This window comes from Telopea speciosissima, chromosome 5 (genome assembly GCF_018873765.1).
Source record: "Telopea speciosissima isolate NSW1024214 ecotype Mountain lineage chromosome 5, Tspe_v1, whole genome shotgun sequence".
NCBI lineage: Eukaryota > Viridiplantae > Streptophyta > Magnoliopsida > Proteales > Proteaceae > Telopea > Telopea speciosissima.
In genome coordinates, this window is record NC_057920.1 from 53,292,890 (window position 1) to 53,430,219 (window position 137,330).

The window sequence follows — 137,330 nt, forward strand, 5'->3', positions numbered from 1 at the left end:
GATTAATAACTTGAGAGAATTTGTGCGTAAGATTGAATGTAATATACCTTGGATTTTACCTTCCTATTTATAGGATAGACGGTGGAGAAATTCGATTCTTGGTAGAAGATTTCAGGAAGGTAAATCCTAGTAGGAGATATGCATAGAGAGTCCTGCTTGGAAAGGTTTTCATGTAGACAACTTTCTTACCTTATGGACAATTTAGAACTAATAGGAATGTTTTGACCATTGGAAGTTTGGATCCTAGTGAATCACGGTGACTTTGGCCTAATCTGTAATCTGTTTCAATTTCCTTTGCCATGTGTCATCCACCCATTGGTGGCAGTTTTTATGTGTATCACACCTTTTCTTATCATGTGATATTACTAAACTGATTGGGCTACATGAACTCTAGGCTTAAGAACTGAGTATCTATTTGGTTCCTCCTTATGGAGTGGTGTTGCTCCTTCTTTCATTCGGACCCCCTCTAGGTAGTAGATAAGAAATGATTTTTCGGTGTGATGGTTAATATCTTTTTACTTTATTTGGCTACATAGAAATCATATCATTTTAAAAATACATCTCTTGATCCGTTTGATCAGTCCAATCATATGGTTGGGTGGGCTTTTATAATTATTCATCTGAGCATGATTACTTTATGGGATGTGGCTTTGGGGTTTCATAGGAGATGTGGTACGGTGGAGGCACACGTCAAAGGTCTTCTCCAAAGGCTCAAAGCAAGTGTGTAGATGGGATTCGAATCAATAGAAGTGTGGGTAATGGAAGACAAGCTAATGAAGTTAGTCCCTAAGCGTCAAAATACAGGATCCAGATCCTCTACTTTCGTGCTGCCCCTACTGCCATGCGTCTCAGACACAGTAAGGCAGTAAAGACCGCCTTACCCCCGCTCAGGCAGAGGTAAGGTGGTCTTTACGCCGCCTCGCTGTGTCTAGGGCGCACACAGCAGTAGAGAACCCCGACGCCAAAGTACAATATGATTATAGGATTATTTTAAAACATTGCTGATGATTGAGAAGTACTGTGTGGATTTTTATCATTTAAGTCCTGTAATAAGAATCTTCTACAGGGTGTTAAATGTTTGGCTAATATTAGGACCAAGTTAGGTATATGGGAGTATATCTCATAAAAAAAAAAAGTAAGATATATGGGAATATGAGAAGTATGATGATGCTTACGACTTTGTAGTTTTCCTTGTAAAGGAAAAATAGGCATTTGGTAGAGGGGAGGGGAGGGGTTTTAAGGAGAAAAGTTCTATGTGGGGGAATGTACCACCCACGCGGCCACGCCCAGTCACAAAGGGGGGGAAAATGATCGCCCCACCTTTCATGAAAGTCAGAAATCCTACCCCTCATGATGCCAAAGTGTGTGATCTCATTAGCCTCGTGCGCTCAAGGGCCATGCTCCCCCATAGAAAACGTTGACCTGGGATTTAAATAGTGATGGGCCCCACCTTCTTATTCAAAAACCAATTTCTAAAACTAAAACACATGATTTATAAGGACCGAGTTTCCCTCCACTCCCTCCACCCATGATGAATGGGATCCCATTCATAGCAGGGCGGGAGAGGGTGGGAAAGGGTATTAGGAGGGTATTTTGGAACATACCAAAACCCTAGGAGGGGTTTGTGAACCCTAGAATGGTGGGTGAACCGTCCTCTATGGGTGGAGGGATACTTAGTCTATTTTGTAAAGTGTACTTCTAGTTTGTCGATTTTTGTGGGTTGTACCTCATGATTTTTATGGGATGTCGGTTTCCAATGTGAAAGGAGTGGATGCCACAAGAGTACATTTTCTTTTATACCCTCTTTTAAACAATTTACGAGCATTGGGCCCATCAACTTTTTTTTGTTAACCCAAATATTCTCTGGGACCGGGCTGGCCCCTAGAATTTTATTAAAAATCAAAATCATGGGAAAAATACAGGGGGAGCATTCCCACCTTACCCCACCCAAGGAGATACAACGCTCTCAAAATCCTCCAAAGAAACTCATCACCATACAAGAAACATCCAAAAAAAGAAATAAAAACTAATGCCTCAAAGCAGGAAGACTGGCAGCATCCTCACGGGTAATCCTCTTTAGTTCCAAAGGTAGCTGATAGATAGATCTAAATAAAGTGCGGGTAGACGATTCGCATGCAAAGTTTGTCAGCCAATCCGCGGCCCTGTTGCTCTCTCTAAAAGAAAATGAAATCATAGAGTGAAGGGAATCAATAAGAGACAAAACTCATGGAAATAATACCATCCCTTTTAGATATTGCACACCTTCTTGGAAACACAAAAAACTGCCAGGGAAGAATCAGAATTCACATGGACACCCATAAGCCTCATCTCTGCACAAAGATTAAGGCCATCCCTCAACGCCCTGTACTCAGCAATGGAATTAGTGCATTCCCCATAGATATTGGCGAAAGTTGCTAAGACTCTGCCATCCATATCTTTGATAATACCTCCTCCTCCCCCCACCCCAAGGTTTCCTTTACACGCCGTGTCCACATTGAGTTTAACTGAATTAAATGGGGAACACCAATAGATTGCTTGGGTAGGGGGTGGGGGGGGGGTGTGGGTTTGGCAAGCTTGAGAATGAGAAAGGCTAAATATTTGAAGGATGAGAGCTTCCCCTAGGCCCATCAACTTTTTGCGAGTTAAATATACAATTACTGTTTTAGTCATTCTTAATTTCATCCTATTCTAAGATTCTTAATCTGGGTAATTGGGGAAGTTAAAACTCGGTGATGAGTCTAGTTTAAAAAATCGGGAATGTTAAAGGGATTTTCTTGAGGGGTGTCAAATAATTTATAATTTTACTTTTTTGTCTTTTTGGTATGCCATTTTTTCAATGAGGGTATTAGTGTCATTTCACACGTATACTAAAAAATATACTTGACAATGACACCTTTTGATAATGACATAATGATATGTTAATTTCAATTTATTTTTAAAAATCCTTTTATATCCTTATCTTAGATACCTTTTGAGAATAAAACAAGGGACAATTAAAAGAATGTATCAAGTTTTAAAAATACCTATAGAGGCCTCATTCAGTCTTTACTAAATATGGCAAAGTGTTTTAGATAGGATACACAATTATAATTACAAAAGTTTCATTGTTCCTTTTAAAATTGAATTCATTTCCCATCTTTTCTGTTTTTTTTTTACTTGCAATTGGAGACTAAATATTCCATATAGAAAAGTATGTTTAAGAATAGCAAATCGATACTAAAAAACGACTCCATTGTGCACATCTTGGAGGCTATACGAGTTTCTCCCCTCCCTAAATATTCCATGTGCAAGGGTGCAAGGTGGAGAAAAGTTTATTTCAATACAAGTTTGTATTACTTGAGACCCACTCCATGTATTCGTTTTAGAGTTATGGCAACAAATGCCTCATAAAGCTACTTTACTGCCCCAAGCAATTTGCTCAATTGACAAGGACAACTGTCATGAGTTCAACTCACCTTGAAGCTTTCATTAAAAAAAAGGGGACTTGGCTCTTGTGCAGCCGTGGCGGGAGCTGCACAAGTGAAGCACGAAAACCACCCTAAATACAGTGGGGTTGGTCATTTCACATGTGGAGCCCAAATGGGACCCACTTTTGAAATGACTACCTTACCCTTGTTTTTGCTGTCGTTTAGCGGTGCTGCACTTTTGTAGCTTCTACCGAATTTTTATGCTCTGCTGTTACAGCACGGTGCTATAGCGCATCGTGCGGCGCAGCAGAGATCATGTACATCATGTGGGGCCCACTGTGCCACATGGCCTCTGCTACGCCGCACGATGCGCTACAACACCGTGCTATAATAGCAGAGGATGTGGGTTGGCTCCCGCCATGACTGCACAAGATCTTTTTTCCCTTGTAGGTTGCCTGTAAAAAAAATGAAAATGGAAAATCTCTAAACCTAAGGCATTTTCTCTATACTATCACATGAGTTTTTTTTTATCATTTTTTCTTTCTTAAAAAAATAAGTAAGAAATCACATTGTGAGGACATAGTAAATACTATAGATTCAGAGAACTCTTCCCCCCAAAAGAAAATACTTTAGGGAAAAAGAAGACTGCAAGGCTGTGACATTGCGCCAGACATAGGAAGGGCGAAATGACTGTCCCACCTCCCATCAAATAAAAAATCTCACTCCTATTGGATATCCTTCCACATACTATCAATTGCCCCCCATTGGTGCAGGGGCCACATAGCCTGGCAACTAGGGGAGAGAGTGAGTGTCATTGACAGCTAAGGATGTTAAACAGTGCGGTTCGATATGATTCGGTTCACGGTTTTGAAGGTATAAATTGAAACTGAACCATTTATTATACGGTTTTAAATTGTAAAATCAAAATCGAACCGTTTATTAAACGGTCATACGGTTTCTAAACGGATTCATAGAAAATGCCTCAACTAAAGACTTACTCTCATAGAAAAAGGAATAAAGAATTATTTAAGGTCTCTTTGTTATCATTTTTACTTTTGTTTTTTCTGACACAAAAACGTTTTTGCAGGTGTTTGGTATCACTTATGAACCATATTTTTATTTAAAAGAAATCATAAAAATAGAAAAGACAACCAATTATTTTAATATAAACCTACCCCATCAATTTATTATTTTTTTTGAATGGTTGTCTTTAGATCTTACCAAAAAAATGGTTGTTTTTAGAAAAAGCATAAACAATTTCATTACTATGAGGGTAAGGTCATGGAGAGGACGAAGATTTAGGAGATTGTTATTTATTTAAGGGAAAGAGAACACTACATGGTCGTGTGCGGTGGGCGGCTCCTGCACCTATACATAGGACTGTGTGAAAAGATGGTTGTGCCCTCGGGGATTTCCACCTTTCCATGGGAGTGCAACAGTCATCTCGTGTAGCTCTGCGTCTAGGTGTAGAAGCTACACGGTGCACAAGACTAGGTAGCCTTTTTTTCCCATATATAAAAATATTACCGGTTTTAATCAATGTAAACAGTTACACTGGTTAAAACCAAAATCGAATCCAAACCTGAACTATTTATTAAATGGGTCAATGTTCTCTGTGCCGCAACATAGGTTGCGCCCAGACACATAGAGCAGGGCCGCGAGACATTCATTTCGCCCACCCCCAGCAGGATTGAGCTCCTCTCCAGGTTTTCCAGCGTCAAGGGAGTGCCCAATGGGTATCTAGGTGTTGGGTTGTGCTCACACATCTCAATGGCTGATTAGGCGCACACGAGGATGTGTGCGACATAGCCTAGCCTTTGGATGCCCCTTGGGCACTCCCTGAGCCCTGGGCTCCCTAGAGAGGAGCTAGATAGGATTGAGCTCCTCTCCAGGTTTTCCAGCGGCCAGGGAGTGCCCAGGGGGTATCTAGGCGTTGGGTTGTGCTCCCACATCTCAATGGCTGATTAGGCGCACACGAGGATGTGTGCGACATAGCCTAGCCTTTGGATGCCCCTTGGGCACTCCCTGAGCGCTAGGCTCCCTGGAGAGGAGCTAGATCCCCCGGCACAGAGAACATTTTCCCTTATTCAATAGTCTCGTGGTTCTGATGTAAACGTCTTGATTCGATTTCGATGACCTTTTCGATTTGACTTTGAAACACTTATTCAGTTTCTGAGATTCAAATTGGAGCTCATATAAACATATCCCCTCCCAATACTTTATTTACTCTTATTACTGGAAAAAAATACTTAATTACTTCTGTATTGGCCTATCCGCTTTCGGGTGCAGATGCTCTATCATAATTTCCAGGATTCACATCCTCTACTTCCATTACCTGTACTTCCATCCTACTTCCAGGCTTGTTAGCACTCCACCTGTCTTTATGAGCATCCAACGGCTATGAATGAATAAATTCAAAATTTTTTGAATTTCACTTGAGCCCTGTCTGAACCACCATAAACTCCACTCAAACCAATCCAACCGGTTCTTAATGATCAAACCGAACCCAGCCCAACCTTTTTCACAGTCCTACCACTTAACATCCTCTGTTCAAACCCTTCTTCCCAAATGAACACCGCAGTTGCTGCTCTCTTCTCCCATGAACATCATCTTCGCCGTTGCTGCTCAAAACGATTCCGGTGAGATCGCAGAGTTCGGCCGACGTTTCAATTCCCTTTTTCTCCTCTTCTATGGCACCGCCTTAGACTATTCAAAGCCATTATTCTCCTCTTCAAGCTCTGTAGAGCCTCTTCCATGAACCAAGCTGCTCGATCTGGGCCTTTCTTCTACCTGTTCTTAGTTGAATATTACCCTATGATTCCATCATTCCAGCGTTGGACTGTAATCATGCCCTGGGCACCCACCGCCAACCATTGCAGCTTCACAACCTTCACCATGAGTATATCGTCTCATGTCATTGGACTAGCATCTGCTATTATTTAAGAAGAAGAAAGAAAACATTAAAAACTCACACTTAATGGTCTTTGTCAATGAACTTAACTCAGCTCAATCAAGCCTTTTCACGATTAAATGGGATTTTGATCCTGTTTCTCCATTCAACTTTGTTTTTTGCCAATAACTGAATATGGAAAGGTTTTGCTCGCAAATAATTGCTTATAGGTGATAGAGGGTTGTCCTTGCATAAAATCTCACGATGAGGCCTTTTAAACTTTATAATAGTGGGGTATCAAGAACATTGTAATGATGTAGCTATAATGGAAAATTCCCAGAACTGAATCTAATCAAACCATTGAAGTTTGAGTAGAGGCCAATTTACTTATTTAAGTTGGGTCCAATCCGGCAGCTTGGTGGAAGAAGAGGAAAAGGGAGTGAAGAGGAGAAGGGAGCGATGGAATTACAAGTGATCAAAATCAAAGTACCCATTTCATTCCTTCTTCTTCTTAAGATTTTTTTTTTATTATTATTTTCTTCCATGAAATCTTAAAGTAAACAAATATTAAGGAACATGAACTAATCTGTTGCTTGAACTTAGTTTTTTACTTTGTAATTCGTGTAATATATTCTTTCATCTTCAGATTCAAGGGGGTTGATTTCTTTCTTTTTTTGTTCCTGAGATCAATGTATCAGGTCTCTGATACAGCTTGGTGTGGTTCAAATTTGTTCTAAATCAGATGAATAAGAAGGCTTGTTAGCTACTATTGGAACTAACCCATCTCTGTATTTACACTGAAACGATCTAAAAGAAGAAGAGAACCAGAATTGACAGATAAAGAAGAAGAGGAAGAAAAGATGAGATGGGTTCTAGTTTTCTTGGTGGGAAGTCTTTGTGATGGTACTGGGAAAGAAGGAAAAATTGCAGACTGCGTTAGATCCCCATGGGCCATGGCCATGAACGATGGAGTTGGAGTTGCTCTGAGTTTTTCTCTGAGTATTTCCGAGGAAGAGGAGAAGTTCAGATTTAGGGATTTTTCTAAAAGAGAGGAGATTTGAGGGTTGATGGGTTTGGAGTTTGGTTTGAGTGAGTTTGAGCCGATCGGGTTGGGTGTTTTAAAGGTTTAAGGCTTGGTTCAAAGGTCTCGTCAGCTTTTGAAAACCATCTTGAATTTTTTTGAATTCTTTCAATCCCAGACGTTGGTTCCCTATCAAGCCAGGTGGCGCAATGCGCATGCACGGAAGTAGGATGAAAGTACAGGTAACGGAAGTAGGATGAAAATACAGGTAATGGAAGTAGAGGATGTGAATCCTAATTTCCATATGCTACCAGAATGCTAGAAGAGGACTCCGTGGACCATGTCAGATTTTTGTTGGGCCGTAGGGCCCACAAAACAAAAGCCTAGTGATATTGTATTGAAATCCATAGCTCACATTGTTTTATTGGGAATCAGTGAGAATGATATTAGAAGACACTGTTACATAATTACACTTTTAAAACTCGGTGAGTCAATTCCTTTGAGATCAGATAAAACGATTTATTAAAACAGAGTTGACTCAATGAGAATATGAGATGGTAAAATGGGAAATTGAAACCTGATTTTTACTCTTTGGGGCAATAGATAACCCATCTTCTCACTTTGACCATCTTCGTCCGCAACTCTGCAATATAACGTCGGTGGGCTTTGCAACACATCGGGTCCCTCTCTCATTCTCTCCCTCTCCATTTGATTTTTCCGCTCACCAGAGAGATGGATATGCAAAATTATGGGAAGGTTATTTGGAAGTTTTTGGGGTTGTTTCGAAATCTCAAATAAAACAAAGTTTTGCTAGATTGACGAAGAAAAGCAATTAAGGGTTAAAGTCATTGCTTATGCACAATATGTATTGCATCCTCCACAACAAAAAATTAGAATTAGATTTTTGGGGTTGAGAGTGTTTTTTGTCATTGTTCGAAGATCTTCTACAAAAAAATTAGCAACATAATGAGCCTGCTTGATAACCTTACGAGAAACAATTTTTGGTGTTTTTCCATTCTGAAAAACGGAAAAACACCTAAAAATCGCTTGATAATAAAGTGTTTTTTGTGTCTATTTTTTAAAACATAAATCAAAATTTATGCTCCCTGGAAGACTTTTGACAGAACATGTCCAACATGTTCTGTCGTTTCTTGGCTGAAAATTGAAAAAGTGTGCCTGATAAAAACTCCTATATTCGTTCACTATGCTCTTTTGTAAAATTGGAAAAGTGTGCCAAACATATCTTTTTGTTATTTAAAAAAAAAAAAAAAAGGGTTTTGCTTGTTTCCAAGAACAGGTTTACTAAGTGGGTCAAAAACGGTTTCTCAGCACAGAAAATGAAAAAACTGTTTTGCTATTTCTCAGCACATAACCAGAACAGAAACACCCGTAACTCCATAAGGCTATCAAGCAGGCACATTGTTGTTTCTTACGATTCCTTAGGCTAATTTGGTATGATTTGCATTTCAATTTCATGGGTTGATTTCTACTCTAAAAATCGTTTGGTTTGACTTTTGCCTCTTATTTTAATGAAGTAGAAATCAAATGGTATAAAAATTCTGAAATAGCTGAGGAGTTGTTTTAGTTTTGAAATTGAAATTAATTTCACTCTTGCTCTTTAATGAGCACATGATTAATTTAATGAATAAAACAATAATTTCATGTTAAAAATAAAAAACCACATTTCTTCTTCTAATGCTCACAACAACAACAACGACACCACCTCCCTACCACCTTCACCCATCCCACCTCCCCTTCACGGCCCCCACCACCCTCTCCCAAAAAAATATAGAGAATGTGTTCTCAATAATTGAACTATCAAATGGATTTCTTATTCTTGAAATATTTCAGTTTGATGCAACCAAAACAATTTTAATTTCTTGACCAAAAATCTATTTGTTAAGTGTTTATGAAATCAATCTGAAATTGAAAGAGAAATCATACCAAATCCGATCTTAGCTTTTTTGCGCAAATCTGTTGAGATTGAAAACTAAGAATAGAGGAACTTGAAGGATCTTAAGGATCTTCATCAAACTCAATTTAAATATATTAATCAATATTAATTCTCATCATTTTATGTTGATTAATTGTGTCTTAAGGTTCGATCTTTAAATTGTTCACAACTAAGGACTGAACTAGGCTTTCAGTTCATATGGTTATTACACTATCTTTTCTTGTGAATGAGATTCATAAATATAAGTGTAAGTATTCACATGTTATATATATTGAATCGAATCATTACGAGAGTTTTACATGAAATGTCATCTGTTGTATCTTGGTCACAAGACTCTTATAATTGGTGCTTTGGTCATTGTGCTTTTTGGTGTACTAAAGGTTAATGTCAACAATGAATAATCATCAGTGCACTATACACCATAGTTAGAAAATGGTTAATGTCAACAATGAATAATTATCAGTGCACTATATATCATAGTTAGAAAATCAGGTTTTCTAACTCGACTCGCCATTTAGAAAACCTGGTGGCTCGGCCTGGTTAAACCTGGTCAAGCCAAGTCACATTTTTTTTTTATTATTAAACAATAAGAATAAATGCTACATTGTTATGGATTGGATGATGAAGATTGCAATGTGGAGAGAGAGAGAGAGAGAGATGGCTTCTTTTCATTTATATACAGAATTATACATGCTACATGGCAATTTCCAAGAAGAGAGAGAGAGATTTCCAAAATGTTAGTTGTGCTAAACATTTTTTGTCTTTATTGTTTTACACATTTAGATTTACATTTATTAGTTGTTACTTATTATATTTATTGATATATTCATTTATAATCAAGTAGTATTTATATTTCCAAAAAAGAGAGTCAAGTAGCATTTATGTATTTAAAAATTAACAAGACTAGCCTAGTTAAAAGTGAATCGGGTTAAAAAACCAAGTCTTGCTTGACTCGGACGAGTAAATACCGAGTCTCGTCATTTTCACCTTGGTCGAGTCTACATGACTCTTTACCAGGTTTTCCAAAATTTTTACTTGACTCGAGTGACTCAATCAAGTCAAAACCTGGTTTTCCAACTATGCTATACACATAACATTCATGAGATTTTTTTTTTCATATTTTCATAAAGGGAGAGAAATCTTTGAGCAAGCAGCATATGGGAGTGCACCAATGAGGTGTGACAAAACGACATTGTACATGGGAGGACAACAAGATCATTTCATGTGAGGAGGAGAGACTACAAAGATAGATATAGCGTCACTACCCCGACAGCTTAGTGAACCTTTTTCCAATTTTTTTGGGAGAGGGTTCCCCACTTATTAGTTGGGAGAAATTTACACGCCAAACCAATAGGTATCTTGAAAAATGAATCATCTATTAGGGTCTCACATTTTTCAGAACGAATGAGAAAAAATAATAAAAAATCATGCGACAAGAAAATGGTATGTGGCATTATTCTGTCACTCATAATAACAAGGGAGAGGTAATTGCCAGTCTCATTATCAACATATAAGAAAGGTTGCTTCTAATTTTTTTAGGAGAGATAAAGATGGACATCCAAAAATTCATTGGGTTTTCATGGGGATCGTTATGTAAATCTAAAGATAAAAGAGGTCTTGGATTTTGTGACTCTGCACTTCATAACCTTGCTCTATTATTAAACACTGCTTATAAACTTTGGTCTGATTTGAATTGTTTATTATCATGGTTCATGAAGACTATTTATTATCCAAGATCATATCTCTTGCATTCCTCTACTGGTCACGATCCAAGCTGGGGTTGGCATAGCATTATGATTGGAAAAGAAATCCTAGTTGAGGGGCTCGACTAGTGTGTTGGTATTTGGTAAGGGATTTTCTATTACCCATTGGATTGATAAGTGGATTCCTACATCATAAGATATGAAATTTGTGGTCCCTCAAATATTAAATCTGGATTTGATCAAGGTAGCCGATTTTATTGATCAAGACAATATGGTGTGAAAAAGAGATTTACTTAATCTCTATTTCTATCCGGATGATGTGAAAAATATTCTTGGGATTAGTCTTTGGCTTTGTCCAATTGATGATAAATTAGTATGGACTCCCTCATTTAATAGCGGGTACTATTTGTTACCAATGAAAAAGCAAGTTTAGAATTTCAAAGAGCCTCAACCTCCTCGGTAGTTCCTAGAAGAAGGGTTCCAGATTCAGTATGGAAAACTATTTGATCGTGTAGGACTTTGTCAAAAATTCAGCATTTCCAATGGAGGTCTTGTGCCTCTGGGCTTGTTACGGGAGATGGTTTGGTACATTGAATTATTCAAGTAGATCCTTCTAGTGGTCATTATGGTTTTCTAAAAACTATTTCTCATATTCTTCTTGATTGTGATTTTACAAAGGCAACATGGTTTGGTAGTAGATTGAGGTAGTATTTCATCTTTGGAAGATCCTCACATTTCCTCTTTTATTGATGAACGGAAAACGTTGTCAAGTACTGGGAAAGAACACAATAGATGGTTGATCTCTCTTGCCTCTTTCATCCTATGGTACGTCTAGCTTACTAGATGTGACCTAATTTTTTGTCGTCATGTTAGAACAACTCCTGATGAGGTGATCCGATGCTCAAAACTTGCCATTAAAGAGTTTTATATTACATCATTGTCCTTCAACAGCAGGTGTGATGTTTCTTCGATGATTGATCCTTCCAATGGTCTTCAAAACAGTTATAGTGAGTGAAACTTTGGCAATTCAACTAGCATTATTAGAAGGGTTATATGAGGGATTTGATCGTCTGATGGTTGAATCTTATCACAAGGATATTATCTATCACACCCCGCTACCTACACTTAGGGACATGTGACTGGAATACCCTGACATTCCACACCAAACCCAAGGATCTACACTTTGCAATACTAGGTCACCAACTTGACATGACAAATCAAATCAGAGTATGTGTGGAAGTTATATAACATATATAAATTATCAGAGTACGGGAGCTACATAGGTGATATCATATAGTAAGTGGCATCTTATTCCAACATTTTAAGGTTTATAAAACATTAACTAGCAATATGTATAATACAAGTGATTAAATTTCAAAAATTAAAATCGTATTTAATTACATCAACCTTCAATAATCATTCTAAAACTCATATGGGCCTTGAGCTCGCACTAAGCCACAAATCACCATTGGCCAGTTCCATCAATCTTGCATCCATATCTAAAAAGAGCATTCCTTCGATGGATGAGCTTCCAACTAAGCCCAGTGAGTAATTAAATCATACAAGTAAACACAGACAATCATGAATGCACAATCCATCAGGATGCAAGGAATGTATAATGAGTTTATTTTGTTATTATCCACCTAACAAACAAAATGCCTAAGTCTTTGGGATAAAGTGCTACTGCAACATCTCTTAAGTAGCATCCTCGGCCTCCAGAGTCCATACAGATAACTATCCAGTGATGGCACCGGAGTTGCTGTAGAAAACCTGCGAGACCGAACCCCCTCATCAGGTCGTCTACAAGCCCCCGAGATAACCCTACCTCTCACCCAAATACTGGTGGTCGATTAAGAATGGCACCCTAGTCCACTAGAATTTACCATCGATTAGCCAACACCTTTCCCCTTGTTGGTAAGGGGTGTAGCACTGGGAGTATGATTCTAACCATATGCATCTAATTGGATAAAGGTGTATGTATACGTATAGGCCAGAGGTCGAGTCCATAGTGTCGAAATACTGGTCGGCCACCTATCCTCTCGCCCCCACTAGCTTACACGTACACATACAAGTAGGTTGAGTATGATACCGAAAACACGACCGGTAGGTCACATCCCAACTCAAAGCCACATCACCAGCACACATCACAATTCACCATTCTCGCATACCATTTACATTTACATCTTATGGCAACATAAGCCCGGCTTCACTCATGGCACTTGGATCCCATTAATAACATTCATCACACATTCGCATATTCATCTTATTCACCAATTCACATAAATCCAATATCACCATAATCCATATCACATGATTCACAATATATTTTTCATAATTAATAGCATGTCCTAATTCTCTAGAATTCAACATGATACATGTACTTCACCTTTACCAAGCTACATTGTTCATCATGGTACTCAAACTCATCACCACATATTCCCGCATATTCATAAGCATATAATAATTAGCATTGCACATGCAAGAATGGCATCCTACGCAATCCACATAAAAATATTCCATAAATTAAAGTCAAGTATCTAACCACTCATAATCGTTGAAGTGTAAGTAATCACGGGTTCTGTGTAGTGTACGCCCTCCGTCGTAGGTGTACGTTATCCTAGCATGTCATCATACAAGTGCGCAATAGGTGAGAGAGTGGTTGGGTTGAAGGTCCAGAATTAAAACTCCAAAATAGAACCAAAATAGCCTAGGCGGATGATGCTCTGTACCCTGGGCGGATGATGCATCGTTCGCCTACTGTATCATCCGCCCATGCCAAAATTGCTATAAATTGGCTTAAGCTCGAGCCCAACTTTGGCCAGTGGCCATGGGGCTAGTAGGGGTCTATGAGAAAGTGTCATTAGCCTCCAGGGAAGCTACCAAACATGTGGATTTGATTCAATTAGGATCCACAAGTATGGATTTGGTTTCCAACACCGAAATCCCCAAAAATGGTGATCTACAATGGGGTTTCATGGCATCTAAGCCAAAGGACAGGGAATGGAGCATTCCAAGGTACCAATTGATGTTCCAAGTGTCCAATTAGATAAATAAAACAATTAGAATAAATAGCCCTAAGGTTTGGTAGGAGATTGGATAGAATCCAACATCAAGAATCCCCAATTTGGAGGTTCTTCAAGGGGTTTCATGGTAACTAAGCCTTGGGGCTGGGGATGGATCATATAAGGTCCACGAGTGAAGCTTCTTGCATCTAATAAGAGGTCTAGTATAGTAGGGCAAGAAGCCCTAAGGTTTGGCTAAGGATTGGAGGGATTCCAATCAGATTCAAGTAGGAGTACCTTAGAAATCTTATGATTTAGCTTACTTACAATGGGGTTTCATGATAGTTTGGCCATGGGGTTGGGAATCAAACAATTGGGGCCAATAATGGGTGTCATTCACACCCAATAGAAGGTTTAAATACAGTAAGGCAAGAAGCCCCAAGGTCTGAACTACTAATTAGGATTCTACTTATTCAAAATGTAATGATTTCAATGAAATTTGATGGGAATGATAGGTTACAATGGGATGTGGCCTAGCACAGCAAGAGAGATGACTTTGAGCTTGGAAATTGCTCAACCTCCTTCTTCCACACAAAATCTTTGGGTGGATTGAGCTCCCAATGTACAGAAATGGTGGAGCAACTCAAGATAGGTGTAGAAATGGGAATGGGACAGCAAGGTAAGCCTTCTTCCTTCTTCCTCCTCCTTCCTTATTCTCCTTTCTATTTCAGTCTCCTGCATTTTCTCTCCTCTCTTAGGTGTTATAATGAGAGAAATGAGGAGAGGGATAGGGTTTTGATATTGTTTAACTAAGCATCTAAGGGCTTGTTTGGTTGGGGTTGGTTTTAAGGTCCAAAATGGATTTAAGACATGTTATTGACCAAAATAGGTCTTAGGCTTATGGTCTTAGGGTTTAGTCAGGCCACATGGATCACAAATGGTCTAAAATAACTAAGGGCTAAGTCCTAGGCTGAGGCAAGATGGAACCAATCCTCCCAAGACAGGTTTTACACTGGGCGAATGATGCACCAGGCGGATGATGCATCGTCCACCAACTTCCAGGGTGTATCATCTGCAGGGATTAACAGAATCTGACCTCAGCCCATTGTTTTGATTGTAACTCGGTCAATACATAATAAAATGACGCGATTCAAAATGCATTGTAAACTAGACTTAAAGGGCTACATTTGCAATGAAGAACCTTTGACCAAATCATGAGGGAAGGCCATCAAAATTGGGTTTGAAACTGACTGTTATGCAATGACAGCAAACTAGAATCAAATTGACTTCAGTAATCTTACCTACATCAAGGATGTTTAGGTAGGGGTTGAGAGGGGGTTTAATGGGACTTGTTAAAAATTATTAGCATCTTCAAAACATTCCCCACACCTTATAAGAATGTCGTCCTTGAAATTGGATTATCGGATGGGTTGAAGAATTATGGGTATGTTGCCCGCAATTCAACCTCAAACTCCCGAGACACTTCCTTGTCGGAAAGTTTGTTCTAATGCACCTTCGCTTAGGCAAAGAGACGGTTGCAAATGTGGAGTTTATTTGGGTTCAAGATCTTGGCTGATTGCTTCTCCTGAGTTAAGTCGGTGGGAAGTTCGAATTGCTATTGAGTTAAGACACGAGTCGGGTCCGAGAGGTACTACAACAACTTCGGTACTTTGAAGACATCGTGAACTCTTGCCAATGATGGGGCAGTGTCAAACTACCTGCTACCTACTCCCTGCATGCCAAAATCACATATAGTCCAACGAATCTCGGGCGCAACTTTCCTTTCTTCACAAACCTCATCACCTGTTTGGTGGGTAATACTTGAAGAAGATACATGGTCTTCAATTACAGACTCTAGGTTCTTCTGTCTAACGTTGGCGTATCTCTTCTACCAGGATTGAGCAGCCTGATATGGCCCCTTATCAAAACTACATTTATCACAGGTAGCCTGGATCATCTCAGGTCCCGATATACGTCACTCGTCGACTTCATTCCAATTTATTTCTTTAGGAAGATGGACAACTGGGTGACCCATCCACGACACACCTGAGGAGGGTCCTTAAGTATCCAAGGTATGATACACAAATACTGTTACACCCATGCCCAAAAATCCGGGCAAATTTGAACTATAGTTGTAAGATCCTAACCCAAACCTAAACCTGAATCCAATTGTAGATCAAGAACCCGTGGTTATAGCCCCTAGTACCTTGTGGAATATTAACTGGGTGTTTGAGCAAGAAGAAAGGATCCCAATTGTGAGATTCCACTTGCCAGTAATCAGATAGATACCTTCCCCGTGTAATTTTGAGATTCACCACCAAATGTATGGATCATGATAAGTCCCACTGGCTGGCAAACCCAAGTCATAAATTTGGTATTTCAAACTTGAGAATTATGTTGGGAGTGTGTTCATACGCAAAAGCATCGACACTTGGGTATCTCGGCACGAAAATAGCAAGGACAGCACACACTGGTCGATGGCCTGGTCGACTACTTCATTGACCAGAGTTATTGTCATAGCAAATCTCTGTCTTGGGAGTGTGGGGCCCAGTGTCTCGAGTCGGGGATCTCGCTGTTGCGTCCCAATTACCTTGTAAGAATGTTCTCCGATAATTATTGGTGTGTGGGACCCATGTAATGATCTTGTACGCGAAATCAAACATTTAATTTAGTTTTTGGTCATTTGACCCACATCCAAACAGATCCTAAACCTATTGCTATATAAACCAAACCTAAGGCTAAACCTATCTACACTATTCCAACCGTTAGAAGGAGGAGAAGAAAAGAAGGAGGAGAGGAAAGAAGAAAGAAAAGAAGGCGAAGAAGAAAGGATTGAAGTAGGAAGGGCTTAAGACTTATCCAATTGCTTAGCTTGGTAAGAATAACCACTATCTCTTCCTTTGCTATCTCAATTTTGTTCCCCTCATTTGTAAATTTTGAAATCTTGTTCTTTTCCCAATTGTTTTGCTTGGATAGAAAAAACCTAGTTGGAACGCACCTATATACTTCCAAATTCCAAGATAGAACTCTAAACTAACCAATTCCTTCTTCTAATCTATTTCTAAATCTAAAGATAATTAAAAATTTTGAAGTTAAGCTATGAAATTAACAATTATCATGCTTTCATAAATTTTCATCTTGAATTGGTATAGTTAAGAATCCAAACCCCTTCATGCATGATCAATTCTATACAAATTTCACATCAAGGATTTTTTCTAAACTTTGAATTTTATACAGATTCTATTTTTTGTTATGAATTATTCACCTATCATGTCTTTGTGGAATCAAATCCTAAATTTGAGTGATTGGGAACCAAATCCTTTTATGCATGTGCATCCCTATGCTAATTCCACATCATGAACTCTTCCTAGACCTTGGATTATGTTCAAATTCTTCTTTGAACTATGAATTTATCATCCAAACCCGTGCGTGTTTGAATTGACATGATGAGAATTAATTTCTATGCATACATGGTTGTACCCATCTTCAAATCATCCCTCCTCCATTTCAATTGACCCAATTTAGGTTACAATCCTAGGACTAGATCAGATAGACATCAATCCATGATCCAATTAAAGAAATCCAATAAAAAACCCGCCCAAAACCCTTGTTTTCATTCTTAAAATTCTTGCTACAAAATCTCTAGTTGATTTTTCGGTCGACTACTTCATCAGCCAGAGAATGTGGTCTTAGTAAACAATTATAACATTCTTACTGTATCACTCTGGATGATGACCCGATTGACTACTTCATTGATCTGAGTTGCTGTCAAAGCCATATTGACTTTTAGACCTAATCCAACCTAACCCTATGGCAACCTAGGACCCCACCTAAACTTGAACACCTTCTAACTCATGTGTATGGTTTCATAATTATAGGACATAGCTAATTGGTCGTTAAAACTTATTGGCAATCGGCTCTTGAACCAATCCAACTTCATGATCACAAGTACGACAAGGTGAGTGGGGATAGACAATTGATTTCTTTATGGGAATGTTTATTTCATTTAGTTGTTTGTTTAGATGTCATGCATATGTATGAGAATTGTTCTTATATGTCGTTTGAAACTGTTCTACTGATTTATCTTTTTTGTTGATGACATATGAATTATAGAATTGTGGATAGTTATTGATGTGATGGTGGAATGTGTTAAAATGTAAATCTTTGCCATGTTAGAATAGATGTCGTAGTCAACTTGGAAACGAGAGGTATGGTGTGCCGTAGTATGGGATGCAGGAGCACCGTACACCTCGTACTATGTGATTTAGTCTGTATAAGACCAGGAATGTCACTCCTTAGTGCTACGATCCTTACCAACAGGGATCTACGTGTTGGATAGTCCTCCTTGGGGAAACCAGCGTAACTGATTGAGGTACTAGGAACGGTGATTTCCGATTGAGGACCAGAACTGTGGTAGATGACCAAATCTTGGGGGTTTGCTTGGTAAATTAGCATTACCAACGGAGGTACTGGGGCCGACAAATCCGAGTGAGGACCGGGATCGGCAGACTTCTAGCGCAACTCAGGTTTGACATCGCCAACAAAGAGGATGCTACCTAGGGTGTTGTTGTAGCACAGAATTAGAGACTTAGGCATTGTTGTTAGGTGGAAATAAGATTAAAATTGAATCTCATGCCTATAGGATCTTGTTTGTGAATGCTTGCATGATTTATCTTCAGTCACTGGGCTCAGTGGAGCTCACCCCTCGAGAAAATCCATTTTTAGATGTTTTGCAGGTAAAAAGGTATATTTGTGCTAGGGAATGATGCTGATCCAGGAGGCACTATTGAAGATGATTTTATGGAATTGGAATATGAGGGACTTGATTACTTTGTTTATGTGTTTACTGTACTCCTTGTATTTGTCGCATGGTTAACTCCACTGTAAATATAAAATTGTACAGTTTAGTTTACCGTTTTGTTAGTTTACTTTTGGGGATGTAATCCAAGATGTGAGAATACAAAACCTTAACAATTGTAAATATAGACTTATTTTAAATCAATAGAAACCTTCCGTTGCACTCTGAATAACCTTGTTTTCCTTATATTGATTGTGGGGCTTGTGACGGGTAACTACTGCATCTGGATCCTGGTGGTTTTCGAATACTTCTGGTATTTGGGTCAACTAACCGAATCTTCCTAGGGAGTGGTTTGTAGGTGTGACAAGTACTCATTTCAACTCCAATTGACCCGGGATTTTCTCCAGTACACTCGTACATACTCTTAGGTACAAATGCTATGATTTATATGCATCTCATGTCATTACTTAACGCGCATGGTTAGGTGAAGTTACTTATTAGTACTCACCCGAAAGGGTTTTGGGTATTTCCTACGGTTTTCTTCGCACCATGCTACGTACATAAGGAGTTGTCATACTTCCAATTGACCTATTGACTGTAACATCTCACGAATCACTGGTGTCAATAGTCGCTGGGGCAACACCCACTATGAAAGTCAAATTAACCCCGGATTTTGGGTGTGTGTGTAACATTATCTTATATCTTCAATGAGGAGATAGTTCCTCACTGATAGTTATTAAACCGATTTTGGATGATATAATCTATTTATCATCCTTTTATGATTCATGTAATTTCACTTATATTCCAAGGGAGCAAAATAGCTTTGTTGACTCCCTGTAAAGGAAGGCACTATCGGTAACATGTACGATAATTTGGCCAATTTCCGATCCATGGATTGTGGACTTATGTTTTATTTCACTTATGTGTACTATAGAATAATCTCAATAAAGTGTTACTTAACTTACTTCTACCGAAAAAAGAAAAAAAAAAAAGGGGAGAGGGTAACTATGGAAAACCCTTTATAAATATAGTGTTTTGGGTAAGGATGTCAAAATGGAACCGAAACCGAATATCAAAACTGGAATCAACCATTTACGATCGAACCGAATTGCACTGTAGAAAAATGATCTGGTTTTGATTTTATAGGTTCTCTTCTCGGTTCGGTTATGATTTTCACCGCAAAACCATGGTTCTAAATCGAATAATAAACCGGAGAAACCAAAACCTCTTACTTTAATACTAACCCATGCATCAATTGGATTAATTAATAATATATAATTAATTTAATAAATATAATTATTGCATCAACATGAAACATAAAATAAGTAAAATGTCATGGGTTAACTATATATTATATTTGTTCAAGTATGAATTGAAAATTATGGATGATGTTAAAATAGATTAGCAAAATCCTACTTTTTAATAGAAGAAATAGTTTGTTCATCATGTGAGAGTGGAGAAGAAAAAAAAAAAATGGAAAAACAGAGAGTAGGAAAGGAAAAGGGAACACAAATGAGTTCGGTTTTAAGCTTCTCCTTGATGAAATGTCGGTCAACCTCCACATGCTTAATACGATCATGCTGGACAGGGTTATGAGCAATACTAATGACGACTTTATTGTCACAATAAAGCATCATGGGAAGATGGACAATAATACCAATATTCTGCAACAATCCTCTAAGCCATAGAAGTTTTCAAATTCCTTGTGCCATCGCACAAAATTCGGCTTCAGCATTGGACCTTATCACAACATTCTGCTTTTGTCATTCCAAGTCTATGCTAGTGATACAAGGAAAGCTTTGGAAAATTGCAGGACTTCTTTGACTAACAAGGTAAAACCAGCTTGGTTGTGGAGCTAAATCTAGGTGAGTGATGATTTCCTGGAAGGCAATGTCACAGCACTTTTTATTAGCACATCGGTACATTCCAGGGAACCCCTGATTTAAGGGGTTTATACTTAATCTTGTAAGTAGAGTAAACAGAAACAACGATAAGAGTTGCTCACTGCTCCATGGCAACACAGAACAAGGGATCCCTGGATCATTAACTCCAACCTTAAAAACCAAGGTTGTCTTCATTACTGTTTTCCAAAGCGACACTACAAAAACCGGATGTAAACCAATTGTGAATCGGATAACGAAAACCAAATAAAAACCGGTAAAATCGGACTGTTTGCAAAAATATTTTGATTTTGATTGATTACTATTCGGTTCAGTTTTGATTTTACCGTATCAAAATGTAAATCGCACCGAAACTGAACCAAATAACCAGAACCGCACTGTTTAACACCCTTTGTTTTGGGGATTCAAAGGAGTGTTACAGTAAAATGGACAGGGGCGAATAAAAGGGGTTGAACACTGGCATCGTGGGAATCTTTTCCCCTAATAGCAAATTCTTTCCTACTGAACTGGGAGATCTTCTCGGCTGGCCAGCGAGTCGGTCGATTTTGCCGATTTATCAACTATTTGTACGAATCTCCAGTTGTTTCGTGCCACTATAGAGAGAGAGAGAGCGAAGTGAAGTGAAAAAACTCCCTTTGCGAACTCATCTTGCAGGCGCTTTGCTTCCGCAGCCGCCATGGCGTTCTCTTTTTCCTATAGCTTCCCTTCCAATGTGGGGGTTCACGATTACAAGTTGAAGAACTTCAGCTCACAAAGCTACGACTTCTCGTCTTCGTCGTTCATTTTGCACGGTGGAGATCTTCTTCAACGGCCTGCTTTTCTCAGGTAGACGCTTGTGTTGCTCCATTTCAATTTGATTTGTTTTCATGTTTATTTTTAGTTTGCATGCAAATGCGTCTCTATCGTTTCTGCAATATTGCTGAATGGGTTGGAGTTTTGTAGCGACTGCTGAAATAGAATTTTTTTTAAAATTTTTTGCTTCATTTTGGCCTTGCTTGATCTATGTTCGAATGTAGATGCCTTGTCATTAATATGTTGGTGCAATTTTCTATTTGATTGATTGTTTTTATCATTAGTCCATGTTTGATAATTCGACTTGGATTTCTTCTTAATTTCTCTTTCTACACATCTAGGATGCTGTAATTTCTAGTCCCTCTCGGCATGTCGTATTAGTTAGCACATTTTATATTTCAGGTTTCCTATTGTTTCTTTTTTAAAATTTAAATAAACTCTTCTACTGCAAATACCTTGTTAAAAGCCATAAAATTTCTCAAGTTCATAATCTTTGCTCCAATCTGTTTTTTATTCATGGTTGGAAGTTCTTACGATATAATAGACTCAACCAAGTGAAGAGAGAGAAGATAGGATAGGTCGCTCTGAAGATAGAATAACAAAAGAGAGATTACTTATGTTATGGATTTACATTAACATGAATGGGACCCTAGCGAGTTCAGTCCATAACTTTGTCAGCTTATATGTTTTAAAATATCAAATTTTATTTCATTTTATCATTGTAAATACTGTTGCTTTTAAACTATATTGTTCAATACTGGAAAGGATTGTCAAGCATTTCTGTTATTTAGTTGCTAAATAGGTGGTCATAGCCTTACCTTTTCTTTCTCTCTTTTTCCTGCCTCATTTTTTCCCCGCTTCTTGAGAATTCCTAAAGATTTTGTTGTTTGGGTTTTCCTATTCCAGAACTGGATCAATTTCTGAGAGGAGAAGAGTGGAGCGATCCCATTCCAGCGTCTTCTCTCCTGTTAGAGGTCCTTTACTTATTATTGTCACAATGTGTTTTGAATTTTTATATATGATGGTTTAAAGGATAAATAATTACACTTTGTTCCATGTACTAAAGGCACGGTTGAGCTTCATTTATTTGACAGGTGTTGTAATAGACACGTCCGTGGAAAAAACTCAACTTCCAAAAGGTGATACATGGTCTGTTCATAAATTTGGTGGGACGTGTATGGGCACCACCAAAACCATTCAGAATGTTGCAGAGATAATTATCAAAGATGATTCAGAAAGGAAGCTTATAGTTGTGTCTGCAATGTCAAAGGTTACAGACATGATGTATGATCTGATTTATAAGGCACAGTCACGGGATGAATCCTACATATCTGCATTGGATGCTGTTTTGGAAAAGCACAGGCTAACAGCACTTGAGCTACTTGATGGAGATGATGTTGCAACTTTCCTATCGCGGTTGCATCATGACATCAATAATCTCAAAGCCATGCTTCGTGCAATTTACATAGGTTGTTTCAAGATCTCAGTGCTTCTTACCAATAACTTACACTTTCCTCTTTATGTTAATGGCTGCATCACAAAAACATAATTATGCCCAAATCTAGACACACATATACACATGATATTCAACTTTGTATATATTGCATTCCAGAAACAATGAAAGGGGTATGCATTATAATACTTAAGGGTAAAGGCTGGGCACACCGGTGCTGTGCCCAGCCTGAGTTGGTCTCCCCTATGGAAATGACCCCCCTGCCCTCCCCATCTCACCCTCTCCATTGGGCATAGCCGCTAGCTCCAGGAAAGCTAGCGGTGTGCCCAACCCTCTCCCAATACTTATATATTAATTATTTTTTCCATGACATTTGGTGTTTTGGTTCTTTATCTGACATGAACATGTAATTCCCTGCAAATATTACCTGTTTTCTTGTAAAATGCCTTGGATTAGTCAATTCGCAATAAGCTTCACATTCAATTATTTCAAGAAAAAATACTAGCTGATTTTACTTTTCCATTTGTGGTAGTGCCATTTCAGTGGGCCATGGCATTAATTGATGTTCATTAGATGTTGGATTGAGTGAAACTGCCAGGATGAATGGCATAGTGGCAATTTTGAACAACTCCTATTTATGTAAAATATATCAATTGAACTCCTAGTACGTATATGAAACTATAGAACCTGAATTTGGATTTGTTTTAACAAAAAAAAAAGAAAAAGAATCGTGCATTTGCTGAACCAATTTTGGACTAATAAATCACAAAAGGGGGAGTGAAAAATAATTCCATTGTTATATCTTCAAAAAATAAGTCCACGTAGGACCTATAGAAATTCATAATTATAGTAGTTATTTTAAATTGTCATGGGAATGCTACTTATGCTCTTTTTCTCAAAGATTTAAGGATTGGCTGGAGCAGATACGAGTTTGTTCAGCTATGATTGGCTGATTCTAGCCAGTTTTAGTTGAGGGTGAGCATAGGATTGGCCACTCAAGCATCCAAATGGATCCTGATCAGGATTGGTTAGGAATTATCTGTTCCCTCATTCTGATTCTTCAGCCCTTGGTTTTTCTAATGCAAAGTAGTTTTTTCGAGGATCTGCACCCTTGTATAGCATATATGGTTCATATATAGAAAATGCTGAACTTGAACTTGCTAACCTTATTTTGGACTACCATCTCAACTAAGAAAATAAAAGAAAACAGGGGAAAATGTAATTCTTGAGTCTCAGTAAGCTGCTTGAATATACTGAAAAGGTCCTCAAGTAAGAACTTTTTGAGGGTTGGCTTGCTTAAGAAATTGTTGGATGAGAAATGTCGCTACTCTCTTTGCATGCATGTCATTGGTTGAGGACAAGTGTGGAGTTGTTTTTCCACTTTCCTTGTTATAGATATTTTATAAGAATCCTTTATTCTAGCTAAGTTTCAGTGTAGATGGAGTTTTGAAGTTTACTAAGATTGGCTGTGGTCTTTTGTTCATTATTCTTTTCGAGTGCAAAAGCCCTGATTTGGGCATCAGACAGTTGGGTTGCTTTTTTGTTTTCATTAATTTATTGCACCTAATCATTTTGAGTGCGTCTTAGTTGTTGGCCATTTATCTTAGCTCCATTTTTCACTATATTATACATTTATATCAGTTTACAATCTAAATGAACTTTCTTGTTAATTTTGTTTTCTGGGCTTCTAAATTGAAACTGTTATTTCATTCCAGTTACTGACATGCTTACTGGTATACAGCTGGTCATGCAACAGAATCTTTTTCAGATTTTGTTGTAGGTCATGGAGAGTTATGGTCTGCTCAGATGTTGTCATTGCTAGTCAGAAAGGTGCAGTGGTTGGTTATTAGCCTTAGTTCCTAGAGCATTTGTTTTTGGATAATTATCTAGAGTATTTGATGGTCATAACTGTGTAAAGATTGTTTTTTTTATAAAGCTCTCTGAATTGACTTTTTTGATGCAGTATGGAATGGATTGCAATTGGATGGATACAAGGGACGTTCTTATTGTAAATCCTACCAATTCCAATCAAGTTGACCCTGATCTTCCGGAATCTGGGAGAAGAATTGAGAAATGGTTCTCTGAAAATCCTTCTAAGACAATCATTGCTACAGGCTTCATAGCCAGTACACCCCAAAATATCCCTACAACTTTGAAGAGAGATGGGAGTGACTTCTCTGCAGCTATAATGGGTGCTCTATTAAGGGCTCGTCAAGTCACGATATGGACAGATGTGGATGGTGTATATAGTGCAGACCCCAGGAAAGGTTTGAACTGGCCCTTACATGTGTTCTGTTTTCTATTCATTGCTCTTCCCTGTATGCTATTTGCAGAAAAAGTTAGATAAGTGGGGTATAATTTCCTGGATATTTGTGAAGGAGCCTTAATCTGAGTTTGGACTTCGGAGCACTAACATGCATTTCTTGTCTGCAGTTAGTGAGGCTGTGATATTGGGAACCTTGTCCTATCAGGAGGCATGGGAAATGGTAAACTTGACCTCCTTTACCAAATGTACTTCAAATTGATAGGACTTATATATTGCGCCTCTCTAATTGTAAACTTTTCTTTTATGTGCAGTCATATTTTGGGGCTAATGTTTTACATCCCCGCACCATCATCCCCGTGATGCGTGATGGCATTCCAATTGTAATAAGAAACATATTCAATCTCTCTGCTCCTGGTACTGTAATTTGCAGGCCTTCTTTAAAGGAAGATGGAGATGGGCAGAGGTTGGAGTCACTTGTCAAAGGGTTTGCCACAATAGATAACGTGGCCCTTGTAAATGTTGAGGGGTGAGCCACATATTCCAGTATTAATACTGCATGTTTTCGAACTAGTTGGAACTAATTTTTTGTTTTATTTCTTGCTTTTGTTGTATAATTTATAAATTTTAAAATTATCTTTAAGCAGTACTGGAATGGCTGGTGTTCCCGGCACGGCTAGTGGCATTTTTAGTGCTGTGAAAGATGTGGGAGCTAATGTTATCATGATATCCCAGGTACTGATACCCTCTGATTTGAAATTCTGTGTTATAAATTATTAACCTCTGAATGTTTGTGTCTGGGTCCAATGCAGGCAAGTAGTGAGCATTCTGTGTGCTTTGCCGTCCCTGAGAAGGAAGTGAAAGCTGTTGCAGAGGCTTTACAGTCAAGATTTCGTCAAGCATTGGATGCTGGGCGTCTTTCTAAGGTGTTAAAATCAGTTTGGCTAAAGATATGACTACAAAATCATTTACATGTTTTGAGTGATGACAGTCTTATGCTGTCCTTGTATCTGCCTATCCCAGTTTCTCTAGCTCCATGGTTTTCCCTTCGGTAATTCATTCTAGTAAGTCTGAAAGGGAGTTCCATATGAAAGGAGGAGCGTTATCTGACAATGCATTTTCTGGCAATCAAATTCAACCTAAGAAATTCTGTCAGGAGCCTCTACAACCACTTGGCTGAAAAGGCAATGCTCCTTATCCTTGAGATCATCTGAAAATTAGGACATCATTTATTTTAGTATTCACAAAAGGTTTTAGTTGATTAGATGGTCTTATTTTGAGTCCCATGATAGTGCACTGGAAATTCCCTTGGATGAATTTGATGCATAGTTACCAAGGCGGCAAAGCGACCATGGCATTGGAGAGGGTCTAAAAGCAAGGCGACACCAACAAGGCGGCAGGACGTCCGCCTAGGCAACGCCTTGATAACTATGATTTGACGTCTTGATAACAGCCACTGCGGATTGATTATCAACAAGATTAAGTATTGATGGTCTGGAGTTGATCATTGTAATTCAACCCCTCAGAGAAAATCAGTTCTTGAAAGTAGGAGCTTTATCTGACACTGCATTTTCTGGCAACCAAATTCGACCTAAGAAATTCAGTCAGGAGCCTCTACAACCACTTGGCTGAAAAGGCAATGCTCCTTTTCCTTGAGATCATCTGCAAATTTGGACATCATGTTATTTTAGTATTCGCAAAAGGTTTTAGGTGATTAGATGGTCTTATTTTGTGTCCCATGATTGTGCATTGGAAATTCCCTTGGATGAATTTGATGTCTTGATAACAGTCACTATGGATTGATTATCAACAAGATCAAGTATTGACGGCCTGGATTTGATTATTGTAATTCAACCACTCGAGAGAAAATCAATTCTTCACTTTTCTTTACTTTGTTTTGAAAGGATCTACGTTAGATATATGGCCGAATACCGTGGGGTATTCCGGACCTTTTCTTTGTTATTTTGTTAGTTTTTGTATTATGTGGTTTAGTCCCACATTGCTCATGTACATATTTTACTATTCAATTATTCTTATAAATAAGAATGTGCTTGGGATGGATTAATCATCCAAGCATCGAGTTCTAAATCTGGTCCTCTTAACATGGTATCGAGCTGGATTAGAACTCGTTGCAATCCACGATCTCCTTCCCTCTCTAATTCTCGATCTTTCTCCCTTTCTCTTCTCTCTTTTCTTCTCTTCTTCCCTTTGTTTCGTTTTGTTCTTTCTCTGTCCCATAGGGCAGCACCGATGAGGTGATCAATTGATCCATGCTGCCCTCCTTTACCTCATCCCATGATATGAAGAATTGATCGATAAGGTGTCGCGCTCCTTTGCTGCGAATATTGAAGACTTCAGCCTTCATTGGACAGATTCACACTATATTACAAGGATTTTGTTCACTATATTGGAGCTTCAGACTCGGCGGATCAGTATTCCAAGACCTACATCAAGCTACATCAAGTTCCGCCCTCAAGATCGATATCTCTTCACACTTTCGGGGTTTTTTCAAAACCCGACAATTGTCGATCTTGGGGTTCCACTTATCGTTAATTCTGATTTTTTGAGGAGTGCTTCACATCTGTTCAAGTGTACTTCATTGCAATTTCAGCCTCACAGTCATTTTCCAGGCCTCATATCATCTTATCGATTTCAGCAATTTGTGGTTTTTTCAAAACCCGAAAATATCGATCTCAAGGTTTTCTCCTGCTGTTGCTGATTCTTGGAGACACTTATTCCTTTATTATTAGAGGGCTTTCATCCTTGTTTCAGCCCTTAACTTGGAGGTGTGTTCTTGCTTCTCTTCACAACAGCCTCTTCTCCGATTTGGGATTCTTCACTGTCTCCATGGGTGACTCTATGGATTCGATCGCTACTTATGTTGGTGATGGAAACAGAAACCGTGAGTATCATACTTTCTCTCCAAATCCAATCAAGTTGGATGGCACCAATTACCTACTTTGGTCTAGGTCCGCCTCCTTTGCATTCCGGCCGTGGCCTTACCGGGTCATATTAGGGGATCCACTCCTATGCCTACCGAGGTTGGGGCTGCTCAAGACAAGTGGCTTGCCAACAATGGAGTTCTTATGTCCTACTTGATTGGTTCTATGGTTACGAGATCTACAACACAATTTTCTTCTTCGACATGCCTGAAATTTGGGGCTGCTTGCAAGGAGACTTATGGACAGCTTGGCAATGATGCCCGGTATATGAAATCGGAAGAAGGTCCTTCACACTACTCGGGAGAATTGAGCTCCAAATACTATGCTACCTTGCGCAGCCTTTGGCAACAATTGGACCATTTTTCCGATTTTCACCCAAGTACATCCAGATATTACTTCTTATAAGCAACACATGGACAAGATCGGGTTTATGATTTCTTGGCAGGATTAAATGTGGAGTATGATCAGATTCGGGTTGCAGTGTTGGGTCACAAGCCTTTTCCCACACTTGAACTTCCTATGCCCTCGTCTCCTCGAAGAAAACCGTAGGGCTGCCATGTTGCACCCTCCTATTATCGACAGATCGCTCTCCAAGTGCGCCCCTGCCACTCCTACACCTAGTGGCATTGCTTCTCTTGGTGATTCTACTACAGGTCCGTTGTTTGTGAGTACTGTCACAAACCTTACCACACCAAGGAGAAGTGTTGGAAACTTCATGGGAAACCCGCTGATTTTGAAACTAAAAGTATCGCCAAGACAAAGATAAAGACAAAGACCAAGGCCCATCGATCGAGATACATTGCATCGCAACTCCGCTCGACACTGGTCTATCCTGTGATGATCTACAGGCCCTCCTTCGTATGCTCGGGACTTCGCCGCCGCGCCTCTACTACATCGCCCACGCAATTCCTCGCTCCTTCAGTTCACACTTTGCCGGTCGGCCGTATTCCATTGTGAGGTCATCGTTCTGCGTGGCTTCCCATCCTTGGATCATGTAGATTCTGAGCTGCAGATCATGCACTGTTCCTCTAGTCTGCTTCACGATATTCTCCCACTGGGAAAGATAAGGTCAAAGGCCGATGGGTCCCTTTCTTCAATATCGGAAAAGGACTCATCAACCGCACTTCCTCTCTTCCTTTGTCTTCTTTTACATATTCCTAATTTTACTACTAACCTTCTTTCCATTAGTAGTATTACTCGTGATCTTAACGCAAAGTCACTTTTTTCCCTCTCATTGTGTGTTTCGGGATCGGCCTCTGGGAAGACGATTGGATTGGGTAAAGTGCATGGTGGCTTTACTGCTTGATGACGGTCGCTTTCTCCACCACCTTTGCCTTCTCCCGTGCATCGAACTCCTTGGTCTTTTCGAACTTTACCAGTGGCACTCTCGGTTAGGTCACCCCCTTTAGGAATTTTAGCTCATTTATTTCCTCGTTTGGTCACCCTACATACTAAGGATGACTTTTTTGTGAGGCTTGTGTTCGCCAAACAGACACGTTCAAATTATCCTATTTCAAATAAAAGGAGTTCTTCTTGCTTTAATTTGGTACATTCGATGTTTGGGGCCCTAGTTGAGCCCTCTATTTCCGGTCATCATTGGTTTGTCTCTTTTATTGATTGTCATTCTCGAACACTTGGGTATATCTTTTTGCACACTAAAAATCAGGTTTTCTCATGTTTTCAGCATTTTCATAAGTCGATTCAAACTCCCAGGCTACTCTCCAAATATTGAGAAGTGATAATGGAACCGAGTTTCTTGAATCACAATTTCAAAAATATTTGGGCGATCATGGCATCATTCACCAAACTAGTTGTGTTGATACCGCCGAATGGTGGCGAGAAAGGAAAACCGTCATTTGTTGGAAATGGCCCGGGCTTTGATGTTTGGGAGGAATGTTCCTTCTCAATATTGGGGGATGCGGTTCTCACCGCCGCCTATCTTATCAATAGGCTCCCTTCTCGGGTTCTTAATTCCCGTTCCCCTCGATATTTCTTGGGTCATTCCTCCTTTATTGTCCCTCCCAAAGTATTTGGGTGTGTGTGTTATGCTAGGGATACCAGATCTCCAGCAAGCTTGAGCCTCGTGGGCTCCGTTGTATTTTCTTGGGTTATTCTCCAACCCAGAAAGGTTATAAGTGTTACCATCCCCTTCCCGCCGTACTGCTTGGTGAGTATGGATGTTGTTTTCCATGAGACCCTTTCTTATTATTCTTCACCACCTCTTCAAGGGGAGAGTTCTAGTGAAGATGTGCCCTTTGAGATTCCTCCACTAGAGGTTCCTCCGGGCTGCGCCCACCTCCTTTCGACGATGCCCAACCTCCTTTGGATGATGTCCCAACTCCTCCGGCTGTTCCTCCCTCACCTAATGGGAATCCTTTACGAGGGGAGACCATCGAAAATAGTGTTGTTAATGTTCCTCTTCGAGGGAGTCGACTCATCAGAGAACTATTGGTGCATTTCGAAGAGAATTGACAATTCCAACATACTACCTACACGAGGCGAGAACCAACAGAGGGCATTGCAATCCCCTTTAGCACCAATACCCATCCAATTGCGGCCCGCATCCGCATCCTCCATCTCCTGGTAATCCCTCTTCATCCGACCTACCTATTGCTCACCGAAAGGTACTAGGACTTGTACTTTACATCCCATATCTCGTGTTGTTTCTTATAGCTCTCTTTCTCCATCTTTTCGTGCTTTTGTATCCTCTCTTTCTTACTTTCGATTCCTAAAACTTCAGGAAGCATCTACAGATGGAAAGTGGAAGGCAGCAATGTTGGAAGAAATGAGAGCACTACATAAAAATAATACATGGGAGCTTGTGACTCTTCCTCCGGAAAGAAACCAGTTGGATGTAGATGGGTCTTCGTGGTCAAACAGAAGGTGATGGTTCGTGGATCGATATAAGGCACGCCCGGTTGCAAGGGGTTCACTCAAACTTATGGAGTTGACTATCAGGAGACCTTTGCACTGCGTGCGAAGCTCAACACTTGTCCGGTGCTATTATCTTGGCTATAAATCTTGGGTGGGATCTTCAACGGTTAGATGTCAAGAATGCCTTCCTCCGTGGGAGCTTGAGGAGGAGGTATATATGGACATTCCACCAGGCTTCTCGATGACGGACCAAGCGGCAAGGTCGTCAGCAAGCGTGCACTTTATGGGCTGAAACGATCACCTAGGGCATGGTTTGCGATTTCACAAGACTATGATTTCAGCGAGGTTATAGGCGAGTAATGCTGATCACACTTTGTTTATCGACGAGTTGGTGACAAGGTAACTCTTCTCATAGTCTATGTGGATGATATTGTGGTCACTGGTAATGATGGTGATGCTATCGTGGATTTGAAGCTCCTCCTCGCCGTGAATTTGAGGTCAAAGATCTTGGTCCTCAAATATTTTCTAGGGATAGAAGTTGCTCGCTTCTTCAAAGGGCATCTTTCTTTCTCAACGAAAATATGTCCTTGATCTATTGACCGACACAGGTTGCTAGGTTGTCATCCTTGGATACTCCTATGGAAGCTACTACAAAACTTAGGGAGAAAGAGGGTGAGCCTGTTGTGACAAGGGTATTTATCACGGTTAGTGGGCAAGTTAATCTACCTTTCTCACACACGACCGACATTGCGATTCTTGTGAGTTTGGTGAGCCGATTCATGCATGATCCCTATTCCTCTCATATGGATGCAAATCAGTCGTATTTTGAGATATTTGAAGTCCGCTCCGGAAAGGGAATCCTTCTATCTCCCACGGGTCACCTTAATATGAGGCCTATCCGATGCCGATTGGGCTGGTTCTCCGACGAAATCTATCTCTGGTTCTTGTTCCTTTGTTGGTGGGAACCTTGTCACATGGCGTAGCAAGAAGCGAATGTTGTGGCCAGGTCCAGTCTTGAAGCCGAAGTTTCGTGCGATGGCCCAAGGAATTTGTGAACTTACGTGGCTTAGAGGATTATTACGAGAGATATCGGTATTGCTATTCATCTTCCCATGATGCTTTATTGTGACAATAAAGCGCCATTAGCATTGCTCATAACCCCGCCCAGCATGATCGTACTAAACACGTGGAGGTTGACCGACATTTCATCAAGGAGAAGCTTGAGGCCGGCCTCATTTTGTGTTCCTTTTGTGAAGTCTCCTGATCAACCGGCTGATGTGTTCACCAAGGACCGAGTAGCAAGTTGTTTCATCCTATCTTAGTCAAGTTGGGCATGCATGATATATATGCTCCAACTTGAGGGGAGTGTTAGATATATGGCCGAATACCGTGGGGTATTCGGACCTTTCTTTGTTATTTTGTTAGTTTTTGTATTATGTGGTTTAGTCCCACATTGCTCATGTACATATTTTACTATTCAATTATTCTTATAAATAAGAATGTGCTTGGGATGGATTAATCATCCAAGCATCGAGTTCTAAATCTGGTCCTTTTAACAGGATCCATGTAGCCGACCCCATTATCTCAGCTCAGGGCCTGGATTTGATCTATGTTATTCAACTACTCATTCGCTGACCAAGTCCCAGCGGCAGTAGCATCATCAGGTTTGGGTGTAGTACCAGAAATATACCCCGAAAAATTATTCCCACGGATAGTGAGAAGACAGGCACGAGACCAGGTGAGGTAGTTCAGTCCGTTCAACTTGATAGGACCCGCCAGAAGATACAGATGGTTGTGACTACCAGAACGACCATCACCACTTCCTGTGGAAACACCACTGTTAGCTTCATCTGCCATCGGATTGTTGAACGAAGAATGGAATCATACGTGGTAAAAAAATCAAATCAACTCAAAAGAGATGCATGCTGAATCAGGAGGAAGAGAATGGTAGCGATGGCAGCACTATGACAAGAGATGTCACGGTGGAGAGGAGCGACGACCAGCTACGCGGCATGAAAGGAGCGATCGAGCAGCAACACAGAGTTGTGGTATGTGGGGGCGGCGACCAGGGAGATCGGGACAGGAAGGAGAGGCGACCAGGGGGTTGTGGCTGTATGGCAGCGGTGATGCAGTGACACGAGAGAGAGGGGGTCACATCGGTGAAGGCGCGACGACCAGAGGAGGGTTGGGGCGGAGAAGGCACAGCGACAGGAAGTCACGGCGGAGCAAGACGACAATGGCGGCAGCAATGTTGCAACAACAGGAACAGAGCAGGGCGGCTGCTGCGAGGTAGCGACGGTGATGTGATGCCGGTTAGGGTTAGTGAAACATGATACTTGTTTAGTCTACCATGTTAGACTCGGGAGGCCGGAGCCGCAAGGGTGGTAATAGAGAAACCCCACTGGCGACGGAAAAATAAAAAAACTGGGTTTTAGGTTTTTGGGTTTGGATACCAAGTTGAATCAGAGAATGAGTGAATGATTTGATGTGTCCATAAGGACAGAGGTCCCTTTATGTATAAGTAGGATTACAAGAGAACTGATAAGGAAAGTAAGGTGCCTATGACTTATCATCCCTATTTATAACGACTAGACAATGACTAGGCATAGTCTTCTTGTGACATTGATATACATGCAGGGGTTTAGTAGAAGAGATAGAAGTGGTAGAGGCATCAAAAGGAATAAGAGTAGGGATAGGAGGATGACTGGCCGAACTTGCCGGAGAAGGTAGTGAAGAAGCTAAAGAAGAATAATACGGTGTGTTTTCGAAGAAAGTGACATCAGCACTAATGTATTGCTTATGAGAAATAGGATCATAACACTTAGAGCACTTTTGGGTCCTAGAATAACCAAGAAAAGTACACTTAACAGTATGGGGAGACAATTTATTAACATGAGGGTGTAAGATGTGAACAAAACATACACAACCAAAAACATGTGGTGGAAGAGAAAAAAGAGAATCATTCTGAAAAAGCACAGAGAATTGGGACTGATTATCTCGAATAGAAGAGGGCATCCTACTAATCAGAACACAAGCAGTGAGAACTGCATCACACCAAAAGTGTTTGGGGACCTGCATGTGAATCATAAGCGATTGAGCAACTTCTAATAAGTGTCAATTTTTACGTTCAGCCACTCTGTTTTGTTGAGGGGTATAGGAACAACTATCTGATGAATCATACCATTATCTAAACAAAATTGAGAAATCTCAGTTTGAACATATTCAAGAGCTTTATCAGATCTGAAGGTTTTGATAGACGCAGCAAACTGAGTTCATATTTCATGTTAAAAATTCTTAAAGACAGTAATAAATTCAGACCGATCTTTCCATAAATAAACCCAAATCAACCGGGAGTAATCATTCACAAAAGTAACAAAGTAATAAAAACCAAATCTATTACAGACATGACTTGATCCCCAAATATCAGAATGAAGTAAATAAAATAAAGATGGGCTCCTAGAAGGAAAAGACGATCTGTGATGTTTCCCATAGTTCACAGGTTTCATAGTAGCTTGGTTAAGGATAGATTACCCAAACGATGATGCCACTGAAGAGGAGATGAATCACCAGTAGTTGTAGCAACTACTGTAGATGGTCCTGTGCTGTCCAGATAGTATAGGCCAACCTGCTCAACCTCGCCACCAATCGCCCTCCTTGTCTGAAGGTCCTAAAAGACACAGTAAGAAGGATAAAAAGTAACAAAACAATTAAGTGCCTTAGTGAGCTGATTAATTGGTGCAGATTCATCACCGAAATAGGTTTTTTTTATTAGGAATAAGTCTAGGGTTGGGTTCTATACATATTGGGCCTTTGATCCCATGGGTTTTCTATGTCATAGGTCACTTTTATGGACCTAAAATATGGGTAATAGGGCTTGCAAACGGGATTAGTTGTTTTAGTTCCATACATAGTTTTATCTTGGTGTTTTTGTTCATAAATTGAACCGGTTCAACCAATGTTTCAATTTTAGTGATGTTTCAATTTTAGTGATTTTAGTAGTTTCTTTTAAGTATTTAGTGGGGCTGGACTAGGACTCTGTTTTGAGTCTATTTCAGTTTAAGTTACCGAATAGGTTAAGGATTGAGTTACACCTTTCCTTTTAAGTGTAGGAGTCTATTTTTGAGTCTTTTATATAAGATTGTTAGGGGGACAAGTATTGAACATGACTTTTGGTAATGAAAAGGCTTGTTGCTGCTCTCTTCCATTGAAGATTTGTCTTGTGTTTGATCAAGGCTGGTGGGATTGGTGTTTGATCCAATCAACACATTGTGGTGGGAAGCCCGAGTAGTTTGTTGGAGGAATCAGTGTTTGATCCGATTGACACCTTGCGGTTGGAAATCCAGGTGGTTTGTTTTGGTTCTCTTTTGAAGCTCTCCATTATTGTTCTACTTGAATTTGACTCTATGATTGAGGTTGGCGGTAATTCTTCTGCTAACAAAATCTATGATTTGTTACCCCGTTCCTAACCTAATATAATTGGGTTCCCGTTGTTCTCTCGGTTTCCCCATATGTTTTATTTCCCATTGTTCTCTTGGTTTCTTCATATGATTTATTTCCCATTGTTCTCTTGGTTTCCTCATACGATTTCTCGTCCCATTGTCAAATGTCAACTGCTTCACCTTTTGATAAAAGATCCTGGTTTGGTTATTAGTTTGACTATTCAAACCTAGGACTACATTACTAACAGATAATAGGCATAATGGTAAACGAGGAACATGAAGAACAAATGATAGTGTCATGGAGGCAGTGGGTGAAATGGTACCATGACCTGTCACCTTTGTAGAGGAGGAGCCACTAGCATAGATGACTAGAGAGGACTGTCGATGTTCAGAAATAGAGGAAAATAAATCAGCCTTACTAGTCATGTGAGAAGAAGCACCGGAATCAATGATCCATGGAGTAGTGGTAGTGAATAAGGCAAAGTTACCTGTGTGAGCTAGGGTGGCTGTGGAAGTAGTAGTAACTGCCTCAAGTTGTTGAAGGCGCTTGAGGATCTGATTATAATCATCACAAGGAACAAACATAGTGGAAGAAGCTCCAAATGCAGATAAAGTGTTGCCATAAGGCACTTTCTCAGCAAAATTATCAGTCATTGCAGTATTGACTAACTCATTGGCCCACTCAGGTCGGCCATGCTTAGCCCAACAAGTATCTATAGTGTGATTTTGTTTAAGGCAGTAGGTACAATGTTGAGAAGATTTGTCAAACTGCTGTCCACCAATACCATGACCACCTGACCCACAACCACGCCTCTCCTTTGGCTACGACCTCGTCTAGAGAAGGATGAACCATGACCTCTACCAGCAATGAAGGCTGAACTTTCTTTTGGAGAGGGTGAGGGTTCAACCTTGGAAGATGTAGATATGCGTTGAAGACAAGAAAATGTTTCATTCAGGGATGGTACTTTCTCACCAACAAGAGGACTCTTGACAGATTGGTAGTCAAGATGAAGATCAGCTAGAAATTTGGCAGCATGAAATTCAGCCCGTTGAAGCCATGGTTCAAAATTTCGTGATATATCGCCGAAATTTCAGCAAATTTTGACACTATCGAGACGAGATGGGCTTCCAAAATGAAAAAAATGTTCAAATTTCGTCGAAATTTCGTGAAATTTCGGTGTATTTCAGCATGTCACCGAAATATTGCTGAAATTGCTACATTCCTATGCACGTGACTCTTTAAACTCAAGTATAAAAGCAACATCTTGCTGATCTCGGTCGAAATTTTCGACCGAGACCTTGCAGAGAGTGCTTTTGTTGCCTTTTTTTTTTTTTTTTTTTTGTCTTCCAAGCCTCTTCCAAGCTATTCTTTGTGGGGGGAAACATTTGTTCTTCATCATTTTCGACGGATTGTCGCCGGAAACATGTCGGAAACACCTTCTAGCACATTTGTGAAGGCCTTTTCACTGTTTAAGGTATTTTTTTCTTTCTCTAAAACTATTTTTTGAAAATACTATGTTCAATACTTGTTGGATGGTGATGATATTATTATATGCTAGACACCAAAGGCCGAACTATAACCTCACGTTGGGGTAGGGGACTATGACTCCCAGTTCCAGTCTCAGGGATGTACTGGATCATCTTTTGTGGTCGATATCTTTGCATACGCTAGCTACCCAACTCACTAGCCGTACATGCTGCCAACACCGACATCACATCATACTGGATCAGTGGGTAGTCATGGTTCTTCTTCACAGATTGGTAACCCATATCCTAGGATAGGTTACCTCCATTATGTTGATGACTCTATTTACATGGCAAGTGTGGATGACTACACTCGTTTCTTCTCCCAAACTATAGCTTGGTCCACGTATGTCCTTCAGACGAAGAGCAATGGACGTCGACTCCAGCGGAGCATGAGTGGGGTCGATCCAGGAAGGCATAACAATTATTACTAGGATTTGTTTTATGAAAGTTGTGAGTTGTGATTTGTGAGTTGTGACTTTGTGTATTGAGTATTGAACTATTGACTATTATGGAGTTTATGAGTTATGACTTATGAACTTATGCACTTATGATTTTATGAGTTTAAAGTTTAAACTAAAGGCTACATTTGACTTTATTTTTGTTTCATTACTTTGTTTAAATTTCTTATTATGTCTTTTAGTACTTAAACAATGTGTATTTAACTATTTATACATCAGGGTCCGACCGTATACTGTCAATCAGGGGTGCAAACCCAAAACACCACTTTGAGTTCATTTTTGTTGCAATATGAAGGTTTAAATGTGTTTATTTAGCTTAAATAAGGGTGTACATGAAGTATCATGCCTTAATATGGCCAAAAACCCACCGAGATGGAATGCCGAATATGGCAGAAAAAATGCCATATTTCGTCAAAATTTCGGAATATTTCAGAAATTTCGACCAGCCCAAAATGGAGAGACGAGACGAGACGAAATTTTGAACTATGGTTGAAGCTTCAATTGCTCTAGATTAGAAGTAAGGGTTGGTGAACTTGAAGTTCTTCAATAATGCCTTTGTAACTGCTGAAGTACTCATTTAATGACTTGTCTCTCTGTTTAAAATTGAATAACTTCTCATAAAGCTCATAAGTCTGAAAGATATTTTTCTCCTGAGAGACTTTCTTTCAAATCATTCCAAACCCCTTTCACAGTAGTTTGAAACATTACATTAGCAGCAATGGTAGGCTCAATACTATTCCACAACCATATCTTGAGTATGGAGTTCCCACGCATCCAATCTTCATATGCAGTGAGAGAAGTAGAATCCTTACGATCAACAGCAGGAGGATCATCAGTGAGATATTTCATCTTGCCTTTAGCATGAATGTGGACAAGGACTGTTTGAGACCATATAATGTAGATCACAAGTCCATATGTACCCGCAGGTACAAGCCCCAAAACCAGCCCAACAAGGTTGTGGATTCGACTGCTGTGAGAAGCAGCCTGGTCTGATGATGTGGCAAGTTTTGTTGGTTTGATGGAGCATCACCTAAGGCAGCCCCAACCTAGAGAGAAGCATGAAGAAGAAGAAAAGAGACCAAGACAGAAAAAAAAAAAAAAAATACTGTTCACATGAACAGTATCCGAGTTACTATTCACGTGAACAGTGATTTGGGGGCTGATATGGACAGCTGGTGTGAAGATCTGATTTTATTTTGTTACTATTAGTTACTAAATCTATAGTGTCTATTTTTGTTTCCATGATTGTTAAGAAGGCTGGATCTATAAAGCCTTAGTAGTTTCTATTTTTTCATTAGTTGCCGTTTTCCTACCTTCTATTTTCTACCTTCTATTTTGTAAGCTTGCCTAAGCTATTAATAGGCCCCCTATTGTAAGGAATGATCAGATTTTGGAGAAAACAATTTTCAGGCCTTGTTGCCATTGGTTGTGGGAGAAATTCCATGTTTCAACAGCTGGGATAGCTGTGGGTGAGAGACCCAGGCTGAGAAGGCCAATCCCCTACCTCCCTTTCTTCTATCTTCTCTATATCCTCTTCTTCATATTCTTATCCTTTTCTATGTTCTTCTTTCATATGTAAACAGAAAATAAAGCATTAAAGTTTCAGTTATTCAATTTGTTCATCCTCATTGTGTTGATCCTGGCTGCAATCAATCTCCCGCTGGTTTCCCTGGTTTGAGGTCGACTTTCTGCATTACCATAGCATGTAATTAGATACACAAATGAGCTTAATGTTGGTGATTTGAACATGGACGGTGTCCACCGGAACCTTTGGGTCAGCCATCATGCAGGTTGGTAATATGGGGATCAATGAAAGCATCCAACAGTCCCAAGTAGCAGTAGCAGAATCACTGTCTAGGAGCAGTAGAAGTGTTCTGAAATAGAACAGTAGCAAGCAGTAATAACCGGCAGCAGTTAAATTCCTAAAGAAGACAATCGGTACCTTAGCAATTCAGATTTAGGTGATTTTGAAATAGGAGTAGCTCTGCAGGTCTGATTGAGCTAAATTTGAGGTCGAAGAACTCCCTTGATATAGGTAATAAAATCCTAAAGTGGTTAATGATCTACTGTTTAGATCTAAATTGCCACCAGAAATTGAGAAGGCCAAAAAACTCCTTAAAAACATAGTGTCACCAGCAGTGATGAAGAATATATGTAGCAGCAAGTCAAACCTTGTTACAGGCCAGAAATATGGATCGAAGGTACCTCTCTGGCAGTGCGAAATAGTCCTCAAAGGGGGAAGACCAGATAATGGCCTAAAAACAAATATAGGCAGCTTGATGATGGCGGTAAAACAGAGTCTCCAGAATTAATAATAGCAGTGATCTTCAAAGACAAATCGATCTCAGTAGGCCAAGAACTCCATCAGCAAGCATATATATGGTACAAAGGAGCCCTAGTTTGTATTCATATCATCTCAACTAGGGCTGCATATGATCAGTAGGCAGCATGGGCTGCTGCAACCAGAACCGAGACTTTGTTTGTGTGACTATTAAACCAGAGAAGGATGAATGGTGATTACTAGTCAATAAAGTTCTGATACCATGTTACAATATCAGAATTAGAAACCAGTAATCACAAGAGAGAATGGAAGAGAAGAAGAATGGAGAGATTGCTAGGAAGGCTTGCAACCGATTAGGTGCAGCCTCCCTCCTTCATATCAATATATAGAAATCAGATTACAAGATTTCCTAATGGGAATAGGAAAGTAAACCAGCAGGTAAGATAGAGTTCTAAACTAATATGGAAAAGAAAAGACAGTCAAACACTACTACCACTGGGACATAACACAAGTAATCCACGATAGGGGGGTGGGCTCCCCCTATCATGGTGGCATACAACTACACCCAGGCCCACACGGTTTAACACTTGATTATATCCAAGATCCATGAGATATTTTGATGGATATAACTCTTCTCCTCCAGTGTTCTTTTTTTTGATAAATCTGTAAGTATATCTTGAATCTTTGTCAAATCATTCTTATTAAATATCACTTTCATTGGCCATTGGAAAAAAAATCTGCATCTCAGTAATAACTTCGTGAACTATTTCCTTGGTTGATGATTAAGCAATTCAATATTCAATGAGTCTTGGATCTGTTACATAGCTATTTGGTCAATTAATAATTCACTATGGATAATTTCTTTTGATTCACCCCTCCTATATGTAGTTATGTACAACCAGGTTTACCAAACACCCCCATACTATCCTCCCTGACACACAAATGCGCATGCATATACTAATACATATAGACGGACACATTATGGATATGTAGATAAAAATGTTACCTCTTACAATTAACAATATGTAAGGATTTATTATTAATTAGCAGATATAAGAATGCGTACATTATGACCCTCCCTAGACCCCGGTGGCGGGAGCCTTGTGCACTGGGTACGCCCTTTTTTAGCAGATATAAGAGTAATTATTTATAAACCTTGCAACCTATTCGGTTCCTCAAAATATTTTTGGTCATATAAAATTAATTGCTTATGAAGTATTCATTATAGGAGGTCTGCTGTATTATTCTTCTGACATTTGTTTTAATAAATACTGAGCTATCAACTGCTATTCTTCCCTACTACATTAACTGAGTTTTTTTCAGGTTGAAGTCATTCCAAACTGTAGCATTTTAGCAACAGTTGGTCAAAAAATGGCAAGCACTCCTGGAGTTAGTGCTTCTGTTTTCAGTGCACTGGCAAAGGTATTTGCATTCTCTAAATCTTTTCATTCGGATAAATCTGCTAGTCTGTTAGATGCTTAACCTGCACAAGTGCTTTATAACTGGTCTCATCTTAGGCTGGGAAATTTCAGTACTGGATGTTGGGCACTATCTTCTTTCTTTTGGCAACGTTGCTAGTTCTTCTGCAGTCCAATGGTGATTCTGTTTGCTCTGTTCATCATTTGTATGGAATTTGTGTGTCCTCTTGCAGGCTAATATAAATGTACGGGCTATAGCTCAGGGTTGCTCCGAATACAATATTACAGTGGTACTAAAGCGCGAAGATTGCATAAGGGCTTTAAGAGCTGTCCACTCCAGATTTTACCTGTCCAAAACCACAATTGCAATGGGTATTATTGGATCAGGGCTGATTGGTAGCACATTACTTGACCAGCTAAGGGATCAGGTGCATTATCGGATGGGTTCTGCTGTATACATTTTCATCATCTTCCTACCATTATATTATTTATCATTGTCCTATCATTATCTCATCTATCATTCCTGGATATGTTGATGTGCTTATAGTACCGGTATCAACTTGATTGGATGCCAGTATTGAAAATGGATACTGCATGGGCACTCCTTGACAACAAGTTTCTCATTTCCTTCATTTTATATGCTCTTACTTTTATTTCATGACAGTTCTTTGTTTGTTTTAGGAAACAGAAATATTTAATTTTACTGTGCCATATCTTACTATAAGAATACAGGAACTTTAATAATGTCCAAGGTTCTATCTGGTTTGGCAAGATATGTGTACTCAGAATGTCCTTACCATGGAATCTAAATGAAAGTCATGGTTTCAACATCTTTTCTTTATTTTTTTTTTTTGTGTTGGGGGTGGGGGAATGGCACCAATACTGATGCCTTATTTTCAGGAATTGAAGAGTCATTCATATCCCATGTATCTGTCTCTGCATCTGAATCTGTAAATGGGTATTCTAAATCTCATTTGTATATCCGGTAACAGCTTTTGTCTGGAAATGACCAACCCTATTTAAAAGATTTGCATTTATCCCTTTTTTATAGTGCTTATTTGAAGTAGGGAAAATTATCAGGTGCTACTTGGTTTCGAAAAGCTTCCTCAAAGTTGGAAAACTACCTCCTTGAAATTGGAAGTTTGGACAGACTTCTACCAATAAGTAGTACGAATTACCTCACTTATCTTGCTTAGAAGTTTAACTGCACTAGGTGGGTTATGTTTTTTAATTAACAAAAAATTGCCTGTTAGGGTGACACCTTGTTCTTTTACGTCTGATTCTTCTGGAAGCCACTTGGAATTGGAACAGGATCCTTAAGTTGATCATCTTATCCTTGCATGCTGCAGTATTGAGGTTTTAGTATCCTACTGAAGCTGGATTCTAAGTTCCCAGATTTAAAAATCCAGTTCAACCATGTTACCATAGAACTGTTAGTGTTCTAGATGTCCTTATCTTCCAGCTGTAGCAGGTAAGTAGAGCCTCTAGTTCCTGTCTTACTCTTTCCTAATGTAGGCCAACTGGCCAAGCTTCTCATTTCCCAATCATGACTACTGTTATTCTCTAGAACAAATGGGAATAGATGTTTCCTTGTAAATTAAGGTTTCCTCGTCAGTTGTCACAACATCAAAGTTACCACCAAGTCTATGGCCAAATGGTATTCAAGGAACTCTTAAAATTGGAACTCACAAAGGTAATCGGCAGATAACATCTTGAGAGGCATGTATTGAAAGTGAGCCATCTACAGGGAAAAGGCCGTTAATGATTTGTGTTGGAGAGCTGACTTGTGAATTAAATCTATGACCATCTTACTTGGAGGTGCAAAGTAATAGCTGTAAAATCCTCATTATTACTAATGTCGAGACACCTTAACCCTTAAACTATTTGAATTACCCTTACCATGACACCTCAACTCTACTTAAAGGTGAAACTGCCATCTATAAAACATTAAAACCACTATACCCATTACATGTTGCTGATGTAAGTCCACTTTAGAGCAATTCTGCCCCTTTATATACATATGACTATATACCATATATATATTCTATATATGATATGCTATACACTTAGGCTATATATTTAACATATATAAACCATATGGCATATATATATTACCATATTTATACCCATTTAATTTAGACCTTAGTGTATAATACCAAGATACATTCTTATAATATTATTGAATTATACAAATAATAATAAACATGATAGTAATAATAGAAATATTACACTCCTTATTAAAATGATATAAAATAATAAAAACAGAATATTAGGCATTCAAATAATTCTTATACTCCATGCTATCATCCATAGCAAAAATCACAATTTTGTCACTGATTATTAACAATAATAAATTAATACAACATCCTATAAATAATATTAAATAACAGTAAAGCACTCTCATTCACATGCAAATATTAATAAAATATTCTCAACAACAACAACAACAACAACGACAACAACAAACTCATCCATATCCCAACTTAATGGGGTCGGCTTCATGGATCCATACAAAACAAAGTAGGGAAAACAGAGTTCTAACCAAAAAGGGAAACAAAGATGGGAAAAGAGGGATGGGGAAAGAGATGGGAAATGAAAAAAAGAAAAAAGAAAAATGAAAGATGGGAAATAAATAGAATACTTGGGACATCTAATATAATAATAAAATAAACATGACATGCATGCGGGTGTTACACTGAGCTGATGCGCTGGATGACAGAATGCTTGCTGAATGCCCAATGCTTCTGTGCGTGTAAAACAATGCAGAAAAGTCGAAGGTTTCTTTGAATTTTTTCTACATGGATTGGTATATGCTTACGATTAATGGCTTGCCATTCTAGATCAACTGTGACAATCAAGAATAATGATCCTGATCCCCATGTTATTTCATGATCTTCAGGCTACTATGTTATTTAACAGGATGGCCATGAAGTGCCTTTGGTAGAATTACCATGCAATGAGGATTTTTTTTTTATCCCCAACCATTAGGTGTATAGTTGTCGTTTGACAGCCGCTGGATAAAAAAAGGAGAGTTTTCAAGATACCCAATACCGGCACAAAACCTTTACCTCGTCATTGCTACCACCTTTCCTTTTCCAAATTGATCCTACTTTTACTAGATCACATGTCTTATAAGTTACAGTGGGTGCAAAAATTACTATCGCTACTGAGTCTATTTTGTTCTTTTTAGCAAGTTTTTTTGTATTAGTAGGCATTCAGTTTTCAAGTCTTTTGTGACCATCTATATAAAGGGATTTATGCCACAAAATGTGGACATGGTGATGATTAATAACATTTTGTTTGGAGCAGGATTGTATATTCAACCCTAGGAATATGGTTGGTAATTTTATTGGCCCTCTTCCTCTTAACTCTTCATCTTTTATCTGAAGTTTCTTCTATGGGAACTGTTCTTAGTCACGTAGTACTCAATTTCCTCTCTCGTATTTTGCTTATTTATTAATATCCATCTTCATCTCTTTAAACTATAATTCTTTCCTGGAACCCCAAAACTGTGAGTCTTTCTTGGATTTCTAGTTTATCATTTATTGCTGTTCACTTCTTTGCTCATTTCTTTATCTATCTAAACCAGAATCTCTTTATCTCTTGGAGGTATCCTACGAGGCCTGTCACACCACAGTTACTTTGTTGTTTCAGTTTTCAACTTTTTGTAATCTAAGTCATAGGGTATATTGCATAGATCCTCACCTAATATGATGCAGTTCTCCTAACTAGTTACTTAGATTTTTCTTTCTTTCTTTTTCCTACTTCATTGTCATTCTAAATTTATGAATATGTATGAATTTCTCTACACTCAGTTCCTAGAAAGAATGATAAATTTGCATTAAGTTTGTAGATCAAAATTGATCCTCATTTGATACTAATCATATTTTCAAAACATTCTGTTGGCAGGCAGCAGTCCTAAAAGAAGAATTGAACATTGATTTGCGTGTTATGGGAATCACGGGATCAAGGACAATGATTTTGAGTGACTCGTAAGTTACTTTTTTTTTTTTTTCGTCAAAACATTTCTACATTTCATGTTTCACGGAAAAGAGTTTTCTTTTTCTAAAGTTTGTTTGAGTGAGGTCTCTAAGATGCATTCTCACTCATGTTCAAGGTTCAACATTTCGGTTTCGAATGGGATTTCCACTCTGGCCGAAACCAAAATATATCACCAAAATGGCTGAAATGGCACCGAAGTATGGTCCATTTTGGTGAAAAATCAAACCAATGAAGACTCATCAATTTGCATGCCATTTCATTTTGACAAGTGTCGGAACTGAAACATTGCATTGAAATTTCAAACTATGCTCATGTTTGAGCAAAAGTTCATATTTTAGAAGTTTTTGCATTGGGTATCAATTTTATGATTTTTATACTTTAAAACTGTGATGGCTAGTTCCATATTTTAAGGGGGTGGAGATTTGCCTATATATTTTTTTCTGCTACATGGCTGCGTCCATAGTTTTCAAGGCGTCGCCTAGGCGTCCGGATGGGTTTCCAAGGGCTGTGTGGTCGTCTGCCTTATACTAACTTGACAAGGCAGACACCTTGGGACTCTGGGCGTTGCCTAGGGCGCCTTATGACGCCTAGGTCCCTAGGCGGTCGATTTTTTTTGACATGTTTTTTCCCCTCTAAAAATGATGTTTCTAACATTTTTATTGGCTTGTGTGCAAGTTTGTGTATAGGCGAGAAGCATGCGGTCATTTAGTACCGCACAGAAAAAATAAAAATAATGGTACTAAAAGTGCTAGGGGCAAGCCTAAATTAATCGTCAGAGAAGTGGTGAGGAAAGACGTGCATAGCTTGGGCCTCGTATCAGGAATGACGCCGAATAGAACTGATTGGAGAGCAAAGATCCATGTGGCCGACCCCATTTAGTTGGGATAAGGCTTTGTTGTTGTTGTAGTATTAAATTGTTGGGGTATCTATGGGTTGGAATCAATAAATCTGAGGAGTATGAAATTATTTGTTTATTCCATAAGGTGGTTGGGGTCTTATGTGGGGGGTTCTAGTATTACCGTAAGGTAGTTCTGCTCTGTGGGTTGCTTGCGTTTGGTTGGAGGTTAAAGGCAGCCAAATTAGTCAATTATGACTAAGGGCTCCTTCCCCTTGGTTTTGCCAATTATGCCCTTGCCTTTAAAAGTTTGATCAAACTAAATACCAAGTGGATCCTTTTCTTTCAAGATTAAAGTTGAAATTAGAGGAGAGAAGAGAGTAGAGGAGAGTTGAGAGAATATTGGCTTGTCAGAGTAATGTAAGACTAGAACCAGAATAGGTCTAATCCCAGGCATGATCCTATAGAAAACCCTTCAATTAACAAGAAATCATATGAGGGAACCAAGAGAACAATGGGAACGCAAATGAGGGAACAATTTCCTTGGTTGAAGTAACAAATAAAAACCCACAATTTGTTACCTGTTGAAGCAGCAATGATCTTGATGTGGTAATCTTCAAGAAATCGATGCGACAATCAGTTAAAAGAAATCCTAGCTGCTTGTAGGACTCTTGAGATCGATTTGAACAAAATTAGGGTTTGGATTCATTCAAGAACCGATGGAAGGGGATGGGGGAATGGAATGGGGATCTCACCCTAGGCCTCTCACCTATCGTATCTCAGGATTTCAACACTGCATAAGCAACTTTTCTATTCATTCAAATTCGTGTACAATGCTGGTCTCCCTTAGTCCCTTACAAACTTATATAGAAGACTCTGAAAATAGACTTAGACGCTAAAAGGGAAAGGTCTAACTCAATCCATAACTAATAAGGTATCCTAAATTGACTGGGAAACTAAAATAATGAAAGAAACAGACTCAAAACAGGATTCTAACTATATTAATGAAATAAATCCCGTTTTCCTACTTTCTACCCATATTTTAGGCTTATTAAATTGGCCAATTACAAAGTAAACCCATGGGATCAAAGGCCCAACACATACATAACCCAACCCAAAGCTTATTTCCAATAAAATAAGTCCCTTAGATGACTTTTCTTTTTCACAGAGGGACAGAGGCCACCACTTTATTTATAATTTGAGATGATTACAAATATGGAATGATGAGTCAATCCTTTTCTAGCATATTTAACATGTGTATAATGAACCTAGGCACTATAATGTCCCTAGATACGTTACACACTGCAACAAGAGAACTGAACCAATTAAGAACCAAACTAAATATTTCAACACTCCCCTCAAGTTGGTGCATAGATATCGCACATACCCAACTTGGAAACAATAGGATGGAAGGACTTAGCATATAAACCCTTGGTAAAAACATTTGCCAGCTGGTTCTTTGTAGTAACAAAAGGAGTACAAATCAGGCCATCTTCAATCTTTTCTTTGATGAAAAGCCAATCAATTTCAAAATGCTTGGTATTTTCATGTTGAACAGGGTTATGAGCTATATTGATTGCAGATTTGTTGTTGCAAAAGAGCTTCATAGGTCCCTCAGGAGTTAACTTCAGATCACTGAGAAGTTTTTCAGCCAAATGAACTCACATACTCCTTGCGCTATGGATTTGTTTTCAGCCTCGATACTGGATCTTGAGACTACAAGTTGTTTCTTGCTTTACCAGGCAACAAGATTCCCTCCAAGGAAAGTTTAGTAACCAGAGGTAGAGCATCTGTCGTCAATGAAACTGGCCCATAGTGCATCAGTAAAGGATTGCAACTTTAGGCTTCCATTGTTTGAGAAAGATACCCTTTCCTGGTGCTTATTTTAGATACCGAAGAATTCTGTACCTTGCTTCAAGGTGAACAGTCCTTGGGTCATGAAGGAAACGACTGACAACCCCCACAACATAAGCAATGTCAGGCCTGGTGTTAGAGAGGTATATGAGTCTTCCTACTAGACGTTGATACCATTCCTTCTCTACAGAATCACCTTTGGTGCTACTGCGTTGATGATTAATTTTCAATGGGAGATTCAGCAGGTTTGCAACCAAGCATCCCAGTTACTTTTAAAAGGTCTAGGACATACGTTCTTTGAGAGATGAAGATTCCTTTGTTGTATCGGGCTACTTCAATTCCCAAGAAATATTTTAAGTATGCTAAATCCTTACTCTCAAATTCACTTGCCAGCTGAGTTTTTAGGAGAGAAATTTCTGCCTCATCATCATCAGTGATCACTATATTGTCCACATAGACAATAAGAACTGTGATCTTGCCTTCCATATGTTTGTCAAATAGGGTGTGATCTGCATTACTCTGTTTGAACCCAAACTTTATCATAGCTTTTTGAAACCTTCCAAACTAGGCATGAGGAGATTGTTTCAGAACATCAAGGGATTTTCGAAGTTTGCACACCTTGCCAGCGGTGGTGGATGAGTCAAAGCCAAGAGGAATATCCATGTAGACTTTTTCCTCAAGAACACCATTCAAATAGGCGTTCTTCACATTTAACTGCTGAAGAATTCACCCTAGGTTGGTATCACTTGATAATAGAGCTCTTACAAAGTTCATCTTAGCAATTGGGGCAAAGATTTCTTGGTAGTCGATGCCATATGTTTTGTAAATCCCTAGGCAACCAACCTTGTCTTATAGTGAGAAATAGTTTCGTCTGCATTCTGTTTTACTGTGAACACCCACTTGCACTGCACTAGTTTCTTTCCTTTGGGACAAGGAGCTAGCTCCCAAGTATCCTTTTTCTTCAGGGCTTGCATTTCCTCTATCATAGCAGCTTTCCATTTAGGTTCAGTTATAGCTTCTTTCCAACCTTTTGGGATACACACATAAGATAAAGAGGAAACAAAAGCACGATAGGTGGGAGAAAGATTCATAGGAAGCAAAGTTAGAAATGGGGTGTTGGGTGCATGATCTAATTCCTTTTCTGATAGCAATGGGATGATCACCATGAGAGCAAGGAGAAGGAGAACTGTTACCTTCTATGTGCTCAGGAGCTGGAGTAGGAGCTGGTTCAGGGGGTGTTGGAAGACATGGTAAGGTAGAAGCAGCTTTCTCTTGGCGGTGAGAATAGGTTATGAGCTCTTTTACACTAGTCACAGGGCCCTGAAAGGGAGTGGTACCAATGATGAGAGGACTTGAAGAACCTGTATTTGAAAGTATTTCTTACTCAAAATAAATCTCTCCTTGAGGAGATGCTGGATAAAAGGGTTTATCTTCATGGAAAGTAACATCCATCGTGACGAACAATTTTCGAGTGGGAGGTAGCATCGGCACCCCTTCTGAGAAGTGGAGTGCCAAAATAAATACTCCTAAATGCTCGAGGATCCAGCTTAGAACGGGTAGGGGAGGAGTTGTGGGCAAAGCAAACACACCCATAGTTGTTACGGCGTCACGGCGTTGCCATGGTGAGCATGTCGACCATGTTTTATTTTTTATTTTCTCTATTTTTAATGGTTTAATAGATGTATACTCAAGCCATGTTTTATTTTTTCTCTATTGTTTCTTAAGTTTTAAGGATGGCAATCTTGTAATTAAGCAGAATCTAAGAAAGGGCATAAAAGGGTTTTGATTTAATGATTAAGGGTAAACTTGGAGGGATGTGTAAAGTATGGACAAAGGGGAATAAAAGAAGAGAAGGGTACTTTAGGAAAAAGGAAAAAATAAGGGTTTGTAATAACCCACGATCGGATTTATGGTTATCTTCAACCTGGGACGGAAAAAGGCAAAGTACGAAGGAGATAACTCCTTCAACTCTTCTCGGTCCAGACGTCCAGTCTAAACCTTCAAGCAAAGCATCGCCACATCATGTTCTATCAATTCCAGCAAGAACTCATCACAGAAATCAACTAAGCAAGGAGTATTTAATTCCTGGAATCAGATCTGGCGACTTCTTAGTTGCAAAACAGAGACAGAGAGACAGGAAGAAGATATCGAAGAGGGAAAGAGAGACAAGAAGAAGAAATCGAAGAGGGAAAGAAGAAATAAAGAAGAAATCGAAGAGGGAAAGAAGAAATAAAGAAGAAATCGAAGAGGGAAGGCAGAAATCGAAGAGGGAAAGAGAGATAGGAAGAAGAAATCAAAGGCCGCCATGGCGTAGGTCGCCATGCAGGCTTCTCCAGCGCCAGGACGCCATGGCGACGCCATGACAACTATGAACACACCCAAAAACTCTGGGAGGGAGATGAGAGGCAATAGTAGGGTCAGGAAGCTGACTGGCTGGGGTTTTGAAATCCATAATAGCAGAGGGTATCCTGTTAATGAGGAAGCCAGCGGTAAAAACAACATTCCCCCAGTAAAACTTTGGAACATTGCTGGTAAACAAGAGAGACCGAGCAACATTGAGGAGATGTCGGTTTTTTCTCTCAGGATTACCGTTTTGCTCCGAAGTTCGAACACCGGAAGTCTGGGAAAGAATACCATGATCATCTAGATATTTGAGAAAAGGACCGTCAAGATATTCAGTTCCATTATCACTCCGTAATGCTTGAATTTGAGCATCAATCTGGGTTTGAATCATATTATGAAATTATTTGAAAGAAGAAAAAGCCTCAGATGTAGTGCGAAGAAGATAAACCCATGTTAGATGAGTGCATTTTTCAATAAAAGTAATAAACTATCGATACCCACCCTGAGCAATAATACGCGAAGGTCCCCATAGGTCAGGGTGAATAATAGGAAAAGGAATTGTACTTTTATTATCACAAGGGTAATAAGAGGAACATGTGTTTTTTTCTAGTTTACACATCACGAGAAAAGTGTCCTTGAGCCTGAGGACAATATTTTATTAAGGGCCTCTTTGGTATCACGTTTCATTTTCATTTTCTGACACAAACGTTTTTACAAGTGTTTGGTACAATTTATGGACCCTATTTCTATTTATATAACATCAAAATAATAGAAAAACCATAATAGAGTTGTGACCTTATGATGGATTTTGGCCAAAAATTCATTTTAGTCATTTTTTCGGTACTTTAATGAGCATGTGCTTATAAAGGTCCCAAAGTCGAGGGTAAAGGAGTCATTTCCTCCTTTAATTAGAAAGCTAACCCCACTCCCCCTCTTCCTCTTCTTCTTCTTCTTCTTCCCCGACAATTAGGAACCTCGATTTCTTGGAGATGTGGAGGCCATTCTTCCAGCCCTATCACCTGATCATCGTCCAAGACGGAGATCCCGCCGGAACGATCAGAGTCCCAGACAGCTTCGACTATGAGCTCTACAACTGGAACGACATCAATCAAATCCTAGGGCCATTCTTTCCTTATTTCTCTGGTTCTTAAACCATATAAAGAACCCGAAGGAGAAGGGATGGCGCGAAGCAGCTTGTACATCACAGCTACTCAGCTTCTCACCCTGAAACACCGCCCAAAAAAGAGGAGACACGCGAAGCGAAAAAGAGGAATTTATGAAGGTGATAGCTTCAGTACTCATTCCATTTAAGGGGGAGTGGAAGGCAGCAATCATTCAAACCACCAACACCCCCTCACACTCTTCTCTTCCTTTCCTCCTTTCTTTGCACTTTTTAATCATTCCTCTTCTCCTTTTAGTTTTAGCACCTAGAGACCAGAAGAGTAAAGTCAATATGAGAGACTGTGTGTGTGTGTTTTCTTCTTAGTTTTAGTTTCGTAGCAGAGAGTGGAGTGAGAGATTGGGGAGGAAGACGGTTTCAGATTAAAGAGGAAGATGCGTGAAGAGATGCCTTCTTCACTCACCACTTAAACTACATATGGGCTTTGGGTTTGGGCTCTTTCTTACAAAATTGTTATAAAAATCATTTGCACCAAACTTATTTTTCATTCTACAATCTATTGTGTTTAGTAGTTACCAAACAGTTTTTCATTTTTGATCAAAATGGCTTTTAGTAATAAATTTTTTTTTTTAAATAGGCCAAAATGAAAATGAAAAGTGATACCAAAGAGGCCCTAAGTCAGGAAACAAGCGATTTAAAATAGGAAAAGAAGGGTGTCTGAAGCGGCGGTGCCATTGATGAAGTTGTTGCAACTTGCAAGTGACTATCAGCCCGAAGGGTATGAGCAGAGACCAGAGGAGATAATTTAGCAGCAGGGTCCGGATCCAGGTAGTAGAGTCCATCTCACACCTTACCATATCCAATCGTTGCCCCCGTTACCAGATCCTAAAAGGCACAATGAGAAGCAAAGAAATGAACACAACAGTTAAGATCAACAGTGAGGCGATAAATAGAAAGTAAATTAGCACAAAGATTGGGAACATGAAGAACAAATTTAAGGGAAATGGTGGGAGAGATGGTAACAGTTCCTTTACCAGAGATAGTGGAAAGAGACCCATCTGCCACTCTGACTTTGTCATTTCCGGAACAAGGAGTATAGGTACTAAAAACATCTGAGAAGCTAGTCAAATGGTCAGAAGCTCTGGAATCCAAAAGCCAGGAGGGACTGGGCTGAGAAGAAGCAAGGAATATACCTGACTGGGCAAGATGAGAAGTGGAGGTGGAAGATGCTGGCGTAGAAGGAACAAAAGAACCCATTTGAGCCATCACACGTTGAAGAGCCATTAACTGATCTGAAGAGAATGGTGAGGATGCAGTGGGTGTAGTAGTACTATCAACAGTATCAACTACATGAGCCTGGGAATAGGAACCACCTTGATTCCCACCATGCCCTCCACCTTTAGGACGACCATGAAGCTTCCAACAAGTGTCTTTAGTGTGTCTGTGATGGCCTCAATAGTTACACTTAACCGGGTCTTTACCAGAAACTGCCGGTTTAGTGGAGTCCACTTGTGGAGGTAGTGGTAAGGGCTGATCGGGCCAGAGTAACAGTAGGCATCATAAGGGACCGATGGCGCTCTTCATGCTGGACCAGGTTATAAGCCTCAAGTAAAGTAGGGAACTTATCACGGCTGAGAACCTGCACACAGATCTGATCTTACTCTAGGTTCTGTCCAGTAAGAAAGTCATATACATGCTCCATTTCATGCTCGGTCTGGAAGGTCCGTGCATCAGTAGGATCAATCATGGACACTGGATGGTAAAAATCCAATTGCTGCCAAAACTTGTTGAGGTCTGAATAGCACGCTGGGAGTGATAACTCCTGAGTAGTTTCCCTAACTTGGCGTCGCAACTCAGAGATCTGAGCATAGTTGTTGGATTGTGCATAGCTCTGCTTCACAGCCTACCACAATTCTTTAGCAGAGTTCAAAAGTACAAAACTAGGGCTGATTGTGGGTTCCATAGAGTTCAGTAAAAAGGACATCACAAGGGCATCATTCGCTAGCCATGCATTGGCAGCCACGGTTTCAGATGATTTGGGTGAGTCGCCAGTTATATATCCCAAAAAATTATTACCACGAATTGTGATCATACAAGCCCGAGACCAAGTGAGATAGTTGGACCCATTCAGCTTAGTACGACCAATTTGGAGAGTAGGGTTATGGCCATGGGTACCAAGACGTCCCTCCACACTACCCTACTCAGCCTAGGCGGCGGCGGCGGTGAACATGGTGATGTGGTTAGTGGTCAACGTTGAAGCTGGCACGATTTTATGCTACCATGCTCAGCCTTGGGAGGCCGAAGCCTCTATGATGGGGCTGACCTTCGCAAAAATATTCCTAAGAGAATCTCGCTCTGATACCAAGTAGAAATTAGAGGAGAGAAGAGAGTTGAGAGAATATTGTCTTGTCAGAGTCACCACCTAATTTATAATTTGAGATGATTACAAATATGGAATGATGACTCAATCCTTATCTATCATCTTTAACATGTGCATAATGAACCTAGACTAATGTAATCTTAGGTGGGGGTAAAGCCAACTAGAACCAGAACCAGGATCTGCTAGAGTTTAATGGAATAGGCTAGGGCAGAATTAGGTAAATAGTGAAATTAGGGTTAGGGTTTAAGGAGGTCTAGGGTTTGATAGATGGGTTATGGTAAGATGATGTAGGGGAACCTTCCAGTGAAGGTCCTGAGATGTTCTAATGGAGTTAGATGTGTAAACTTGAGTAGATGGTAAATTAGGTTTAGGGTTTCGGGTTTTTTGAAAGGAGAATAATGTAGGAATCTAGGGTTTATAATGGGTATTGTGGGCAGGGGCTTGGATCGAGTTTCCCTAACAGTGAGAGGGAGCTTCGGTCCAAGTTTGGGCTGTTTCTCATGGTGGATTCAGGCTAGGTTCTGGGATTGATGTTTGGAGATGGAGGGATGTTAGGATCTGGTTAAGAGGGTTAGAATCAGAAGGGTTTGGGGATGGGGATTATATACTTACTTCTTGTTGAATGGATCCTTGAACTGGTAGCAGATCTGAACAACTGAGCTATGGATCTTCAAACAATCGGCAGTAATAAACTTGAACAGATTTGAATGCACTCGAAGGAGAGAGACAGTGATCTAGTGAAGGCTATCTCAGCCTCACCTTCACAGCCTATCTCAGGATAGTGGAATGCAACAAAGCAATTTTCTTATTCATAAAATCGTAGGAGACTCTCAAGAGCTCTTACAAATATATAGCCTTATGGCTAGACAGAACTCAAACTCTAACTATGACTCAAAACTTAATTAGGACTCAAAACTGAAATAGGAATACTAATTAGGATTCAAACTTGATTAGAATTACAATTCAAATAAAGACTGACTTTAAAAAGGGTAACAAATTAAAAATAATAACTCAGCCCACGAATTTGGCTGCTGGTGTAGGGATTCCCCTACACTTACCCGATGCCTACACATGCTGGTGTAGGGAAGAATCCCTACACCTGTGGTTGGTTTTAGACAGCCAGTTTACATCATAGACACTGTTGAAGTACTGTTCACGTGACACTGTTCACGTGAACAGTAACGTGAACAGTGATTTAAACTCCTAGTTCTAGTTTGAGTTATTTACTTCCCTTGTTTTTAGTTTCCTATTTTACTTTTGAGTTTGAGATGTGGATTCCTATTTGTTCTAGGAGTCTGCATTCCTAGCTCTTTCATGTAATTATGTTATTATAAATAGAGTGGTGTGTGAGAGGCTGGACATTTGTTCTGTTCCAGATTTCCTCTCTTTTCTCTTCTTCATTCTCGATCTCTCTTTTTCTCTGTTGCTCGATTTTACTTCAGTTTAGTTACATGGTATCAGAGCTTCTCTCTTGAGGAGATTTGCTGCCCTGCGATTCAGATTGAAGGTGATTACAAGTTTCACGTGTTGGGAGCAGCACCCTATGCTGCCTGTGTGTGATTAAGCCCTAGTTAGATGAATACATAAGGACAACTAGGGTATCGATCTGTTCTTCTCCACGCATGGAGTTCTCTCTGGCATTCTGGTTTTGTTCCTGTACCTGCGATACAGTTTATTGAGGATTCTATGCATCTGCGATTCAGATTTTTGAAGTTTTTTATGCATCTTCTATTCTGATTTTGAAGATCAGAAAGGTTTTCTGTGTTTCAGAGGTTGATTTCAACTCAATCTGTTCAGTGTGTGTGTTTACTACTTCGATTGGTGTGTTTCATAGTTGTCACGGCGTCACGGCGATCCAAGTCGGTGGAGGGGTGTCACGCTGATATATCGACATGTCGCCCGCCATGGCGTTGCCATGGCGAGCATGTCGAGCATGTTTTATTTTTTATTTTCTGTATTTTTAATGTTTTAATAGATGTATACTCGAGCCATGTTTTATTTTTTCTCTATTGTTCCTCGAGTTTTAAGAAGAAAATTCAGAAATCGAAGAAGAAATCGAAGAGGGAAAGAAGAAATCGAAAGAAATCGAAGAGGGAAAGAAGAAATCGAAGAAGTAGAAAGAAATCGAAGAGGGAAAGAAGAAATCGAAGAGGGAAGAAGAAATCGAAGACAGGAAGAAGAAATCGAAGACAGGAAGAAGAAATCAAAGAGGGACGCCATGGCGTAGGTCGCCTTGCAACCTTCTCCAGTGCCAGGACGCCATGGCGGGGCCATGGCGACCCCATGGCGACGCCATGGCGTAGGTCACCATGCAACCTTCTCCAGCGCCAGGACGCCATGGCGACGCCATAACAACTATGGTGTGTTTCTATCTGATTCGATATTGAAAAGGCCATATTGAACGAGCCAGTCACTGCATCCTGTTCAGTATCTGCTCCTGTTTCTCGTGATGAGTATCTTCAACTATTAAAGCGTCTACAACAACTTGAGCCACCTTCTCACACCTGGTGCTTCGTCTTACGCTCATCGTAGCTCATACGGTACATCCGCTTTTATTTCTACTACTTCTGCTCCTTGGATTATCGATTCAGGAGCCTCTACTCATATGACAGGTAAATCCTATCTACTTGACAACTCCCACAAGAGCTCCCATCCATCTAAAGTCATTCTCGCGGATGGCTCCTCTATGGATGTGACCTCTTCTGGGACCGTTCATTTTTCTTCCTTTCCTACTTTACAATCTGTCTTACATGTTCCTAATTTTCCTCTAAGCCTTATGTCTGTTAGTGCCCTCACCAAGTCTTTAAATTGTTCTGTTACCTTCTTTCCTTCTTACTGTGTTTTTCAGGATCTCCAGACAAAGCAGACGATTGGTGGAGGGCGTGAGAAGGATGGTCTCTACTACTTTGAAGAATCTTCATCTCCAGTTGTTGCTGCTACATCCTCTACTGTTTCTCCCTTGTTATGGCATTACCAATTAGGACATGTCTCCCTTTCTAAGCTTCGCAAAATGGTTCCCAGCTGCAAATCTCTATCTCACATCAAGTGTGAGGCGTGTGAACTGGGCAAACATCATCGGACTTCGTTTCCTCTTCGGACTGTCAATCGTAGTTCATCTTCGTTTTCGTTAGTTCATTCTGATATTTGGGGTCCTTGTCGTATTAAGAATCAATGTGGTTTTTCTTACTTTGTTACATTTGTGGACGATTTTTCTCGTCTTACTTGGTTATATTTGTTGAAGGACCGATCAGAATTTTTATCTGTGTTCAAACAATTTTATTCTGAAATACAAACTCAATTTGGTACTTCTATTAAAGTTTTTAGATCTGATAATGCTTTAGAATATGTTCAAAATGAAATTTCTTCTTTCTGTACTGATCATGGTATGATTCATCAAACTAGTTGTTCCTATACTTCACATCAAAATGGAGTTGCCGAACGCAAAAGTTGTCATCTCCTTGATATAGCCCGTTCTCTTATGATCCATATGAATGTCCCTAAATACCTGTGGGGTGATGCAATTCTTACAGCTTGTTATTTAATTAACCGTATGCCCTTTGATATTTTGGATGGTGTTTCCCCCTTCTCTTTTTTATTTCCTGATGACCCCTTATTTCATATTTCTCCTCGTACTTTTGGCTGTGTTTGTTTTGTCCACAACCTTCGACCCGAACTAGACAAGTTATCTCCTTGTGCCACTAAGTGTGTGTTTTTGGGGTACTCTCGTACACAAAAGGGGTACCGGTGTTTTGATCCGGTTGCTCGTTAGTATTTTGTTAGTGCCGATGTTACCTTCTTTGAAACTACTCCTTACTTTGACACTTTTCCTGGTCCTGATAACGCCGATATTTTTCGTGTCCCCTTACCTGTTCCTGTTCATGCATCTCCACCCTTGCAGGTATATCAGCGACTCCAGGTGAAGCCGTCTCCCGTAGTACCAGCCACTTCTTTGCTTCCGCTCTCCACCTCGACTGCAGCGCCTTAGGATCCTCCTCTACCGCCTACTGACCAGCCCATTGCCCTTCGCAAAGGTATCTGCTCCTGCACTCGGTCTATACTTTATCCTATTTCTCAGTTTGTTACTGTTTCTCATCTTCCTCCTATCATCTGCCAGTATGCATTGTCTATTAGTTCTCCTGACATTCCCACCAGGTATCAAGATGCTTTACTTCACCCCGGGTGGAAACAGGCCATGGATACTGAGATGGATACTTTGATGGATCCCAAAACTTAGTCTCTCACTGATTTACCCTCTGGCAAGGACGTTGTTCGGTGCCGATGGGTCTACACTATTAAATATTTGCCGGATCGTTTGGTTGAGTGGCTTAAGGCCCGATTGGTTGCTAAAGGCTTTACTCAGACCTATGGGGTTGATTACATTGAGACCTTTTCTCCCGTGGCTCGCCTCACTTCTGTTCGTGTGCTTATTTCCTTGGCCACCAATCTGGACTGGCCCTTATTCCAACTTGACATAAAAAATGCTTTTCTCTATGGGACCCTGGATGAGGAGGTCTACATGGAGCAACCTTCAGGTTATGTTGCTCAGGGGGAGGCTTCCACTAAGGTGTGCCGTCTTCACAAGGCTATTTATGGGTTGAAACAATCCCCTCGAGCTTGGTTCGACAAATTTAGCAAAGTGGTTGGTGATTTTGGGTTTGTCCAATGTTTTTCAGATCATTCTATCTTTGTTCGCCGTCGTCGGGAGAAGATTGTGGTCTTGGTTGTTTATGTTGATGACATTATTGTCACTGGAAATGATTCCCAAGGCATTAGTGATGTTAATGCTTATCTTCACCGCCATTTTCAAATGAAAGACTTGGGGGAACTCCGATATTTTTTAGGTGTTGAAGTTGTTCGTTCTTCCAAGGGTATTAGTCTGTCTCAGCGAAAGTATGTTCTTGATCTACTGTCTGATACAGGACTCTTAGGGTGTAAACCAGTTGATACCCCTATGGATCCTAACTTTAAATTTGGTGTTGATGATGGTGATCTGTGTTCTGATCCACATCAGTAACGTCGACTGGTGGGACAGCTTATACTGTAACTCGCCCTGATATCTCCTTCGCTGTTGGGGTCATCAGTCAATTTATGTCTGAGCCATGTCAGGCTCACTGGGATGCAGCTTGCTGTATCGTTCGTTATCTTAAGGAGTCCCTTGGTAAGGGACTTATTTATCACAAAAATGGGCACACTTATATTACTAGTTATTCAGACGCTGATTGGGCAGGCTCTGCTAGTGATCGTCGTTCGACGACTGGTTATTGTATGTTTATTGGTGGTAACCTTGCTTCTTGGCGAAGTAAAAAACAAACTACAGTTGCCAGATCTAATGCTGAGGCAGAATATTGGGCTATGGCTCACACAACTTCTGAACTCATGTGGTTGAAGTCCCTTCTGCAAGAATTGGGAATTATCGTGTCATCAACTCATCACCAATGGAGATGTATTGTGATAATCAAGCCGCTATTTACATTGCCAGTAATCCAGTAGTTCATGAACGTACAAAGCATGTTGAGGTTGATTGTCACTTTGTTCGGACTGCTGTGTTACAGAAGCTGATCTCTACTCCATATGTTTCGTCGGCCAATCAACTCGGCGATCTTTTCACCAAAGCTCTACTTCGGCCAGCTTTTGTTCGTGGTTGTACCAAGCTGGGCATGGGCGATATATATGCTCCAGCTTGAGGGGGAGTGTTGAAGTACTGTTCACGTGGACAGTGACGTGAACAGTGATTTAAACTCCTAGTTCTATTTTGAGTTATTTACTTCCCTTGTTTTTAGTTTCCTATTTTCCTTTTGTTTCCTATTTTACTTTTGAGTTTGAGATGTGGATTCCTATTTGTTCTAGGAGTCTGCATTCCTAGCTCTTTCATGTAATTATGTTATTATAAATAGAGTGGTGTGTGAGAGGCTGGACATTCGTTCTGTTCCAGATTTCCTCTCTTTTCTCTTCTTCATTCTCGATCTCTCTTCTTCTCTGCTGCTCGATTTTACTTCAGTTTAGTCACAGACACTATAGTGTTCCTAGATACGTTACATACTCCAACAAGAGAACCGAACTGGACCAAATATTTCAACAATTAATTACCAATTAGCCGGAGCTCCTTTGCACTATCAAATAGGGCCCTTATTGTGTTGTGAAATTAATGGAACTGCCACTATTCTCGTTATTTGAGTATCTATTATTCAGGATGGGCCCATATAGCGACCCAAAGTAGGGTTTTGTGACCCGGGATTGCATCATTCTCCATATAATGTTGAGTATTGAAGGAATTGAGATTGAAAATCTATTCAAAGTTTTTAATCAAGCTCCAAAAGGAAAAAAAATCTTTTGCTATGAATTTGGGTGGCGTCCCAAAACCTTAACCCTAATTATGGATTTAGGATTAAATTGCAAGTAAATTAAGAGGTCAGGATGGACTAAAATTGGGGAACAAGAGGTCTTAATAAGAACTAGAGCATGCCCATTTTTTTACTTGTCTGTATTTGACAAATGAATTAAACATACAAAAGTTACGTTTGCAAGTTGTTTATGCTGTTTCCAATTTTTTCTATTAAAATAGTATTTTCATTATTTCTTTTAAAACAATATTTCATAGATAAATAGTGAAAATCTATATGTACATGCTTATATGTTAAATATGGGTATGTTATATTGTAAAATTATTTGAACTTGTAGGAATTAGTTTAGTATTTTGGTTGAGGGAACGAGTGCCGTTGGACCGATTGAGAGAAGAGATTTTCACATGTAGAACAACAACTCAGCCTTACCCCAACTAAATGGGGTCAGCTATACAGATCCTTACAAAGAACAAGATTAATAATATGAATAAGAGAAAGGGATCTTAACAACCACAACTGTAAACTTTTCACGTTTAGGTGTAATAGAAATTTATTTTAGATATTACCCCTATGGGTCTTGAGGAAAAAAGTACAACAGAACAGAGCATCTGCAAATTTTCTGAATTTTGTAAGATGGGGATTAGGGAGAAACTGAAGAAGGTGATCCAAATTTAATCAGAACTGAACCAGCCTACAACCAAATAGTCTCTAGCCCCTGATATTGATTACTCTTAGCTAGTGAATATTTCTCCTGAAAATTGGAGCCTGGAAGTTGTGATCGAATGAGTTGGTCAGTTGATCTGCTTTTCATCAGGGTCATCTCTTCCGAGGAAAACCAACCAACTGCTTTATTGACTGTTATAGGGCTCATCAATGCAAATAATTACATAAAATTGGTACTTCTAGGCATGGTGTAGGCTTCACTATGCCTAATGAAGTAAAACACTTCACTGTTTGCCACTTTGCAGTACATGGGTTAGTGCATGTGAATATGTGATAGAGGACCCCACATACATCTCAATGGTCAAATTTTCGCCCAAAATAGGAAAGGAAAGTGGCTCAAAATCTGATTCAAAGTTGCAGTAAAAAGTATCAAAATGCCATCAGATGGAAATGAATTTAAAATAAAAAGGCATCTTTTGTAATTTTAGTTATTCCCCCTACTCATTTTAAGATGAAATTGTACCAATGGGATTCTTGGCTGGTCCTCACGAGGATGTACTCATGTACTGCTATGTAGCAAATATTGAAGCGTCTACTTCACTAAGCAGAGTGAATCTAGATTTCCCAATTAAACATTTACTGAAATCTGTAGCTGATTAGATGTGATGAACCAGAAAACTGCAAACAATTTAAAAAAAAGACCTGATCAACTGGATTAGTTGAGTAGCTTCAGTCATGGAAAGGATGATAACTTGAATAGCAGAGGAAGAAAATCAGGTCTGACATGCAATCGGAACTGTGGGGAACAGAACAGTTCTCCAGGCCCCAAAACTTATTTCATTTCATACTAGAGGAAATTGATTATATGGCTTAAAGAAAACTGTTTACATTTCTATGTCTAGCCCAAGGCCAGGGCTACTGACCCAATTCCAGGTCCTATTCTAATATTCTTCAACTCTAACAAAATTCCTAATTAAAAGCAAAAGGAGAAAATAAGTCCTACATAGACCAAATCCAAGTCATTTCCTAAATATGTTTGACACAGATTATTATGCTCCTATGCTAAATATAACCTCATATTCTAATCTAAGGCTTTGTAAAACAAATAAACAAATGATAAAGAAACAAAAAAAGAGCCCACATGCAGAATCTGCTGGCCCACAAGGCCATAAGAACCAAGGCTATATGTGTTCTTTGTCCTGCGTCATCATCCTTAAGTAAACTTTGTAAACCATTCAAGTGCTATCACTGCTATGGTGACATGACAATCAAGGAACAATTTTGTTGAAACTAGGGGAAAAGAAGACAAGTGTTACCTGTACATGGCAATAAACAGAAGCCTGGGTGGGGGGAGGGGGGTGGATGGGGGAAGCATTGAATCTCCAATGGTGGTTAGGATCACTACTTATGTAGATAATGGCTGACATTGAATCCATAGTTCGAGAACTCGCGAGATCTCCTTTTTTTGGGAGGTCGAGTCGAGTTGGTATACGAGTTCTCAAATTACATTTTCTCGTTCGTGATCTCGGGTCGATCCAGATCTCAACCCATCTACTTCTTTAAAAGTCATCTAACTCAACAGAACTCGATATTTCTCGATCGAGTTCTGTCCAAAAGCTATTTTCTTCCCCATTTGAAGGCTGTGACTCATTTTACCTCTGGATTTCAAGTTGTAACCTGTGGGAGAGTTGATTCAGCTGCACATTTGAAGGATTCAGCTACACATCTTCAAGATTCATCTCAAATTTGAAGGATTCAACTCTTATATGCTTGTTGTGGAGCACTATATGCAACAATGCAGCAACACTATGTCATGGGAAGACTATGTGGCACTACTGGGGACTGAATTCTTGATTCAAACTCAGTTTATGTGATGATAGTTGTAACTTGTAACATTGTTAAACAGTTTGATGTATCACTTTAACATTTCTAATGCTTATTTAAGTTGTTTAGCTATTAATTGAATGTTTTGCTTGCTTTCTATTACTAAATTGTGTGTAGAGTAGGATATTTTAGTACGTCGCCACCTACCAACTTAAGGTCCAAAGTAAAACTCCTATTTGGACTTTGCTTTTGCAAAATCTGATAATGCCATTGTGTTTAAATAGCCTAAAATAGGCTGAATACTAAGTTTCAGACCCAAACTAGGTCTAAAACCCACCGAGTTGAGGTTTCGAGTTGAAAAAAAAAATATGCCCCAACTCGACCGAGATCTCGAGATCTCGGTTTTTCCTAGGGTTGAGTTGGGGTCGAGTTCCAAGTTTTAGTACCTAGATTGAATCCCTACTCCACATGGTTTAGTCAGCATGGCTGAGCTGTCAAAACCCTGTTATACGATATGTGGAAATCTGCTTACACAGTTTGTGTTTAAGGATTGATATATGCTGGGCTGGACCAAAAACAGCCTATTCTCAATGCTATGTAAACTAGGTCCCAGCTAATAAACAAAAATTAAATTGAACCACAGAAGTTTCTACCTTCTGACTGGTTTAGGTCAACAAGTGGAGCCAATAGCCAACTGCTTAGAAAGACATCTCTACTCTATGGGCTGAATTTTAGAAGAACCTTTGCAGGCATCTTGCCAGGCTAATGTAATATTTACTTTTCATTCAGTTAAACTCAGAATTGATGTAATCTGGACTAATATGAAAATACGTAGTTGTGTGATAAATTTGTTTGTTAGTGAAAATTGCTTGCAAAAGGGGAAATAAAAAGTTAAAATTGCTTTGGTTATCATTCTTTGCAATCTAATTGAGATGGGTATGCACCTTCCTCATGTCTTGTCTTTACTCTTAGGTTGCCATATTGTGTCTTAGCCATACTGTTTTATGAGTCACTTGGACAAGGTTTGTTCCTCTTCCTCTTTTAACAGGATGCTTTTAATGATTCCTTTAAGAACTTCTTGTAGGGGAATTGACTTAACGAGATGGCGAGAGATTCAGAAGAAGGGAGAAGTGGCTAACTTGGAGAAATTTGTTCAACATGTTCATGGAAATCATTTCTTCCCTAACACTGTACTGGTAGATTGTACAGCAGATTCTAATATTGCAAGCCATTACTATGAGTGGTTGCGTAGAGGAATTCATGTTGTCACCCCGAACAAGAAAGCTAACTCAGGACCTCTAGACCAGGTAATGTCAATTTTTGAGGACGTAGCTGTTCTTATTTCATATCATTCTACGTGAATTTTAAAGACTTCTCTAGCTTGTTTATTCACCAAAGTCTTAAAAAGTTTACTTTTTATGTTCTGTTTACTATCTTGATCTCCGTGAAACGTCTGACTCGAACGAAACAGCCGTGGATGCCTAGAAATTCTTACTGCTTTCTTGTTGCAGTTAATCCATTTAGTGGTTTAAGTTATTTATTTATTTAATTTTTGGGACTAATCATGACAGAAAAATGATTAAAATAGTAAATATTTGTAGATGTATTGATGCAGGAGCATCCTAGAGAAAGTTGATATTGTTTGATTGGTCCTTAGACTTTAGATCAATTTTTGGTGATTGAAGCATTGGATTAAAGTGCGCTCTGTTTAAGTTATTTATTTATTTATTTCTTCAGGTCTATTTGCAGAAGGTAAAACTTTTCCAATTGGCATGATTTTGGTGCTATTTGAAAGTTTTTTTTTTCAGTCACCTATCTTATAGGACCAAGATCTTGCAATTTCTGTGCTGTGTTTGGAGCGTTCACTTGTAGAGTGACAATCTGACGCAGTACCAGAAGCAATAAAAGTGAATCAACAAGGAAAATCCTCGCAAAACTACGGTGGTTGCATACTGAATCAAGAAACACAGAAAAACCAATATCTCAACCCAAGATCAAAGTGTAGAAAAGAGCTAAAAGCTGCTGAAATTCGTAATCGGTAGATCAGAATTACATGCTGATAATGGGCTAAAATACATCCCACTAATAGGTGCTAACCCGGGCCCACTAAGGAAACAAAAATTGTTAGTAGAGGCTGTTTTAAGTTTCGGTTATGTTCAGGGGTAGTTTAGGTATTTTCTGTTTTGTTATTTCCTACTGTGTCTCTTGTGTATCTTAAGTCACTCTATATATGAAATGATGTGGGAGCTCCAATACTAAGTGGAAACCTCCCCAAGTGTTAACCAATTTCCATTGTTCTCCTCTTTCTTCTTCTTCTTTATTACATGTTATCAGAGCAAGATCTCTAGGGACTGTTACACTTTCCTAGTGTCTTGTCTCTTCCTTCTTCAAGGGTTTCAATCATTTGTGATTGATCCATTTCAGTTTCTGTTTTGAGAATCCTTTCGGTTTGTGTTTGAGAGGGTAGCAGCACCCTATGCTGCTTTTCTGTACTGTTTAGAGACTAGTTCTCGAATGGAGACTGGGAACTAGGGCTCTTTTGTTGGTGATTTCTGGTTTATGGCATGGAGAAGACATTCAAGGCCTTAGAAAGCAGTTTGGATCATGTTTTTTGATCGATTTTTAGAGAAAAAACAGAGATCAATTTTTCTGTCAGGGTTTTGTGAGGATTTTGCTGCTTTAGATCGATTTTTTGCATTGGAGCTGATTCCAGCCTGATTTTGGAGGTCGAACTCTCCTTTCCTTGTTTGGAGATTGTTTCTTGGTGTGTTGAAGGTTGGAGATCAATCTCCCTTTGAAGTTTGAAGGTTGGGGCACCCTTTTCAGGGTTTTGAGATCAATTTTTCGGAGTTTTGGGTGGCTGAAATCGATTTTGTTTGAGGCTCGAGTTTGAGGATTGTCGTTGTTGATTCTTGTGGTTCATTGGAGTGGAGATTACCTTCTCTTTGCAGCTTTCAGGGTTTTGGAGCTGAGATCGACTTTCTTAGGTTTTGTTGCTATCTTAGTGTTGTTATCTTATTGTTCACCTTGTGTTTGTTGGGCTGCTGTTGGTGAAGTTGTTTCTTCCTCATCTAGCCGGATTACTAAGACGAAGCTAGAGGGGATCAACAACTTCCAACAATGGAAGAAAATTGTTAGGCTGGTACTGATTGGTAGGGATCAACATGATCACCTAACCAAAACCAAGCCTAAGGATGATGCTACATGGGACACAGTTGATGCACGTATTTTGGGACAGCTTTTGAACTCCATGGACCACCAGATTGTTGATCTTGTCACTCACATTGACATAGTAAAGGACTTGTGGGAATATTTGGATGTTCTGTATTCTGGGCAGAACAACATAGCTCGTATTTATGAGTTATCTCAGGATTTCTATCGGTCTGATCGAAAGGGCCGTCCCATAGTCCAGTTCTTTGCTGAGTACAAGAGGATGTATGAGGGGTTGAACTCTTTGTTTCCCAATACTTCTGATGTGCAGCAGATGCAGAACCAGCGAGAGCAGCTCGCAGTTATGGGATTATTAGGTGCTATTGGGAAGGAATATGAGTCTGTGTGTTCCCAGATACTTGGTGGTGACAAGGTAGCCACACACTCTGAGGCTTTCTCTCGTGTTCGCCGAGTATCACAAGAGAACACTCATGATTCTATGCACGTTGACAGTTCAGCCTTAGCTTCTTTCCCACCTAACCGTGGTCTCTCCACTGGACTAGGGGCTGGTGGTGGTCGTGGGCGTGGAGGAGGTTCTGGGAAAGCTCCTATGCCTCCTTTGCTTGGGAAAGCACCCATTTCAGGATCCGAATCTTCTGGTATGGTGAGGACATGTCACCATTGTGGACGTACAAGGCATATCCAACGCTTTTGTTGGAAACGTCATGGCAGACCACCACAACAATAGTTTGCCAACTCTGCTGTCACTACTGAGACTACACCTCCCTCATCTTCTTCTGAGGGTAGGACTACTGTGATGCTGTCTGATGAGGATTATGCTCGTTTTACCTAGTTCCAGATCTCTCAGTCCTCCCAGCCTTCCACTACTACTTTCAGACAGACAGGTAATGCAACTGTATGTCTTTCGACTGCTTCCCGCCCCTGGATCATTGATTCAGGAGCCTCTGATCACATAACTGGGGTCTCAGGTATATTTTCTTCCTTTTGTGTATCCTCTTCTTGTGTTACCTTAGCTGATGGTTCTTTGGCTAAAGTAACTGGTACAGGCACTGGCCTGGCACTGTTCAGGCCACTCCTTTATCCTTATCTTCTGTTCTTTATTTACCTGAGTTTCCTTTTAACCTTCTGTCTGTTACTAAGTTCACTAAAACTTATAACTGTTTTGTAACCTTTTTCTCTGATTCATGCATCTTTCAGGATCTTACGACGAAGAGGACGATTGGTAGGGATTGTGAGTCAGGGGGGCTATACCTACTTGAAGACACTTTATCTGTGGCATGTTCGAGCCTGGCATCTCCTCACCAAGTCCATTGTCATTTGGGCCATCCATCATTGCTGAGTCTATGCGTTTTGGATCCTCGTTTTCAGTCTCTTTCGCTTTTACCTTTTGAGTCTTGTCAGTTTGGGAAGCTTCATTGTGTGAGCTATCCCCTAAAGTCAATCAAAGGTCTAGTCAGCCTTTTGCTTTAGTTCATTCAGATGTATGGGGCCCTTGTCCGGTTGCCTCTAAGTTGGGATTTCGTTATTTTGTTACTTTTGTTGATGATTATTCCAGAGTTACTTGGCTTTATTTAATGAAGAATCATTTTGAATTATTCTCTATCTTTTGTGTGTCTGTGAATGAAGTTAAGACTCAATTTAGTACTCTTTTACGTATTCTTCATAGTGATAATGCTAAGGAATACTTTTCTGCTCCTTTTTCTACTTTTATGACTCAACATGGCATTATCCATCAGTCTTCTTGTGCCGACACCCCACAATGGAATGGTGTGGCTGAAAGAAAGAATAGGCATTTGTTGGAGGTCACTCGGTCTCTTTTGTTTGAAATGAAGGTTGCCAAACCTTTTTGGGCTGATGCTGTCTTTACTGCGTGTTATCTCATTAATCGCATGCCTTCCTTTGTTTTACATGGTAGGATACCTCATTCCCTTTTGTTTCCTTCTACTCCTTTATTTGCCTTACCCCCCCCCCCCCCCCGTGTCTTTGGCAGCATTTGTTTCATTTGTAATCATCGTCCAGGAATCTCTAAGTTGGATCCAAGATTTCTTAAATGCATCTTTGTTGGATATTCTCGAACTCAAAAGGGCTATCGTTGTTATTCCTTTGAGTTCCAGAAATGTTTTGTCACTGCTGATGTTTCTTTCTTTGAGTCTACTCCTTATACGGATTCTCCGGTAGTTCCTTCTGGCTTGGACGATGATTTTCCTTTGTATATTGTTCTGTCTTCTGTTCCATAGGCATCTCCACCACCATTGCCGCTAGCTCCACCGGTGCCACAGAATATTGTTTTTCAGAGCCATCTTTGAAAGACTTGGCCCCCCCTGCTCCTCCTTCACATCATCTTCTTTGTCGGTGGATCTTTCCCCAGGTACTTCTGATATTTCTCCTGATATTTCTTCTCCTGATCCTTCTTCTCCTGCTGTTTTCTCTGACCTTGATGTACCCATTGCTCACCGCAAAGGTGTTCGGAGTTGTACCCAACATCCTTTGTCTAACGTTGTGTCTTACTCTGTTTTATCTTCTCTTTTTCATACTTGCTTGACCACTCTTGAGCAACATCCTATCCCTAAGTTTGTTGCAGAGGCATTATCTAGTCCTGACTGGCGGGCTGCTATGATTGAGGAATTGCTGGCCTTAGAGGTCAATCAGACATGGGATCTGGTTCCCATACCCTCGGGTAAATCTGCTATTGGTTGTCGTTGGGTCTTTGTGGTAAAGGTGAATCCTAATGGTTCTTTGGCTCGTTTGAAGGCTCGCCTTGTGGCCAAGGGTTATGCCCAAGTGTATGGGGTTGCTTATTTGGACACCTTTTCTCTTTTGGCTAAGCTTACTTCTGTACATATCTTGATCTCTCTTGCAGCTAATCATCATTGGCCCTTATTTCAGTTGGATGTTAAGAATGCTGTCTTGTATGGGGATCTCCATGAGCAGGTTTATATGGAGCAACCTCCTGGGTTTGTTGCTCAGGGGGAGTGTGGTATGGTGTGCAAGCTCAAGAAATCTTTGTATGGACTGAAACAGTCGCCTCGAGCTTGGTTTGGTCGGTTCACTGAAGTTGTTTTGGAGTTTGGATTGACACGTTGTAGTAGTGATCATTCTGTATTTTTTCGGCATTCTGATGCAGGGAAAATATTTCTTATTGTATATGTGGATGATATTGTCATTACAGGAGATGACTCTTTAGGAATTGAGAAGCTGAAGGTACATTTGCAGCAGAAGTTCCAGACTAAAGATTTGGGAAGATTGAAATATTTCTTAGGTGTGGAAGTGGCTCAATCAAGGAAAGGGATTACACTTTCACAACGATAGTATGTCATTGATCTTCTTTCAGGGGTAGGGTTGTTAGGATCTAAACCTCTAGATACTCCTATGGATCCTAATTTGAAGCTTACAGCTGATGTTGGTGATGTTCTTCGTGATCCTGAGAAGTATTGAAGGCTTGTTGGAAAACTAAACTATTTGACTGTGACTCGACTTGATATTGCCTTCCCTGTCAGTGTTGTGAGTCAGTTCTTGTCTGCTCCTCGGACATCTCATTGGAATGCTGTTATTCGTATCTTGAGGTACTCAAGAAGGCTCCTGGACGTGGTCTATTTTACTTTGATCATGGACATGGAAGGATTGAGGGTTTTGCAGATGTTGATTGGGTTGGATCTCCTGTTGACAGAAGGTCAACTACAGGCTATTGCACATTTGTTGGAGGGAATCTTGTTTCATGGAAAAGCAAGAAACAAACTGTTGTGGCTCGATCCAGTGTAGAGTCAGAGTATCGAGCCATGGCACATGTTACATGTGAGTTGATGTGGGTGAAACAGTTGTTGACTGAGCTTGGATTTACAGACGACTCACCTATGCAACTATGGTGTGGTAATCAAGCTGCTGTTCATATTGCTTCGAACCCTGTGTTTCATGAGAGAACGAAATACATCGAAGTAGATTGTGATTTTGTTCGTGAGAGGCTGCAACAAGGGCTCATTTCTCCTACTTATGTTCGTACAGGAGAGCAACTTGCAGATGTGTTCACAAAGTCCTTGGGGAGTGCTAGAGTGGATTACATTTGTAACAAGCTGGGCATGATTAATATCTATGCTCCAGCTTGAAGGGGAGTGTTAGTAGAGGCTGTTTTAAGTTTCGGTTATGTTCAGGGGTAGTTTAGGTATTTTCTGTTTTGTTATTTCCTAATGTGTCTCTTGTGTATCTTAAGTCACTATATATATGAAATGATGTGGGAGCTCCATTACTAAGTGGAAACCTCCCCAAGTGTTAATCGATTTCCATTGTTCTCTTCTTTCTTTGTCTTCTTTTTCTTCTTTTTCTTCTTCTTCTTTATTACAAAAATAATAATAAAAGACTTAAAATTTGAAATTATAACTGGCAGACTGCACAGAAAATCACGAACAGATCTCCATCTCCTCCAAACTCTCTCTCTTCCATTGATTAAATTTCAGGTGGCCTCTAACAACAAAAACAACCCAGTCTGGTCAGGTTTCAGCAATCCATTTGGCCTGCTGCCTTCTTCAATGCTCTGTTTTGCTGTTTCTGTGAGTCGCTTCTGTGCAAGAACTGACCTCTAATCCAGTTCACATCAATCCCTCCAGGTTGAAGAGATCTCTCCCTCGAGTTATGATCCAAATCTTCGTATGTTAGTGTCACCATGATAGGGTAGTAAGTGCTTGATGTGGTATATATCAGAAGTGAAAATGTGACTTGGAAGCTTTAAGTGGTAGGCATTGTTGTTGATTTTCTCCATGATCTCATTCTGACCCACCTCCCTTGCACTCAACTTGTTGTAGACTGCTGCTGGAAACCTATCTTTGATTTGCACAGCCACAAATAATCTTGAACCTTGAACTCCACCTTCTATTGATGTTTGTCACTGCAGCTTTATACTTAGCATTGTTATCCTATATTTTCTTTCATGTTTCCTCATTGTAGCTCTAATAGAATCAGCAAATTCTTGAATAGAATCAGACTTAAATATAGAGGGCGGGCCTCGGGGCAACAGTAAGGTTGCTCCATGGCGACCTAGTGGTTGCAGGTTCGAATCGGGAAACAGCCTCTCTGCGAAGCGGAGGTAAGGCTTCATACATTGTGACCCTCCCCACACCCTGCAGTGGCGGGAGCCTCATGCACTGGGTACGCCATGTTTTTAATCAGACTTAAAAATATGCCTAGTGGTAAGAATATCAGAACTTGCATCTCCTTACAAAGTTGAAAAGACAAAAATACTGTTAGCTTTGTGTATCAATGTCGCATAGTATTTCAGCAGAAAATTGGGTTTGATTCCATTTTCCAGACATGAGCCAAACAACTTCAAGAGGCCAACTCATGATTGGCCCTTTGTGGAGCTAAATATAAGTGCAATGGAAGAAACAAGAGTTGGAAAGAAACAATGGAAGAAACAAGAGTTGGAAAGAAATTGAAGTAGCAAGCTTTCGTTAACGGAGATGGGAGGGGATGGAGAATAGCATTTGTAGCATATGGCTTCCCAAATGCTCATTCGCTCTTTGTACAAGAGAAGCCCCTAAGAATAAAGCTTCCTTTAGGGTAAGCCTCCAATCAACAATGTCTCATCCCTTTTATAAGGTTACAGCATCTATCCACCCCCCCCCCCCCCAATGCACACCACCACACAGAAATAATTAGAAAATTTCCATGTGTAATGCACGACACCCCACAAAATATCAAAATTACATGAAAGCCATCCCCCCACCATGTATATACATACTTTATTGTGATCTTAAAGAATATTTACATACCATGTCACCCCATATAATGTAAATAAACCAGGGAAAATACAAAAATGTCAGAACGCATCGAGTCTGACACACATAGTTAGGCACACCAATTTACCCAAGTACGACTGAAGCATCCCTTGTTAAGGTGGTGCATGGATGTTACACATGCCCTGCTTGCTACGACAACTGTGAAATTGAGTGCTGCCTCTTTCTTTGGTAGGAAATCAACTAGCCGATCACCAGTCATGACAAATGTACATATAAGCCCCTACCAACCTACTCTAGCAATGAGTAGCACCTATGCCATCCTAGAGTCGTAGACTCCTAGGAACAAAACGAGTTCTGGGTAGAGGCTCATAACCATTAGAATGTTTCTGCTGTTGCCATACCAAGTTATTTTCCGACTATTGTACAAAAGCTGGCCATGTCATAGTATGGTAGAAGAAACGCTCGAAGTCCCCCACAACAGCTTTATAAATGGGATTATCAATAAACTGCTGGGTACCCTGACCTAGGGTATGGATCTTTGAACAATGCGGAACTTAATCCAGAGCCACTGCTACTGGATGGTGCCTATGGAACTGCCACCGCATGAATGGTGGCTGTGGAACTGGCACCGGCATGTATGGCTAGGGGTTTGGGAACGAGAAGATGCTGTTCACAAAATCTATCCCTGTCCTAGTGTCCTAGTGCAGCATCGATTCAACTGCATTCCTCTACTGCCCAAGCAATACCATCACGCCCCCAAGGATTGTGAACCACCTAGCTGCTTCGCCCAAGTGATCTATCCGTCTTTCGATCTTATTCCCGCTGGAAAAGGGCGTTTTTTTCTTTTCATACCAAAAAATCTTGACCCCAAACAACATAAACGCAGTGATGGTGATTGTATGAGCACTAACACTTCATTCAACTTGGCATATGAACTGAAGCCGGCCTTTTGTAGTTGACTATCAAAGTCTCCTTCAGGTCCCCACGCTGAGGTTATACGTCAGAGATAGAAGACTCTGCTTGCGTAGCTTGGACTGGTTCCAAGCTTGTACGGCAATGATTTGGCCAAGACAGCAAAAAACTGAGTTTTCCAAGTATAGAAGTTGAAGTCAGGCCAAAGTCACGAAATGGGTTGTAATTTGGTATTTATATTAAAGGAATGTATCAGTTTTGACCAAAATATTTGTGATACTGTACATAAGATTGAAATTTCAGTCGAAACTTCAACAAAAAATGTATATTGCAGGTTGTTTTGTTTCTATAGCCTGTGAAACTGAAATGTTTCGCAAGAATATAACCGATATTTCATGAAACCTTGTACCATGGATGAAGCGACAACCCACTTCTACGTGTTTAGTTTGATGATGTTGAACTGGATTGTCAGATATATTGATAACTGCCCTGTTAACAGTATAAATTTAAAAGGAATCTTTACTTCACAAAACACTCTGTGCCATTGCTTAAAATTCTTGTTACTTGATTTTGTATGTCCATGCTGCTGCTTCTTCATGTTACCCGTCTGCTAAAGTGCACAGCCATGGAGTGTCAATCACTTATAGAGCCAGACTAGTAAGGAATTAGTCTATCGACTCTCATTTCATTGACCTTTCTAGGTGCAGAGTCCTAAGAGCATTCATAATTTAGTTTAACAAACTTACAGTGGATGTTATGCCAAGACACTCTCTTGGTAGAATTCTCAGTAATAGCAGTGTTAGCTAACTCATTAGCCTAGTCCAGTCGGCCGTGTTTGGCCCAACAAGTATCAATAGTATGATTGGGTTTGCCGCAAAAGGAACACTGAAGAGAAGGCTTATCAGGATACTGGCCACCTGTACCTTGATCACGGCCTATTGATGACCCCTGGCCCCTTCCAGTAAAGGAACCACACCCCCGATTAGGAATAAAAGCAGAACCTTCCTTCAGAGGAGTAGTAGTACCCTTTAAGGGAGTGGACATCCGCTGCAACCAAGAAAAGGTTTCATTGAGGAAAGGTACCTTTTCCCCAGTAAATAGGTGACTCTTCAGAGATTGGTAGTCCGGGTGTAGGCCAGCTAAGAATTTGGCTACATGAAATTCAGCTCTCTGTATCTTGAGTTGCTCCAAATCAGTGTCAAGTGGTTGATGCATATGAAGCTCTTCAATAATCCATTTATATCCGCTTTGATACTCATTGAGAGACTTGTCCCCCCGTGTAAAGGTAAACATCTTGTCATACAGCTCATATATTTGAGAAAGTTTTTCTCTTCCAAACATCCTTAGCAGTAGAGTGAAACATGACATTATATGCAATAGTGAGTTCAATACTGTTCGACAACCAGATTTTTAAGGTGGAGTTCTCGTGCATCCATTTCTCATATGCAGTAAGAGAAGCTAGGTCCTTAGGATCAGCAGTTGGAGGATCATCAGTGAGATATATTATCATACGCTTAGCATGAATAAAAACTTGAACAGTTCAGGCCCACAAATTGGAAATTCCACTGAGCTTAATGTTTGTAATCTGAATGTGAACGTTATCAACTGGAGGTTTAGGGTCAGCCATCATGCAAACCAGAAATAAAGTATGTAATGTGATCAGCCTACAAGCAATTAACCAATGGAGCAGAAACCGCATGCAGAGAGAAATCAAATAGTAGCAGTATACTTCAGTCCAGGGATTCAAATAAGTGATAATCAGTAGTATAGATCATTAACACCCAGTGGAGAACAGGAACAGTTGCCGGCAGCAACAACTTGAACAGAGAAATCCAAATCTGACTCTATAAACCAGAATTGGGGTGATTACACATTACCAGAGATCAGTTGGGCAGATTGCTCCATTTTGACCAAGTGGTCAATGGGTTAGAGGGCGGGCCTTGGTGCAACGGTAAGGTTGCTCTGGGTTCAAGTCTGGAAACAGCCTCTCCGTAAAAGCCAGGGGTAAGGCTGTGTACTTTATGATCCTCCCCAGACCCGGCAGTGGCGGAAGCCTTGTGCAATGGGTATTTTAATTGGGCAGATTGCTCTGAAATTGCAGTCGAGTGGGCCCCTGGAGGAGGGTATTGAAAGCCCAAAATATTATTCTGATCAGGTGGTAGGATCAGAAGTAATTTAGAGATTGGTAGGTCTGAAAAAGTGATCTAAAACAGAGCATCTGCAGGTTGAAGAGGAGATTTCTGATTCCAGACAATCAGACCAATTAAAGTAGCTCAAACCTGGATTGAGTTCACAGTAGGAGTTCTTCAATCAGTCCTCAAATTCCAATATCATCAAGTGGCTGGATAAAAAGATAAATCAGATCTCAATAACTTGAGAAAAAAATCCCAAAACTGGAAACCGCAAGTGACGTAGAACATAGAAAGTGATATCTTCAATTTATAATCTCCAGAAGACTTGTCAAAAATAAAAAAAATTCTGCAGAAGCATCATTAGATAGGTAAGAGTCGGCCCTAGTTTATCCTTGAATCATCACTGTGGGTACCGCAACCTCAGAGTGGGGTCTTTCTTTATCCGCCTTACGGGTGGTGGTCCGAACTTCAGGATCCCTTGACGACCGGGGGGTGGGGGGATTGGGGTGAGCATAAATTAAAAAGGAGTCGCCATCTAGGATTCAGGCTTAGGACCCAAAAGGGGGTAGCCCCATCCATGGTGAGTGGAAGGGCTACACATGATTCTATATGGTCTGGTTAGAGTCTGAATAAGAGGTCAGGTTACGAGTGTGGGAAGGTGTTACACACCCATCTTGCCCGGTTAAACCAGTCTTTCTATTAGATGCTAAGGTTCGAACGTTCTCTTGTATTAACACCTCCTATACCATCATGCAAGGCTAATATATGATTGATTATCGCACATCAAATACATCAAAAGAAACTAAACATGTTATCTCTATGAATGCGTACTACTATTTACACTAAAACATGTTTCTTTAATGGTCTACAATTGTGCCAAAATGAAAAGACAATGAAGGAATGTATACCTGAAGTCGAACTCAACGAGATAAAAACGATAAAGTTTGGTGTTGATGCAAAAACAAAGTACGGAGTATCTCCCGGCTCAGGTGGAGACGGACAAACGACTTGCCTCTCTCTTGAAGGACGGAGTAACGGTACTCGGAATGTGGACAGACTAATGGTATGTGATGTGGGTTAGGATCACTCAGAATGCAGACAGAGTAACAGTATCACAAACCTCAAGGTGAAAACTTGATGGAATGCTGAAATGGGTTGAGGGAAAATTCCAAGAAAAACGTGGCTTCAGGGTGTGAAATGTGGATTCAGGTCACTCGGGATGTGGACGGAGTAATGGTAGCATGAATCTCGAGGTGGGGGTTCGGCGGAATGCCAAGGCGGGTTGGAGGAATACTCCCACTCACTCAAAAGTGGGGAAATGGACAGAATGGCACCATTCCCGAGGCCAAGGAGCTCTCTCCTCAACAAGGAGAGGGGGTCCTCTACTTTGTACTTCCGTGGCGCCACGGAAAAGGGTGCCGTACTCCCGTAGTGTCGCATGGGACTGCCACAGGAACCAACCCGCAATGCCGCAGACACCCTTCGTGGCTTCTAGATTGCCGCAGGGTTAAAAAGTGATTTTTTTTTGGGGGGGGGTTTAAGGCTAGGGGGGAGGCTTCAAGAGGCTATTTTGGGGATTTTTGTGATTGAGGGAGATTTCCATTGAGCTAACCCTTCTTGAGAGAGGTGTCGTTGTCTGTCCGTGTCCGGTTGTCGTCATCGCCGGGTGGGGTGTGGGGACAAAATTCAGCGTCTATAATCACAAACTTAAGGCAATAAGTAGTAGTTAGGCAACATTGGCTGTTGCAGCCAGAAACCGAAAGAACTTAAAAACCAATCAAAACAGGATTGGAAGAGGATCGATCACTAGTTTATTAGTGCTCTGATACCATGTAACACTATCAAGCCTAATAAACCAGCAAACCAGAAAACAAAGAAGAAGAAGAAAGCTAGCTAGCAGCTTCTAATCTAGTTACCATGGGGACTAAGATTGACATAGAAATAGAAACAATATCTAAATAGAAGACTAACAAAAGAGGAAAGCACTAGAACACTCTACCACCAACTGTGTACATGATCCGTACATATGGGTCATATACCTACTTAACTTGGTAACTTTAACAAATTGCATGCATGAAATAACACTTATTAAACACTGAAATGAAGATAAAAGAAATATGGAATAATCGGGAATTATGGTAAATTTTCTGGCTGTGGCAGGGGTTGCTTGGGCTCCAAAGGATTTGTTTCGAAATGGAGAGATAGCTATTTATAGTTCCCTGGATTTTCAATATTTTAGGAAATTTATATCATTTTTAAATAAAAAAGCGAATGCATGTGGCTGTCATGCACTTTTAAGCTGGTCGGTGTGCCAGCCGCCAATTGACAAGTCACTGACGAAGGTTGACTTGTGAGCTGAGCCACTGTTCCCCAGACTAGATTGACCTGCAATTTCAACCCAATGACTTTAGCGCATGCCCTTTTATATTTTTATTTTTTGCCATAAAACTTTGAAAATTCATAACTTTCAATCCGTAAGTCCGCTTTTTGTGAACCAAGGCGAAGCTTATTCTCAGTACTATACAGTGCTATGAAATTTATATACTGATTTGGCCACAAATTTGGTAGAAAAACCCTTTCAAGTGTGGGGCCCACACAGCTAGAGACAAAATAATGGCCAAATCAAGCACACCATCTTCAAATAAAGGATATTTCATAATAAAAGAGACCCTATTCATGAATTTCAGACCTTTTTTAAGGCAGTTGTGCTAATTTTGTCCAATGAATCCTTCCTACGGGTATTTTGGTAATTTTAAAATATAGTTGGTGAGCTCCTCCCCTTGTCGTAGAATAGCCAATTCATCATTGTTGTGATGCTCATATGACAAAGGTTGGTTAGAAGTTTTTTTGTTTTTTTGGGGGGGGGGGGGTGTGAATGTATTCCCCTAGCGCTCCCTTGGCTCTGTTATATTTTCATCTACTAATAACCTTGTTTTATTCTGTAAAACCTTTGTGAGCCCTACAAGCAACCCAAGACTTTCATAATGTTCGTGGCCCATAACCTCTAAGATTTCACAGGTTCTCGCACCTGCTGTGATTCATGTAATATATAATATACTATACCAAGGTTCAAAATCTCGGTGCCGAGGTTGGTTTCAACCAGCCAGGAAGCCAAGATTTTCCAGGTTTCAACTGAAACCTAGTATTTTCTGTGCAAAACTTGACATGCCATGTGCTGTCGAAACTGGTAGAAACTAGTCGAACCTAAGCTAGTCAAAACTGATTTTTTTTCCCCAGTCGAAACTTGGTATTTTTTGGGTCAAAACTGCTCGGAAGTACCTAAATGTGCGAAATATGGTCGAAACCTGACTTGTACCAAGTTTCGTCTCGGTTTCTTGGGAAATTGAGATATCTCGGCCACTGGTTTCGACCGATCTTGAATTATTTACTATACTTCACATAATGTTTATGAAATGCGGTAAGTGCAACATATGTCAGATTATTCTGGTGTGAGGGTTGGCAGTCTGAATGTTATTCTCTCACGCATTATTTTTTGAAAATGGCATGGGTTTAACAGGTGTCAAATTCTTTAGGCCTAATGATTGGTAATTTGAATGGTCCAATTGCCTGGCACGACAGAACCTAGAGTATTTTTTTAAAAACCAGTGATCATTCAGAAAATGTCGACAGACATACTATAATTCTATAGTCAGTTTGATTATCCTTTAACATTGCTTCTGCACATGATATTTATCAATTTTGAGCTAGCGAAGATGATTTTGTGGCGAAGCCCACTTTGGCACAACTTGAGCTCAAGATTGCAAGCTTTGCAGCAGAACTATACTTCTCCATTCTGGGTTCATCATCAACCTTCATAATCATCCTTGTGATTGAGGATTTCTTTGTGCCATTTCTCTGCCAAACCCCACCCACCCCCTACACAAATAAATAAGGAAGAGAATACTTAGTACGTGAAAAAAAGGTTACAAACCACAAAATGATGTTATGAAATTAAAACTATACTCTTGCAAAGGAGGGGACGGGAGAAAGATATAACTTTACAATGTGGAAAGTTTGAAAATAGCTTTGTGCCTATCTCTACTACACTTTTTACTTAAGTTCTTGATTGTGGTTTACATTTTGGTGTTCTTTCATTATAGTCAATTATTATATTTTGAATTTCTGATGTTAATTTAGTTCATAATTTTAAATTTTGTTCCGACTCAAGGTGGTCAAAATAAATTCTAACTAGTTCCTTCATGAAACTCTCTACTTGTTCTTTCTCTGCATGTTTAATTTCTATTCAGATTCCTTTTCTTGAGACACTGGTTCATGTAATTTCTCTTGAATTTCAGTATTTGAAGTTAAGAGCACTTCAGAGGCAATCCTATACTCATTATTTTTATGAAGGGACTGTTGGAGCTGGTTTGCCAATCATGAGTACGTTACGAGGACTCCTAGAAACTGGTGACAAGATTTTGTGTATTGAAGGCATTTTTAGGTTGGTTCAGTAGCTATGGGTGTCAGAGTATATTCAATATTTTGTTAATATGGAAAACAATCATTCTTAAAAATTTAATGACCGTGCAAGCAACTTCTCGCTGTTTGCAAGAGCCTTTTTTTTATTTGGTCTAACAATTTCCTTTGTAATTACAGTGGGACATTGAGTTATATTTTCAACAACTTCTTAGCAACAAGGACATACAGTGAGGTGGTAGCAGAAGCTAAACAAGCGGGTTATACTGAGCCGGATCCAAGAGATGATTTATCTGGAACAGATGTTGCCAGAAAGGTGATTATGAACTTCCTTTTCTCTGAAGTTGTTTGCAACTAAAACCATCAAAATTATTGTATTTCTTAAGAAGGTACCCTGAACAGTTTGGAATTTCATAATTCATCCATGTGTGAGTAAATACCTCCAACCAGAACAAAGAAGGAAAAGAAAAAGATAATTCAACTCAAAAGGGTAGGATTTGTTTGTATGGCGCTAAACCACACACACATATTAGCCTGACCATCAGATTAAGATAATGAGGTGATTTTTGGTAGAATGTTTCCTAGGCAGGATTATCTATCGGAAGTCATACAAAAATTCCATGATATATCGAATTGTTGCTATTGCAGGTCATAATCCTTGCCAGAGAATGTGGTTTAAAGTTAGAGCTTAGTGATATTCAGTTGGAAAGCCTCGTACCAGAACCATTAAGAGTAAGGACTGGGTAAAAAAAATGATGGTACTTTGGGTCTTGAAGCGCAAAATATCATTATGAATTTGATATCCTTTCATGTAATGATGCAGGGCAGTGCATCAGCTGAAGAATTCATGCGGCAACTTCCCCAATTCGACAAAGACATGTCAAAGAAACAACAGGATGCTGAGGCTGCAGGCGAAGTGAGTATTTTTTTGGACATTGGTAGACTGAACCTGACCTTGAAGTTTCCTGATTCAGATGTATCAAATAAATCACTCCAGGTTATTAATTCATAACCTAGGTGAATGGGTGTTTTCACAGGGGCTATGGTGCCCAGTGAATATGGCTCCCCAGAATGGTTTTGTTAGGAAGAACTTATTAGCTGACACCTTCATTTTCTAAAAAAGGGCATATACGAGGCTCCCGCCACTGCAGGGTCTGGGGATGGCCATAATGAACGCAGCCTTACCCCTACTTTTGCAGTGAGGCTGTTTCCAGACTCGAAACCCTAACCACCTGGTCACAATGGAGCAACCTTTACCATTGCACCAAGGCCCGCCCCCTGACTCCTTTTATAAATTACAAAATCTTTGCTAGTTTTGTAAGAATTTGAAATTTGATGTTTCTGTTGACATCTCACAAGCTTTTGGTATTGAAGGTACTAAGATATGTCGGGGTGGTGGATGTGATCGAAGGAAAAGGGGTTGTAGAGTTGAGAAGATACAAGAAAAGTCACCCTTTTGCACAACTTTCTGGGTCTGATAACATCATTGCTTTCACAACATCAAGATACAAGACACAACCTCTTATTGTCCGTGGGCCAGGAGCAGGGGCTCAAGTTACTGCAGCTGGTGTATTCAGTGATGTATTGCGGCTCGCCTCTAATCTTGGTGCTCCTTCATAGAATTGGAAATTGATGCAACTCTTGGTTGTTTTTTTTCTCTCTGGGGGCAGTACCACAACTTCAATTTGCTTTTGGAAGTGCCATGCAGTTATAACACAACTGTCATCATGTTTATTTATTTATTTTTAAATGTTTTGTGAAAGCAGATTTTGCATTATGTCTGTGATCGATAGGCTGATATAAATAATTCTGTTATGTTTATGAAATTTTCTTATATCTCTAGAGTGATGATTGAAAAGGGAGAAATATATGGCAAGAGATAGATTATCTTGTATGCTCAAGCTGATTTAAAGAAAAACTTTGATGTGGCAAATCTGTATACGTCACTCCCCAACCCTAAGGGTGTGAATTTTGATCTTTCTTTTGAGGTTGTACGGGTTTCAGGTCTTGCGATCTTGAGCCTCTACATTTTCCACATGTTAAGTTGAATCATGCTGGAAGTTTATGGATAGGTAGACCTCAAGGTCTGCTCATATGTGAACTTGTGAATATGGAGTTTCCCAAGTACTAAAACAAAGCTTGGGAGGATAAGCCATTATAGTGGGGTTATATAATTTGAAATTGAAATCTGACATGACTTATCTAGTCAAGTACTACGATACCTAATGGTTAGATATGTTACATAATCTGTTCACCTTGTACAAATAAGTGGACAAGCTTAGAAAACTCTTTGAACTTATTAGATAAAGAAATATTTTGCATTTTTTTTATGAATAATAGAAATTAGGGAAAATGATGTACACACCAACGTGTTATATTAAAATCTAATGTAGCAGCATCATATTAAACATCGGATTAAATTGAATGCATTTCGGCCATTCGTTTTTGTTGTTAATGCAACACCAATGATTCATAGCCGTTTCGTGGTCTTCCCTTCCCCCGTGGACTCTCCCTCTCCCCTTCCTCTCCATCTCGGACACCCCCTCCCTCACCGACTCCGGCACCAGCTTCCCCTCTCCCTCAACTCTCCATGCATTGGTGCATCGGCACCCCACAAGTAGCACCCTGTTTGCTGTCCTCCAACCCCCACTACTAACCTCTCTGATTTGCTTCTCCTTGTAATGAAGGCATGGAACGATCTATTCAATAGAGTTTCGTAGGGAATGTGGTCTTTGTTGTCCCTAAATTCTTTGAATATGGGTACTAAGAGCTTAAATCGCCTTGCAAGGTTACAAAACTGCTTCTTGATTGCACATCTATTGTTGGAAATCTCATTAATGACATCAATCACCTTTTCAATGACCACTCCCTTCTCTTCTTCCATGGCTTGGGTTGAGATTCCAATGTGTCTTGGTCTTTAGTTTTTTCCTTATTGATTGATGGAAACAGCCAGAGGTATCAAGATTCGAGTTGACAGAGGTCGAGAGTGGAAGAGTTTAATGCATGGAAAAAAATCAGTCATGATTCAGCAGTGGCTTCCATTCTTCTTCGTCATCGTTACGATATAAAAAAATCATATCAAATAGTCAATTAGACACATACGAAGAGAAAGAGAGTCTATAAGTGATCTTTCACAGGTTCATACATAGAGTTCATGGACATGAGTTCAATGGAGAATGCCAATGAGTCAGGGGAGGTGGCAGCGCCATTTGAAACAAATAAAGATGGGTTGAGGTGGGGGTGGGAGTTGCAAAGGGGACTGGGCGGGGGTTGGAAAGAGGGGTGGAACGGGGCATGCGAATCAAGGTACAGGTGGGAAGGTAGAACATCGGGGGGAGAGATGATGGGAGTGGGGTGGGGCGAATGCAACAAGTGGAGGTGGGAAATCGCAGGCAGATGGTGACAGGGATAGGGTAGGGGTAGGGAGATGCAAATAGAAAGTCCAAGTACCACCTTGATAACAACGAGTTTCCATTGCAAACAATCGGTTGCAGGGAAGGGCGGTGACAGTAACAACACCAAACCCGTACATGGTATAAGGTACTGCCCTCACGGGCATTGGTCAGAAACCACTATTTACATTTGTATAATAACTCAACTCTCATACATCACATACATACATAGTGGAAAATATAACAATAATTGGAGCTTGATTTAAGGTTTAAACATTGTATATACATCTACTAGTGGCAAATACTAAAGTTCAACATAGTTATAAAAAATTATATATATTTTTTTGGTAAACGTTATCAAAAGTTATATTACATCAAAATATTGTATTATCACATTGTTTATCTAAACATTGTAAGTTCTCATGACCTGTCTCTAAGGTTAGTGCACCACATGCACTCACAACCTATAGAGTCTGGAGTTGTGAACACTTCTTTTTTTATTTTTTTGTAACCCGAACTTATCTGGGACCCGGACCGGCCCCTAGGAATTTATTACGAAAATAATCAATGAATAAAGAATACAAGGGGGGGACATTCCCGCCTTACCCCAACCCAAATAAATACATAGATCGCTCAAAGGCTCAAAAAGAGAGCTCACCCCCATACAAAACCCCACCACATAGGCATACCTATTCTCTAAGCATTGGTAGCCCAAGTGCATCCTCCCTTGCGATTCGACGCAACCCCAGTGGGATCTGTTGTTCACCATAAAAATCCAAGTCTGAGGTTGAGGAACAGGCTAACTTCGCCAAGTAGCTTGCAGCTCTATTCCCTTCACGATACGTAAAGATAATCATTGGTCTGAGGGAATCAATCAGCATTAAAATATCCTGGAACCAGTACCATCCTTCCCAAAACCCACACTTTCTTTTTTCTATACATAACACAGTGGCTGTCGAGTCAGATTTGACATGAAAATCTCTAAAGCCCAGCTGAGCACACAGCTTTAATCCATCTCTTAAAGCACGAATTTCAGCCAAAGAATTGGTACATGGCCCATAGAACTTAGCAATCACAGCCAAAACCTTCCCCTCCTTATTCCTAATAATACCTCCTCCCCCCCCCCCCCATACTAGGGTTACCTTTACATGCACCGTCCACATTAAGCATGACAGAGGAGAAGGGGGGGGGGGGCACCAGTAGACTGGAATTGGGGGCTTGTGGATAATCGGAGGGTGTGAAATGCCAAAAAATTACAGCAATAGTGACTCCTTGAAAGAAGGGGCTTTTTTCAAATTATTCGCATAAGGAATCTCTTTGATCCAAAGCTTAATTACCTCAATAATACGGCTGGCTGGACGAGCTCGTTCTCCATGTCTACGATTATTATGTTCCTTCCATAATTCCCAAATAATGAAAGATGGGAGCAAACCGGTAAGCATGCCACCGAGGTTCTGCACTTTGGCGTGTCTGTGCCAGAACACGATTCTGCTTCTAACATCTTGCCCCAGCACCATCTCCACATCGCATAAAGAGGAGAAAAAAGCCCAAACTTTCCACGCCGTCCCACCTGCAATCAACACGTGGTAAGCTGATTCACTCTTTGGCTGCCCACAACATGTGCATTTTGAAGCAAGAGGGACCCCCCTTCTCATGATGGCGTCATCAGTAGGCACTCCCCCATAAAGCACTTGCCACGTAAAGAAGCCTATCTTGGTGGGGATCGAACGGTTCCAACGCCATTTGGCAGAGGGGAATTTGGGGGAAGAGGTTCTTATCTCATTCCAAACTGATTTTGTAGACATAATTCCATCTCTCGCTGGGGTCCATATCACGTAATCCTTTTTATTGGAGATAGCAAAACTACCTGTCGCCAAGCTGTCTCTGACCGGACCGGATTAGAGTCAATCATCGCCAGAATCTCTTGATTCCACTCCCCAGCTGTGTTGAGCACCTCCTTGGTGGGGAGAGTTAAGTCAAGGTGAATTGCCCCATCTACATAGTCTACCAGGGTGCCCCAACTTGACCAATTGTCTAGCCAAAAATTTACCTCCCCTCTTCCAATAAGCCACCTCGATTTGGTAATAAGGGTTTCTTTGTGCATTAAGGCTTTCCTCCATGAGATCACCCAGGTCTTCCTTCCCCTTGCAAGAGTGAAATGCTCGTTTTTTAGGAGTTTTGCTTTAAAGAACGCACTCCAAAGCGAGTTTTGGGTCCAAGCCCTCCATAGGCCTTTTAGTCTTAGCGCCAGGCCCATGTCTTTCAGGCGGCGGATTCCCAAGCCACCCTCATCCACCGACTTGCAGATATTTTCCCAACCCACCCAATGATGCCTTTTCCCCCACTCAGAATGGCCCCATAGAAAATCCGAGCAAATGCTGTTAAATCTTTTTATCACCGTCCTGGGAATGTCCAGAGTGGACATGAGGTGGATTGGCATTGAGGATAGCACATGCCTAAGTAAGATTAACCTCCCTCCTGCAAATAACAACTTCCCTTTCCAACCAACAACCTTCTGCCGCATTTTAGCTAGCAACTTCTCCTCTGAACTCATCATCTGAAAAGAATATTTATAACAGGAATGAGACAACAACTCAGTGAGAAAAACATATTACAATACAATCAAGTGCTCCTGTGCTTCATTAGAAGTGTACAGATATGCATAGAATGTTTTACTGTTAGATTAGGTCTTAGTTAATATTGTGAAATACCAATTGTGCACATAATATTTGGGGTTAGCCTGGACCCATACAATGTATTCAACTCTTTATCCCAGTACTACAGCCTGGAAGAGGAATGACACGACTCGTACTCGTACTCGTGTTCTCATAGTCCTGAAGGATAGCTAATAATCCTGAAGGATAACTCGTAGTTCCGAAGGATAGATCATAGTCCTGACAGATAGCTTGTAGTCCCGAAGGATAACTTGTAGTTCCGAAGGATAGCTCGTAAGAAACTTTATTCAGTACCTAACCCCCTACTGGATAGGGATGGTACTCACAGGGTCATGTTCTCATAATGCTACTACTACCAGATTCATACACTTGTTCATAGATCTCGTTTATTTATTCACATAACTGATACTCTTGTTCACATATCTCGTACATGTGTTCACATTTCTCATTCACATACTCACACTTCTTCTACACAAACATATACTCAAACAACTTGTCATTTAACATCTCAATAGATACTTAACCTTATTTCATTCATCCCATAATCATATCATTCAAAATGTGTTGTGTGAAATAGTTCATTACACCTCATTTAGCAATACATGCAATTCTCTCACATTCGTTTATCATGTATACAAGTTGTCCATTCAACAACCTATATCATGCTCATACACTACAATACACAACTTTAGTTTGTTTTGGTGTGAGGGTTGGCAGTCTGAATATTATTCTCTCACGCATTCTTTTTTGAAAATGGCATGGGTTTAATAGGTGTCAAATTCTTTAGGCCTAATGATTGGCAATTTGAATGGTTCAATTGCCTGGCGCGATCGAACCTAGAATATTTTTTTAAAAAACCAGTGATCATTCAGAAAATGTCAACAGACATACTATAATTGTATCATCAGTCTGATCATCCTTTAACACTGCTTCTGCACATAATATTTATCAATTTTGAACTAGCGAAGATGACTTTTTTCATCATCAACCTTCATAGTCATCCTTGTGATTGAGGATTTCTTTGTGCCTTTTCTCTGCCAAACCCCACCCACCCCCTACACAAATAAATAAGGAAGAGAATACCTAGTATGTGAAAAAGGGTACAAACCACAAAATGATGTTATGAAATTAAAACTATACTCTTGTAATGGAGGGGACGGGAGAAACATAAAACTTTACAATGAGGAATGCTTGAAAATAACCTTCTGCCTATCTCTACTACATTTTACTTAAGTTCTTGATTGTGGTTTATATTTTGGTGTTCTTTCATTATAGTCAATTATTATATTTTAAATTTTTGGTGTTAATTTAGTTCATAATTTTAAATTTTGTTCCTACTCAAAGTGGTAAAAATTCTAGCTAATTCCTTCATGAAACTCTCTACATGTTCCTTCTCCGCATGTTTAATTTCCATTCAGATTCCTTTTCTTATGACATCAGTTCATTTAATTTCTCTTGAATTTCAGTATTTGAAGTTAAGAGCACTTCAGAGGCAATCCTATACTCATTGTTTTTATGAAGGGACTGTTGGAGCTGGTCTGCCAATCATGAGTACGTTACGAGGACTCCTAGAAACTGGTGACAAGATTTTGTGTATTGAAGGCATTTTCAGGATGGTTCAGTTGCTATGGGTGTCGGAGTGTTGTCAATATTTTGTTAATATGGAAAACAAGCATTCTTAAAAATTTAATGACCATGTAAGCTACTTCACGCCGTTTGCAAGAGCCATTTTTTTTATTTGGTCTAACAATTTCCTTTATAATTACAGTGGGACATTGAGTTATATTTTCAACAACTTTTCTTAGCAACAAGGACATACAGTGAGGTGGTAGCAGAAGCCAAACAAGCTGGTTATACTGAGCTGGATCCAAGAGATGATTTATCTGGAACAGATGTTGCCAAAAAGGTGTTTATGAACTTCCTTTTCTCTGAAGTTGTTTGCAACTAAAACCATCAAAATTATTATATTTCTTAAGAAGGTACTCTAAACAGTCTGGAATTTCATAATTCATCCATGTGTGATTAAATACCTCCAACCAGAACAAAGAAGGAAAAGAAAAAGAAAATTCAACTCAAAGGGTAGGACTTGTGTGTATGGCTCTAAACCACACATACATGTTAGCCTGACCATCAAATCAAGATAGCGAGATGATTTTTGGTAGATGTTTCCTAGGTAGGATTATCTATCGAAAGTCATACGAAAGTTCCTTAATATAATGAATTGTTGCTATTGCAGGCCATAATCCTTGCCAAAGAATGTGGCTTAAAGCTAGAGCTTAGTGATATTCAGTTCGAAAGCCTCGTACTGGAACCATTAAGAGTAAGGACTGGGTAAAAAAAATGATGGTACTTTGGGTCTTGAAGTGCAAAATATCATTACGAATTTGATATCCTTTCATGTAATGATGCAGTGCAGTGCATCAGCTGAAGAATTCATGCGGCAACTTCCCCAATTCGACAAAGACATGTTAAAGAAACAACAGGATGCTGAGGCTGCAGGCGAAGTGAGTATTTTTTGGACATTGGTAGACTGAACCTGACCTTGAAGTTTCCTGATTCAAATGTATCAAATAAATCACTCCAGGTTATTAATTCATAACCTGGGTGAAGGGGTTTTTTCACAGGGGCTATGATGCCTAGTGAATATGGCTCCCTAGAATGGTATTGCTTGGAAGAACTTATTAGCTGACACCTTTCTTTTCTAAAAAAAGGGTGTATATGAGGCTCCCGCCACTGCAGGGTCTGGGGAGGGTCATAATGTACACAGCCTTACCCCTACTTTTGCACTGAGGCTGTTTCTAGACTCGAAACCGTGACCACCTGGTCTCAATGGAGCAACCTTTACCATTGCACCAAGGCCTACCCTCTGACACCTTTTATAAATTTCAAAATCTTTGCTAGTTTTGTAAGAATTTGAAATGTGGTGTTTCTGTTGACATCTCACAAGCTTTTGGTAGTGAAGGTATTGAGATATGTTGGGGTGGTGGATGTGATCGAAGGAAAAGGGGTTGTAGAGTTGAGAAGATACAAGAAAAGTCACCCTTTTGCACAACTTTCTGGGTCTAATAACATCATTGCGTTCTCAATATCAAGATACAAGACACAACCTCTTATTGTCCGTGGGCCAAGAGCAGGGGCTCAAGTTACTGCAGCTGGTGTATTCAGTGATGTATTGCGGCTTGCCTCTAATCTTGGTTCTCCTTCATAGAATTGGAAATTGATGCAACTCTTGGTTGATGTTTTTTTTTTCTTTGAGGGCAATCCCACAGCTTCAATTTGCTTTTGGAAGTGCCATGCAGTTGTAATACAACTGTCATCATGTTTTTTTTTTTTTTTTTTAATGTTCTGTGAAAGTAGATTTTGCATTATGTCTGTGATTGATAGGCCGATATAAGTACTATTATGTTTATGAAATTCTCTTATATCCCTAGATTGATGATTGAAAAGGGAGAAATATATGGCAAGAGATAGATTATCTTGTATGCTCAAGCTGATTTAAAGAAAAGCTTTGATGTGGCAAATCTGTATCTAAGTCACTCCCCAACCCTCAGGGTGTGAATTTTGATCTTTCTTTGAGAGTGTACGGGTTCTAGGTCTAGCGGTCTTGACCATCTACATTTTCCACATGTTAAGTTGAATTATGCTGGAAGTTTATGGATAGGTAGACCTCAAGATCTGCTCATATGTGAACTTGTGAATATGGAGTTTCCCAAGTACCAGAACAAAGCTTGGGAGGGTAAGCCATTACAGTGGGGTTATATAATTTGAAATTGAAATCTCACATATGACTTATCCAGACAATTACTACTATACTTAATGGTTAGATATGTTACATAATCTTTTCACATGGTATAAATAAGTGGACAAACTTAGAAAACTCTCTGAACTTGTTAGATAAAGAAATGTTTTGCATTTTTTTTTATGAATAATAAAAATTAGGGAAAATGATGTACACACTAACGTGCTATATTAAAATCTTATATAGCATCATTATATTAAGCATCGGATGAAATTGAATGCATTTCGGCCATTCGTTTCTGTTGTTAACGCAACACCAATGATTCACAGTCGTTTTGTGGTCTCGCCTACCCCCTTGGACTCTTCCTCTCCCCTTCCTCTCCATCTCAGACTCCCCCTCCCTCACTGACTCCAGCACCAGCTTCCCCTCTCCCTCAACCCTCCTTGCGCTGGTGCATTGGCACCCGACAAGCAGCACCCTCTTTGCTGCTCCCCCAGCTCGCACTACTAACCTCTTTGATTTGCTTCTCTCTGTAATGAAAACATGGAATGATCTATTCAACAGAGTTTCGTTGGGAATGTGGTCTTTGTTGTCCCTTAATTCTTCGAATATGGGTACTAAGAGCTTTAATCTCCTAGCAAGGTTACAAAACTACTTCTTGATCACGCATCTATTGTTGGAGATCTCATTAATGACATCAATCACCTTTTCGATGACCACTTCCTTCTCTACTTCCATGGCTTGGGTTGAGATTCCAATGTGTCTCGGTATTTAGTTTCTTCCCTATTGATTGATAGAAAACAGCTAGAGGTATCAATATTCAAGTTGATAGAGGTGGAGAGTGGAAGAGTTTACAGTAGAGAAAAAAATCAATCATGATTCAATAGTGGCTTCCATTCTTCTTCGTCATCGTTATGATATAAAAAAATCATATCAAATAGTCAACTAGACACATACAAAAAGAAAGAGAGTCTATAAGTGATCTTTCACAGCTTCATACATAGAGTTCATGGATAGGAGTGCAACGGAGAATGCCAATGAATCAGGGGAGGTGGTGGCGCCATTTGAACCAGATAGTGGGTTGGGGAGGGGGTGGTAGTTGCAGAGGGGATTGGGCGGGGTTTGCAAAGAGGGGTGGATTAGGGCATGTGAATCAGGGTATAGGTGGGGAGGAAGAATAGAGGGGGAGAGATGATGGGAGTGGGCTAGGGCGAAGGCAATAAGCTGAGGTGGGAAATCGTAGGCGGATGGTGACAGGGAAATGGTGGGGGCAGGGAGATGCAAATTGAAAGTCCAAGTACCACCTTGATGACAACGAGTTTCCATTGCAAACAATCGGTTGGCAAGGAAGGGCAGTGAGAGAGAGAGAGAGAGAGAGAGAGAGAGAGAGAGAGAGAGAGAGAGAGAGAGAGAGAGAGAGAGAGAGAGAGTAACAACACCAAACCCAGACATGGTATAAGGTACTACCCTCATGGGCATTGGTCAGAAACCACCATTCGCATTTGTACAATAACCTGACTCTCATACATCACATACATACATAGCGGAAGATTTAACAATAATTGGAGCTGGATTTAAGGTTTAAACATTGTATATACATCTCCTAGTGGCAAATACTAAAGTTCAACATAGTTATCAAAAGTTATATATTTTTTTTGGTAAACGTTATCAAATGTTATATTACATCAAAATATTGTATTATCACATTGTTTATCCAAACATTATAAGTTCTCATGACCTGTCTCTAAGGTTAGTGCACCACATGCACTCATAACCTTTAGAGTCTGAAGTTGTGCACACTTCCCCTCTGAACTCATCATCTGAAAAGAATATTTATAACAGGGATGGGATAACAACTCAGTGAGAAAAACATATTACAATACAATCAAGTGCTCCTGTGCTTCATTAACAGTATATAGATATGCATACAATGTTTTACTGTTAAATTAGATCTTAGTTAATATTGTGAAATACCAATTGTGCACATAATATTTGGGGTTAACCTGGACTTGTACCATCTATTCAACTCTTTATCCCAGTACTGTAGCCTGGAAGAGGAATGACACGACTCGTACTCGTACTAGTGTTCTCATAGTCCTGAAGGATAGCTCATAATCCTGAAGGATAACTCGTAGTCTCGAAGGATACCTCATAGTCCTGAAGGATAGCTTGTAGTCCCGAAGGATAACTCGTAGTTTCGAAGGATAGCTCGTAAGAAACCTTATCCAGTACCTAACCCACTACTGGAAAGGGATGGTACTCACAGGGTCATGTTCTCATAATGCTACTACTACCAGACTCATAAACTTGTTCATATATCTCGTTCATTTATTCACATAACTTATACTCTTATTCACATATGTCGTACATGTGTTCACATTTCTCATTCACATACTCACACTTCTTGTACACAAACATATACTCAAACAACTTGTCATATAACATCTTAACATATACTTAACAATATTTCATTCACCCCATAATCATATCATTCAAAATGTGTGGTGTTAAATAGTTCATTACACCTCATTTAGCAACACATACAATTCTCTCACATTCGTTAATCAAGCATACAAGTCATCCATTGAATAATCTATATCATGCTCATACACTATAATATACAACTTCAGATTGTTTTGGTGTGAGGATTGGCAGTTTGAATGTTTTTGTCTCGCGCATTGTTTTTTAAAAATGGCATGGGTTTAACAAGTGTCAAATTCTTTAGGCCTAATGATTGGCAATTTGAATGATCCAATTGCCTGGAGCGACAGAACCTAGAATTTTTTTTTTAAAAAACCAGTGATTATTCATAAAATATCAACGGACATACTATAATAGTATCATCAGTCTGATCATCCTTGAACACTGCTTCTACACATGATATTTATCAATTTTGAATTAGCGAAGATGATTTTGTGGTGAAGCCCACATTGGCACAACTTGAGCTCAAGATTGCAAGCTTTGCTGCAGAACTGTACTTCTCCATTCTGGGTTCATCATCAACCTTCATAATCATCCTTGTGATTGAGGATTTCTTTGTGCCATTTCTATGCCAAACCCCACCCCCCCCTACACAAATAAATAAGGAAGAGAATACCTAGTACGTGAAAAAAGGGTACAAACCGCAAAATGATGTTATGAAATTAAAACTATACTCTTGCAAGGGAGGGGACGGGAGAAAGATATAACTTTACAGTGTGGAATGTTTGAAAATAGCCTTGTGCCTATCTCTACTACATTTTTACTTAAGTTCTTAATTGTGGTTTACATTTTGGTGTTCTTTCATTATAGTCAATTATTATATTTTGAATTTCTGATGTTAATTTAGTTCATAATTTTGAATTTTATTCCCACTCAAAGTGGTAAAAATAAATTCTAGCTAATTCCTTCATGAAACTCTCTACTTGTTCTTTCTCCACATGTTTAATGTCCATTCAGATTCATTTTCTTGTGACATCGGTTCATATAATTTCTCTTGAATTTCAGTATTTGAAGTTAAGAGCACTTCAGAGGCAATCCTTTACTCATTATTTTTATGAAGGGACTGTTGGAGCTGGTCTGCCAATCATGAGTACGTTACGAGGACTCCTAGAAACTGGTGCAAAGATTTTGGGTATTGAAGGCATTTTCAGGTTGGTTCAGTTGCTATAGGTGTCGGAGTGTATTCAATATTTTGTTAATATAGAAAACAATCATTCTTAAAAATATAATGACCATGCAAGCAACTTCTCTCTGTTTGCAAGAGCCATTTTTTTATTTGGTCTAACAATTTCTTTAGTAATTATAGTGGGACATTGAGTTATATTTTCAACAACTTTTTAGCAACAAGGTCATACAGTGATGTAGTAAAAGAAGCCAAACAAGTTGGTTATACTGAGCCAGATCCAAGAGGATTTATTTGGAATAGATGTTACCAGAAAGGTGATTATGAACCTCCTTTTCTCTGAAGTTGTTTGCAACTGAAATCATCAAAATTATTGTATTTCTTAAGAAGGTACTCTGAACAGTCTGGAATTTCATAATTCATCCATGTCTTATTACATACCTCCAACCAGAACAAAGAAAGAAAAGAAAAAGAAAATTCAACTCAAAAGGGGATGACTTGCTTGTATGACTCTAAACCACACACACATGTTAGCCTGACCATCAGATCAAGATAATGAGAGTATTTTTGTAGAATGTTTCCTAGGCAGGATTATCTATCGAAAGTCATACAAAAGTTCCTTGATATAACGAATTGTTGCTATTGCAAGTCATAATCCTTGCCAGAGAATGTGGCTTAAAGCTAGAGCTTAGTGATATTCAGTTGGAAAGCCTCGTACCAGAACCATTAAGGGTAAGGATTGGGCAAAAAAAATGATGGTACTTTGGGTCTTGAAGTGCAAAATATCATTATGAATTTGATATCCTTTCATGTAATGATGCAGGGCGGTCATCAGCTAAAGAATTCATGCAGTAGCTTCCCCAACTCGACAAAGACATATTAAAGAAACAATAGGATGCTGAGGCTACAGGGGAAGCGAGTATTTTTTTGGACATTGGTAGACTAAACCTGACCTTGAAGTTTCCTGATTCAGATGTATCAAATAAATCACTACAGGTTATTAATTCATAACCTGGGTGAATGGGTTTTTTCACAAGGGCTACGATGCCCAGTGAATATGGCTCCCCAAAATGGTTTTGCTAGGAAGAACTTATTAGCTGACACCTTCCTTTTCTAAAGAAAGGGCGTATACGAGGCTCCCGCCGCTGCAGGGTCTGGGGAGGGTCATAATGTATGCAGTCTTACCCCTGCTTTTGTAGTGAGGCTGTTTTCAGACTCGAAACCCTGACCCACTAGTCACAATTGAGCAACCTTTACCATAGCACCAAGGCCCGCCCTCTGACACCTTTTTTAAATTACAAAATCTTTGCTAGGTTTATAAGAATTTGAAATTTGGTGTTTCTGTTGACATCTCACAAGCTTTCGGTATTGAAGGTACTAAGATATGTCGGGGTGGTGGATGTGATCGAAGGAAAAGGGGTTGTAGAGTTGAGAAGATGCAAGAAAAGTCACCTTTTTGCACAACTTTCTGGGTCCGATAACTGTAGACGCTTATACGAGTGATAGGTATATCGGTTCTGTCAAGGGTGGCCTGTTCTGTCCTATTAGCCTACCCTTTGCATGCATCATGTAGTGGATATGGATCTGAATCATTAGGAATGCCACAAATGTAAAATTGTTTGAGACTTGGGGTAGAACTCCCCATTAACCAGTTCTACCCGTTTTAGTCTTTGCCCACCAACGGACAAACATGGTCCATCTTTAACGTTAAGATTTGAGTGTTGATAATTACATCAGCGTTGACTTATGTATCCACATCGCGTGGTCAGTACCGTAGGGTGATGCCTACACAATCGATCCGGTGTGACGTACATTTCAACCTAGTAAAGGTACCACGTCTCTATCTCGATGTTAGGGACAGAACAAGTTCATCCATTACGTGGTTCTCAATCACTGTTTCAACGTAAAATTGGAAATAGGGTTTGTTCTTACCTAAGCCACCCTTGTATGGTTCGATTATTTTATTTTGTGCATGATTCTTGCCTTGTGTTCTATCAAAGGAGTGAGTCCATCCCTTAACAACCCTTCTATTCTGTTATTGAGTCATCTCACCTCAAGTCGAACTTGATCAAGGTGTGTTTCTCAATTGTAAGGCACCATTTCCAGACAGCAGAATCAACCTCTGTGGGCCCAGAGGGATGGCCGTCTTGTTAGAATATCATCACCACCAGTTAGCCAAGGTATTTCATTCACCATGAGCTCAACCAGAATCCCCCTATCGGAGAAGAGTCTTTACAAGAGAAGATGAACAAATTGCAAGAGGCAGTGGCCAATTTGTCAGCAATGTTTTAGTCACAGTTTCAGGCTAGTAGACAACCAGAGTATGAGCAGAGTATTCCTTATACCCTATAGAGCATCCGACACATGATGTTGGATGAGGAGGAAGATGTGGTGTTCAAGCAACACCAAAATTCTGAAGAACCCCCTGAGATAGAGAGGGAGAAGCTTATGCGTGAGAAGTTGGAGAAGCTTGAGTTAGCTTTCAAGAATGTAAAGGGCATCGAGGATCAAATTATTGATGTGGAAGGAATATGTTTCTTTCCTGAAGTGAGGCTTCCTTTGAATTTCAAATACAAGGGTGAGAAATTCACTGGAAAAAGAGATCCTAGAGCCCATCTCAAAGCATATATTGGGCAGATGAGGATAGCTAAGCTTACCCCTGAGCAAATGGGACAGGCCTTCCAGCTGAGCCTCAAGGATGCAGCTCTCCAATGGCGCATGAACCTTGACCCGTCTCAGACTCGTACTTGGAATGATATGATCAAAGCATTCAACCACCAGTACTCTTACAACACTGATGTTGAGTTGACTCATAGGGATCTCGAGACAACAAAGCAAGAGCCCAATGAGACCTTCACGGCTTACTTGATAAGGTTCCGTGATAAAGCATCACTGATGGCAAATCGCCCCATTGAGCGAGAACAAGTGGCAATGGTTGTCAGAGGATTGCAATCCCACTTTAAGAAGTATCTGTTTTCACAGCCGTTGACTTCATTCAACTCGTTGATAATAGCTGGGCACCTGAGGATGAATTATCCCATGGGTCGCTTCCAGAGATGGATCGTTATGCCCCTAGTTTAAGTGGGGGCAAGAAGAACTCCCCAAAAAGAGGCCTCGAGGTGAACCTTGTGCTTCCTACTCCAGTCATGTCTCTATCATCAGCTCCACCTCCCATCACTTATGCACAGAGTGCGGATCCACCCCAGAAGCCACTGAGATAATTCACAAATCTTGGAATGCCATTAAGTCACGTCTTCACCAAGCTACTCAATGCAGGTCGGATTGTGGCAGTAGAGCCTCGGTTTGTCCCTCAGTCTCCACCACGCTGGTATAAACCTGAAAAGTATTGTGTCTACCACACACAACATGGGCACTCTACTGATGACTGTCTGATCCTTCGACACAAGATACAAGACCTTTTGGAAGTTGGAACATTTGAATTGCATCCCAAACAGCAACAGCCTAATGTGATGACCAATCCCCTCCCGACACATCCAAAGTGAGGGAAGCAGAATCGCCTGAAGGCGTTAAACTACGGTCATTAAATTGATGAAAATAGTCTTGCTGGTTGACTTAAAATGATTCCAGGCTCCCAGCTCCGGCTAAAAGGGCACTTTTTGGTTACTGCACATTTCGAGATGGCAAATGGCACTATGACACTACTACATGGAGACGGAGAATGCACACTGAAGACGTTACCGGGTCTGGATATGAGTCCCTTAGGTCTTTAGATTCTCCTTTTGTCGAGTCTCCTTCTGTAAATGCCTCTCGATGTGCTTATTCCATCAGTTATCAATAAATTATCTCTTTTCTACATAAACATTCTTCTTTACTCTTTGCTTTCACTCAATATTGAAGATGACTTTCGTGATGATAAAAATGAAAAGAAAAAAATGGTGTCGAAGTCTTAACAATAAAAGTTCTTGAGCTTTCCAAACATCTGATCCCTTTCAAATGAGCACGGAGCTTAGAAGGAGATTTCACTTCATTGAACCTGTTAAGGGAGGCCATCCTTGACTGCTAGCTATGCCAAATAAATCCTACAACATTGGAATCCACTAGTTACCACTTTGGGCCTCAGCCTCCTCATTTGGAAAACCTATTTTAGCTTACCCTCTAACCCATCACCAAAGTACCCTTGATATACTTAGTCCTAACCGCTCCCAGGGTCTGATTGGAAACATTTTCATATCAAAGTTTGACGTTGCTGGGAGCAATAAAGGAAAAGGGAGAATCCCTGCGATTTAGATTGTGAAAAGAAAAATCCTATTCCAGAGAAGATTCAAGAACCCAAGCTAGAGACAAAGAAAAAAAAATGAGTTAAAAAAAAAAAAAACAACAACAACAGTGATGACAATCCAAAAAAAAAAGGAACAAAAAAAAAAAAAATAATCAAGAAAAAAAAATCAAAAAATCAAGGGAATGCATTAGTCTGAGCAAGGTTGAGAAAAATCTTACGAGTAACAAGGGGTAAAATTGCCAAATTTCTCAATCTAACTTATGGGGAACAAAATTGTAAAATCTCTTAGTCAAACCTTTGAGAGGAAGAATTGCCAAACCTTTGAGGGTGGAACTGCTAAGCTTTCAATTAACCTTTTGAGGCAAAAATTACTGAATTCTGGTTGGACCCTGAGGGCATATTTGAGCCTTTACCATCTTTTAGAATCCATGTTCTAAACCCCATTACAACCTAATAAGTCCTCCTAGGCTAAATGCAGTGAGATCTTCGTCGATGACTCTGAGCTCACCCGGCTATGATGGAGCTTAATTATCAAGGCTTTGACACCATAAAAGCACGAACTACGTTTGACTTGATTCCCGACTTGGGATACGTAGACAGCTTTCCAGCTCGGTCACACCATCCATCACATCTTTTCATCAAACCTAATTTTCTTACCATCATCAGGATGGAACTACGGTGTGACCTGATTCCTCAAAGGAAGGATACGTAGGCGGCTTAAAAAAAATACAACAAGCACGGTCAAAATAAAAAATCATAAAAAAAGAGACTCATCACTCATCCTGGTTTTTTCCATTCCCAAAGATCGAATCTCTTCTGATCTTACTCTGTCAGATTTCCAAACCCTTTTCTCACCTTAATGTTCATCCACTGTGCACTTCCTAATCTCACTAATAAACTCGTCATTCTCCAATCATTCTCCATGAAATCTGCCAACCTGGCCATCAACTTCATCATCACCTCTGGCTAAGATAAGTCTTTTATCTCAACCAGAACATCCCACCTTGTAATCTTCTATTGTTATCCGGATCCAGTGGCATGATTACACTATTAAAGACTCCGTCAGTTATTTGTAGTCCGACATGATACACTGCAGAGTCTAAGTAAAACAAGCGGAAAAAAAAAAGGAAGAAGAGAAAAGAAAAAGAGATTCTCTCTCTATTGGATTAAAAGGTAGTCCACTGATACATATTCAACCGGCAAGCTATCATTGGATGATTCTATAATAGCTGAGTCAGAGGTCAAGCCAAGTCTAGGGGCAAGAGAAGATTTGACTTTAAGAGTCACAAGCACAGATACAAGGTAACTTGCATCAATGAACATGTCATGTCAACACATAAGACCAAGGGGCATCAAGAAAGGGTGGTCTATGATTTGGGAAGGTGTTCATACAGATGATGAAACACATCTACCCATCCATTAGAAAAAAAAAATCACCAATCTCAGCCATCCGAAGGTCACCACCACAAACTCACCATACAATCCAACCATCCAAAAACCATTACCACAATCCATCATTACCATCACTACTATTTTCATCTGAAATTTGGACTCTCTCCTTTGCATGAACATAGTGTTAGGATTGTGCGCATGAATATATGTTACAAATTGCATGCTTTTGTTTTGCAGGGAACAAATCACCAAAGTTCACAAGCTTTTTCCATTAATAGTGTTGAGTCCATACAAGTCAGACTCATAAAATTAAATTTACCGATTGAGTGCATTTTCACTCAACATCGAATTTGCCGATAGAGTGCATTTTCATCCAACATCAAATTTGCCGATAGAGTGCATTTTCACCCAACATCGAATTTGCCGATTGAGTGCCAACATAGAATTTGCCAATTGAGTGCATTTTCAACCTTCGTGTTGTCTTCTAGTCTAATCTACCAAGGAGTGCCGATACTAGCTGCATATATTTTTCCCCAAATAAGTGTATTTCTCCCCCTAGTGAGTCACGGTTTTGAATTACTATTGGAAACCATCAAACCAACATCCACTGTCATTGTTGTTTGTCATAGTGTTATTAGTTTATTGCATCCATGTATCTCTTGTAGGTGTACCATCTTGTTTATGTCGTCTGTCAGCTGATGGAGAACCCCGTCAAACTATATCAGTCACAATGCACTGTAAGCTTTACCTGTTTTCGTTGTAGCTAATCGTATGATAAATTATCTTGATTTCATCGAATTTCATTGTACACGACCGTGATTTTACCGTATTTCATTGTACACTGTACTTCACCGATGGTTTCAAATTTTCACATTCATGAGCAAGACGTGGGAAGCTTTTGTTTTTGCTCCCCTTATGCCAAAATTTTAGTCATTACTTTGACTTTCGTACACTGCGTGCCCTCAGTCAAAGGGGGGCATTCTGTAGACGCTGAATTTTGGCACCTTGGAAGTGTGACTCGGCGATGATGATTAAAGCTCGACTGGCTTGTGTGGTGACCAAATGGTAGAAAATTACCAATTTACCCTTACCCCACTTTTTGTAATCAAACTGTCCCAAGTAGAGTCCAATTCCCTAGGATAGCGTTATTTAACCATTTTAAGCCCACATGTGAAATTTTACTCCAATCTGACACCTTTTGTCAAAATGGCTGTTTTACCCCTGGCCTGGTTCTCGGTATCTGGACGGCCCGATTTGACCCAAAACACTTTGGATGACCTTATTTGGTCATATTAAGCTTTAGTGTAAAGTTTTGGCCAATTTGGATAACTTTTGTGAAAATGACCGTTTTGCCCCTGGCCTAGTTCTAGGTATCCAAGCCACCCAATGTGACATGAAATCATTTTTATAACCTTATTTGGTCATATTGTGCTTACACGTAAAATTTCATGTAATTCCAGTATCATTTGGACCTTGATCGGTGTGAAACACCATTTATGTGTTTTCCTCGATATCCATGCTACTTTTAGGAAAAATCCGGCCATATCGGCCACACGGATGGAAAGTACGTGTTGAGACCTTTGCGATGATATGTGGCACGTCAAAATCGGCCATTCGGTTTTGAAGATATTAGCATTTGAGCGTAGACCTTTAAAATGGAATCTTTAAAAGGTTTGTGTAAAAGTTAAATTAAAAAAAAATGGGACAAACTGAGTTGACCCGAAACGGGTCAACCCAGTCTTTCCCGGCCCAACTGGACTGTCGGTAGGGGACACACCCCTACCATTTAGGCTGAGCCACACAAGGCCTAGCACCCATGCCCACATGCATGTGCCAGCCAAAGTCTTGGCTGCACCGGCCTAGGCTGCCCAGCAGGCCTAGGCACCCCAAAGTCATGCCTGCCAGCCCCAACTGCCCACCCATCATGTCTCTTGCCATTAAGATCTCAAGGGTCTTTGAGACATTTCCTCGAACGGATTTTCTCCTATAAATAGGAGGTATTTTGGAAGGTTTAGAGACCCAGAAAATTCATGAAAAAATTATCATTGTGAAGCTCTTTATTCCCTCTGTCCATCCATGCCAAAGATATCCTCAGATCATGCTCCCATAGGCATATCAAATTTCTCAAATACCCCTTGTTCACCACTCTTGCCATTCGGGGCAACCACACTTGGAGTGGCTTTCGGTGCTTTCCAGAGATAATTTCGGCCATCCAAGGATATGTAAACTGAGCCCAGACACTTCCACGCTTCAAGGGTAGTTTTTATATATTTATATTTATTTTTTATGTATTTATTTTGATTTTCTTTAGTTAAAAGAGGCTGTTTTCAGTTAAAAAATCTTCAAAAATAACACAAGAGTGGTAAATTTCTGAAAACTTTAGGGAAGATGTTTCCTACTATGGTTGATGTTCATTTGTTTTCCCGAGCTCCAAATCATGTTTTACATGGCATTTTTGCCCCTGTTAGTGTTTTGGAATTATATGAAATCTGAACCTGTGGGTGGGTATTTTGACAAAATCATTCTAACCATGTTAAATATCATGTTTTCATTAGTGGGTGTGGGATTTGGTTTGGCTGAATTCAGATCTTTGATTCGGATTTTGTAATTTTACTTATTTTCCTATCATTTTAGCATTTCAAAAATATAAAAAATAGTATATATGCATAAAAATTCACAAAAAAAAAATTATAGGATACATATTTCATAAGGATTGATTTTAAGGGATCATTAGTCACTGACATGAATGTTTGTTCATTTTCATAGGTGTTCCCTACCCCTTTTAGGGACATAGATGTCATTTTTCTATTTGTTGTGAAAATCCAAGAAAATCAATGAAAACAATAAAAAATATATTTTTAAACATGAAAATCTGTTTCAAGTTGTTTTACAATGTTTTCATATGCATACATGCCCACCATGAATCATAGCCATGCACAAAAAGTCATTCTTGCCCTCGGGGGCATTTTGGTAATTTACCAAATGCAAGCCCATTGTGCCATCCAGTAGTCTTACTCGACATGTTTAGTAATTTCAGGATGTTTAATGACATATCAAATGCCTGAAATGACTTAAAAGTTCTTGATCTAGCATTCTTACCATTTTGCCCTCTAGGGGTATTTTGGTCATTTTGTGACCGAATAATGATTAGGGCCCCAAAAAGGTTGGTGTCACTTCCTTTGCATTTTAAACATTCATAAGCATGTCTTAAGCATATTTTTTCTTTTTCATGAGTTTTTCATGCATTTTGCCCTCTAGGGGCATTTTTGTAATTTTGGTCATTTTGATCCGTAAGCCATTTTGTTTATCAAACTTACCCTTGATATTACCATTGCCCTAGGATCTTAATAACTTTGCACAATTGACTATGTTTTTGACCATATAGTTAGGTTTTCTAACTTAGGTAAAATACATCAACTAGATTAATTAGAGCGCATAATGTACATAATCACCTAACTTAGGGGTAGTAATTAGGATTAAAACATTAATTTTAATTAGCCTAATTAGGTACATAAATTTCAACAAAGATAATCAAAACATAAAAATAAAATAGTTTAATTAGGTGCATAATACGTATAACACAACAGTATATGATAGAGTTTGGTCTAAGAAGACCGGTCGTCGGCCGGGCGGTTGCTGGGTGTCTAACACCTTCCCAGCCCGTAATTTGACACTTACCTAGAGATCTGGAGTAGACCATCCATTGAGTCATTAGAGTTAATTTAGCGCCTTTCTGCGAAGGATGGGCACCATTTGTGGGTCCTAGACCCTAATCTAGGTGGCGACTCCCTACACCATCAACAATAATCCCCGCATCGCTCCCACGCTCGGGTGCACAACGCCAGAAAGAGGTCGCGGATCGATCTTTGTCTGTTACGCCTACAATAACATCATTGCTTTCACAACATCAAGATACTAGACACAACCTCTTATTGTCTGTGGGCCAGGAGCAGGGGCTCAAGTTACTACAACTGGTGTATTCAGTGATGTATTGCGGCTCGCCTCTTATCTTGGTGCTCCTTCATAGAATTGGAAATTGATGCAACTCTTGGTTGATTTTTTTTCTTTCTCTGAGGGCAGTCCCACAGCTTCAATTTGCTTTTGGAAGTGCTATGCAGTTGTAACACAACTGTCATCATGTTTATCTTCTTTTTTTTTTTAATGTTTTGTGATAGCAGATTTTGCATTATGTCTGTGATCGATAGGCCAATATAGGTAATTCTATTATGTTTATGAAATTTTCTTATATCTCTAGAGTGATGATTGAGAAGGGAGAAATATATGGCAAGAGATAGGTTATCTTGTATGCTCAAGCTGATTTAAAGAAAAGCTTTGATGTGGCAAATCTGTATCTAAGTCACTCCCTAACCCTCAGGGTGTGAATTTTGATCTTTCTTTAAAGGTGTACGTGTTCCAGGTCTATCGGTCTTGACCATCTACATTTTCCACATGTTAAGTTGAATCATGCTGGAAGTTTATGGATAGGTAGACCTCAAGGTCTGCTCATATGTGAACTTGTGAATATGGAGTTTCCTAAGTACCAAAACAAAGCTTGGGAGGGTAAGCCATTACAGTGGGGCTATATAATTTGAAATTGAACTCTGACGTATGACTTATCCAGACAATACCTAATGGTTAGATATGTTACATAATCTTTTCACAAGGTACAAATAAGTGGATAAACTTAGAAAACTCTCTGAACTTGTTAGATAATGAATGTTTTGCAGTTTTGTTTAATGAATAATAGAAATTAGGGAAAATGATGTACACAGTAACGTGCTATATTAAAATCTTATATAGCAGCATCATATTAAGCATCAGATGAAATTGAATGCATTTCGGCCATTCGTTTCTGTTGTTAATGCAGCACCCATGATTCACAGCTGTTTCATGGTCTCCCCTTCCCCCTTGGACTCTCCTTCTCCCCTTCCTCTCCATCTCAAACTCCCCCTCCCTCACCGACTCCGGAACCAGCTTCCCCTCTCCCTCAACTCTCCTTGCACTGGTGCACTAACACCCCACAAGTAGCACCCTCTTTGTTGCCCCCCAATCTCCACTACTAACCTCTCTAATTTGCTTCTCCCTGTAATGAAGGCATGGAATGATCTATTCAACAGAGTTTCGTTGGGAATATGGTCTTTATTGTCCCTAAATTCTTCGAATATGGGTACTAAGAGCTTAAATCGCCTAGCAAGAATACAAAACTACTTCTTAACCGCACATCTATTGTCAGAGATCTCATTAATTACATCAATCACCTTTTCGATGACCACTCCCTTCTCTTCTTCCATGGATTGGGTAGAGATTCCAATGTGTCTCGGTCTTAGTTTCTTCCCTATTAATTGATGGAAAACAGCTGGAGGTATCAAGATTCGAGTTGATAGAGGTGGAGAGTGAAAGAGTTTAAAGCAGCGAAAAAAATCAGTCATGATTCAGCAATGGCTTCCATTCTTCTTCGTCATCGTTACAATATAAAAAAAATCATATCAAATAGTTAACTAGACACATATGAAGAGAAAGAGAGTATATAAGTGATCTTTCACAGCTTCATACATAGAGTTCATTGATAGGAGTGCAACGGAGAATGCCAATGAGTCAGGGGAGGTGGTAGCGCCATTTGAACCAGATAGAGATGGGTTGGGGTGGGGGTGGGAGTTGCAGAGGGGACTAGGCGGAGGTTGCAAAGAGGGGTGAAACAGGGCATGCGGATCATGGTACAGGTGAGGAGAAAGAACAAAGGGGGGGAGAGATGATGGAAGTGGGGAGGGGCGAAGGCACCAGGCGGAGGTGGGAAATCGCAGGCGGATGGTGACAGGGAGATGCAAATTGAAAGTCCAAGTACCACCTTGATGACAATGAGTTTCCATTGCAAACAATCGGTTGGCAAGGAAGGGCTGTGTGTATGAGAGAGAGAGAGAGAGAGAGAGAGAGAGAGAGAGAGAGAGAGAGAGAGAGAGAGAGAGAGAGAGAGAGAGAGAGTAACAACACCAAACTCGGACATGGTATAAGGTACTGCCCTCACGGGTATTGGTCAGAAACCACCATTCACATTTGTATAATAACCCAACTCCCATGCATCACATACATACATAGCAGAAGATTTAACAATAATTGAAGCTGGATTTAAGGTTTAAACATTGTATATACATCTATTAGTGATAAATACTAAAGTTCAACATAGTTATCAAAAGATATATTTTTTTTGGTAAACGTTATCAAATGTTATATTGCATCAAAATATTGTATTAGCACATTGTTTATCCAGACATTATATGTAATACCTTGATTTTGGACTAGGGATAATTTGATCTTTTTACTTAATACAGAATTATGGCAAGTTGATATGTAGGAGTTTGGACTAGCTGGAGGTATACACATACATGCATGGTAAGTACTGTGCCCTAGTGTAACACCCTTAATTTAAATTATTCCTTGCCTAAGTGTAGAATTAAGATTTTATTTAAAACATATATAATTTGATTTGAAAAATAATTTATAACTAGTAACCTAGCCTATTGCTTGGACATTTAATTCAATTTGCTAGAGGTCTAAGGTTCTATTATTTAAAGGTGGAGTTATATATTTTATTTTTATAATTTTTTAGGGCTTAAAAAGGGGCTTCCACGATTCTAACTTGGGAGGTCTTAGATTTTAGCTAGGGAAGTATTATGGATTGATAAGGACAAGTGAGGTAGCAATCTCCAATTGGCTGGAAACTCAATCTTGGAGAAAGAAAGTCTTCATAAAATAAAATCCCAACAAAAAAAAAATTAACAAAAATTAAACTGTCTAATCTAAACTTTTAATTTAAAAATCTTAAGTCAAGATTCCTTTTAAAATATTTTCATTGGAGGGCAAGTAAATAGATGTAGTTAGAGACAAAATCAGATTCTTTCCACCTCCTTTTTGTTAGGATTAAATTCCAATAATCAAATTCCAGACCCCATTCCCTTTATCATAAATTTGAGAGAGAGAGAGAGAGAGGGAGAGAGGAAAATTCGTGGACTATAGAGAGGAAGAGAAGAAGAAGAAGTAGAAGAAGAAGGAGATTTAGACTATGTAGAACTAATCACTTGAAGGCCAATTTTGACCCTTTTCAGAGTGGAATTGAGAAAATATTATTTCATGATAAAACGTAGTCTCATCTCTTATGTTTGTAACCTAACTTGAATCATCCCAATCGGAGAACTGAGTAGAGAGATATTGCTAATTTACTGAAGGTAGGTTTTTCTATCAAAAATCTGTGTTTCCCAAATCCGAGTTTAAGCAATACCTTGAAGTTGATTTCATCATTATCTTACTCATAGAACTCCATTAAGGTGATTCTGAACTAGGAAGAGTTAAATCAATACCATTGAAGCATTGATTTGAGGTCACCTATAGAAACCCTAGTCACTTCACACAAGGTGAGTAGATCTTCAACCATTATACTTGATATTTTTCTTACATATAAAATTTGTTTTGAAACATTGTTTTAAATCTGAAATTTAATTTTAGATTGAGATTTACCATGCCAAAAACATATTTCATTCATGCTTTTTACTCTAATAAATTATTCACACATGATTGCATGAAAGGAATGATGAATATCCTTATGATTTAATTCACATATGTGTGTGTAGAAAATTTTAATAATGTCATGTTTATAGACTAATGAATCCAATGTTTGTATGTTGATAGTATGAGGAAGGTCTATGAATGATTCTTCATGATTATAGCCTAATACATGATGTTTTTGGATGATGCATTTAAATCTAATTTTTATTTGATTTACCAGTTTATATTCTAGTGGAATTGAAGATGTTTGTTGACAACTTTGCGCGAAGATTTTGTCAAATCTTCTCGATTTATGTATTGCATTCTATACCATGATATGTTGATGAAACTTGATTTATTTCTAAGTTTTTTTCTCTTTTACAACTCTTGATTAAACGTTTTAATGTTTGGAATATAGGGAGTTGTAAACCCTAAGTTCTGGTCATGTTGTATAGCTTTATGTATAAGTATGTATGTTCTTTTCTGTTACGTTACCGACATGGGTTAAAGTGTTGGGGTAAGGATAAGTTGGTGGATTTTTGAGTTACGGGCTTACCCTTATTGGAGTTATATGGACTGTTAGAAAGAGGGAGATGATAAAAAAACTCTCTAGGAGGGCATTGCTGGTAAAACTTTCGGGGGCTTTGACTCGGTCTGGGGCAAGTTTGGTACTAGTTTTTCCATTGATTTCTTAATGTTGAGAGGGGACAATGGTGTTGTAGTTGATCATAGCTGGAGTTCATACGCCGCAATCATGAGGGCCTTGACCAGTGTATGGTAACTAGTTCACACTAGTCTATTAGGGAGTGATGTGTTTGTTATTTTACATTCTTTCGATATATCTTTTGTTGATTGTTGTCATGTATGCTTTTCATTACGATAGTGGTGATAAGTAAATATGGTTATGATCATTTTGTTTTATTTTTTTTTTAGATCTATATATACATAGTATTGTATGTCTTTATATTTTGTATTACTTGTGCATGTTTTCACACCTGTATAGTTGTTGTGGATTTACTTGCTAAGCTTTTCCCGAAGCTTACTCTCACCACTTTTCAGATGAATAACTTTATGAATGCTAACCTGGATATGAAGATATACTAGAGGAGGAGGTCCAAGAGGACGAAGCATTTGGATTAGAAGAAGACAACTACTATTAGAAACTTTACACTTTCTTTCAATTTTAGAAGAACTTATAATTTGTTTGAGTTTAATTTAATTTTAGAGATTGTAACCTTTATTTAAGAATTTTAAGTTTAATTTAAAAATTGTAATAGCTTAGTTTAATTACCCTACTTTATTTGAAGTGTTAATCTATACATATTAGACATGTGTTTGTGTTTTGGTGCTACTCCGATTCATATCTCCTTGACATAAACGATCTTGTGGATTGTCAATGTTCCTAAACCGCTAGGGTGGTTCTGGGGGCGTTACATTATAAGTTCTCATGATCTGTCTCTATGATTAGTGCACCACATGCACTCACAATCTATAGAGTCTGAAATTGTGCACACTTCTTCTCTGAACTCATCATCTGAAAAGAATATTTATAATAAAAGAAAAACATATTACAATACAATCAAGTGCTCCTGTGCTTCATTAACAGTGTACAGATATAGCATACAATGTTTTATTGTTAGATTAGGTCGTAGTTAATATTGTGAAATACCAATTGTGCACATAATATTTGGGGTTAGCCTGAACTTGTACCATCTATTCAACTCTTTATCCCAGTACTGCAGCCTGGAAAAGGAATGACATGACTCGTACTCGTGTTCTTATAGTCCTGAAGGATAGCTCATAATCCCGAAGGATAACTCGTAGTCCCAAAGGATAGCTCATAATCATGAATGATAGCTTGTAGTCTCGAAGGATAGCTTGTAGTTCCGAAGGATATCTCGTAAGAAACCTTATCCAGTACCTAACCCCCTACTGGAAAGGGATGGTACTCACAGGGTCATGTTCTCATAATGCTACTACTACCAGACTCATACACTTGCTCATATATCTCTTTCATTTATTCACATAACTCATATTCTTATTCACATATCTTGTACATGTGTTCACATTTCTCATTCACAAACTCATACTTCTTGTACACAAATATATACTCAAACAACTTGTCATATAACATCTCAACATATACTTAACATTATTTCATTCACCCCATAATCATGTAATTCAAAATGTGTTGTGTGAAATAGTTCATTACACCTCATTTAGCAACACATACTATTCTCTCACATTCATTAATCATGCATACAAGTCATCCATTTAATAATCTATATCATGCTCATACACTACAATACACAACTTCAGACATATAGTCATGTTCATATATTTCATATACTCAATGTATATCAATGCTAGTATATGATCCCTCATCTTGTTTGTTACAATGATTCATAGATTCAATTTGGTTATCGTATCATTTAAGTTTCTCAAGTCCTAAAATACCAAGCTAAAGTATCATGTCAATACATGTTACAAGCATATAATACCTACTATAGTTTATATAAATATATCTTAGTATAGTAATTACAATAATGCATGACCTGCTTGAGGGGTGTTACATTCTCCCCCTCTTATAAAAATTTTGTCCTTGAAATTCGGTTACATATCTAGATATCAAATAAACATTGATAACTAATCTGTATCTCATACTAAGAGTCAAATTCCATTATCTAAGCAGAAGTGAACTGATTCTACAAACCTAACAACAATAAATCATATAATTTCTTAAACCCTCAAACTCTATATCTTGTCTCAAATCATTGTTTTGATATTGTAACCAATTTTCAATGTCATTACTCTCTCTTTATCTCTAGCATTTGTCTTTCATACTTGAAAATTACTATCCTTAAATACTTATCAATTTGAACCTCAAATCTTGTGATAATCTTTCCAATTCCCTGCTTATCCTAACGTTGAACCCTCTTTTTTTCATATCCAAATCACTTCTATTTAGATACTACAAATCCTAACAAGATATAATGTTAACTAATAAATATAAATTTGCACTAAAGTCTCCATCCCCTTTTGAACCATTCAAATTCAATTACATAAGCACAAATTGGGCTAGATTAATAAACTTACTTGTAACCACTAATGGACGTGCCTCTACATCCTGCTTTATAAGAATAAAGACTTTTCCCTGATTTTGAAATTTCTAACTTCCTGGACTAGTCTGACTCTACTGCTGCTGTCTACTCTGGGTTTACCATCTAGGATAATTCTTTATCAAACAATCTTTACTTCCACACCTGAAACATGCTCTAGTAAGCCTACTACACTCTTCAAAATGGAATCTCCCACTCCTGGTACACTTGTCTAGGACTTGTTGACTAGGTTCTTTTTGACCTTGTTGCCTCCAGACCTAAGTATCCCACACCAGATAATTTTTTTTTATCTTTTCCATTAAAACCACACTAGCAACATACACCGGTATTTTCCTGCTCCACCTAAGATGTGCTTTTCCATACTCAAAATATCTTGTTTTATTCTGATTTTTATTTTCATTTCTTGTTGATATTTTCTTCTGGTAAAACATAAGGCTCTATTAGATAAACAATCTCAGTTTGTCCTTATCTTAAAATCTTAATAAAAAAATAATCAAACAATCCTATTATGCTGTTTATCTTATTATGTACTTCTATGCTAACAGTTCCAGTTCTCATGACGATAGAACAAAATTTGCACTGATACCATCTGTAACGACCCTAAACCCGGACATGGTATAAGATATTGCCCTCACGGGCATTGGTAAAAAACTATCATTCACATTTGTATAATAACTCGAACTGACATACATCACATACATACACAACGAAAGATTTAACAACAGTTGTAAATGAATTTAAGATTTAAACATTATATATACATTTACTGGTGACAAATACTAAAGTTTAATAGTTATCAAAAGTTATATTACATCAGAAGATTGTATTACCACATTCTTTATCCAAACATCATAAATTCTCATGACCTGTCTCTAAGGTTAGTGCACCACGTGAACTCACAACCTATAGAGTCTGGAGCTGTGCACACCTCTCCTTTGAACTCAATATCTGAAAAGAATATTTATAACAGAGATGAACCAATAGCTCAGTGAGAAAAACATAGTACAATACAATCAAGTGCTCATGTGCTTCATTAACAATGAACAAATATATACATACAACGTTTACTGTTAGGTTAGGTCTTAGTCAATATTGTGAAATACCGATTATGCACATAATAGTTGAGCTTAGCCTAATCTCGTATCATCTATTCAACTCTTTATCCTAGTACTATAGCCTGAGAGAGGAATGACACGACTTGTACTCGTACTCGTGTTCTCGTAGTTTCGAAGGATAGCTCGTAGTCCCGAAGAATAGCTTATAGTCTTGAAGGATAGCTCGTAGTCCCGAATGATAGCTCGTAGTCTCGAAGGATAGCTTGTAAGAAACCTCATCCTGTACCTAACCCCCTACTAGAAAGAGATGGTATTCATAGGGTCATGCTCTCATAATGCTACTACTACCAGACTCATACACTTGTTCACATATCTCGTTCACTTGTTCACATAACTCATATTCTTGTTCACATATATCGTACTTGTATTCACATTTCTCATTCACATACTCACGCTTCTTGTACTCAAATATATATTCAAACAACTTGTCACATAACATCTCAACATATACTTAACATCATTTTATTCATCTTATAATCATATCATTTAAAATAAGTAGTGTCAAATATAAGATTTCCATAAGGTGGGCTGGCATAGTCCCACTTTTGTTTTTAATAAAATCAGTTTAGCAGTATTGATGGGAGTTGCCTTAATGGTATGAGTTCAGTTACTATGTGTGGACCTAAGGTATTGTTTCCTTAATAAGAAGGAAACCCTAGTTTCTATGCAGGGTTGGTCTTTACCCTCACTACTATAAATAGTTGTCATTGGCCCATCAAGTGACTAACCTAAGAAAACCTAAAGTTGAGAGGAAGAGGGTAGACCAGACCAACGTAGTTAGTGTGCGATAGAGATCGCCAAGAGTTTGGCTTTCCACAACCATGGATCCAGGTATGCCAATCACACCCCTGGATTTATTTGTATGCTCATTGATCTCCATGAGTGTTCTGCATGAATTATTTTATCAATGGTATCAGAGCTTGATCATGGTTGATCAATGGCGCTGCAATTTTAATTGGTTTGTTATTATGTGAATGGTTCCAATCAAACCAACATTTTTTTTTTTTTTTTGCATCGGCCATGGTCGAAACCATGGTTGAATGCTATCCCTTTTTTTCCCCTGCTATTTTGGCAGCCCACAAACATACAAAAAAAAAAAAATCTGCAGTAGCCATGGCCAGAGAATGGCCGTAGCTTCTAATGGCGGTTTTGTAAACAAGAATAATAAAAAAAAAACACCTGTTTTTGGCATCGGACCGTTGGCATAGGGTTACCGGAGGAGGGCGAGCGTTCGCTCATAAGTCCTAAGGCTGTTGTGCAGCTGGTCCGACCACCACAAGGGGCGGCAATTTATGCCTTGAAGCCCCAAAGGGTTTTTTCTCTGTTTCACTGCAATTGCAGGGTCATTCTGGAATCTCAGGTTGGGGTTATGGTCGCCGAAGGACGACGGCCATTCGCCATATTTTTCTTAGGCCGGAGGCCTCTGGATCGGTCGTCCGTAAGAGACAATGAGGTTTTTTTTTCAAGAAAAAAAAATAACATGGTTGTCGTTCAGTTTACCGGCCATTAAGGCCGAGGTTTTGGTGGTCGAAGTTGGATCGTTGTTCGCCGGTGTTTTCGCTGGCCGTCAGTCCCTGGTTTGGCCACCACGGCTGGTTGTGGTGGTGGGTTTTGTTTTTCTGTAAAAACCCTAAAGACTTTTTGCGTTTTGTTTTGATTTGGGGAAGAAGATGGGGAATATTCCCCATCTGATTCCCCCATTTAGAAAAAAAAAAGTCAAAAAAGATAAAGGTAAATGGGTTATGCTATTGTGCGTCGGACTGGTGGTGCTAACGTGCGCCCGGGTCGGGTCAACCCGATTGCCCGACCTGAAAAGCTAACCTGACCTGGTTGATCTGGCCGATTTGGGCGGTTTATTTTTAGTCTGTCCGGTTCGGTTCTGGTTCACCCAAACAGAATCTTTAAAAAAAAAATAAATTGATTTGGTTTAGTTTTTCTTTTTTCTGTTTTATAAACAGAAACTATAAACAAAACAGAAATAAAAACAGAAATTGATTTGGTTTAGTTTTTCCTTTTTCTGTTTTATAAACAGAATCTATTAAAAAAAAAAATAGAAATAGAAATAAAAGGTTTTTTGGTGTTTTTTTTTTTTTGGTTAATTCTGTTATTGTTTATACTTTGTGCTGTTCTGATCTGTCACAATAGGAAACACATAACTTCTAACACTTATAAAAATTTTTGATGTGTTTCTAATTTTCACATAATGAGATTTTGTGATTGTCATTGTGATAGTAAATTATTTACTTGTTGGATCTAGTAATGACATGATGGAACACCCTATATATATATATATATATATATATATATATATATATATATATTAATTGTTTCATACTCTTGTGTTCTATATTACAGTACAAATCTTTGATGGTATATATTGTAACAATGGGACATATGTGATGTATATCTCATGACTGTTTGTTATTGCTACCATGAGACAATGCCTTTACATTGTGGTGTTCCAATAAGAACACTTTAAGTGTTTGATTTGTACCTCGTTATGTTTCAAATTGACACGATAAGGAGCTTTTATGTATGGTAACACTTGAAAATTTTCTATTGTACTTGTTACATGCTTAAAAAAGACTTTTAACAGAAATAACATGAGCTCATTCGGTATTTTTTGGTGGCTTATTATTATTATAAAGTCCATTAAATTTGAAAATATGTAATATGGATATAAGTCTGTATTAATTTTCTTTGTTAAAGGTTTATCATCATTTCATGCCATATTTATCATATTGTCATATTGACTGGTCGAATCGGTGGGAGTATGGAATTATGTACTCCGAGCCGGTTATATAGTTCGACCAGTGGGACAATGTAATTATGAACTTTGTTCAGATTTTGGCTCAATTTTGTCTGTTCTGGTTCAATTCAGGCTATGGATTATTCGTAAAAAATGATTTGGTTCATTCTATTTACAGAAGTAATTTTTGGTTGATATAATTCATGAAAACATTTCAGAGAAATTTCAATTAGTTGAATTATTTCTATTGTGGAAACAGTTTTAGTAAAATTGATTTCTAAATTAATTTTAAGGCTATTTTTTAAATCATTTTTTTTAACTGTTTTGACCCTGAATTTTAAGAGTACCTTGAACCGATGGGAGTATAAAATTAAGTCAAGGGTAATTTAATGTTCCACATACTGTCAAGAACGTGTTAAAATATACTCTCAATTTGAGAGACATTAAATTAAACTCCCACATAAGGGTCTGTTTGGTTGCATTAAGTATCCCTTTGGCCTTTTAAGGTGTTGTTCGGATACATAAAGTAATTTTTTGTGCATATTGGTTGTTTAATTGGTTAATCATTTATGCTTTATTTTTTCTCATGCTATATCACATACATGTACTTTTGCAACATCACATTTTGGACTATTCTAAGTGTGGATTCAGTGCTATTAAGGTTGTGACATTTAACTATGTCACTAGGCAGTATATAAAACCACATGTATATTATAATACATTAAGAAAATTGTGACATTATGCATTGTCATGAGGTATCATAATCAGTGATGTACGCTTTTGGTTATTTGTGACATTTAGGAAAACACGATCTTTAATGTCTGGTATTTATAAATTTACCATTGAGGAGATATTGTTGTCACATCTTCCATCATTTTTATATCCCATAAAGTTATTTTAGACAATCTTATAAATATATGAAGACATTGAAATTTTAATTTTTTGTAACTTTTGTACAAGATGAACATGATGATGTCCACGTATAATTGAGGTTTTGGATCATTAAAGTAATAAGCTTAGGCTTATAAAGTTACGAATTAAATGCTTCCATCAAAATTTTTCTAATGAAACCTACTTGAAAAGTCTTATAAATGGATTGACCATAAATTGTTTATGAAAGTAAATCAGAAATCATATGATTTAAGTTTGATTTATTGAAATAATTTTTGAATTCTAAATATGACCTTATGATTATTGTGTTTGGCTTCATTTCTAGAAATCGCTTCTGTAGATTGGTTCTATATATCATTTCTGATCTTGAGAATTATTTATCAATAAACATTTATGAATTACTTTCTGTGCTTACAGTCATTATTTTGGAACCTCTACGATGTCGTAATTATGAATCGATTGACTTGTTAGTCCTACTATTGTGCATTGATTTTTTTGTCATCGTATTCCATTAGGTTAGGTTGACTCAATAATCCGGCCCATCGACTTATTTTTGGTTCATTAGACCCGTTGCCAACATGGTCTTTTCATTTTGACCGGTTTTGATCTTTTGGTTTAAGATAGAGATTCGAACAAGGTTGATTAGTTCAATAGTGAACAAGTTTTAGATCTTATATGAAGTTTTCTTATGGTGTCACCATGGCAAGATAGAATTCTATCCCATTATGGGTGATGAATGCATTACACATTGAATTATATGTAAATCACTTGCCTCTTCATTAATCTTTAGCCAATTTGATGTATTTTGACTTACTCATCGGTGTTATACAGTTTGTGACATTCGATTTCATCACGAGGAATTGCATGTAGCCTATTCTTGATATTGACATCCTGTGATAATTCTAAACGTCACGAAAAGATTAATTTAGGTGACATTTCTGTAAATATATTGACTATGTGTGTTTTATGATAAAAGCAATCTTAATGGAGATTATTAAAATAAAATGGGCATTCAGTAGCAATCCAAGTCTTTGGAGTTCATGATTTAAGTGATTATGCTTCCACTTAGTGGGCTAGTTACTTGAATTTGTGAGATCATCATTAATTATTCGGATGGATTACAGTTAGGAAAATTGTCACACCCCAAACCACCCCCTGGGAGGATTAGGTAGGTGACCCGAATTGCATTGCAGCAATCAGTAACATCCACCTGTAAGATCATCTAACAGAAAAACATATATAGCAGAGTGTGAGCTCCACCAAGCCTGTGAATGAAATACATTACCATGCATGCACATGCAATCACAACCATATGAGTCCTACATGAGGTGCAGTTCATTTTATTCATTAGCCACCTAACATCACAACTAAGGCGGGTTAGTGCTACTACAATCCCCAATACATATATCCCTGATGCGGACTTTTAACCCCTTCCTGCGATACACCCATTGAGTTGTTGGAGAGGACCAGTTAGCTCCTGCATCAGTCACCAAGGTCAGCCTAACCAGCCCTCTAGGATTAACCTGTGAGGCATCCATCCTTTTTCTCATATTACATTTCTTTTTTGGCTTATAGCCCATAATCACCTTTTCAGTGTAATAACATTTCTTTCTTTTCTTTTCTTTTCTTTTCTCTTTCATATGGTCACTCCCGCAGGCATCCAACACCTTAACTCTTGTTGGCAAGGGTGCGTAGCATGGGTGATGAAACTCTAACTCAATGTATTTATATGGCATCATATGAGTCAGGTGGTGTCAACCATATTCCATACTGCGGGCTACCATAGGCCTCATTTCCAAGCCGGCTACGCCATCTAGTATAACAATTCACATGCAGCATACAAGTGCAATCACAGCATTCACAAGTATTCTTTATTCAATAGAATTCACAGTAATTGTATTTAAATGAACAGTATAATTGTGTTGATATATTAGCCGTGTCGCATTTACATACACGGTGTAATTTCACTCACCTTGTTCTGGTTCAACTGTTGATTCAGTTTTGGCTGGTGTCTGGCCATGCACCTCAAGCACGGGATCAATTCCTAATTTATTAGATAAAAAATGTGTGTCAATTAATATTCAAAGCTGTTTTGATAACCTAGTGTTGGTCTAGGCTTACTGGTTTGCCTTGGTGTTAGTTTGGTGTTACTTGGAATTCTCTGGGTCTTGCATTGGGCTTTCGAGTCCATATCCCGGTGCATCATCCAGAGATGTGGAATCAAATCTAATTTGGTACATAGCAGTATGGTCAATTTGTACATGGTTTAGATAGTCCTATAAAATAGTACCCAGGCCAGCAGTTCAGATGGACCATCCCTGGCATGGTTACCTAGCCCTGTGGGGCTCACTTAGGTACCCAAGGTATGGATATCAGCAAACATATGTGGAGAGGGGTATTTTGGTCATTTACCATCTCCACACATAGTACATAGCCCACTGGTGAAGGTCCACAAAGACTGGACAGCAATTCAGCCCAAAATACATCTCTGGGCGTTTCACTGGATGATTGGGCCAATCGCCCAGTTCATCGCCCAGAACCTGTTTAAGTTGAGTTTTGAGCTAAAATCTTGGATTCTGCAGTATAGGCAGCCATGGCATCGATCATGGATGCATGTATGATGGTCATGGACCATATTTAGTGTATGAACCAATGGTTACAAGGGTTTTGGGCTCAGTTCACCCATTTGGAAACCAGAAGCTGCTCTGTCAGCTCAGAGAATAGCAACCCAGGCTGTGCTCCAGCTTAAAGCTTCGGTTTGGGCTGCATGCAAGGGTAGTTCTACGTATACTTTCATGGTAGGATGTTGTTCTTACACTAAGCTAAGCAAGAATTAGCTTGCATGTACAGATCCATGCCCAGACTGCTTGTTCTGGGTGCAACTGGGCAGTGCAGTTTGGCATAGAGACTGGTTTCAGTCCCAGCTGTATAAAAGCAGTAAGATCATATATAAAATGCTCAGATCTTATATGCAACAGCTTTGCATGTCAGATCTGATGCATCCCAAGGCAGCCCCAAGTTGTCCTGGGCTTTACTTAGCCAGATACACCATCTCAAAGCAGGGATCAATGTGAAAATACTGAGGACAACAACATAAGAAAATGAAGATGATTACCTAGGGATGGAGGTGCTGCAGAGACAGTGTGCAGAGTGGCAGCACAATGATCTCCTTCTCCCTTCCTCTTCTTCTTCCTCTTTCCTCTCTTCCTCTCTTTCTCTCCTTTTTCTGTTTTAGCTGGGGCAGTAAACGAAATGAATACTGCCCCCTCCTCTATTTATAATGTTGGCCCCACTGGAGTCTGTTTGGTTTGGCCCCCCTCTTTCCAGAATGCATTTTTGATTGAATTCTAGGCCATTCTGGCCACACAGGTGGGGTCCACACGATTTCAGGTGTGGGTAATGGTTCCTAAAATTCCCATCTACCCCTAGAAGGTGTTCATGGTCTGTATGGATGGTCCCCACATGTCTGGAGTCCAAAATACATATTTCAGCTACTCTGGGCCTTTGGGCCAATCGCCCAGTGCATCGCCCAGAGAATACAACATTGCTGTATAGACCCTGTGCTTGCACAGGTGCTTGGCCCAGGGCTTAGGCTTTGCACCAATACCTCATCCAGGGTCTGACACACATCTGAACAGGTGTGGCCCCCACATTTATGGATAGGAGAGAGAGTACTTGGGGTTGATGCAGTACATCATGCTGTGGGCAATATAGCTGCATGGGTCTGCAATCCATCTTCTGGCAGGTATGTAGGAGGACATCCTTGGGGGTTCTCCATTGAATTCAACTATTGGAGTGATGCTCCATAGGGTGTTTGGGTGACTGGTCAGAGGTCCCTGTCCTTCATCCAAAATTCCAGTCAGTTAGGGACAGGCTTGACAGAAATCATATGGCGAACGATGTACTCTTGCCACCACAGGTGAGCCATCATTTGGTCGATTTCGCTTGACGGTGTGAGGGTGACATTTTGGGCTTCACTATTTTGGAGGTTCTTGTCTTGCCACCACAGGTGACAGAATCTTTAGAGTGGTGTTGTTTCAAGCATCTCGCCTTGTATGTGAGAGATTTCATTGCGTGTTGGGCGATCTTACCACCATAGGTGTGACCCCAATGACGCCGGATCTCTCCCCAGTTTATGTTTTCTTACAATTACTAAAAATAAAATTGGGATAAATCTGATTAATAAGCCCAAATTAATCAGTTTTAGTCATATTATTGGGGTATTGATATGCCTTCAGTTATTACATATTGTATGTTTTGGTAAAATTTTGTATGATCATGTTTACCAGCTTTAACTTTTCAATTATCTTTCATCAAAATCTTGAATGGTTCCAATTTAGGGAATGGAATGAATTCTTTAATGTTTTCTGTAGCTATAATGAGAATGGATCTTGCCACTTTAGAGTTGACAAGCCTCCTAAGCCATTGGGTGACAGCTCCATTGAAGATAAAGGTCTTTATGAAAGGTGGGAGGAGTCAAATTGATTATGTCTAATAGTCATAATATACATTATAGACATAACCATCAAGAAAAGTATCATTTTGATTGAGAGTGCTAAGGAACAGAAACTCATTACACCTATAAACAGAAGATTCATTAATCATGATGAGCTTTAAAGAACACTTACATAGATTTTGTGTTGTTGACACCCTGTTCTTATAATAGTGTGAGTGTGTTTGTGAATGTCAAAAGAGACATCTTCACGAAGGAGATTGTTAAGAGAAACCGAGTTACTTTCAAGGGAAGGAATCGGTTGGATTTCGATCGGAGTCGCATCTGGGGTAGACTCGTCTTCCATAAAGATGAAATTGGAGGAGTCGTTATCAGAATCAGAGCAATCAGATTCAGAGAAGACTTCATAGAGAAGTTCTGTGGGGTCAGAAACTTCGGAGAAGAAACGTATCTCGTAGTTACATTCGTCTAAGTAACGAATCAGTTTACGAGCATTCTTAGATTTGTTGGGACATTCGTTTGCAAAATGGCCCTTTTCATTACAGAGGTAGCAGGTACATTGAGACTTGTCCTTTTTACCAGTGTAAGGGGTACGTTTAGAAACAAAACGTTTTTTGGTGAAACGCTTGTTCGAACGGGAAAAAAAGTCTTTAGGGAAATCTTTTTTATGGAATTTCTTCCAATGATACCTTTTTTTCTTAGAACGAAAAGGAAAGGGATTTGAAGACTTGGTTTTTGAGAAATGAGATGGCTTGGTACCAAACTCAAATTCATTTTGAAGAAGATCTTTGCAGAGGCCAGGGGAGACCTTCTGTTTTAACTGTTTAGCAGCACGTGCCTTTAAACAGTGATCAAGGATGTGGCGAAACACGAAATTGATTCGGTTACCAAGGGTATCAATGCTTTTGGAATCATTGATGAAACCAGGGTATGTCGTATGACATAGTTCATCCCATGGAGGAGGGAGTTTAGGAAAGAATTGTTCCTTCCAATAATCAGATTTTGATGGATCTAATAACTGAAAGAGAGACATGTATTTTTTAGAAAAAGCTTCAAATTCATTTAAATTATTAAGCTTAATCTTGGTGAGGTTGAAACTGACATCTTCTGCAAGCTTGTCAGGGTGATGGTAACCACAAAACTCAGATTTTAAGAGCTTCGTGAATTCGACCAAGACCTTCTCTGGGTTTGAGACATAGGTCAGGAGGGTTGTTTTGGCAACTTTCCCATCGTCTGTTTGGTCAAACTTTTTAATGGATTGCAAGACATTACCTTGCAGAGAACCAGAGAAGTATTCAAGGAATTGTTCAACTTTCCATGTGGCTTTGTTATTGGTAATCAGCAAAGAAAAGGTTTGAGCCCATTCTGTGATTGCCTTATCATAATCTTTAATGGCAATATTGGTAAGATCCAAATAAGTGCCGTAAGAAGCTAACCCATATTTATGGAGGTCATCCTTTCGGGTAAGGATGGGAACCTCAGGGTTGGTGGTAAAGACGTCGTCAGTACCAAAAGAAGTGCGGGCCCCGGTGTGGGGTTAAAAGTTCGCATCAGTTTCAAGATGGTCGGTTGGACCTACCTTGCGTTTAGAAGAAGAAGGTTCACCTACAGTCGGAATACTGTGGGCAACAGGAGGTGAGTCAGGGATGGACTCGGGAGGGGACTCAAATTCAGAGTCAGAAGTGGACGAAGTGGAGTCAGAGGACGATTCATTAAGAATCTCGTCATCGTCGTCCGAGAAAAGCACAAAATTATGTGTGACAAAACTCTGTTGATTTTCAACATAGTATTGTTGCATCATGGAGAGAAGACAGTGTTGTTCATTTTTATCAATGGAGTCTTGATACCGGTCTTTCCAATGATCCATAATTTCTTTGTGATAAATATAATTATCATCAGGAGGATTAGAAGAAGAGTCCTCATTTAAAGTGCTTATAACAAGAAAAGAAGCCCGGGGAGGGCACTTAGGAGGTGTCTCTGGTTGTTGGGCAACCAGATCTGACAAGAGAGTGAGAGTAGTATCTAATTTTTTTGATAATTTTTCATTATGTTCTAATGTGAGATCTATTAAATAATTAAGTGCACCACTATTGCTTGTGCGATCGTGTTGTGCGTGAGTACAGTGGTCATATGGGATGAGCGGGTCATCACAAAAACAAGGAGGAAAAGAAGCCATTAAAACTAAGCAATTAAAAAGATAATTTCCTGGGGGCTAAACCCGTTTACAATACTGGGAGAGACAAGGGTCCTAAACACGTACGGTTCTTCCAACCTGGTGTTCCTCAGGACATCAATCTCCTATGTAAATATATGGCCGTGGAAATCACAAGATAAAAGCAAAGAAATAAACAGCAAAATTAAACCAACCTGTGTGTGTGCTAACCGAAACTCTAGATCGATAAAATGACCTTCGCAGTACTCAAAGGGGGTAACCCTCAGCGATTTATCACTTCGCAGATAGTCTTCGGTTATGTGCGCATAGTCTCAACAAAGAACAACATTGAAATACATAAAAGAAAAGACTTCAATATATGTGCATAACCTTACAAGTAGTCGGCAATAAGTTTGCCTCTTTCACTCTGTTGCAGATCTAAAGATAGGATTTACGATCCGTTGTAAATCCTCGATACTATCTAGAGATCATTAACAAATTCTATACCTGTTGGGTCAGGTGCCGTTACAAAGAAAGAAAAAGAGCGTACTAAAGCTCTGATACCAAATTACATACAGAGGGTCGACCCTTAGAGAAGGTATCGAAATGGAGATAGAAAGAGAAAAATAAAAGATCAGAGGGGGATGAGAGGTGGAGCTTGAGAGCTAGTGGAATTGGTTCTGCTTTCTCTGAAGAAATGAGCTGCCTTATATAGAGAGAGAGGTCGGCTACGATTCCAAAAATTTATTTCAATTCCGGAATAGTAATCACGACGTGTCCGACGTAGGCGTGGTACTATTCAGCACTGTTCATGGGTCCAGATGACATCATGGGTGACGTAGGGCGGCGGCACTGTTTATGTGGGACCATGCTGATGTCAGGGATGACGTTAGTCGGAGCCGAGGTTGACATCTGAGTCGTCATTGGCGGGGTTGAAGAAGGCGGCGGTTGCGGCTTCTTCGGCGGCGTCTTCAGCGGGTTGAGCGGCTGCTAAAGTTTCTGCTGCTTCAGCGGCATCGGCCAGGAGCGTGACAGGGATGTCAAGCAGAGGTGAGAATGTCTGGAGCTGATCGATAAGCTGGTAGGTATCGGCAGCAACTTCAAGAGGGACGTCATAATCCATCATGAACTGAGTAGCAAAGATGCGTAGTCCGTCAGAGACAAGAAACCGGTATCGAGGTCCTCCGGTAGGGAAGGTAAGCAGTGAGGCTTCATCATGAAGAGTGATGAGAGACTGCTTGAACAGATCTTCGGCATGGAGGCCTGCAAGATTGGCCGCTTGGAGGGCTTGATCTTCATCTGTGATGAGGTCGGGTTCCTGTAAGGTGTAATAGGAGGCTGGAGAGAGAAGCCAGATTTGATAAGGTTGGAAGAAACGTTCCCGTTTGCGCCAACCGAGGGTGCTGAAGATGGTGAAGAGCAGTCCACCAGAGAATCTCCAAGAAGAGACGGCGCGAGAAACCATCGTGCGGATCATCATAGGGAGTTGGTCGAGGATGGTGGTATTGTCAGAAGAGAAGACAAGTTGATTAATCATGCCCCATTCAACAGCAGAGATACTCCAAGGTTCGGAGTCGGGGTAGAAGACGAGCCTGTACTGGTTGTGAGTTACAGTCCAAAGTATATTTTTGGGAAATTCCAGCAAGAAAATTTTATAACGCTGGTATTGTTCTTCTTCGCAATGACGTTGTATCATTGGAAATATTTCCCGAGGGAGAATTTCTTTTGCCTTTAAGTATAGGCATATTTTAAAAGTTTTATAGAAGAAAGCATCCTTAAGATGATCTTCGATACAATCAGCAACCTGAAGAAAGTTGTGTACTTTCTCAGGGGAGGTGACATCGTCCCAATTAGTTTGTCTAAAAGAGTCGAGCACAAAAGACTGAAGGCTGAGCTGCTTGGAATAGAAGGTACCAAGAGCCTTTGAGAAGGCGGTAAGAGCAGTACGAAACGACTTTTTCTGGCCGGCAACCTGCGTCTTCCACAAGGTGTTCAACTGATGGTTCCATTTTGTAGGTATGCCATCGTGAAGAAAGAAGTCAGTGATGTTTATCATCGTCTGACCAAAGGATGAAGGAGGAATATTTGCAGCTGATTGTTGTTGTACAATCTGGGAGTAGCTGGCTGGGGGTATATTCCACAAATAAAAAGGATCCTGACTGTCTTGTTCTTGACTATTTCTGGGGAAGAAATAGGGACTAAAAGGCTGAGAAAGAGAAGGAGAGAATTTCGCTGTTGTGGCAGGAACTCGAATGAAACCAGAAGGCGATCCTTGGGTGGGTATCGCAACTGTTTCTTGGGGTTCTCTTATGAGAATACCACCTCTGGGGGTAGGGAGTAAGCCAAGAGAAGAGGCTTTTTTCTTGCTCTTGCGATGTGGTGTCGCGTGAGCTTTACCTTTGCCTTTATCAGGCGGATGCCGAGGATTCATGGTGGCCTGCTAAGATAATCAGCCAAAAAATTGTCAGTACCTTTAACATATACAATTTCATACTGATATTGATTAATAAGATTAGCCCAATTAATTCGGTGAGAATTAGTTTCTTTGATTTTAGTTTTAAGAAAATCACGAACAGCTTGGTTATCAGTTCGAATAAGAAACTTCTCAGGTAAAAGATAAATTCTAAACCGTTGAATGGCATTTACAATGGCAAGAATCTCTTTCTCATAAATATTATAATTCTGTTGAGCAGGGGTGAATTTGCCAGAATTGTATCCGCAAATTTGCTCATCAGAAGGGTTTTTGAGGGGTCGTGCTTTCAAAACACAGCCCCAATGTTCATTGCTAGCATCTGTTTCTAAGATCAAGAGATCACCAGCAAGAGGGAAGTAAACCGAGGGACAAGAGTGGGTAATCTCAGCTTGAATATCAAGGACGGTCTGTGTGTTAGACGAAGTCCATGAGAAGTTAACATCTTTTTTCAATTTTAATAAAAGACTTTTTTCTTTTGTTGAGAGGTCTTTTATGTAATTGCGTCCATAGTTTAAGATTCCTAGGAACTGTTGGAGATGCTGTTTGTCTCGTAAGACAGAGGGAAAATCCTTGATTTTGATCAAGATGTGATCTTGAAGTTGGAGTCCATGATCACTAAGGATGAGACTAAGAAATTCGATTCTTGTTTTCTCAAGTTCGATTTTCGTGGGGGATAGGATAATCCCATGCTTGAGAAAAAGATCACTGATGATACGAAGGTGTTTCGTATGTTCAGTAGGGGAGTCGGAGAAGACAAGGATGTCGTCAATATATGCCACACAAAAAGAGAGAGAACCAAAGATGGAATCAATCCAACGTTGGAAAATCTGAGGGGCAGTACATAGTCCGAAGGGCATAACCATCCATCGGTAATGGCGATTAAAAGGAGTGGAGAAAGCTGTGAGAGGTTTGGAGTCCTCAGTGAGCTTAATCTGCCAGAAGCCAGATTTTAAGTCAAATTTACTATAAATCTTAGCTTGTTTGGCACGATGAATAAGAACGTCTTTGCGAGGGATGAAATATCCTTCGAAGACAATATTCTGGTTTAAACGTTTATAGTTTATAACCATACGGGCTTTGCCGCGTTTTATTTTCGCATGATTGCGTACCATAAAAGTAGGGCAAGAGTGAGGACTTGTTGAAGGTTCAATAAGTCGGAGAGCCAATAATTCAGAGATTTGTTTATCGAATTCTTCGATATAGGCCTTGATGTAAAGGATGGGTTTTACCCGAATAATCGTGTTAGGATTAGTCAGTTGGATAGAACACCAACGAGGGCTTTTTTCTCAGTGCAGAAGGGGTTGGTCAGTAAAATTGGACGTGAGTTTGTCAAGGAGCCAATGGGAGATGGCGGTGTTGACAGGACTAGACCAATCAACGGAGGTAATTTGTTGTAAGACAGAAGAAGAAATCCGCTGGGGAGTAAAGGTGAAATCATCACAAACAGATTTGTGAGAGAGTAGTAATGGAAGAGAAACATCACCAGAAGGATGGTAAATTTGAATAGCATTAGAATGCAGGATGAAGGGTAGATGCTTATGCATAAAGTTTGTACCAAGAATAAAATCACCATGCATATTGGGGAAACAAGTAATTTTAGGAATTATAAATTGCTTGTTTTGGAAGAAGATTGGGATATTGTGAGCACGATACTCAAGGGTCGTTGTAGGACCCGAAAAGCCACTGATATACGTGGGCTGTTCCAATTTTTCCCAAAGATATCCAGGGATTGCAGTTGTTTTACAAATGCAGCCGGTAGCACCGGTATCCATTAGGACATCGAGAGTATATGGTTTAAAACCAGAAAAATCAAAATGGCCTTTAACATAGGTGTAGTTTTGGGGATTTTGATTGGATTGGAAGAAAATATCGGTGTCAGCTGTGACATACTGATGAAAGATATTAATGATAGCAGTAGAATCGTTGTCAGAAAAATCTTTACGAAGGGGAGCTTTAAATGCTCGAGCAGAAGGAGGTATCCAGTTCTGCGGAAAGAGTCCAGGCACATTGTGAGGAACATAAGAAGAAACAGAATGGCGAGAAGAAGAGCCAATCGAAGCATTAGATGAGCCGAGTATGGCGGATCTAAGAGAAGGAGTACTAGTAGTCCGAGGTAAAGTGGGAGAGCCAGTAGAACGTCGTCGGAAATAAAGATTATTTCCAGAAGCCTGTATTTCGAAGGTAGGAGGAGAAGGAGCAGTGATATTTTGAGGTGTGTCAAGAATATCAGAGAGCATCCATTCCTGAGGAAGTTGGATATCATGCCAATCGAGTAAACGAGGTTGGATTTCGTGTTTGAAAGGTTTTGGTTCGAAAAGTTCGACGAACCGTTTATCCGGAAGGGGCAGAAGTTTGGCAGAGGTAACATTGGTTAGCTCGTGCAAACACTTCCAGTGAACAGCGAGATTGTGGCTGTCGGCTTTCATGCCGGTCCATTGGGTCTTAATTTTAAGAACCACGGAATCACAAAGGTTGGGATCCTGGACAGAGAGAAAGAAATTGGGTCGCAGTTTGAACCAAACTGAACCGTGAATGAGATTTGACTCAATTCCACCGATTAAGGCATTAATGGGGTCGGATAGGAATCGTTTGTCAAAGACAGCAATGACAACAGGAGTGTCTATGCCTTGGCGAAAGAGCGCCGTGAGTTCAATCTGAATGAGACCAATGTGAATGTATCTCAAACGAGGATGTTTGGCTACTAGTCGTTGGATTTGAGCCGGATTGAACAGGGAGATTTCAAGAGACGTGTCATCAGTAGACTGAGCAGTGGAATTACCACATGCTTGGTCAAAGAAACGTCGAGACCAGAGGTTAAGCTTGGAAAGCTTATAAACCTCGTCATGCTTAATTGACTTAAGCTTGGTGAAGAGATTAGGGTCAAAAGAGACATCTTCACGAAGGAGATTATTAAGAGAAACCGAGTTACTTTCAAGGGAAGGAATCGGTTGGATTTCGATCGGAGTCGAATCTGGGGTAGACTCGTCTTCCATAAAGATGAAATCAGAGGAGTCGTTATCAGAATCAGAGCAATCAGATTCAGAGAAGACTTTATAGAGAAGTTCTGTGGGGTCAGAAACTTCGGAGAAGAAAAGTATCTCGTAGTTACATTCGTCTAAGTAACGAATCATTTTACGAGCATTCTTAGATTTGTTGGGACATTCGTTTGCAAAATGGCCCTTTTCATTACAGAGGTAGCAGGTACATTGAGACTTGTCCTTTTTACCAGTGTAAGGGGTACGTTTAGAAACAAAACGTTTTTTGGTGAAACGCTTGTTCGAACGGGAAGAAAAGTCTTTAGGGAAATCTTTTTTATGGAATTTCTTCCAATGATACCTTTTTTTCTTAGAACGAAAAGGAATTTTATAATGATGATATTCTTGCTGCAAGTAATAATGTTACCCTTTTACTTGAGAAAAAAATAGTAATAACCATTTTGATAAGAAAATCTTGGTGAAGCCTCTTATGTTTAGGCATTAAGATTCACCGTAATAGAACCATATGTATTCTTGGTTTGTCTCAAAAGACTTCTTATGAAAGAAAATAGATTTACCAATACTCAGTGAACTCAGGTGAATAATACTCTTTGTGCATCTAATATTGGTAGTTTAATGTAACCTCAAGAATACATATGGATTGATATTGCTTATTTTATAATCTTGGAGTAGCACATTAGGTAACTCCCAACATGACCTAAAAGACCACATGTGGATATCTGTTTTGTGATGATAGATGGTGCTATATGTTAGAAAAGTGTCTAACAGACACTGACTGCTTTTTCACATACAAATAAGGGATTTGTGGCTTATTATGATGTCACTGTTTAGACTCTATGGCTGAGGAATTTTTAACTCAGGGCATTTGATATTTATGCTTCATTGTTAGAGAGAAAGTTTATGAGTCACAAAATTCAGTAGGGTACATCACTACAAATAGTATGATTGTTGATCCTCTCACTAAGAACTTGACTCCAAAAATTTTTCAGGAGCATGTCAGTAATATGGAACTTGTTAGTTCTTTTGATGCATTTTATTAGTGGGAGTTTTGCTTATGTATACAGTTGCAACTGATTTCAGATTCTTATCTTTTTGTGACATTTTATTCTCAAGAATATACATGCATCTTTTATTATGGCCATTTATTTATGTGTATACACTTGATTAATTGCCTCCTACAGAATAAATTGAGGCCATATGTGGTGTATTTAACTCATTCGGTATACGAGGTTCCAGTCAATACACGCACATCAAGTTATTAAGTAAATGCATACAAATTCTATTGTGTACACTTGATTATTTGCCTCCTTCAGATATTTGAGGCTATGTGGTGTATTTGTTTCCTATTGTATTTGAGGCATTCAATAAATACAGGCACATTTTGTTCATTAGAAGAGCCTCATTCGGTTTCAAGGACATGTACCAGTATGTTGGGACATTCGGACCTAGTCCCAACGAGCTTCCTTATGTGAAGTGTTTGCGTTTGGGCGACACTTATGATAAATGAGACCTCTAGTATTTGTCTCATGCGGCTCATTCGGTTTTCGAGCCTAAACTAATTTGGAAATTGGCATGTTGATCATTAAATCATGCAATTTCCATACCACACTCTCATACTGTACAGCCCAAGTCGGTTAGGCCATAAACACTTTGACGTGTTAGGTCTCATGTCTCTTTAGATGTGATGATCTGCACTATTGGGTGTTTGTAGTTTCATTCAGACTAAGGCATCAGGTTTAAGGTGTACTCCATTCAACACTATCTTTTGTGGCCACAATCAGTTTGTCTAAACCGGAAAGTCATTTTAAAGAGTTTTCAAAAATCAAAACTTGTGACCTATGTAGCCCAAGTGGGAGATTGTAAGATTTTCATAAGGTGGGCTAGCATAGTCCCCCTTTTGTTTTTAATAAAATCGGTTTAGCAATGTTGATGGGAGCTGCCTTAATGGTATGAGTCCAGTAACTATGTGTGGACCTAAGGTATTGTTTCCTTAATGGAAAGGAAACCCTAGTTTCTATGTAGGGTTGGTCCCTACCCTCACCACTATAAATAGTTGTCACTGGCCCATTAAGTGACTAACCTAAGAAAACCTAAAGTTGAGTGGAAAAGGGTAGACCAGATCAACGTAGTTCGTGTGTGACAGAGATCGTCAAGAGTTTGGCTTTTCACAACCATGGATCCAGGTACGCCAATCACACCCCTGAATTTATTTGTATGCTCATTGATCTCCATGAGTGTTCCGCATGAATTATTCTATCATCAAATAGTTTATTACACCTCATTTAGCAACACATACAATTCTCTCACATTCGTTAATCATGCATACAAGTCATCTATTCAATAATCTATAGCATGCTTATACACTACAATATATAACTTAAGACACATAGCCATGTTCATACATTTCAAATACTCAACATATAGCAATAGTAGTATATGATCCCTCACCTTATTTGTTACAATGATTCATAAATTCAATTTGTTTATCGTAGCAACTAAGTCTCTCAAGTCCTAAAATATCAAGCTAAAGTATCAGGTCAATACATCCTACAATCATATAATACCGATCACATAAACTATGATTCAAACCAAACACACAAGTGGTTGTTGCTGTAGTCGTACACGATGAAGAATGTTCCTACTTTACCAATCGTATATTCATCTGAATACGGCAAAAAAATGTATAATGGATACTATTTTGATTAATTTTGTAATACTGGTCTTTTCTTTGGTTATATTTGTAAAAGGAAAGATTGAGTAGTTAGTCTTGTAAAAGGAAACTCATTTATGGTTAATCTTGTAATTTTCTCTTCAAATAATGGGTAAAAAACCACTTTAAAGCAATATAAGCTTCTCTTTAACGGTCCACAAAAGTTTGTAATGTGGCATGTGGCAAAAGGTTGTGAGTCTTTCAAACATTTAAAAGTGGATAGTCTAAATAGGACACGCCAAATTTCAAAACCAAATTCAACCATATTCTACTACACGTTGTGACATGCATCTCCATGTATCGTACACGCATATGATACTTCGACTATAATTGTGCCCCCTCCTATAGTCCTGGATTTCCAAAATTCTATTTTTTTCACTTTGTAAATTCTATTTGCATTTTTTAAACTTAAAATGTGGCCAAGATACTTATGAGCTCGAACCAGGTCCTCGTACACCTTAGGTTTTCGTAGCCAAGAAGATGGAATCCACTACCACCTCTGTGGGTCCTCTGGATTCCATTTGGGTGGCTACAAGGTTCTAAGGTCGGTCCTCGTACGAAGACCCTTATCTGTACTTGATACTTATGGTCTAGCCGTCCATAAAATTTGGACTTCAACATGCCACAAGAAAGATTTCGAGCGGTCCAAATAAGAGTGTGAAGTTTTCTTAAGCTTATAACGATATAATTTTAGGGAGAGGGAGTCTAAACTAGGTGTATGTAATGAAATTTTACATACTAGCATCTTATTGATCTTTTGATGAAATGAAAAGATATCTCAACTGTTTAATCCATCCACAATTATATCTCACTCCCTCCACCACTTTACCTAGCATTGTTGCTTTTTTCCCCTTCTCTCTCCCCCGCCCATGACAACATGGCTACAACCCACTGTCTAACATTTCTCTCTCTCTCTCTCATGTAACACCCTACAAGAAGGTCATGAATATATTGTAATTTAATTTATTAAAATATATTTATATGTACTATCGGAAGAATAACTGTCCAAACCAGCAAACCAAGGTAAGAATCAAACAGGCAACAACTAGCGCGCCTAACTAGAAAACCAAAACTCAACAGGGGCGCCAGTGGTAAATCAGCTTGACCATCGGGAGAGAGTGGTCGTAGATCAGTAACAAGAAAAGGCTGGTTGTAGATCACTAATGCGCAATGATGGTCGTAGATCAGCTAGGGCATGAATCCAACAAGCACTTGGACGAAGTAAAGCGGATTTACAAGCACCGTTGCATGTTTGACTGCACATCTCCCTTCCATACTCTCTCTCCAATAGAGCTCCACACTGATCCCAAACCTTTGCAACTCTGGTCATCAACAACCGATTTCAGTTATTAGTTGGCTAGTTTACTCTTTAGCCCATACAATTTCTCCCATTTCCAGCCTCTCTCTCTTTGTCTCTCTCCAAAAACGCTTATCACCAGCCCCATTAATATCTGAAACTTTCACAAATTGAAAGATGAGCAGCAGTGAACTCAACCCTTAATTAGGTCTCCATTAACTTCATCATTCTCCAAGACACTTGGCAACCCATACTCATGCAATACCTTACAACTAGATGGCAACTGTCATCAGAGAACTCAAATAGAAAAACCAATTTAATTAAACTGAAGAAGGGATTTATGAATTCCTCATCTCTTCCTGAGCAAAAGCACAAAGAGAAGAACATGGTAGAAACAAGAAATCAAGTGTTTGAATCTTGCAAACTTCCCTCTTCAAGTAATTTTGAACATCCTGCACCATGGGGAGTCCTTGTCCTTATCTCTCACTACACAGACCCTAAAACACCTGCTTGCAAGTCATGGTCCATTTTCAAGTCATCATATCTTCTATAAGAACCCATTTATCTCACCCATACCCATCTTTCTGCCTCACTGACCCAACTCTCTTATTGTCGTGTATAAGGCTGCAATAGGGTCAGGTTGGGCCAGGCCTTTTAAAACTCCAGCCCAACCTTGAGTCCCCTTAGCTGGGCTCATGCCCAGACTCATGGCCAGAAAACCTTAGCCCACCTCAAGCTGACCCTGATTGTCCTTGACCATGGGGGGAAGGGAGATGCATGGGCTAGCCAGGCTAAGAAGAAGAAGAAGAAGAAAGGAGAAAGAAGAAATGAGCAAGGAGAAATAATAAGATGAAAGAACACAAAGAAGAAGACAATGTTAGGTTGGGCTGGGTCAAGCTCAGCCCGAAGCCTCAACTGTGGTTTGGCCCGGCCCGACCCTAACTTAGGGCTAGAAATTCCCAACCCTGACCCACCTATAGGGCCAAGATATCCAACCTAGGCCTTGTTTAGGCTCAGGGCAAGCTCGAGCTGTCAGAGCAAAACTTGCACCCCTAGTCGTCTATATGCTCTAGCTCATCAATCAACCATGCATCACGATCCTATCCCATCTGTATGGGGGGAGCCAATCTAGTCTCATCAACCCCTCCTATCCTTTACTTGGTCAATCTCCTCCTGAGGCTCCATCCATTTAAAGTTTATTGACTCTTCTTAATCATAGTTGAAGGCAATGGAAAAGGAAAAACAAAGTGTATGGAAGGACACTTGTATGTGCATAAATAACGGATGAGAAAAATAAGGAAGATGAGATAAAAAAGGGTGGGGAAGATATAAAGTAAGATAAAAAGTAGGTTTGTTTTATAGACAAAGTAAGGGTATCTTGCTTACTAATAACTCCTAGCCACTTCTCTAATAACTTCTACTCAGTATTTTCTTATGATGACCTGGTCGAGAGAGTATGATACATCGGTGTAAAAGATTGAGTGGGATCTGTGAGGTTGGTTATTATAAGGCCTGGCCTGAAGTGCGTGGATTACGAAAAGGTAAGCGGTTAGGTTGACTTTGCCCCCATTTTTTGTTTTTTCTGAATCTAAATCTAATCCCATTTATGTTGATAACTCCCTAAACCACCCAACTACATAAAAGAGTAGAAAACCCCATACTGAGTCAATAGCCCTAGGAATATGCGCACACTAACACCGCATGATAATAATACACACTAATTTTTTTTTTTTGGTAAGAAATAAATTTCCTGATCAAAGGCATGTGTACAGCTAGTGGCTTCATTTAGGCAAAGGGTATGAAGCCACGGAATGGTAAGCGGCCAATCTGTCTTACACATGATGGATAGGGCCTTCCTAGCCAAGGTATCTGCAACAGAGTTTAGATCCCTTGGAATACAAAGAAAGGAAATAGACGTAAAAGAGGCAGCTAATCGCCTTATGTCCGTAATCATGATAGCCGCTTCAGAGGGTGGAACACGGTTGGGGTCGAGGAGAAAGGAGAGAAGTTCCTTGCTATCAAATTCCACTTGCAATCATTGGTGTCCATCTTCAAGGGCTTGGATAAGAGCACTTCGAACTGCCGCTTCTTCCCCTTGAAGAACCGAACTGAGATGGAAGGGGATCGAGAGGGCTTTCATTTGTACACCTCTATGATCTAAAAATAACCCCCAAGCCCCCTCTGGATTTATCCTTTGTAGGTGCTGCATCACAGTTTGCCTTCAGTACACCAACAGGAGGGAGAGCCCAATACACCTTATCATTTGACGTCGGAGAAGTAGCAGGAGCATGAACCTTTGTTGGGGTTGCCATTACAGAAGTGTATTCATTATACGCTCTTTCTGTAGTTGAAATAACCTCTGCAGGTGTCTAGGATTTACTTTTAAACACCATGTCATTCCTCGCACGCCAAATATACTAGCATATGAAAGAAGCTTTCGCAAGTGATTTTAAGGCCAGCCCTTTATCCTTTCGAAATAGCACATCCCAACCACTTAGCCATTCATGCAGAGATGGAGCCGAGGTAAAGGAGGGAGAGTGCGTTAGAGAGCTTCCAAACCATACTGCTCTAGAAAAAGAACATTCAAAGAGCAGGTGTCCCACTATTTCCCTTTATGCTCCACATCTAGCGCAAACCGGGTCAATAAGAACCTTTCGGTTAGCTAATCCATCTCCAGTAGCTAAACCTTCATTGCATGCACGCCAAATGAAGGTTTTTATCTTGGGTAAGGTTCTTATAGCCCAGATGCGCTTCCAAATAAAATCTGGAACAAGATCCCAATTATGCACCCTTGATGATGATGCATTTGCAGCCTTTTTCTCATCCTACATTTTTACCAACATTTGGTAGGCCGATTTGACACTGAAGATCCCATTCAGCGATGATCCCCAGAAACACTTATCCTCAGCCATAACTAAACTAAGAAGGATTTTAAGGATGGCTTCTCTGTCCGAAGGTTGAAAGTAAAGTTGTAGTAAATCCATACGCCAAGTTTGGTTTCCAGGGTCAATAAGGTTCGCAACGGATGAGAGATGGAAATTCAATGGGCCAGTGTATTGGAGTTTATAACCCGGTAAGGAGGGTACCCATTGATCTTCCCAAATATTAATTTGATTACCATTTCCCACTTGCCACAATAATCCGGCCTACATGAGTTTTCTCCCTTCCATTAGACTTCGCCAGCTCCACGAGGGCTTGTTCCCAATCTTGCATGAAGAAAGTCTGAAGTTGGGAAGTAAATAGCTTTGATAAAGTTCGCCCAAAAGGAGTCAGGTGATTCCCACAACCTCCAGGCTGCCTTGGCTAGTAAAGCCTGATTCTGGAGTCTAGAATCCTTGAACCCCAAACCACCTTTGCTTTTTGACCTGCATAGCCTAGCCTATGACATCCAATGAATTGTTGCCCCTTTCTCAAATTCCCCCCCAGTAGAAGGTGGATGAGGCTTTCTTAACAGACTCATGGAAAGATGCAGGAAGTTTGAAGTGGGAGCCAGCAAAATTCACCATAAGGGAGATGGCAGCCTTCAAAAGTACCTCCTTTCCAGCCTGTAAAAGAAGACGCTCCTTCAATCCTTAAAGCTTATTAAGACATTTTTCCTTGACTTCTTAGAATAAGTCCTTCTTTGAGGCACCAAAATCAGTAGGTAGCCCCAAATATGTTGAAGGGCCATCACCATAAGGGATCTTCAAGATATCACCATAAGGGATCTTCAAGATTCTTGAAAACCATCTTTTAAACTTCAAAGGTGTATTCGGGTTGAAAGTAAGACTAGATTTCTGGAGATTAATAGCCTGACCCATCGCCTTGCAGTAGAGGTCCAAGCATTGCTTCAAAGTTTGAATTTCATCAAGTTTAACCTGTGTGAATAAGAGGCAATCGTCGGCAACAAGGAGGTGGGTGATAGGGACACCTCTATGCCGCACTTTAACTCCATGCAAGTTACCTGCGACCTCCTCTTGTCTTAACACCGCTGTGAGTGCCTAAGAACATAAGATAAAAATAGTTGGAGAGATAGGGTCCCTTTGCCGTATACCCCTTGAGGGAGATATGGCACCCTTAATACACCCATTAATAAGAAGGTTGTAGGAAACAGTCCGAATACAATTCATCACCCGATTAACCCAGTCATTACAAAAGCCCAACTTTAAAAGCATGCCTTCTATAAAACACCATTCAAGCCTATCATATGCTTTCTTCATATCTAACTTTAGGGATACAAATTTATCTTTACCTCTTTTGTGTTTTTTGATGTAGTGAAACATCTCATGCGCCACTAAGATGTTATCGGAGATGAGGCGGTTAGGAATGAAAGCTGATTGGGAAGGAGCAATGAGTTGATTTAGGACTCCATGCAAGCGATCTACCACCAGTTTGGTAATAATCTTGAAGACCACATTACAAAGGCTAATGGGGCCGAATTGCTCTGCCAACTCCGGTTGGCTCACTTTTGGAATAAGACAGACATACGTCTTGTTCAAATCCAATGGGATGTGTCCCGATGCAAAGAATTCCGTAACATAAGAGAAAATATCACTCTTTATTAAGTCCCAGTACTGTTGGTAAAAGATAGGAGGAAACCCATCTGGGCCTGGGGATTTCAATGGTACCATAGCAAATAAAGCAGCCTGTACCTCTTCTAAGGTGGGAGCTTTACATAATATTTCATTGATTACCTCAGTAACAACAGGCTGAGCAACATCAAGTACCTGTGTTAAGGCCGCATCATCCACAAGGTCGGATGCATACTAGGCTTGGAAGTGGCCACATAAGATGTTTGAGACATCAGTAGCCGAATTAGACCATTGGCCCGAGGGGAATTTCAGCTTCATAATTTTATTACGATGACATCATCGTATGGTTGTGATGTGAAAAAAAGGATGTGTTCTGATCTCCACCCTGAAGCCATGCAATACGAGACTTTTGTCTCCACATCTCTTCTTCTTTGAGTAACTCTTCTTTAAGAAGCTTATGCACCTGTGATTCTCTTTGTTGAGAGTAGAGCAACATAGAGAGACTTTGAATATGTTCCAGCTCTTCTTTTAGATTTTTTATGTTATCCTGGACCACTCCAAACACCTCTTTATTCCATCTCTTATAGACCCTTTGGCAATGCTGAATTTTCCCCATCACTTGACACACAGCCGGTCATACACACTAATACATGTTAGAGATATGGTCACGTTGGTCTCATCCAACATTTCCTGACATTATCTCGTAATAGAAGGGATGATGGCCTTATCCAACATTATCTTGTAAGAGAAGAGATAAAGAGAGAAATCAATGAGGATGATCAATTCCGCATTTTTAGAAGGGAGTCGTTGTTCTCTCCAATGACTCCCATAATTGCCATGACTCTTATAAAGATTGGATATTGGTAGTTGGAATGATAACGATTTGAAGAACTCCAAATCCATTGCAAATGTTTGCGGAGCCCCAAATCTAAAACTCATCATTTTGTTACTTGATCTAATACTGGTATAAGATCATAGGTTTCTCTCTCTCTTGGATTGCCAGAATTTGTGCTAGACCACCGCTGCAACTTTGTTTCGGTGTGTCATCCTGCTGCTACAACCTCCAACGAGCCAAGTTCATTCATCTACAGGAGAAGCTTCAATTTGATATTGCCTTCCAAACTCAGAGACGGGCCTTCTGAAATTACATTGAGTTTATTTTTTAGTAAAAAAAAAGGACATATTTTTCACAGAAGAGAGAGGGTGAAGTACACAATAGAAACACCATTGTACACCCTTGCACTACCGCTGCACCTCACCACTGTCGTTGCACATCCTTGTCATCATCGTTGCACCTTACCACTGCCACTCACCTTACCGCTACTGCTGTAGTTTACCATAGCTGTTGTAAGTCATCGAGTTGAGGAAGGAGATGCTGCATCTAAATCATTTTGTTGCACCTGTTAGATGATAACGAAGGGAACGATGTGTACCAATATGTTAGAGAGACAGAGAGAGGAAACAAAATAAAAATGACGTATGATCATCATACACATAATGACCTACACAAAAGAGTTTCAAGACTCTGAGATACTTTGATTCCATTCGGCTCCTTGTTTCAGGGTACAAATGTATGTGTGGCCATTTGTTAGATGATGGAGAGAGGTATATATATGGAACATATTAAATGTTTAAATGCTAATGTTAGGACAAAGATAAGTTTTTTTGTTTTCGATATGAGCATGCAATTTAACACAGAAAAACTAATTCAATGATGTTACATATAGAAGTGGAAGCATCACGAGTAAGTATTGGTCCAATAAGAGAGCTTAATGCCTCTTTTTTTTTTTTTTTCATTTTTCTTCTAATAAGCTGTCCCTTCGTGTGGAAAGATTCTTCGAGTATTATACGTTGGGACTTTTTATCTAAATTTGTTTTCAATATTGCATAATCTGGATAAGATACCAAACTTATTTGTCATGGCTAATCCAATTATGAATTGTCTAGACACGGATAGTTTCTATTTTTTTTTTGGGGGGTAAAAGATAGTTTCTATTTCTGATAAGAGATTATATTTCTTGTTCTAATAATTCATATTTTTGTCCTGTTGACCTGTTTAGCTGGGATAAGGTTTGCACATTCATAATTTTGTCCATGCCTTATTAGAACTCAAGTCACATATCCATTCATGTTCAGAATTTGAATCAAGCCACATATCCAGGTCTTCTTTCTAGCTAACAATCTAAGAGAAAAGAACCAATGCCTCATCCAATAGTTCAACACCTCAAGGTCCACCAGATATCAAATCCAATTTTTACCATTCTGTCACGTGGGTTACTGTGATTAAAAAAAAAAATGACTCCCACCAACATTTGAGGGATATGGGTAAACACCAAAAAATATAATCAACTTCTAAAACATTCAAAAGGTGAAGTCAAGAGCTTATTGCAATCACATAGAGCAATTAACGTGTATTCTTTGATAATTAAGTTTCCAAGCATGCCATAAAAGCTTTAATAAGTAGAAGTTGTGTCTATGTTTTCATGACAGTACATATCAATCATAACAGCCTTCCATCTTGGTACCTACTATTATTGCATGCAATCCTACACTTACCATCATTACATGCAATCCCATGCAATCCTACCTTTCGATTATTTATCTTTCTATTATTGTATGTAATCTCTCTCAATCTCTATATTCTTTCAATCACATCTCTCTCTATATGGTAATGGTGATTGAGTTTCCAATCTTGTGGATTCCTCTTACCTCACCTATATATATTCACTCATGTAATCTCTAATGCTTAAGGCAATAATATCAATTTACAATCCAATATGGTATCAAAGCCATTAAGCTCCAAAGAGCAAAAATCGATCCCCCCTCCCTCCCCAACGAATTTCTTTGGCCATAGCCTCTCCTCCCTCCTCTCCATCTCATACTCCCTCCCTTAGTCAAATCCTTTCTCATAAATTAACATCTAAAAATTATGTCTATTGGAAGACTCAAATAGTCCCTTACCTCAAAGGCCAAAGACTTTATGGATATGTTGATGGTTCTAATCCATGCCCTACTGATGCAATTAAAGTTGATGCTTGGCACGAAAAGGATGCCTCAATCATGAGCATTATCATCTCCTCTCTCTCCGATGAAGCAATGCCTCTTGCCGTTGGGCGTGAAACAAGTAAAGAAATCTGGGATGCTCTTCATGCAGCCTTCAGTTCTGCCTCTACCACACGCATCCTCTCCCTGAATGTGGCCCTCCAGAACCTTGTACAGAAACCCGAGGAGAATGTCACACAGTTTCTCCATTGAGCCAAGGCCCTTTTTGATGAGCTCAATGCTGCTGGCAAACCCCTCCCCATGAAGGATCTGAACATACACATCTTTTGTGCACTTCGTCCTAAATTTGAATCTGTGGTTTCTGCTATGATGGATCGCAGGGAACCAATCTCTTACACTGAACTTCATGGGTTGCTCCTCAGCCGTGAGTATCTCATTGCA

The 137,330-nt window shown here is 39.5% G+C and overlaps 1 protein-coding gene across 3 annotated transcripts; it reads left to right on the plus strand.

Annotated features, from left to right (window-relative positions):
• The first annotated feature begins 21,168 nt into the window (after positions 1-21,168).
• Positions 21,169-102,151, plus strand: LOC122661324 (bifunctional aspartokinase/homoserine dehydrogenase, chloroplastic-like). 3 transcript variants are annotated; one of them, XM_043856681.1, is made up of 20 exons: positions 21,169-21,501; positions 22,375-22,442; positions 22,563-22,937; positions 24,663-24,751; positions 24,885-25,188; positions 25,355-25,407; positions 25,499-25,713; positions 25,832-25,919; positions 25,997-26,110; positions 41,029-41,127; positions 41,357-41,551; positions 45,033-45,115; positions 63,570-63,792; positions 78,722-78,867; positions 79,023-79,158; positions 79,491-79,574; positions 79,666-79,758; positions 80,217-80,495; positions 81,085-81,094; positions 101,946-102,151. In XM_043856681.1, exons 1-18 carry the CDS (start codon positions 21,353-21,355, stop codon positions 80,460-80,462), a joined length of 2,760 nt encoding a protein of 919 aa, XP_043712616.1. In that variant the 5' UTR covers positions 21,169-21,352; the 3' UTR covers positions 80,463-80,495; positions 81,085-81,094; positions 101,946-102,151. The 3 variants fall into 3 exon arrangements, with proteins under 3 accessions (XP_043712616.1, XP_043712617.1, XP_043712618.1); XM_043856682.1 differs by lacking the exons at positions 79,666-79,758; positions 80,217-80,495; positions 81,085-81,094; positions 101,946-102,151 and adding exons at positions 87,321-87,413; positions 87,872-88,274; XM_043856683.1 differs by lacking the exons at positions 78,722-78,867; positions 79,023-79,158; positions 79,491-79,574; ... (2 more) ...; positions 81,085-81,094; positions 101,946-102,151 and adding exons at positions 86,376-86,521; positions 86,678-86,811.
• The last annotated feature ends 35,179 nt before the right edge of the window (positions 102,152-137,330 follow it).

Bases quoted from the DNA above. Each gene is read 5' to 3' on its own strand.
- LOC122661324 (XM_043856681.1), top strand. From the start codon at position 21,353: ATGGCGTTCTCTTTTTCCTATAGCTTCCCTTCCAATGTGGGGGTTCAC. The intron at 41,128-41,356 runs GTATTTGCATTC...GTCCTCTTGCAG, and splicing joins TTTTCAGTGCACTGGCAAAG to GCTAATATAAATGTACGGGC. The intron at 41,552-45,032 runs GTGCATTATCGG...TTCTGTTGGCAG, and splicing joins TTGACCAGCTAAGGGATCAG to GCAGCAGTCCTAAAAGAAGA.